General features: G+C 38.6%; 1 protein-coding gene across 2 annotated transcripts; it reads left to right on the top strand.

The window, feature by feature from the left end:
* The first annotated feature begins 32,155 nt into the window (after positions 1-32,155).
* Positions 32,156-93,781, top strand: LOC124156216. 2 transcript variants are annotated; one of them, XM_046530613.1, is made up of 7 exons: positions 32,156-32,368; positions 64,593-64,708; positions 76,561-76,933; positions 77,287-77,484; positions 79,026-79,164; positions 83,877-84,200; positions 92,183-93,781. In XM_046530613.1, the coding sequence occupies exons 2-7, from the start codon at positions 64,597-64,599 to the stop codon at positions 93,182-93,184; spliced, it is 2,148 nt and encodes a 715-aa protein (XP_046386569.1). In that variant the 5' UTR covers positions 32,156-32,368; positions 64,593-64,596; the 3' UTR covers positions 93,185-93,781. The 2 variants fall into 2 exon arrangements, with proteins under 2 accessions (XP_046386569.1, XP_046386568.1); XM_046530612.1 differs by lacking the exon at positions 32,156-32,368 and adding an exon at positions 56,971-57,108.
* Positions 93,782-138,457: the final 44,676 nt, after the last annotated feature.

Below are 138,457 nucleotides of genomic sequence, written 5' to 3'. Positions count from 1 at the left end.
CTTTTTACATTTCATTATGCTAAGATAAAATTTTAAATTTTTAGACACACGTAAATTTTGGAAAGGTTCTAATCTTTATGAAATTTTAATTTTAAAGGAGTAATTAAAAAAAGACTGGTTAAGCATAAGTGATACGCCATCATAAGTATAAATTGCGGCACGGAAACAAATGTAAGTTAATAATAAATCTCTTGGTGCATCTTTGTTACTACTGCATCCTAACCCACGGCAATTTTAATAAGTTGGATTCTCGAATAAATACGTATGTCTCACGTGCCTGATGATTACCCAGCGGTTGAAACGCGAGGTGCCAAAGTAAAACTTGTGGAAAATGTCCTATCTTGTTTTCTTCGACCAAAATGTATTCATTCCACAGCATCTCGCCTGCTTCAGTCAATTTAACTCAAATACATATTTTAAGTTGCTGAAATTTAAATATCTAAGTGTCCATCTAAGTGTCATGTCGATGCTAGTTCAATATAAGAATAAATACAATTTTAAAGCTTAACTATAAATGTCTTTTGAAAAAATTGGTAAATAATTTGCTTCATCATATAATCGTCCCTAAAGAAATTCAATTGGGAGCGTGGGGAGGCATTGGTGATAACTAAGAAATATGGGTAACCTCAAGTTATAATCGGTAAAAGTTATCAAGTCAAAGTTTTGCATAGAATTCTCACATTTTTCTGACAGCTCGACTCAGACAATTCTATCGCAATATACTTTGTTTAACTAAGCGATATCACCTTTAACGAAAAAATTGTTGCAAATATGGGATTTGCTGGCATTATTCCAATTAACACATAATTACAGCACAAACGTACCCCAAAATGAACGTTGCTAGGGAAAAGTTGGGTCAATGGAAAGTAAGGCGTTTTTTTCTTTCATCTCGTTAGTGGTAGGACTATGTATATTCCAAGCGTGTACCAGAAAAGTTCTCTCAAGGTAATGGCCATAAGAGGCCGGCAACTGTCTCCCCTGCTGATCCACGAGCTCATTCATTCTATAGCTATACTACTTGAACTTAAAAAAGAAAATTAGAGGAATAAAACTCCGTCCGCTCCTGCTGAACGAGTCGGATAGCAATGTGTTAAAAAAATGAAACCACGAGTAAAGTATCGTTTTTAGGAAGTGGTTTCATTTTGATTTCTGGAAGTGTTTTCGTTTAGAAAACACACTGTTGCCAGTGATAGAGACCACTACACTGGACACTTAATGCCTAATTTTTATTTTAAATCTCTCTTGATCGTGTTATTCACATTTTTTCTTTTAGTTGGATCCCTACCCGGGGGATCCTATTACCATTAGGTTTTATATAAGCACTAAATTTAAAGTTGGAGTGAAGTATTAGTATCCCTGCAAATGATCAGTAACCGTATAGAATGCACCTGTATTCGTTTTAAACATTTCACTAGTGTTGTCGTATAGCGCGGAATGTGTTAAAAGAAACAATTAAGTAGCATAAAAATTTCTCCTCCTCACTCTGAGGTTTAGAAAAAAATCTGCTTCAGATACTTAGCAGCATAGAATATATCACCGTGACGACGTAACCATCGGTTATTGCGAATGCTTGACAAAGCTTGAAGTTGAAACAGCACTTAAGAGGATAGATTAGATATTGCCGATTCGTTTCTATAGAGGGTGTACATAACATTTTTTTATCGGCTTCCAATTTCCTCACTCTATTTTACGCGGGTCGGAAACGCAGAAAACTCTTATCCACGAATGATAGAAATAGCCAATGGGACTCCATTCATGGAAATAGCATTGAAATAAATGTTAAAAACATTGTTTTATCTTGGAAAAATGAAACTAAAAATTGTTGTGGCAAATATCTGCATTTTTAATTTCAAGGAAGGAATTCCGCAATAATTTCAAAAGATTATTCTTCAGGAATCATACACGTAGAATTGGATTTCTAATGGGTGCTTGGAGAAATGAAACTAATGGAAAGTATCCCTATTCTCAATCCGCAATTGTGATTACGAACTTACAGAAATCAATCACTATCGCAATGTTATTTGACATCCATGAGAGCTCTCATTAATCCTTAAGTAATGAAGACCAAGCTCGATTTTAAAGATATGAGACAACTGCAGGAAGAAAGTGCATCTGATCCCAAGTTCAAGGGATTTTATCGAGCAAATATGAATTCAGAAATTACTGCTCCTGCATTAATAAAATATATTTTACATTTGACGGAAGGAGTTCCAAAAGATCAGCTCAAGTTCGCAACTCTTCCCCAAGCCACACTCTCTTCCACTGGCAATGCAATGGGATTGGAAAATAACCAGGAATACTATTTATTTCTATTTATTTGCACCTAAGCTATAAATATAGACTAAGAATCACGATTTATGTAATGAAACTCGCAAGAAAATATTGATTATATTGTTGATTGAGCGTGTGCCACCAAAGTCTCTATTATGATAAACCGCATATTTAAACCTATCAAATGGAGAGAATGTAATTCAATCAATCTCTTCATTCTCAATCCGCAATTATCATTACTAGCTCACCGAAATCAAGCACTATGGAAAAAAACCAATGATGTTATTTGACATCGATGTGATCTCTCATAAAAGCTCTCCCGGCAGCGCCGAAAGTTTTTGTTTTAATCACACATCTTTCACTTTTATAAAATATGATACATATGAGCTGAACACAATGAACAAAATTCAAACTGACTGAATAATAGAGGAAACCTTCTACTACGTATGTGCAACGAAATGTACGCAAAAAGTCACATATTAAATGCATTGCGGAAGTATAACGTTTAAATTGAAAAAGCCATTAATGAAATCAAAGAAAATGAATTGGTAGTGAATATCCATGGAGAAAAAATTAGCATGCTAAGATTTGCCGATGACATAGCCGTTATAGCAGAAACAGAGAAGGATTTGAAAAATATTCTGGTTAATATGGGTAGGGTAATGAGTAGATATCAACTGAAAATAAGCACGAAGAAAACCAAGATCTTAGTATGCAGCAGAAGAGAAGAAGTCAAGACCAACATTAAAATAGGGAGGCAAAAACTGATAGAGGTGGATGAATTCTGTTATTTGGGAAACAAGATAACTAGTGACGGAAGAAGCAAGAAAGAAATTATCAGCAGAATAGCCCAGGCGAAGAGAGCATTCCACCAAAAGAGAGACCTGCTTACAGCGGGAAACTTAAATATGGAAGTAAAGAAACAATTTATAAGAACCTACATCTGGAGTATGCTCCTATACGGAAGTGAGGCATGGACAATGACCGCAGCGGAGAAAGCAAGGATGAGGCCTTTGAAATGTGGTGCTACAGAAGAATGGTGAAAATCAAATGGATCGACCGGGTTAGTAACGAGGAAGTCCTAAGAAGGGTAGGAGAGAAGAGAAGCCTCATGAAAACCTTAATAAGAAGACGGAACAACCTTATAGGTCACATCTTGAGACATGATGGCCTGATGAAGACAATCGTCGAAGGACAAGTGGAAGGCAAGAATGGAAACGGAAGACCCCGAACAAAATATATGGAACAAGTAAAGAGAGATGTGAAAGAGAAGAAATACGTAGGTGTGAAAAGATTAGCTGATAGGAGAATTGAGTGGAGAGCTGCGTCAAACCAATCCTAGGATTGTTGACCAGTGATGATGATGATGCGGAAGTATTGGCTCGGCACTGCACTGGGTGCCATATGGCACCCGTGGACGTTGACGGGTCCTTAAGTAATGAAGATCATTCTAGATGTTTGGAGACGTTAGACAAATGCAGGAAGAACGCAAAAGGGAAGAACGAATGCAGGAAGAGAGTGCATCCGAACACAATAATCACAATTCTCCCGTATAAGGCAGAGTCAAGCTGTAGAAGGGCGACACGACCGTTGGTCATCGCTGAGGAGCAGAGAGTGAAACTGACGAGAGCCGGCCTGTTACTTCGCCGCCAGGGACAATATTATACCCTGGCGCCGCGATTGTGGCGATTCACGCCGCGAAACCATCGACAGCTCCAAGAATTCCTGCTTCCCGAAAACGGATGTCGTATGCGCTAAAGGCAAGATTGATGTTACCAAGTTCAATAATAGAAGAATGAAAATTTCTGGAGATATGGTCGTAATCAATAAGAAGGTAAAAAAAGGTGTGAGAGTGAATTAAGAGATGAAGTAATCTCTCAACAGCTGATAACGTATAGTAGGTGCTCCAAAGGCTATGTTTTCTATATATGAGAAATTCTTCGCGATAAGTAACTGTTGATACTGTTGATGGATATCACGGAGTGATCTCCGAAGCTAATTTGTTCGTGTAGCATTAAAGGCAGTTTTCCCCTCAGAACATGACAAAAAAACGCTTATTATTGACTGATGAAATGAAACAAAGTCGACATGTGCATAATAGCATAGTTTATTCGGGTTTCATCTCGTGGAAAGCATATGTTTTCATACCTGTATTAATAATCTATCCCCAAGATGCTATTTTAAAGAAAAATGTACAGTATGAATATTTTAGCTATGATAGAATAATAAATCACAGCAGGCCTTACCGCTTAGATCACTAACATTGGTTCCTTGTATTTTTACCAGATGTAGAAATGCCATGAACACCACATTGAACATGTTTTCTGCCTCACAGAGAAGAGAACATTCGTATCGTACATCGTACTTATCTAACGCTCGTGATATATACAACAAGGATGAAATTCGCCAAGAAAAATTATTTGGCTTCGCCGAGATCTTCCGATTACCGGTCAGGCGTATTTGCCTAATACATCACCAAGCCAAGTTCTGAGAGCGAACTTCAAGATCTCATTATATTAATTAATTTAATAGTAGTAATTCGGATTTGTTAATTGTAGGATTTGTAATTTCGGATGAAGTTAATTGTAGTAATTCTATGAATCTTCGACTGCACAGGATGGAGAAAAATTGTCACGAAATTTTAACTCTGGATAGCTGATGCCAGTATGAACCAAAATTACTACTGACGTTTGGGTCGAAAACGCACCCTTTTTAAACCACTGATACCTTAACCCTTTCTAACCCGGAGAAATCAAATTTCAAGATTTCTCATTCTGAAAAATTGGAAATTTTGCGCTCAATTTTAATTATCTTGACAGATATTTCGTCATTAAAATATACACCAAAAAATAAAATGTACTTTAGATATTTCCTAAATAGAGCTGAAAATGTATACATTTTTGATGTTGCTTAGAAGCAGCATTGGGCTATAAAGGGTCTATATATTAGCAGCCAAGCGGTCCGATTGGCTGCTAATTTGCCCTGTTGCCGAATGTTCTGGGCAACTCACGACTTCGAATGCTTCGCCTGCCGGAGATCGCGATGCATCCAAGACATCCGGCAACAGGGTAAACTCGCGGTCCATACGAGCACTTGGCTCTAAATTTCTGCGGTTAAAAACTGGTGCGTTGTTGACCATTTTTCAAGCATAACTGGTGATTTTGGTTCCAGTATTCCTACGACACATACACTGTCTCAACAAGTCACTCTTCTGTGAGTCTTTTCTATGCCTTAATCTCCTTCTAATCGTGTGTTTTTTCATCAAATTTCAATTCAAATAATTTAATTAAAAATATGTATTTGTAGTTTCAAGAAAAAAATGTAAATGAAAAGATAAGCTAATGCTAACTCTTGTATATTAGAAAAAAATTTAAAATCAATAAATTGTAAAAAAAATGATAAAATATAAAGAAAAAAAATAACAAATAAACGACATAAAAAGTTATTCCAACTTCTGGAAAAATATGTAAATCTTATGCTATTAAGAAATCAATCTTTATTTTTGTATTATAAAATTCTAGATATAAGTTTTCGTTTTTCACAAACAACATTATACGCCTACAACAGAACACGTGCACTAGTGTAAATAATTATTGTATACTGGCTGGTTGGGGTGAGCCAAGGCTCACCGGTACAGCATTTATTCGCGAATTCGGTGCGGTCATGACGTGACTATTGAAAGTTCTATGGCATGGTGACGTTAAAATATAACAGTGACTGGATGACAGAATTATGATATACTTATTTTTTTAGGAAAAAAACTAAAAAGCACTTCTGAAAATAGTAACAACTCAGTATTTTCGGTATTGGCTTGACGCGATATTCATTCAGATCAGAGAAGACTCTTACCGGATTAGTTCCAAGGATTGCAGATATTCTCGCTCTGAACGAAGAGTCTGCTACTTTACAATTAATCCAGTCCAAAATGCACGAAGAGAGTTGCGATAACACAAGTAAAACTGCTGTAAACCTCAACGCACACACTTTATTTTAAGTCACACAAACTTCGCCTTTTAGTACGCGGTGGAAAGAAACGATATTTCAACCAGCCAAAATCCTCACGCCGGCAGACAGCATTCGTATTTTTTTTAAAAACCTTCCACTCAAATCGATTGGAAAGGGCGGAATGAGATCTCTTTGGCTTCAAAATTGAGTTAATTCCGTTTCCTTAAAATGAGATAAGAGAGCAGCAGACACTTCCATCGTAACTGATAACCAGACGTTTGACCAGGAAGCCTTGGAAAATTGATTTTCACGTATCGATTAGTATTAGAGACTTTACCCACTTCCAGTAATACTCAGCTTAGCGAGATAATTTCTCTCTATTTCCCCGGGATATTTGCAGATTGTTACCTCCAGGTGGAAATGAGCATAACAGAGAGAGTGGTTAGGGTTTTTATATCTATTAAATCATGAAGGTGAAAACGAACGTAACAGAAAAGGTGGTCAGGATTTTGATACCTACAAAATCATGAAGGAATGATGATACGTAAAAAGTTTAGAACAGTACACACGATGATTAAAGAGAGACATACGGGTGTATGCCGCGTGATGTATCGGAATTGCCCCGACGTTTCGTGACATACTGCTGACCACTTCTTCAAGGGAATGGTGCCGGAGTTTGGTTCTGCTGCCTTTTTATTTCAGGTGGGCGGAGGGGGTGAGGAGTGAGGTCTGGCGGGGGAAGATGAAGAAATTTTGACTGGGTTCCATGTATTACTTATTCTCAATCCGGAATCTCTGCTATAATTATTTTTGTTTTTCTTTATCTCATGTCTTCGCGGTCGGGCTTTGAAATGTTTCACCGTCGCGATGATTCTAGATTTTTTTAAAACGATCACGTGTCCCGTGATTCTTTTGTTATACTCTAGAAGCAGAACGATAGTTGACGAAGGTGTTTCCCCCATCGGATGAACGCAATGGAATTTCGAATATTCATTCTGCAAGCGTTTCGCCGCGATGGAAGGAAACTGCTGACAATCGAGGTGCCGTATTGCGTCACTGTCACGCCGACGGACACCCTGGACTATTACTGAACGCATTGAGATAGACGCAACTGGCTGACCGTACGTCACATCGGTCACGAGGAAACCTTTCGGTCGTGCATCCGCGAAGTAACCTTTGAGTCACCACCAGAGCGAGCGATAGTTCATTAATAGCTTAAATCGAGCACTTCATTGGCGATTTCATGCATTGCGTGAGAGACCCAAAAGGGCCTGCGTCCCTGATGATAAGGTCGAATGGCGATACGCGCAAGCGCAGGTTCCTAAGATATATTTACATACTGGCTCGCAAGCCGCCTTAATAGGCGTGTGGTGGGGAGTGTCAGGACACCAGACGTTTACATTAGGGATGGACGGATCCAGGATTTTTTTTTCGGATCCGGATTCGGATCGGATCCTTGATTTTCAGAGCCGGATCTTTCGTATAGGATATTTTCGGATCCAAATGCATTTTCATATTTCTGCTATTACACGAAGTAGTTATTCACGTACTTTCCACATAAAAGGAAACAAAATATTGAAAACTCATGAATTTACAATAGATATCTTTGAAAAATGAAGATTTTTTCGATTATGAAGGGCGTTAAAATTAGTTTGAAACCCTCTACTTTGTACGCTGTTGTTTAAAAATTTCCCCCCTGGTTTTGGACCCCCCTAACGAAGACAATGATTTATGGCTGGTGTGATTCGGAAATTGAAATTCTGCTACGTAAATTCGGATTCAGATCCGATGTCTTCCGCGACTTTGGATCCGATCAGTATGGGCTCTTATGGAGAATCGTTTCCCATGTTAATCTCCATAAGGCCAGGAGCGCGGTGTTGTCAACAACAGCACGAAAATTAAAGTTGCGTTATGCACTGATTAAAAATTTTATTCTAATGTAGAAAAAGGTGCTGCATTCATTGGCGCCAATAGTTTTTCGATAAAAATTATAACAAAAGCTATAAAAAACATTTCCGTAAATTTCCGTCAGAAACGTGTATTTTTTTACTTTATCTTCTTCTCGCAATTTCTGCCTGACCGTTGACTGTATTGAATTGAATTTTTTTGCAAAAAATTCTTCACACTATTTTCTGCTTGAAGATCTTCACCAATTGTACAAATATTGAGTTTTAATGTTGTTATGCCGACGTAACACACTTTAGGACAAGAAAATTTTGATTTTTGCAAGGTAAAAAGTAGTCGCTTACTAACTTACGTTTCTTACGTCTTAGGTCCCTATATGCTGCGTACCAAATGTGGAGAAAACTACAAGGTTATTTTTGGTGAAAAAATCATTGACTTACATCAATTCTGAAGCGAGTTACAAGGTTTTGATCTTAAGAAAAAATATTACGGTGCCGCTGGGCGGGCTTCTTGCTTTTTCTTGCGCGCAGAGGGAAAATTCTCGGGCGGAAAAGGAGTTTTTTGTCAATGCATACTATGAAATGTATTTATGTATTCGTTTGATATCCTAAACAGAGAATACCTACTTATACGTCGTAACAGCAGTGTTTTTATCTGAATACATTGATACACGAAAGTAAGCAAGCGGCTTGGAAGTAAGACTCTTTCGCCTTGGGTGTTTAGGTCCCATCGGGGAAACCAAGAAAAAGAATATCTCATAATCTGTACCAAACACTACCCCATCCAGTGCACGCATTTACAAAAGGGGGCTTGGGTTTTTTCTGAGTTCCTTTCATAGGGTACCATAAAACCTGCCCCAAAAGCGACCCAGGCCGAAGGGGCCGAGGGAAGAATTTACGAAGGCGTTCAGTTTGTCATTGCATTTTTTTTGGAATGAAAAAGTGTTGTGTGGTGTATTGAACTTGAGAATTGTGAAGTGTGTTTTACACTTATCTCTGCTGTAACACGCCCAATCAATATGTCCGATACAAAGAAGAGGAGAAAAGGTGAGAAGCTCATAAGCCACGAAAGACAGTTGGTGCTCAAAGTCTTCTCGTACATAAGGAAATCTCTCAGCATTAGTGAGGCCTGCCGAGAAGCTTCGAAGGCTACTGGGTGCTAGGAGTTCACTATTTACAGAGTGAGAAAGGAAAGCTCCCGTGGTCCATTGGTAACTCCTTCAAAAACTAAAGAAATTAGACAGCCTTACAAAAATTCGAGGGCAGTGATTTTCGACGGTTTGGTGAGATCGGGAATTAGAAGGAAGGTACATGAATCCTTCGTGAAAAATATTCCTCCGACTTTAAAATCCATCTGAAACCCGGTGAATATGGATAGTATTCTCCCAGATTACAAAAGGACAACACTATATCGTCTTCTTTTGGACATAGGCTTCGTGTACGAACGCAGGGGGAAAAGAATCATCCTTATCGAAAGGGATGATATTATTCGTTGGTGGCACAATTAATTATTATTTAAGGCAGCTAAAAAAATATCGTCGCGAACACAGGACGAGAGTATTAACAGGCGAAAGTTGGATTAATGTTGGACAAATAGTGAACATTAGTTTGCGAAACAAACAATTAGAAAATCCGCGTCAAGCTTTCCTTGCTGGACTAAATACTGGGCTTGGCCCCCACTTCCCGAGGAGGACGATTTGCAATTATACACGCAGGAACGGAAAATGGGTTCATAAAAGGAGCATCGCATGTGTTTCTGTACAAAAAGAACTCAATGGATGAGCATGAAGAAGTGGGTGGCGAGTGTTACGAGAGATGGTTTGAGCACTCACTTCTTGCAAACTTACCCGAAGGATCAATTATAGTGGTAGATAATGCCTCTTATTACTCAAGGAAATTGGAATCCTTGCCTACTACAAGGTGAAAGAAAGAGAACATTAAGGAAATTAGCTTTGAAGATGTCAGCTTGAAAAGAGATCTTTAATTAACAATAAACCAAGTACGGGAAAATTTAGAAAAATTAAAGATTGATGATGTCTTATACAAAATCGCCTTTCATGTAATACTAGCTAGAGCCAACAAATATTGCATAATATGGAAGGAATAGAAATTTTGTCTCATTCAGGAGCGGCTATAATTTTTATTATCCTTCAATTTATTGTTATTTTTTACATTACAGATTATTCATTATTCAGTTTGTGCATTGAATAAGTACGTATATGAAATAACAAAAGACTTTTCCTTTTATACTGCCGCAAAGGTATTGTAATATACGCTAAAAAATTCCTTAATTTACGCAGTCTTTCGTGCGATCCTTAACTCCTTTTTGAACTAAACCGTTTTGGCGCCATATTGTGTGTGGTTGCATACGCTGTTAGGATGCCTGCCGGCGGAGCGGAAGCTTGGCAACACTGTTATCCATAAGGCCCGTACTGTCAACTAAATGTGGAACGCTATAGTTGACTCGGAAAAATGAGAACTCTAGTCGTTTAGTGCATGCAGCGCCGTTTTAGGCAAGCTGACGAAATACATCAAATTCGCGGGTTCGAGCGGTGAAAGGAGTTCGACGTGGGGAACCGAAATTGGTCGGATGAAAAAAATCCGAAAATCCCAGGTGTCCCCCATCAGGAGTACCTCAGTTCCGTGGGATAGCAACATTGGCGCATTTCCCACGATCCGCTATCCCCCTCCATTCAGCGTTCGCCCCACCCCCTCCGACGATTTCCTCTTCCCCGAAATCAAACAAAAAGTCCCGGCTCGTGCCGAGATCGTATTACGAAGACCTCAGCTTTGAAAAAAATATCAAGTTACCGGAAAATAATAGAATCGCGTTTCACCCTTCCCTCTTTCTCCCCACTGACCATTTTCCCGCATCCATCTTTTGATAAAATGAGAGGAGGTGTTTGCCATGTGTCCTTTGTGGCTAATAACGACAGGCACTTATTTTGAATCTTCCCCAGGAGATGAAACTACCATAGGGAAGAACTCAGTGCCGTGGGATAGTGACATTGGTGCATTTCCCACGATCTGCTATCCCCCTCCATTCAGCATTCGCCTCACCCACTCTTGACGATTTCCTCTTCTCCGAGCTCGCGCAGGGATTGTATTACAAAGACCTTAGCTTCGAAAAAATATCAAGTTACGCGAGAAAAATAAAACCGTGTCTCGCGCCCACCCCCTTTTCTCACCCACTGATCTTTTTCTACCTACCTGCTTCGAATTTCCCCCTTTCTGGAGGTCAACTGCTGCATGAGTCATCTAGTAGCCCGAAAGGTGTCTAACAATAACTTTCGGCAATTATTATTACACATTTATGGGATTGAAATATTAGAAATGTGCGCGTAATTTAAAAAAGAATAAGAGCAAACACGACATATTTCTGACTTTATTTAAGCATTTTACGCAGGAAAATAAATACCGGGAAGAAGAAGAAATACGACGGAGGCTTAGCATTTTGGCGTAATGCTCAAATAGGGTGGTTTCCTATTATTTTTTTATTGCCTAAATCGAAATATTAATACTCCTGAAGTACGTATTTAACGCTTTTAGAGTTTTATAAGACGATATCTATTTTTCGCGATTAAATTAAAAGTGAAAATTTTCAACCGCTCGAAAACGCGACGGGTAAGTATGAATGCCGGGAAAAACGCCGCGTGACGTCGTTCAGGTTCCCGCTGCCGCAAGTGAGGTGACCTTGGGGCGAGGCTCTGAGCACTATTACGACGCAGGATGCTAGCAGGTAGCCGAGTACCATGCTAGCTGGTAGCGCTTGGCTTAAATAAGGATTATTAATACCTTATCAAACAGACTGAGTGATTATTAAGACATGTTTCCCTGAGCTCTGTGCCTCATGCATGCATTGGTAACCTCAGACGATGTAAAACTCCGATCCTCTCGTGTAGAAACTAGGTCCCTGTGACGTCACGTGGAGTGGCATCGCATAGGCGCCAATCTGGCCTTTTTCGAATGACGTAAAATTGACCATTGTCTAAACCGGTATTTCTAGAACCAAATAATTTGTATTTTATGAATACAGTAATGGTGGGTAACGAATCACAATCAATGCCTTTCGTTTTCTTTAATGAAGGAAACTACCCTATTGTTTACATAAAATTAAAATATTCCATTAATCAGCTAAATTCCTGTTTGAATCCTTTAAAGGCAATCACAATCAGAGTCCTCTGGATGGCAGTTCTCTACCCTACTCCCTCATAGGGTGTTGTGCTTATTGTGCCGTATTTCTACTACAAATAACGGAAAATCTTGCCGAGCAACTGCCGGCCACATTCTCTTTCATAACGTAAACAACGAGTGCAGAGAACAAAGATGGTAGGATGCGACGACTCAACTTTGTAGTGTATTATCAACAATCCAGAGGACTCTGATCACAATTACTCGCCAAAATCTCGGGTTTCCTGCTGCATAGGCGACCTAGTCAAACATTTTCACATTCATCGTTTAGTATTCGAGGTATTCGAATATTCGAGCAATGATTTGATATTCGAATTCGAGAAATCTACTATTCGACCCATCCCTAGTAAAAACCAATTCCCATACCTATCCGTTCGGCAAAATATCTCTCTTCATCTATGGTCTCTGTAGTACGCGTAAATTTAGCGAGGTTCGAATATGATGTTATTCGTGTCGCTCTTACAGATATCCATTCTCAATTGTTCAAGCAATCCAAGCCTAGCGCGAACCTTCAGAGTCCCTCCCAGCCTAATTCGCTTAACATCAGGAAAACGCTTTCCGTACGCCCATATCAGTTTTTGACGAATCGCGCAGCTTTCCGTTCTATTTTTATAAATTTCACGGATTGTCTTTCTGCACCGGATTCCATAGGCTCACTGAATATTGAAGTTGTTACCGGACCAGAGCGAAATGGCACCTCTACTTTACTTTCTCGTCCGAGAATCTTGCCACAATACGCTGGACGGATCCTAGCTTCTCCAGGGCTAATACCAGCTACAGTTGGCTATCTTAACATGGAGCTATTCAATATATGCCCTCTCAGTCACCATCTATCCCGCCACTGCTGGAGCAAAGCGAAAGGTGCTACAAACATATGAAACGAATAAAAATTATTAAAAGAATAAAAATGACTTCCGTTGCCAGATGGGCTATCGCTAACTGTGCACTGCCGGGGCGCAATGCAACATATGGATAAAATAAGACGTTTACAATTTTCCCTACGTCATAAACTTACACCAAAAGAAAACCCTTAGCAACGCTAACATCGCAAATGCGAAAATTAAGAATAAAAGCTCTAGTTGCAGCTAAGAGGCTAATGTTACATATCCATTTATTTCATTTTTGCCCCTCTGATCATTCAATCGTAAAATAACATTTTTGTCTTCCTCTTTCAAGCAATTTTGATTGCTAAGTTCTCATGATCAGTATAATTTCTTCTTTCGGCTTTCATATGATAAAAGCTTCATGATGTTATTTACATAAAACACTATTGTATCATTTACTGCATTAATATGTTTATTGGCATACATTTTGTTACTTGATGGTTGCTCAATTCTGGTCCTATGACCTTGGAGACCACCTAAAGCTCCTTCTTTTTTTTTCATTGTATTAAGATGTAAAAAACAAAATGTAGGAGTAATAAATTATTATTATTATTATTAAGATGTATGACTCTAGCAATAAAAAAATTAGCGCATATAAGGAATTCAAGAAAGCACAATCAAACATCTCTTTAAAATTCGTGTGTTCTTTTTCTTCGTATTGGCTTCGAAAAAAATAAATGCACCATAATATTATACTCGGGGTCCTTTCGCTGTTCTTTGGAATTATCTTTCCTTTTTGGCCGCGATAACCCTACAACCCATGATATGGCTACTACGATACTATTCCTACGACAGCACGGTGCGGAACCTAAATAATGGAAAGCTAACAGAAAAATATGCACACTTTCACACGACTTACTAATTTGAATTGCCGATCCAAACGAGTTTAAAACATCAAAAGAAGAAAAAGTTTTTGAAAAGCCAAAGAATTCCTTTTTATCACGGTATGAACATGTTGTGGACCATGGAAAACTTTTCAGAGACAGTTTCTCTGTTACTAAATGATCAATACTTGTATTTCATCAATAATATCCTCAGAATGCAGGAAGAATCCTTTCACTGATGAGCACTTATACATGTATGAATTGGCATTCATTCATGGCTTTCATACAATAATTGCGAGTGAGATAACTATCTTCAAGGCTCAAATAACTGCGCAAAAACTTTTTATGTTTCCTCTTCACTCTCTCAGAAGACCGCAGCCGTCAGATAAAGAGCTTGTGAATTTATCTGTTAGATGGAGCACGCATCCATATATGATGGAGCTTTTAAAGGTCCCAATTTGGAGACTTTTTTTCGCCTTTGGCTGGAAGAAGCGGAGTCGATCGGAAATAATAACGTGATAGGGGAACAGATTAATATAAAATTTTATGCATTGCTGAATTATCATCGGCATCAATGGGAGGTGAAGTAAAACGGTAGAGCGTGCTGTTTTTTATACTTCTATCATAGCTGAAATATTCAGTGTTCTGTTTTTTTATTTAAAAATCTTGGGGGTAGATTATTAATATAAGTATGAAAAATTGAACTTCCCACGAGATAAAAGAGTTATAAATCAACTGTACTTCTTAGAATATATCGATTTTTGCTTCATTTCCTCATTAATCATCGTTTTGGTTCCATTTTCTCCGGATTTTACGGCCCATAATGCTAAAGGAAGAAATTAGTTTCAGAGATCACTCAGTGATATCCAATAAAAGTATCCATTGTCACTTATCGCGATGAATTTCTCACGTATAGAAACACATAGCTTCTGGAGCATCTGCTTTAAGTTATCAGCTGTTGAGAGATTATTCTCGTTGCGTTTCTTAATTCACTTTTCACACCGATGTGTATATTTACGCATCTCACAGAAGACGACCGGTTCTCCAACAGTGTTCAATCTTTTATAATCGAACTTGGTAACCTAAATCCTGTCTTTAGAGTAAACGGCATATATTTTTCGGATTTTTTTATAGGACCGACGAAATACACTCCGATCGACGTTTTTCTTTCAATGGCGAGCAATATATTGGATAAAATCACCTGCAACGCTTCATAAGCTATGAGTAATTTTAATTCATTTCCCTATAAGGACGCACACTAAAATAGGCCAAATAATTTCAAACAGAAATTTGGATGTTCTGGCTCAGAAGATAAGTACGTCCGCGTACGATTCGAGCTGATTTTCCGCGCGGACTTTGCGCACCTTTTTCAAAATTTCAAATTTTGCCATCTTTGTTTCCACTCGCTGGATACCTGTTCAGTTATGAACTTCAATACCTTATTTGGAAACGAAACACATTTATTATAAAGTGAGTAAAGCGAGTGTCTGATGAGGTCTCCTTTCACAGGGACATAAGTGGAGGGCTTCATATTCTTCGGGATCAAGTTGTAGATAATATCCTATACTTACGCTCGAGAGGGTAGTATCCTGAACAATAGGTAAACCACCGCCCTTAGTCCTCCATTTTCTTTTTTTCTATGGACAGTGACCTCACTGATTTCCCTGCTGCCGGCCTAAACTCTACAATGATTCGGATCAACCTCTCTGGCAGGAGGCCAAATATTTGCCTCGCGGGGTACTTAATATGTATGCGGTTTACCTTTACTGATATAATGTTGCCAAAAAGCACGCCTAGAGAAACCCCTAAATTTAATATATTCAGCCAGTGGCGTAACTAGGAATATGCTTTTGTGGGGGTGGATGAAGGTGCCTGGAGTGAGGACCCCTCCCCCAGGCAACGGCGGTTCCGGGAAATTTTTTGAAAAAAAAAAACATACTTGGAAATATAGGGTGTTTCAAAAAGGACTTTACAACTGTATTATGGCAACAATTTTTAATACCAAAGATTGATGAGGATGACCGAGAACGAAATGTTTTCTTTATGCAAGATGGCGCACCACCACACTATCTGACTGACGTCCGGGATTTTCTAAATGACCGCTTCCCAGGTCAATGGATTGGCCGCGATGCGCCAATTGCATGGCCCCCGTTCCCCAGACCTGACACCTCTCGATTTTTTCTTCTGGGGTTTCATAAAAGATATGGTGCTCGTACCTCCTTTGCCGGCCACTCTAGCTGAACTTAGAGCAAGAATTTACGCTGCTGCTGAGCAAGTTACACCTGAAATGCTAGTGAGAGTCTGGGAAGAAATCGACTACCGATGGGATGTCTGCAGAATAACCAACGGAAGCCACATAGAACATCTTTAGTTTAAGGTAAAAAAAACTTGAAGTTTTTTCCTTTAAAATAACACCAAAACCAGCTCTGTACCTTGTTTAATAAAATGTATATGAATTTTCAAAGTTGTAAAGTCCTTTTTGAAACACCCTGTACATTTTACATTATTTTGGCACCTAAAATTAACTCTACGCAGATGCAGTTATTAAACGTCAAAACTAGACAATAGTTTCAAATATTTTTTTATGTCTCTGAGGCTTTTGGGGGATCCTTCCCCTCATCCCCCTAATAGTTACGCCACTGTATTCAGCTACTCATTTTGTATTTAAAATACTGAAAGTCATATCCACTGTATTGAAATAAATGATTGAAAATTTCCGCAATTTAATCCGTGGGTTTAAATATATATTACTGGTAATAAATAGCATAAAAACTAAATATAATTTAAAAAATAAATGCTTGTAATTTTTCACGAATATAGCCAAGTATTTATTTCAATATGTAAAATGTCCACTCCATTACGCTTGAACCTTTGGATTTCATTATATTCATAGTTTTTATTGTTAAAAATCATTAAAATTAAGCATATTGAAAAGTGGAGACTCAGAGGAGAGATACGTATGGGCTATTGGTCTCTTCAGCAAAAGGTATCGCGGGTAGTAGCCCCATGCGATGAATTTCTCATTTACAGAAAAATATAGCTTGTGGAGCATCTGTAACCCCTTCTCGCTTCGTGCCTGCGTCCTCCGAAACCCGTCGCTCACGAACCAGCTGGATATTCCGATGACGTCTTGCCATACCAACCGATGCGTAGGCTGGCGGTAGAGGTCAATGAGAATTGGATTGCATCCACCTCGAAGTGACGATCCGGTGCCACTAATTCGAGGCCGCGGGAGACCGGATATCGGAAGACTTAGAGGCGCTATTTCTTTCCCGTGGGTTGCTCCGATAATTGCTGTCGGTCACCCGCTGAGCCCTCCATTCGGAAGTGACGCGGATAAAATGGTCGCGCGCGGCGAGGATAAGGCTAGGGAACTGCAGTGCGCCGGGGTAAACCAGTCCACTGATAGGCAGGTCGTCCCCCACGACCTTGCTCCGATTAAGAGAAGCCAATTAATTACGAATACGCCCTTCCGGAAACATTGAGTGGGTCACCAGGGTACCAAGTCTCTCAGTAGGACATTTTTCTCCCCGTTTACCTCAAACCCTTCCAGAGTACGCAAGTACAATCTATCAGAAGAACTGAATGTTGAATGAAGATATACAATCTTAGTAAATTTTCACAGCTTTTGAATGTTCTGTGAAACTTAAGGTTTCTTTAAAAAAACTTAATGTTTTTTATCATTGCACCGACCGTAAATAATCCTTATTGCTATATCACATGCAATAATACCCTTATTGTTTTGCATTGAAACCGGAAGTAGCACTAAAGTAAATCAATATTCAAGGTCTTTGATCGAAGTAATTTAATATTATTTTTCAATGATTACACGAAATAAACCCTTGTTTCTATTTCCAGGGGGAATGATGCCGTTGTTGTTTTGGCACTGCACCCGGAAATAGCCCAAAAGTACTTCTCGTAATTTTAAGTAACGAAACTGATAGCGGACAGTGGATAAGAGTAGGCAGATGAGACTGGTTGAAAATTAGCAACAAGTTCGAGTTCAAAATGTCCGCTAGAGATGATGCTACTGAAGCAACAAAATACATGCTACAGAGCATTAATAAAAAGACAAACAGATTCCTCTAGGATATAATGCTCTCCTTAAAAACACTATTCGCAGCTAAGCCTTCGTCCTCTTCGCCAAAAACTGAACCTACGTCGCGTCGTCATTATATTTTTACTTCAAGGAGGAGTTTAAGGGCTTTCAACAATACGATACTTGTTTAAATTTATATGTGAATTAAGGTAATGATTGGTCTGATTTGTTTATAACCTATATATTGCTACTTTGAATCGCATTTTCCAACTTTAACCTCTGGAATAACTCCAATAAGGTGATTATACATATATTAAGTATATTCTCGTTTATATTTTATAACTGAATGAATGCGGATGTAATACCAACATATTCTATGCTATGTTTGACTTCTTGTATTTTATTGCATCACTGTGGCAGCATGAAATGACGATACGTAAAAGAGGAATATTTGCACTCGCTTAGCATGGCATTCAATATTAGCTTTTACTAGCCAATAGACCCACTCGACATTTTAATTTACATTGAAGCATCCATTTTCGTTACATATCTCTATACTTATAAAAGTAAAAGGTTTTGTAAAGTATCGCGAGCGCGGAATGTGAGACTCAAGATAAAAGTAGGTGGGGAAAAACTTGAGCAGGAAGAGCAATTTAACTATTTGGGCAGCACATTAGAGGAAAACGGACACAGTAGCAAGGACATCAGTAAGCGAATTGCACTAGCAAAGGAGGCGTTCATGAACAGGAAGGAGCTTCTGAGAGGATCGTCGTGTAAGAGTTTAAAGAAAAGGTTAGTGAAGAGTTTGATTTGGAGCGTAGCTCTCTACGGTGCGGAAACGTGGACACTGAGGAAAGAAGGCGATAGAAGATTGGAGGCATTCGAGATGTGGGTATGGAGAGGGTGAAATGGACGGAGAGGAAAAGGAACGACGAAGTGCTGGACATGGTGGGCGAGGAGAGGCAGCTTTTAGATGAGATACGGAGGAGACAGAAGGTATGGATAAAGTTAGTGCTTAGCGGGGAGGGGATTCTGAAAATGGTGTTAGAGGATAGAATGTTAGGGAAACGAGGGAGGGGAAGGAAAAGAATACGATTTTTTTAGATAGAATGAAAGGGAGGAGGCCTTACAGTGAATTAAAGAAGGCAGTGCTGGAAGGAAAGAGAGGCAGATCACTTCTTGAACACTCCATGGAAACCTACCTTAATCGGTAGAATACTATAATAATAATCTCTATACATAAATATCACTGGTCTCATTCTGTTTGCCTGGGTACAAATCCAGTCTCACAGAAATATCAATTTCTGTCAATCCGCATACTTCGACTGGGAGATTTACTCGTGATCAAACCCCTTGGCGCCTTTCATTAAAAACAAGTCATTAACATTAGTATCAAAGCATAATTTCTCTTCACCCTACCTGTCTTAAGCCTGAATCACACGATCATTTTTTTTTCGTTGCGAAAAGTGATCGCTCAAGTGATCACTTTTCTGAATCACACGGTCCCTCCCGCCGTCGCTTTTCGCATCATTTCCGATATCACAGCTCGCTGTCATAGGACCCGCAGCACGAAAATATATAGCGTGTTTATGTTTACCCATGTCGTTCGCACGATTGTCAAACGTTGCGCTGCAATCGCTCCATACTGGAATGCGTTCTGATTGGCTGATATGGGGTTTGAGTGACGGTTTCAGCGACGGAAAAAGCGCGACCAGACGAGTGATGAAAAAAGTGGTGGGAATCCTCTTCATTGGAGTGATCGCGGAATACAATTGCCAGAGACGATCATTTGCGAGTGATCACTCTAGAGATCGCTGGAGTGATCACTCGAAAATGACGAAAAAAATTATCGTGTGTAAGGTCTGAAGCCTAAATTTTGCGACCTTACAAATTAACCCATTTATACTCATTTGCAACGTCGCAAAATACTTTAAATAAGGTCAATCTCTGCCAAACATCAGACCAAACCCCTCTTTAATGAAATAATCAGAATGTTAATCACCTTATTTGTATGCAGCACTTAACCGTCATTTTTTATCCCGCGCTCATTGTTCATTTTGCCGTAGTTGATGAATGCCAACATGGCGTTTTGATATTTTCTTCTTTAATGTTGATTGCTCACCGATGAATCCGGTAATGGATATAATTAGCCACTGCACCCGCAATTAATTACGCCATTTTGTGTTAATGATTAAATTGCGCCGCGGTTTTACTGCCCCAGGCGTATGACGTCAATTATGCCTCATTCCGGTCATTAAAATGTTTTAATTTTTTGCGAGAAAGCCTAGTATGTGTTAATCAAAATAAACACTGTCCATATTTTTTTTAACATGTAAAACTTTGAAATTGAAAAAAATTGGCACAAAAAAAAATGAAATGTTTTTTTTTTTTTTCAAATACTGCAATCATACAGGTTCCTCGTTTCTAGGATAATTTGAAAATTTCGAAAACTAATTCAAAGTGATAAGAAATGGCCATTAATTTAAAAATAAATTCAATGTCCGGCACAAATAGCACTCAAAAATAAGTTAAAAATATAAATCTTTAATAAGTACCTCTGAAATTTTCTCGACGCCTTCATCGCAATGAGTCAGCGATCTGAAGATTGTATATGTTCAGGCTTCACTTTGTGCTACCACATTTCTGCATTTCTCGATTTTTTAAACATTTAAACCCCATAAATGAAATACAAAATTTTGGTTTGGACTCACATTGTGAGGTCAAAATGACAAAATTGTAAAATTTTGCTGCTCTCAATAAAACTTAGGACCTTTCCCCAAAAGTAAGCCAATTTTCATGTATATTGCTCGAGGCGAAATATCGTAACTAAAATTAGAGGTTAAAAATGACACACGACTAGTGGGACAGTCCGTATAGTGCGAAAATTCACTAATAATAAAGTTTTGTAGAACATTACGAAATATTACTTCGTAATGTTCCACAAAACTATATTATTCCGGCCCTGGATTTCAACTACTATAAAACGATGACTAATACCCCACATAGCAACGAACCTCACAGAGACGTCTCACCTTGGTCTCGAATGTCTCGGAGATGTCTCAGAGATGTGAGACGTTCAGGAATTTTTTTTAACGTATTTAAACGCCATCAATGCCATCCATGTATATTTTTCGGTGCAATTCTGAAGTTGTGATTATTAAAATCACGACGTTTAATATGGGTTTCTTATTTTCAATAGGCCATACATCAAAAATTTGCCGCTAAAAATGGTCGAGAAAAGTAGGCCATAACAGTATAATTTGCATTTAATTATTTTTTGCCTAAATTTAAAGCATATCGTAGTACAAAGTCTAATGAGACATCTCAGAGATGTCTCTGAAGATCTCAGAATGTCTCTGAGACGTAACATGTGATATTCGAGACGTGTCGGAGACGTCTCAGAGACGTATTTCTGCTATGTGGGACAGTGGAACTTGGATAATTCGAACATCAAGGGACCAGTTAAAAGCTTCGAATTATCCGAAAATTCGAATTAAAGAAGTCCTTAATAAATATTTCCAAAACAATAAAATCAACATTTCCAATCAAAACTCTTCATTATATTGACACTCTTGAAATATAAATAATTTGATTATCACCTGTAGGCAAAATTAAAGTAACCTTAAAACAGGAATATTTATTTCAACAAACAACTAAGTGAAGTATAGTAACATTTCTATTCTAACCTTAAAGTATCCTCAGCAGCATCTGAACTTCTGCACACTACCAACTTAACTCGTAATCGTATACGTTTAGACATGATGTCATAGCACAATACACTACAATAGAATCATAATAACCAAAGATATTAAAAACATTGAATACGTAATTTATTGACTGACAGAATATTGAAAAATAAACATAAAGCTCCTGAGATGGCAACAATAAACATAAACCTACTGGCTTTCAAAAAGAGATGATATTTTTGCCTGTTTCCTCGAATTAAATCTAACTTTTGTCTCATTTTTATAAGCAAACACAAACATTTTGACAATAGCGCTAAAAAGCATATTGTCCGATGGATTCACAATTATTTTGAGTCACCGATTAAAATTCATACCTTTATTTGACACTAAAAAATTCGAATTATCCTTAAAAAAATTCGAATTATCCACGATTTTTTTTAGCATTGTTTGAATGCAAAATGTTTGGGACCAAGAGAAATATTCGAATTAAGGAATATTTCGAATTAAATAAGTTAGAATTATCCAGGATCCACTGTAAATGATAATGACTATATTGTAGTTGAAATCGTGTCGGAATAATAGAGTTTTGTGGAACATTAAAATGTGAATTATTTCCAACTATATCTGAAGATTGGTTTGGAGAAGTTCTCCACTAAAGCCTCCGATCAGCTCACATTCTAACACCAACATAAGTCTTTGGTTTTACATTATTAATCACCTGCTCTATGAATATCATCCTAGGCCTTCTTCTTCCATTCTTCTCTTCCAACTCTCTTTCATTATTAGATTATCTCTTAGAATATTTTCATCAGACCACCGTGTCCCATGAGGAGGCCGATTAAGTTATCCTTTCTCCATTGCAAGACTTTGGATACTTCTATTCTCTCCAACTCTTCTCAGAACTTCTAAATTACTCGCACAACTTTTTTTTACTTCATTTTCGTCATTACTCTACAGCACCTCATTTTTAAAGTATTCAACGCAGTTTTGTCTGCTCCTGCTATAATCCATGCCTTACTTCCATAGAGAAGCGTGCTTCAAATGCAAGTCGTAATGAATTGCTTCCTTACTTCAAATTTTACCTTCACGGCCACTAAGAGAGAACTCATTTCCCCCCTGAGAAATTCCCCGTTCCATTGGGATATATAACTGACGAAACGAAGAGGGAATTGTTCAAAAAGTATCTCACAACAGCCGGTAATATGAGCGTTTTTATTAAGGAAGCAAGTGATTCACATTACAATATCATCATATCAATATTATACGACCATATACGTGAACGAAGGAATATATATGATAATATATAGGCACATCATCATATCAATATAGTTCTCATTGCAATAAAAACAAAAGGTAGTTATGAACGAAATAAAAATTCTAATTAATGCCTAATTGACATTATTAGCTTGGGGGGCCGAGAGATTCCTTCAGAAATTAATCATTTCAAAATAAGAAGCTGTGAATTTAAATGAGGTAGTAATCACTAGATTTAAATGAAGCATAAGTTTTCCCTGCGTTTTAAAACTAATTTGGCCACCAGGGAGCGGATGGCGATGTGTTTAATACACGAAATCCTCAATTTGCTTTGCAAACGGGCTAATTAAGGAACCGCTGTCACATATTTCAATCCAGAATGTCACAGTGAATTGGATAATTTTTGGAAACGAGCACTTTTTTCCAAAACCATTGTTAACGGACTCGAGTTTCTAGTCATTAATCATGCTGAATAGACTCTACAAAAACATCATTGGGCTTTATGCCAAGAAATATATTCTATGTATGTACGTGGGAAAGTCCGGGGACATGAGAAATTCGCCTCCAGTCCACCGATGCAATCGGGTCCGTCCGTTGGAATTTCAATCACTCGTGGAATTGAATCGTTTTTCTTTGTGTTATTCCACTCCCGCATCATTCCGCCATAATTTTCTAAATCAAAACACACCGCGATACCGTTTTTGGCGATTCCATTCAGTCGTCATCAATTTAACTCCGCTTGTGGAACCTGATGAGAGGATGTAAATAAAAGCCTCGTTCGAATTTTGCTGGCAAGTGAAAGCTTATTACTCTTTTTTGGATCTGCTAAGGCGAGTTGGTGGAGGGAAAATCGAACGGAAAATTGGAGCTCGTAGGTAGGTCATTAAGTGAGATTTTTCATCTAAGTAGTGCCTCAATCAAGTAGTGCATCAATAGTCGCTAGTAATTATGCGTAAGAAGGAGAGGAAACGCACAAAACACGGTTTAGTTACTCAATGCATCTCCTTGAAAAAAATATTGCCACCACATTTGCTGTGTTTCAGACTTTCCACGTGCACGGCAGTGTATAACTTTATTGAAATGCAAAATGTCAGTTCCTTTGTCGCAGCTCTTTGTATTTTAGAAAACGCAGGTATCAAAATTATCCTAGATTAACTGAAGGTACGTTTTTGCATTGCCGAATTTTAAAAAATCGCATGGAGAATTTGAGCTTGTAGGTCGAAGTAGTGCCTCACTCTGCTCTAATAGGCGCTAATAATAAGTGAGCGTAAGAAGAAATACTTGCATTTGGTACAGTTTTGTTACTCAGTGCACCTAATTTACACATTTACGTATTCCTATTACGTTTACGTGGGATTCCAACTAATGGGTATAATAATTACAAACTATGCGTCAAGTGATTAAAAACTAATCCATTTTTGCATCACTATTTTGCTATTAGGAAAATAGAGTGAAGTTGTAATAAAACCGAGAGAACGAGCTCATTGGGGAAGTAATTTGTTCCCCTATTTGAAGAAAGTTTTATGCATTCCGAAGTATTGTTCAACGTGGTTAGTTAACTGCATAGTTTGATCGCGTCAAATGTCTGTCCACTGCATCACGAGAAGATGCCTCTGCAGCCTTAAACGTTGATAGGAGGCAAGATTATTCCATTACTTGCATCAATCACACATCAAAAAGTTTAAACATGGCAAAAATTATATAAATATACATATATTTCCATTTTAAAAATAATCCTCTGCTCTCTCTTGAATACTCACACAACCGAGTTATCCGTAGACAAGTAGGGAGGGAAAAGTTTTGATTCTATTGGAAAAAAATGTAATCATAATTAGGATAGCAGTACTGTTACTCCAGTAACAAAAGTCCTCGTTAATAATTACTGCTTCAAATAGAATGATTTGCTCTCAAAGTAGGCAGTAACCTTCTGCAGGTAATATTCATTGTCATTTTTTTCAAAGAAACGAAATAAAAATTCATGCCTCATTAGCTACTCCTTATCGCACCTTTTTTGAACTAATTTACGACTCGAACACGCAGGAAAAATATGTATGGTGCAATAAACGCCTCAATTAGATAGCACACATATAGATGATATTAGGATGCCGGAATTGGATTGTTAATTAGCGTATGTCTCGGCGGAATAGGATATCTAACTTTTAGTGACAGCGTCCAATTATAGCCCGCAATTACATTAAATTATTTTACGTCACTTCTTTTCATATCTGTTGCACCATTTGCGTCAAATCATAAATATGACATGGGAATTAGATCAAAATATTTTCGCATCAGCTTAGAATTTAACTGACTTAATTCTCTATTTTGAGGTAATATCCACAAATCCAAACTCTCGACACCCAAAGCGCTTTTCATTAGTAATCCCTTATTATTGGTCTATCCCAGACAGTATTAGTAAAACTGATGGTGTATTATTGCAATATAAAAAAACAGATTTGTGTAATCCGCATTATTTCTTCATCTGATGGATAACACAGAACTGATGCAAATTTTTTAAACAACTTATTCGATTAGGCAAAGCATACTGAATGTTGAGGGCGGACCAGTGCAATTGTATTTATGGTAAAGCCTGATTCTCTCATATAAATTAAAAAGTATAAATGTATGGAAAAAGTTTAATGTACAAAACTTACAAACTTGGATATCATGAAGATAATTAATACTGTCAATCCTTAGGTGCATTTCTGTAAATGTTTCAGATAACATGTAATCAGAGTGGTTTTTTTAGTCTGGCTTGCGCGTAGTATCCATACAATATTATCTTCATATGTAAACTAAAGAATTAGAGAAAGACTGAAAGTAACTATTTTTCATTCCGATCCCACCTTAAGTACTATAGTCAATCTCCTTAAGTACGAGTAAAATAGTCAAGCAGCAAGAATTGTCGGAGGAATTTACTGTTAACTAGTTCCTCACTATTTTTTTCTCTTTTATAAATAAATGAGCGTTAATTCGAAGGACAGTTTTCAATTTTTACGGCTTTTTCTCACACAAATTCACTCCATGGGTCCAAAGAACTTGGATAGTTGCCGAGGAATCATTCATATATCACATTTATAATACTCAAATCCCACCATTTTCCCCGCACCCTTTCAGCGCCATACCATCTCGGCATTATCCACGCGTCTAAAAACGATGGATTTCATTTTTTCTAAATTTCTAAAGGAAGTTTTGATTAAACTACAGGCTAGCGACTTGAAATAGCGTGGAAAACTCAATTTAGATATGATGAGTCCATCCACTGCGGGTTTAATAATTTTTTACAGCCCATCAACGAGAGATAAGGATGCGCGTGCCAGAGTCTAAACTGACTTATCTACTAAGATAAAATAGGGGCACTGACGAAGCTTGCTACGAGATGTCACCTTCAAACAAGTGGCACTACATCATCTGCGATCACCCGTCTTCATCCCACCCAGTGCCCACGTCTAGGGAAGGCAAAGTAATTAGAAGCGAGGAGAAGAAGAGAACGACATTTTTCAGGGTTATCGTAAAATAATGGTGCAGTTTTGAACATGGTTTAAATTAAAACAGAATTGAAAAAAGTTCGGATGCTTTCCCGGCGTATGCTGGTAGTGAAGGCTATTCGAGTTCTCCACCGGGTAATCTTCTTAATGGCTGCCGACGTTTCGGGGTACGAGGCGTACTCCATCTTCAGGGCTGAGTGAAAATTTTCAAGCGCGCGAAAACGCGACGGCTAGGTATGAATGCTGGGAAAACGCGTGTGACGTCATTCTGGTTCTGGCTGCCGCCGTGTGAGGTGACCTTGGGGCGAGGCTTTGAGCGCTGATACAATGCAGGCTGCTAGCAGGTAGCGGAGTACCCTGCTAGCAGGTAGCGCTTGGCTTAAATAAGGATTATTAATATCCTATCCAACGAAGAAAGCTTTCCGACCATAGGCAATTTTATTAGGTGATTATTAAGAAATGTTTCCCTGAGCTCTGTGCCTCATGCATGCATCGGCAATCTCAGACGATGTAAAACTCCTATCTACTCGTATAGGAACTAGGTCCCTGTGACGTCACGTGGAGTGGCATCGCATGGGCGCCAATGTGGCAATTTTCAAATGCGGTTTAAATTGACCTTGGCCATTCGTCTGAACTGGGATTTCTAAAACCAAATAATTTGTATATTATGAATACACTAATGGTGGGTAACGAATCGCAATCAATGCCTTTCGTTTTCCTTGATGAAGGAAACTACCCTATTATCTTCCTATGGGTTACTGAAACTGCATTATTTCCAATTTGAAGAAGGCTAATGTCAACGTCGGGTTCCTCTCCTGTCGAGCGACTAAGGGTCCACATATTTAAAATTATTAATTATATAAAAATACAATTTTTAACGAAATTTTTGATAACTAAAGACATAAACTGTAGATAATTCTGTTTTCATTTGAACCATTTTCAAAACCGAGCCTTTTATGATAGCGCATTTATGATAACCTTTGATAATGAGCTCTTTTATGATAACCCTGTATTTAAGGTTCGTCAATTAAGTTGATAATTTTTATGTTTGGAACCGTATAGGATTGAAATTTTCTATTTACTAATGCCAACAAAAATACGTATCACTAAATACACTTTCTCATGGCTCACACAGTGATTAAACCATGAGGATGGTTTCGATTGGTTGGGGTAGAGCTCACCTCAACTAAGTCACAGGCGTGTTTCACACATCCATAGTAAGGGGGAGATATTTAGATACTTACATGCCTCAGTATAGTTGTTTCATGACACAAACGCATTGAAGCAGCCTGTAAACCAAATATACGCAAAAATGTAATCCTAAAATAAGCGCAAATTTCACTTAAACGTATCTTTGAGTTTCTTGATCAGGCGCACTTTCAGTGGGCCACGTCGCACGTTGGGGGATTTTATAAAATTTTTTATGGGATTCATCGGGGATTCCTAACAGTAACCTTTCGATCAATAGCTGATGATTGTGAGACACAACACTCCCCAAAGTTCCTGATGCACGGAAAAAATTATTTCTAAGCGTTATTACACACATGCACAATATATAGTAGAGTACGATGCATTTCCAACTGAAGCAGAAGACTATTTTATACAACCTGTTGTCTTATACGGGTCAGAATTATGAAAAATGTCGAAAGGGACTGAGAAAACGTTGATAGTGTTCGGGAATAAAATTTTAAGATGCGTTTTTGGTCGCATGAACGATCATGGAAAGGGGAGGAACCGAAGTAACAAAGAATTGGGTGGTTTCCCCTTTTTTTAATTGCCTAAATCGAAAGATTATTACTTCTGGAGTGCGTAATTCACGCTCTTAGATTTTTAAATGAAGATATCTATTTTTCGCGATTAAATGAAAAGTGAAAATTTTCAAGCGCGCGAAAACGCGACGGATAAGTATGAATGCTGGGAAAAGCCCGTGTGACGTCATTCTGGTTCCGGCTGCCGCGGTGTGAGGCCACCTTGATGCGAGGCTATGGGCACCGCTACGATGCAGGCTACTAGCAGGTAGCGCTTGGCCTAAATAAGGATTATCAATACTCTATAAAACGAAGAAAACTTTCCGACCATAGGTGATTATTAAGACATGTTTCCCTGAGCTTTGTGCCTCATGCATGCATTCGTAATCTCAGACGATGTAAAACTCCTGACTACACGTATAGCATCTGGGCCCCTGTGACGTCACGTGGTGTGGCATCGTATGGGCGTAAATCTGGCCTTTTTCAAATGAGGTTAAAATTTACCATTAACATTCGTTTAAACTGGGATTTACAAAACCAAATAATTTGTATATTATGAATACACTAATGGTGGGTAACGAATCGCAATCAATGCCTTCCGTTTTCTTTGATGAAGGAAACTAGCCCATTATGAGAGCTACAGTATCAAAGACCCACACTTAGTAGCACAGATCAAAAGTAGAAGACTCAGGTGGTCAAGATACCACAATTATGAAAGCTGTGTCAGAGGATTACTGACAAGGAGGCGACCCCTGGGATGGCCATGATATAGCTGGGAAGACCAAATCACAAAAGACATGAGAAGAGTTGGAATGTAAATCGATTTGATCGAAAGAGGTGTTATCGAAGCCAAAAACCTGAGATTTGAGTGACCTAATAGTTACCTAAGTAGCAGACCGTTAACTTTTTCAGATGTTTTATTTGCCTCCAACGACAATTTAGAGCCTATAAATTACTGTGCTGTAGTAACTATTTTATTGGTTTCTCCTATGTGTCTATATCCACTCTTGTTCATGCTAGAGATCTTTCGGCAGTTCTACGTTTGCCAAGCAAGAAATCCGGCTGCGAGAGTTTTCCGCACTCTTTCAAAAAGTGTTAAAACATGTTGACCCCTGAATTTAAATGCTCCCAACCGGCGCGTATCTCATGAATGACCCCGAACTGCCCCAAGGGCAGAATGTGAACGGAGGAACATTGGATTAATCGGGATATTCTCCTTCAAAACAATGGCTATACTTAAAATTTAGTTATTTGACTTACTTGCGGTGATGGAAAATTTTTGTATCATCTGCATTGTTTCAACCTTTTGCTTTACTTTTAATATTTATTCATGAATTTTGTTGTATTGTTGACGTATAATTATAAAGATAAACCTGAAATGACATCTTTGGAAAGTAATTCATGTGACTTTGCTCCATGACAGTTTTTTTTTTCAAGGCTTTCATTAAGTGGCAGAAAATAAAATGATCAACTTAATTCTTGATGGCGATATTTGGTGGAAATTGGTGACAGGAAATACAGTAGATTCCGGTTAATCGGGACATATCGGGACTTGTGCACTTTGCCCCAATTAAGCGGCTGCCCCAATTAGGCGAACTATCCTGTTTATGGGTATAGACAAACGTTGGAATGATAGAAAGAAGACTAAAGAATGTTTATAATGCAACATAAGTTTATTAAACTATTAATTTGATTAATAAATCAGCGAATTTTGTTAATTTACAATCAATTTTAAGAATTATAACCATTTAGTTAAAAATATTTTTCACAGCCTCGGGCGACGCTGAATGAATGTCTTTTACTAGGTCCTATAAAAGAAAAGTTCTATCCTCTTGCAGATAGTAAAACAACAGGAGCTTTCAAAATAGGGCAGGAATAGAAACGTTTTTTGAGGAAAATAAGAGGAAATCAAAAAAGGAAAATACAAAAAGTAGTATTCTAAAAACAAAAAAATTTAATTTCGTCGCGAGCATATAGTCTATGTCTCCGACTCATGGCCCAATAAAGCGGCATGCTGTCCCAATTAAGCGGAGAATACTCTGGGATATTCATCTATTAGGTTCTGTTCTTCAAGATATGCCCCAATTAAGCGGCTGCCCCAAGTAACCGGTGGACCCATTTAAACGGAATCTACTGTATAATAAAAGATTCACTGTTGCATGTTCCACAGAAGTTTACTAGACTGACCCAGGTTTCGACATTACAGTCAAAACCTTTGAAAATGACAGTGTAACCTCTAAACCTGGGTCGGTCAAGTAAAATTCTGTGGAACATACGAGTGTATCTTTAATTACTTATGTTTCAAATAAAATGATCGTGAAATTCGGCAGGAAATGGTAATCCCGGAAATCGACGAACTTAAGATGAGATACTGACATGATTTCACCGCAGGAAGTTTCATCACAAAAAGCGGCTTACACATTATCCCTCACCGGAGTTGCCACTCTAACAAAGTAAATTTCTCGATGGAACTTGGGTGAGATACTGCCGTCAAAACGAAATGTAAGAGCAGGGAATTGTCAGAGATGGACCATTCTGTGTGAAAGGGCGCGCTGTTGCACATAAATATTATCCGGGAAAAACGACATCCCACGAATCTTGGGCTGTTTTAGTGCGCCCACCACACTCTATGTCTGATTCTGGCCAGGTAGCTTGAAACTTGTCACCCAACCCCAGCTCGGTATCATTGTCAAACATCCCGATAGCCGTATCTGATCTGATTGGAAAACACAGTGTAAACTAGCTTCGCAACCTGGAAAAACGTGGCACATACTCGGTACAAGATTGAAAGCTCTTCTTGGACGGAAAAAGCACAGAATTGGAGCATATATTTCAAAGATGAAAGGGAAGGTGGAAGGTTTTAGAAATGCCTCCGAGCTTTTCATATGCACGGTTGAGCGACCGGTATCCAGGTACCACTGATTTGGTTCTAGAGAGATAATCACAAATAAAGGGGAAGTTTCGAATCCCGGAGGAAGTAAAAAAAGATAAAACGAGCAAAAAAGGAAATAAAACACAGATAAGCAAAAGTGTACCATAATCAGAAATGCATAGTAACGGAATTGAGATCCAAGTACTTGCTATCGAAATTTGCGAGTATCAAAGGAAATGACGCGTTCCAGTTCCGTAAAGGAAATAGCAAGGAAACAAAGACAAAGAATTCCCTCTCGTTGAACACGCGATATCCAACGTATGTGTCCATTTTCCCTGCTAGAGAAACTTCACTGATGTGTAAACGCTGATTGCAATTCTAGTGAAGCTATCGTTGATAAAAACGAACATAAATACATTCATAAACTAGAGTGGGTTACTGATGGCCTTCAAGTGAAGAAATGGAAGTGGTTGGAACTGCTAAAATTCATACAAGCAATTGCTAGAGCGGAAGCATCATGGCTAAGAGGGTTCATCAGTCCTGCACGGTGTATTGGGTTTTGCCTTTATTCCTGACGGTTTGGTGGCAGAAGGAAAGTTACAATGTTCGGGATGTTTGACAATGATACCGAGATGGGGTTGGGTGACAAGTGGATCTTGGAAGGTAAGCATACATAATCCGCCTCGTGGATGATTGCTCGAGTCAACCAAAAACCCGTTTCTAGGATTTTATTTTCACATCTAATTGATATTGCTATACGTATTTGTAGATTGCAATGGACTGGCACGATAGATATCCTTTCACATATTCTTCATCAACTTCACCACGCCGAAGAAGCCTCTACAAGGATTTCAGCAGCCTATTTTCTCCTGCCCAACCTTTATCAAACCGCGCAGATTTTGTGATGACGGCGTAGTACATCTGCCGAAGCGAGTTCAACCGCGAGTTCCCCCCTCCCTCCCATCGCCCGAGTCTTTCCTTATCACGAGAAGATTCCCCTCTAAATCCCCGTCACACGCCTTCTCTCTCCCCCTTCAACCGGCCTCCGGTCTCCTCTCTTCCGATAATGTCTCCCTGAGCGACACTGCTCTGGCGATCCCTCGATGCCAGACCACAGCTCTCGGCCATAGTAGTGGCCACAGCTCTCTCGGCCGGCGAAGGGGGCGGCGCCGGCGGGGACAGCGGATCTGACGCCAGAGGACGCTGGAGTGGACGGACCATCGGGAGACGCCGGAGACGGACTAAGTGACCACACCGGGAAAGGGGTAAGAAGGGAGAATTTTGGGAGAGGGGGTGGGGAGGGAGTTCTTCCCCACGGCAACCATTCACTGATATCGTTGGAAGCATCTATTGTTATCGTTATCTATCAAAGCAATGCTTTGGAAACTACAAGCTTTTCCAGTGCTTTTAGAAATCTGTATACCATGAAATCTGACTAATTAGTAGAAATTGCTGCTGAACTCGTGGCAGATACCTGATATCCAAATAATAGTGTAGGCTGCTCGCCATTCAATTTTTGCATTTGTCTGATTTTTGTATTTTCAAAAAAGAAGCTAAAAATATTTAGCTATGCTTACGAATTTCATATTTTTTCTTGGCAAGACATACGTACTTATGTTATTCAATGGTTTTTAATTCTTGAAAATTGCTTATTCCGATGGATTTACTTATCTTTTCTCTTAATGAACGGATTGTAGAAGTTTCCCTTCGCGATATATTACAGCCAACTTAACTCAATCGACTCGATGTTTACAGGTGTTATTTAGCAGTTCAACATCTCCAAATACGCATAAGGCATAATATTAGCGCGATATATACAACATTAGACTGAGTGCATTAGCGAGGAGAGAAGCCGCATAAAAAAATCGTCTATTTTTGAAACAAGTAAATTTTATCGCCCATTCAAAATATAAAACAAGAAAGCAATAAAAAAACGAATTAATCATCGATAAATACAGGGAAATAAGGAATGAAATGATACAAATTGCAGAAGGAAGAAGACGGCGGCGAAGGTTTTTAATCCTTCCTTTAGGAATTGGAAATCACTTGCAATTAAACTAATACTCGATTTATTTTCGCGAGAAGAACGGATTTTTCGATATTTCCCTCAGCGTCCGTCGGAAATCTTGTCTTTTCTGTCGCTATATATCGAGAGGTTACCGTGGAATGACTTGAAGTGAAAGCATTCGTTCCATGGATAATATTTGTATTACACAACGCACGAATGAATGCGTATTGAATGAAAATGCGATCACCTCACGTTATCATAAGAAAATAATATTGACATGGGCCCTGTGGCATTATTATGGGATCGCAACAATTTACTTGAGCACAAATGCAACGGAAATAAATATGAATACTGAAAAAATAAAATGCAACGTAAATAATGAAAAGGAGAAAAAGGAAACATGAAAAAGGGTTACTAATTGTCCTTTCACTTAATTAAGTATTTTTCAGTAGCCCAGACTGGAGTAGATAGATACACAAGTCTGGCCCGCCCGAAAAATTAATGAACTAATAACGAGTCGATTCTTTCATTCACATTTTATGTTTTAGTGATATTCATTAATAGAATTGTCCCAATATAATCCTCAATATCTTCCTACATTATTCAAATGTCAGAATTTCATTTCTTAACCTTCATTTTCAAAGATGCTTATTCATTTTTTCTATGCTCTTCATTTGCTGGACTGTCAACTCATCATTACTCGGCTTTGTTTTATTTCTAATTCTATTCAAAACCTAAAAAACTATTACATATCTTTTTGGAAAATACCGACCGGTTACTATAAGCTTTACAATCGCAATCCTACTTAGGAATCTGATTGCCGTAAATCGTAATTAATATTAAATAACAAACCAATCTGGCTTTGAAATGAATTCTTCGGCAAACGTGTACGTGACTACGTGGAATTATGTCATACATTTGAGGTACAACCCGCTGGTAGCCTACACGTGGATAATATAATATATCACAAAGACAACCATGACAGCAACATGTTAACAATTGGAAACTGCGCATCAGGAAACAAAGTATTTCTTTGGGACAAATGATAGAGGGAATTCTCATTTGAAGGAGAATGACAGCCGCCGCACGCTTTTAATGGGCTTTAAAGTCCAACCAATGACACTCATGGATAACAGCAAGGTCAACCCAGCAAGCAAAGCTAGCGTACTAGGGCACTGATTAAGTGATACTCATTTAATTCACTTGCGATACAGAATCAGTTTATACTAATGAAAATATAATGTACTTTCCTTTTTATTCAATCCACGGATATACATACATGTGAATAAGATAGCTTATAATATTTGCTAAGATATATTTTAATTTTATAAAGAGCAAATAAAATAACTCAGACACAGGTTGATAACCTTTATTCTTATTCTTATCTATAACTTATTCAGAATGCTGAAGTATGAGTAGTAGGTTTCTTTTACTTCTAATTTTAGACGAGTACCTACCATTTTTGGCCAATATACAGGGCCTGTTCAATAAGTATCGGGACTGGTTCCAAATATCAAAATTTATTGCAGTTATAAAAATAATTACTTTATAATCTTCAAAATACATTCCTCCTGCACCGATACACTTAGTTCGGCGCGTCTGACACTCGTCAAAAGCCCGCTGGAAGTCGATTTCCGGAATACTGTTCAGAGCCTTTGTCGTCGCCGCTTAAACCACCTGATTGAGTCGAACCGATATCCTTTCAGCTCCCTTGTTATTGGTGGAAACAAGAAAAATTCAGGTGGAGCCAGGTCGGGGCTGTAGGGGGGGTGAGGCAACTTTACCACGCCGAATTTTTGCTAGCAGTTGCCGCACGACAATCGCACTGTGGCACGGCGCAGTGTCATGGTGAAGTTTCCAATTCTTGGCAATGGCTGATCGCACGCGCTTTACGCAATGTCGCACCAGCTTCGCGCACTTTCCTCGCCATTAGATCCTCTGTTACAATGGTGTGGACGGTTCCGACTGAAAGGCCGGTCTCCTCACTCTTAAGGGCGATGGTTAAACGCCTGTCATAGTCCAAAACGTATTTCACTTTGCCCACCTGAGCATCGGTTCGAGCGGCCGCCGGGCGTCCGACGGGGTGCTCGTCTTCGATGAGCTCCCGGCCTTCCTGAAACATTTTATGCCTCTCAAAAACTCTTGTGCGGCATTAGGCATCATCCCCATAAGCCTTTTTTATGATTTTAAGGGCCTCAGACGCGGATTTCCCGAAATTAACGCGAAACTAGTGTTGCTTGACAGTACGCTCCATGCTATCGCGACGACACCACAAACAATCACACATCACAACAATCTACCTGCTGTCTCAACTCATGCCCGTAGGCGACTGAACTAAAGTGCGCCTGAGTGGTGAGGGACCACTCTATCAAGCCGGCAAGTCGGACACCCAATCCACTGCACTGTTGAGGCTACAGTGAATCAGTCCTGATACTTATTCAACGGACCCTGTTTATTGTGCGCACAGTGTTCTTGTACAAAGGGTTAGAACGAATACCATTATCGGTAAATATATGTCATGTTTTAATTTTTAAGTATATTTTTCTTGCTTAAGGGTTTATAGAGCCGCATAAATTTTCAGGCCAGATCGTACCGGTACATTAGTAAATAATTTTTTACCAACATAATATTTCAAGCATTGGCCAAGTATACTCAAGATTAAAATTAAAAAGGTCATATTAATTCTTTTTCAATTTTACTCGCATTTTCCGTTCCTCTAATACGTATTCACCCACGCGTTGTGCAGAAATGTTTTGATGAATGAATGCCAAGGGGCGATCCCTTCCACGTCATCGGCTATCATCAGCTGATTAGGCAATATTTTCAAAATGATTCACTATTATGAAGTAGGTTAACAAGAGCAAAGTATTCAAATCACGACCAAATTTTTCTCCAATGGTCCAAATTACTTGAAAAATGGCTCAGTGAAGAAAAGAAATTTCAGGTAACATTTTTGACGATTTCGGTAATTAGCGGAAGGAAGACTTCAATAGTAAGCCTCGCACTTTGCTCAGCGTACAAACACAGAGCTGTTTTGAAGTCGCCATCATGGTAGATTTCCCTTCACCTATCGCGACAAATATCCCGGGTGTTTGCCTATTTGAGCAATATCCGGCTCGCGTATCTTCATATTGAAACCTTATCAGAGTCTAGGTCACTATGTCCCGCCGCCAGGCCTTTAATACTTACATTTACGACCGTGAATTTGAGAGTCTTCATTGTTTCTCTCTAAAATTTTATGGACCCCCAACTGTCTCAAAACATTGCTCAAACGAAAACGCCCGAAAATTAAATGGTATTCTCCTTTTTCACTGGAGCTCAACACTAGTCATGATTTTCAGATGCCCTCCAATTTAGTATTAGACGGTGCAGTCTCTCATGAGGTTAGAGTCACTTCTGGCGTTCCTCAGGGTAGTGTCATAGGCCCACTCCTATTCCTTCTTTATATAAACGACATTGGCGAAGTAGTACACAGTAAGTTACGATTATTTGCGGACGACGCTGTAGTTTACAGAGAAATCCGTTCCAGCAAAGATATAGATGAACTAACGAATGACCTTGTTGCTATCCAAGCTTGGTGCGATGCTTGACAGAACTAAATTTGAAAAAATGCGTCGTAATGAATTTCTGGAAGAAGAACAACTCCCTACAACGTTGCTATTTAATTCGGGGTACCCAATTAGAGACTGTTGAATCCGTGAAATATCTAGGAGTTAGACTCAATAATGATCTATCGTGGAATAAACATATTCGAGAAATAACCGGTCAAGCTAATCGTAGAATGGGTTTTGTTAAAAGAATATTAGGAAAGTGCGACGACAAAGTGAGAGAAATTAGCTACTTTTCCCTCGCTAGACCACATTTGGAATACGCTGCCAGTGTTTGGGACCCTCATGAAAAAGGCTTAATAACAGAGTTAGAACGCGTGCAAAGGAGAGCTGCCAGGCATGTGAAAGGTTGTTACGATAGTCTTGTTAGTGTAACTGACCTCTTAGATAAACTCGGATGGGAATCTCTGTCGGACCGTAGACTGAAAAATAGACTAAACCTTTTAGATAAATTCAAGAGCAGTGTCTTTTCTGATGAAGTTAACCATATCTTACGGACGCCAATATACTACGGAAGATCAGATCATATAAATAAAATAAGAGAGATTGTAGAACAGACAGATTCCGAATGTCATTTTTTCCACGATCAATAAGAGATTGTAACGGCAGCAATAGAACTCGTAGATAGATTGCATGACTTGTAGTGTAGCCTACTAACCTATGTAAAAATTAATGCATGTTTATTAATTCAATTATTATTTCTAACAGCATATAGTAGTATAGTTTGTTAGTATACGGGACGTTTTTTTAGACGGTGTGGTGTGCATGTGGGAGTCCAAATGCATGCTGGTGATTGATCACCCCCTGCCAAACACCCTAGAGGTGGCTCGCAGGGTATTATATAGATGTAGATTATCTAGCATGTTACACACGTTGTTAACAAGATAGTACAATGAGTCATAATGAGTCATACAAATTTTGAAAATGTTCAATTTTCAATACATTCCGTCTTTTTTGAACACATGAAGCAACATTCTTCAAACAGACTTGCTGGCACATTAAATGCAACCAGAAAATTACATCTGCATGAAAACTGAAACAGGGGTAGCCCGGGTATTTCGATGTCCATTGCTCTCTCTAAATGTACACCCTAATTTAAATAATTATATTCTTTGCGAAAACTTAGGAGTCATTAAAATACGGTACTATAAAGTAATTCCTGCATGAATTTTCGAATAAATAAATGTAAGACAATAAAAATTTCGATGGCCAAATCCCTTCGTGAAGTTCTGGAGATATTAATTGATTTTTTTAAAGTCAAATCAAGGTAGCGATACAAATATTTTGCCGTTTTGGACTTCATAAAAATTGTGACTGCTAAATTTGCCAAAAACAGGCAGCAAACAAAACACTCAAAGGTCATTCGGAAGTCATTCAACTGTTTCCTTGATTCCCTCGAAAAATTAAGCACTTCTATTCACTGAATTGTTAAACTTATCCAATCAACCAGCCTACTCACTTCATTCAAATTAATAGCGTTTGACTTACTTAGAACTCACTTAATTCCAAAAAGTTAAATACAGCAAAACAAACTAGTCCGCACTCGTAACTGGATTCTACTTCCTACCTTGAACAGACAAGTTCTAGAGAAAAATGAGAGGAACCTAAGATGAGGTTACTAGTTAAAACATTAAGTTTTAAGTCGATGAGGAAAAGGAGCACGTGCAGATATTTAATTCAGCGCAATCGGGGAAAACCCATTAATCTTGGGTCATCTTAATTCGCCCTTCGACACAGAAAATAGAGAAGTAATGCAACACTGAACTAAACGTGGGAGGTAAAGGCTATCAGGATGATAGGGATAAACAATATATTCAGCAGGAATGATAAATTTTCATGTAATCACACGATGTGAAAAATCGACCGATCGAAAGCTGCTTGCTTGGGCGAAAAAATATCTCCAGAGTTGGAGTGTGCGCGCGAGTATTTTATACAGCTAAGTTTCACGAGATTGCGGCAGCAGTATGTCCCACTCGGGGGGCGGAATTTGACCCGCTGGCCTTGGGGGTGTATTGCGCGAACTCTGCGTATGACAGAAAAAAATAAGAACCGCGTAACATCTGCACGGACGACCGAAGATGACAACTATGGAAGCAAGTCCTGAAAATTGAGTTAAGACATATATCGTCAATGAAAGCTCTTGCAATTAATGTTTCTATAGACCTATAAGCAATTAATCTCAAAATATAAAATTTTAAACGATTAGAAAACAATGGGCAATATCGCCCAAATTTCTTTTTACTACGGTCGTTTGTGATTGAATTTGAAGAAGGAAGAGACCCGCATATCTGGAGCTTAATGAAAGGATATGCATTCTGGTCAACCGAGGATGAGAAAAGTGATTCATTAGTTTCACATTTGTATGACAATGAAATTTCGATGACCTAGAATATTCATGGTCATCGAAATTTACGCAGAATAATTATAACACACAGCACTGCAAAATAATAAAATCCCTTCGCATAGTTAAGGATATTTACATTGATAAACTATATCTTTTATGGTTAAATCTACGTGGGTAGCGATAAAAATATTTTGCAGTTTTGAACTTCCAGAAAAGTTTTACCTGCTAAAGGCACCTAAAACAGGTTGGCACCCAAGTAATCAATGGTAAAAATTAGGAAAACTTCGAATAAACTGAATTGATTCTGGCATGGCTTCGTGGAACTGCATTCTTAGTGAATGGAAAAGAAAGAGACTTACTATGTTCCACGCATTATCTTGTAACTTATATTTTTTATATATTCACTAGCCATTTCCGACCCATTACTAACGTTTCGAGATACTTGCGACGAGCAATCGACGGTCTTATCATTTTGTAGATAAGTTGATGACGTCAATAGTGGATGGAGAACGGGGCGCCCCTTCTCCGTTACTCCTCGGCCTTGAGCATGGTTTGCTATTGTTTACACGCTCGCGAAGGATTCCTTCCTTCAAAGATAGGTTCTCGCTGTACGAGTAAATGAACAAGAACCAGAAAATGACGTCGCAAAGCCATGAAAAGTGGGCGTTACCTTTATTACTTTGGGAATCGGATTGGTGTGGTGGTTACAGTTTTGGCTTCCCTCGCCGTGGGTTTGGGTTCAAATTTCGGCGGTTGCACAGAAATTACATTGACTGAAGAAAGATATCGTGCTTTCCCGGCGAATGGACTAAGTGAATAGTTCTCGGGATCGTCACCGGGTCAGCAACTCCATGTCTGCCGACGTTTCGATGTCCGACTCGGTCATCGTCCCCAGGGCTGTGAGTGTCGAGTGACGGCGTCTCATTATGTCTTCGCGCCGAAGGCGCGTATATTATGCTGTCCCGGTGAGCCAAATTCACCCTAACCAGCCAGTTCACAATATAATTGATTTTTTGCGCCATTGTATATGTTGTATGTGTAGTGTGTTGTTTGTGAGAGCAGAAACTTAAAGGCTAAAATAGATTTTTAATAAGACTAATTCATTTTTTTTAATGATGTGGAACATATATTTTTATTTTTTTAAAGTGTTTTTTATTCATTTTCTTAATAGTTTTTTCCCCAATTTTTACTTTATATATCCTTTTTTATAATATTTTATTTTATTATTATTTTTTTAAAAGGAATTTTGTGATCTCTTTTTCTTTTATTTTTTTATTTAATGCAAGTAGTAATTATTTTTTATTAAAGAAAATAAACAAACAATTTTTAAGTCCTAAATGCATTGGAAAAAATTCCCTAATCCTACAATAGTGTCGAGTGAGAATTTTGACTTCCTTGTATGCAGTCACTCTGGTGGTCAGGTGACTGCTGATTGGCTGTCGTCAGCGGCATGCTCTGATTGGCTGGCGTGATGGTTTTGCCTAGCCTTTTGGATAGTCTTGAGCACAAGTTTCCAAGTGCTGCTCAATACATATCCGGAATCTCTGTTGACAGTATTCTTGGCCAGTCTAATTTCAATAGACTCTTTGATGAGTCGATCCCAAAAGCCATTGGATCGGCAGAGCATCTTGGTGTCGTCAAACTTAACAGTATTTCTGCATTCCATCCAATGCTCTGCGATGGCTGACTTTCGGGCTGTCCTAGGCGCCTATCCAAAAGGCTAGGCAAAACCATCACGCCAGCCAATCAGAGCATGCCGCTGACGGCAGCCAAACAGCAGTCACCTGACCACCAGAGTGACTGCATATAAGCAAGTCAAAATTCTCACTCGGCACTCACAGCCCTGAGGACGATAACCGAGTCGGACATCGAAACGTCGGCAGTTATAAAGTTCCTGACCCGGTGGCGATCCCGAGAACTATTCACTAAATTACATTGACTGCTAGAATGAAGTGTGGAGGACATTTCAACAGCAAGACTCCGTCCGACGGATGGAACGTTAAGCAGTGACCCCCTTGTCGCCTTAATTTAAAAGTCGACGCCGGGTTTCACTCCAGCCTTCCTTACCTACCCTTCCTTCATGGCGCAAGTGACCTCAGCTTTCGATCCTCCAAGTATCATTTTATACTTTAGCATATTCTTGATTTTTAAACAAATACGAAAAGAAATGATTCAAGGGATCGATGTTAAGGGAACATTTAATCGGATTTTATCTCAAAGAAGAGAGAATGAAAATATTTTTCATTCGCCACCGTCATTTTTTTTGTCTCCCCACTCCTGGCATCACTTAGCCTATCAGTAATATAGGCAAGGTATGGCATTATAAAACCTGAAATTTTCCTTATACCAGCTTAAGTTCTAAAAAGTAATACGTCAAGAAAAATGCATTGCCGAGCAGTAGTGATGGATCTTCTGGAAACACGTCACTTTCCACACGCAGTATGTAATGGTGAAAATACAAATGAAATTTAAATAACATTTATTCATTTCACTTAATAATAACTTGCGTGAAAATTCCCCGAAGAATCCCACGTTATTTAAGATACAATATTTATGTTCTTACTGAAAAAAAACGTTTCCACGGCAGACCGTGGAAACCTATGGATTGTTCCCCGGTGTAATGGTATATTCCGTCTCATGCTAAGCGACTACAGTGCAAGGGCGTCAGTTCATTCCCTTTGCCCATGCGATCTGTTTTTGACTTTAGTGAATACAACGAAGGTAGCTGAAAAGGCTTGAGGGATGTGGACAAAGAGTTTCTTGGGCCCGGGGAACGTTGTGTACTCTCCAAAAGTTTCCTTAAACCGCAGAAAACTTTTGTCAATTCTTTGATGTTCTCCCTCATGCATGCGGAACATTCTCATTTTCTGAAAAACAGTGTAGCACGCACGTAAAGCAAGAGGGATGAGGGACCTTGAAACTCATCGCTAACCCTATAACGGCCTTTTCCCCTGACGTAAGGGATAGCGGGGTAATACCGTACACTTAAGAATTTTTATTTTATATCATTCGATCGAAACCCTCAACTAAAGAGGTAACCATATTATTTAGAAGGAAATTCGATTTCCCACAAATTATTTGCTTGATATTTGAAGCATCGGTGCAAAAAGATTGAACGCTGAATCAAAATGCTATAATAAATTGTCGCGGGGCGATTAAAATTTTATAATTTTCGTTACTTTATTAGCTTCTGTATCCTTATAAAGGAGTAAATGGAGTGTGTATACAGATGTATGCCTACAAGTCCCAAACTTAAGAGAAGTTTGAGTTGTATTTATCGTAAAGCATGCACTCCCTTCTGTAAAAACGCCCCTTTCCATACTCCCCAGACCCAGGTCATGATCCCCCCACCCTCAAAATTTGATGCTGAATCCGTCCTTGGTCAAGACCGCATTATTCTATTGTGAAGGACTACAGCACCAAAACGTTAATGAAAGAAAGAGGTAAACCTATTGAAGTGAAGGAAAGAAGGGATCGGGTTGGTGTGGTGGCTAGAGTGTTGGCTTCCCACCCGATGGGCTCGGGTTCAAATCCCGGCGGATGCAGAGAATTTTCTGAGACTGCCCGATCCCTGCTTGAATGTTGTGTGGAGGACATTTCAAGCGCAACACTCCGTCCGTCGGATAGGACGTTAAGCCGTGGTCCCCTCGGCGCCTTTGACGCCGGGTTTCTCTCCAACCTTCCTCACCTACTCTTCCCTCATGGCGCGAATGACCTCAGCTTTCAATCGCCTCCTCCAAACCATACCATGTATACGTGAAGGAAAGAGATATAGTGCGTGCTCGATTGGGCTGCAAAATGCGTTTATCAAACGGACGATATGTCGCGAACCAAAGCGAACACGTGTATTTCAGTTTACATTGCCACTTCCACTGTCGCGGCTTGCTTTTCCCCCCACTTCATCCGCATGCCCTTTACAGCCCTTTTTTATTTCACTTTCATTGAGAAAAGAGGATTATATTTGGCGGAACAGGCGATTCTCGCCATAAATCTTAATTCCAGTGACGCGTAGGGATCGAAAATCAATATCCGAAGGAACTTTTAAAAATCGGGCTTCCTAAAGGACGCCGAATCTATGGACAATTTCGTCTCTTTTATGCACCTATCATCCCTTACCTCTATTCCTACGATCGCATGACGACCCATTATTGCTGAGAGAACCACTTTTTTTTTCAACAAGCAGTTGAATAGCTGCGTGATGATATTAAGATTCCTTCGAATAAACGAGTTTTTACCTCAATTTCAGCAGAAATATGCTAGAAACTGAAATGGTGAAGCAGAGACGGACCAATCTTTAATTAAAAAAAAATAAATGTTATGAAATTGATGGTTGGAGGCGTGAATTGGTGAAATTGCTTCATTTTAAATTAAAAAACAAAACTTTTGTACATTTCACATGTGATTTTACTAACGACCAGTTTCGTTGTTTAGCGACATCGTCAGGTTCTAATACAGGGAGGGTATGTGTATACAGAGTACCCTTAATTATGTATGTAATATCAATACTATTACAAATCTCATTATGAAATTTACAAAGTTTTTTTTTTATTTTCAATGAAATTTATGCTATAAAAACCTCGTATCAGTTCTTTTTTCTCAAAGAATTTTTTCCTGTACATACTTGAGTTTTATATTCCTGTAAAAAGAAAAAAAATATTTTTATTTCCTCTTCTTTAAGATAACATCCGATTGAACTTTTCTTTAAAATTGATTCCCGATTGGCAATGAATTGAAAAAGAGCGATCTGAAACTATTTTACTCGTATGAAATCGTTTCCGGCTTAATTTTGTGGAATAATGATATATCCATGATTAAAGCTCAAATGGTAATATCCACACTAATTTATTTATCACTTAACCGACCATGGTTTCGACACTTGGTGTCATTTTCAAGGTATAATTTGTTTCCTTGAAAATGACACCAAGTGTCGAAAACATGGTCGGTTAAGTGATAAATAAAATAGTGTGGATATTACCATTTGTGCTTTAAACATGAATATTTTACTTCGCTTCGTGGAAAAATCAGTGTTCGAAGCTTGAGTCCATAGCCAACGATTCCTATTGTATTGAAAGTCAAACTCTGCCACAACTTCGACACTATCGAATCAAGACCTCAGTCGATTCGTTCCCTCTTCGCCGGTCCTGTCCCCATGCACGATGATTCGAGGCACGTTGAACATTCTTCAAGAATAAAACCGTCATTTGGAGCTAGCCTGGATACCAGAATGTTTCGTTTTGTCTGAAAGCTCCAATCTTGGGTTCAAATCCCAAGTGTCTAGTGAATGCCAGTTTATCGTCGCGTGAGTAAATACTTTTGGCATTCCATTTATTATCTACATTGATAAATATATTATTTTAAGATTCCTGATTTGAAATCACATCATTTGAGTGGCATGATTGGTATCTTATGCATCAAAATCATTTTTAAAACACAAGCAGCCAACTAAAGATAAAAAAACTAGAATGCAAGTCATCTAATCCTCAGACAATGGGTAGATTATTTTACGCATTTAAGCGCGTATCGATATGATCAGTGTCTGATTAATTCAAGGAAAATGAAATGTCGTGAAGCAGAAAACGGAAGGCAGCATTAAAGGCGAGTTAAGAGCTTAACATCATTCGAATAAGCTCTAATTTGTTGCATAGTAATCGTTTAGGATCAACGAGCGTTGGAATGTATCCTATTGAAATGAAACGCAAGTACATTTAGTGAACTAATTAAATAGTGACAAAATGTGTTTCAGCCAATGATTAGGAAAGACCGCGAGGAAATAAAACAATGGTTTATCTTTTGAAACATAAAAATTTGCCAATATTTAATGGAAAACCAACGCGTACAAGATAGGCATGAGTACTATTGTCATAGTACTGCATCATATACACCATCATTATTCATGCACACCAGTAATAACTGTTTTTACCGATAGCGACAGTGATACGGACGATGTGGTCCTTTATTAAGCTTATTATGAAATGACGTAATCATATTTATTGTAGGTATATTACGTGGATAAGATATGCCAAGCGCTCGACGAGAATTGCTTTTCCCTTTAATGGAGCAACAAGTATTTCCTCTAATAAAAAGAGGAAAAGAACAGGTGAACGTGTTATGCCTGAAACATTTTATGACAGCTACGTAACAATGATCGAGGCGATTGTTGAGACTAATTCATAAGTGAAATATTAATGTTATTGTGTAAATTATTTGTGCGTTTTTCAAGTATCTAACATCTCGGGTACAGCCGATGTTTCCACGGGAGGAATGTATCGATTTCAAAACTGGCATAAATATTTTTTTTTTCCGATTCCGTATCTAAAGCCTAGGACTTAGCGAATATTTTACGGTAGTTTTGCGGAAAGGGAAAACGGAGGCTTTCCTTGAAAGATCTGAGCTTAAAATTCTATTGAGGTATTTGTTGGAGCCACTTACGAATTCATTACGATATCACTTTCTCATCTTTAGATTTTACAAAAATGATAAATACTTAGGATATAAATGTATCTTAAGTATATAAGTAACGCATTACCGAGAAATATTGATTATTCAACGTTACCCCTCATCATTGATTAGCTGATAGGAAATTTTTTTGGAGAAACGCATCAAATGCGTTTGTGCGTAACACGCAATCCTAAAGCAGCAACTAAGAACACATTGAGGAAGGATGAAATGCATAGCTTAAGTTTAAAATGAAAGTGAATAGAATCCGAACAAATTTTGAACCAAACCTGAGCAAATATTAGGAAAGTGTTGACATTGCAATTTAATACTTCAGCTGTCTCTATAAGAACATGTACATTGTTGTTTTTTTGCTTCTGATTTAATTGACTAAATAAAATGAAAAGTTCAATACTTGAAACTGTGAGAATTTTTTTGATCCTGCAGTCCATTAAATCTACAAAAAGTTTAAGTGAATGACATTCAAATTTAAAAGATTCGTTCCGAAGACAAATGTGAATATTGATAAAATAGAAATACTGAAATAAAGTTATAAATGCCAAATAGCAACAAAAGGACAAGACAATTCTTTTGTGGAGCTTAAATGAACTGCGGTTTAAAAATGAACCTAAAAATCACATACCTAGATTTGAAAAGTCTTCTTAACTTGAAGTCGACGCCACAGCTGATTCAACTTCTAGTTCAAAATTTAAGATAGGGGTTCAGCGTCATTGATGAAAATATGGCTAATATTAAAAAGATATATGACAAATAAAAAGTTATATCATAAATAAAAAGTTAAAACAAAACATACCGTATGACGGCTAAAAAAAAACTTTCGACCATTTCGTTATTTATGATCGCAGCACTTCGTGTTTTATATCACTCTTCTTAACTTTTTCAGTACTTTACAAATATTCTATTTAGATTGAGATGTTATGAGAAAGTAAAAAAAGTTAATAATTCTATTAGAGGTGCTAGTTGCCTTCGTCGGGGGGGAGGAAAGGGATGGGCGGACGGATCCGCCAACTACCAGTGTCGGTCCCATACAGTTTTTTTTGTCGGTCCTTTCCTCCCCTCCTTTGCTCGCGGTTCAGGTAGTTCGCGCGCCCGTGCGCCAACTTACGGTATACACACTATACTAATACTTATTGCATTCTAATCAATAAAAAAAGCATGCGTTACTACGCTTGCGTGTTAATTATAACCTTTTTCCACAAGCATGACAGACCAAGAAGCATATTGGCCACATATATCAACCTGACTTAGTGAAGAGTTCTCAGGATCGCCACCGGGTCAGGTACTCCTTTTTTCCTAAATCCACCTGCTTAGCGATTGACGAACACGGCATATTCACATGTTTCGAATCTGAAGGAGAGCAAAAGTCTCGGTATCAAAGCGACGAATTGATTAGATTAAGAAAGATCCGCGTATCTCTAAGCTAATTAGAGCAAGGAAATTGTGTTATTTCTATTTATTCCTCTCTCTCCTGATGCGTGTGGGCAGTTTTTCTTTCACTGCTTGCTACTTGGAGGAACAAAGTCTCTGTGTTTAAGCACACCTTTCGTCCGGTGCAGATGCCAATCCGTGCTACGACTTCGGATTAAATATTATGTTCGATAATTCTACGGTTAATAAATCATTTACCATGACAGTATGTTTTTTTCTGAATTGATTATTTTCGCATTTAGTATATGCACTTTCGGGTGACTTCGTAAACGTTTAGCATACCCTATTCCATTGTATTTCCTTTTAAATCAATGAAATTCAATTTATATCAACGAGACAACAATTACCTCAACGATTCAGCGCTTTCCTCAAATTTTTACCACGGCATCTTAGCTATTGATGGTTCAGAATTTTGGCCATAGGTATGCAGAATTTTAGTTGTACATCAATTACGTCTGTATAAGTCATCTTATGATTAACACACTAGACTGAGCTGTGTGCTAAAAGTAAAGTAATCCCAGCAACCATGTAGCTTTTACGGAAATACCGACTTAAATGTTTCCCGAAGGACTTCTGTATTTATAATGGAGAGCAGAGATAGTAATCACTCAAGTTTATTCACGATAAGTATACCCTCGAGAGATAAGGATAAATCAAGGTTAGTGATTACATTGGTCTCTTAGGAGGCATAAGTTCACATTTTTCGCTTTGCAGCACCCTTTTTAAAGCGTTGTATGTGACTGTTTGAGCCATACCAAGGGAAAGATCCATAATTCACCACTTCAACGATCAAATTTCTCAATCAAGTGAAATGACGTATTCATTAAAAACGATCCCAATTGCCCGACGGATGGAATCACAAATGGTTTTCAGTATTACTTAATTCTTCACTTGTTCAAATTCTGTGAGTTCTGACTTCTGATACACCACGGGCCTTATTAAATCGCTTTATAACTTAAAGATATTCCCTTTGCAATAATGTTTGGCTATTCCCTCCGATACGAATTTTTATTCTAAGAATGGTCAAGACTTTGTGAGCGAATCAAAAAGTGGAAAAGTGGTAAAATGCTAACATCTATCTTTTCAAGCTACGAGAATTATATGGGAATATAAAGATATTAAATTTAACCCTTTTTAATGTGAGATTCCGTTGAGAAAGAAAAATCCTTACCAACTATTTCATCAAAGCAAGCTATAGTCACAAATTAAAAAACACTTGGAAGTAAGTGGAAAAAGAAAGTAAGTCACAGTCAAGACAGTGCTTGAATAATATAGAGCATCGAATGAGACTATATGATTCACCTATATTTTTTTAGATATCGAAGAAGACTATACTGACAGTGATGAGTTTCTTGTGATGTTTAAGCGATAACTGATAAAAATAAAGGGGGAAAACGTCGTAAATTATCGGGCACGAGTTTATCGAGAAGAAGTTAAGATTTTTTTTTTACAATAACAGAGAGAAGATTAGATAATACGGCCTCGATCTATAAAGTTAACTAGAGATAATACAATTTCATCACACCTCTTTAACCAATCGGGCTCTCCGTTCTTACAGATTTAAGTCGACTCAAGTAAGGTTCGGACAGATGATTATAAATGATTAGAAAATATGCATTCAGCCAAGGGTCGTCAATATTGAAGTGTATACGTGCTGGTGAAGTTTTAGATGAACGAAAGTGTATTCAAATGTGTACGGAGAAAATCTGGTGCCGATACGCCAATAGGGTGGTTTCCTATTATTTTTTATTGCCTAAATCGAAAGGTTATTACTCCTGGAGTACTAAATTCACACTTTTAGATTTTTAAATGACAATATCTATTTTTCGCGATTTAATGAAAAGTGAGTATTTTTAAGAGCGCGAAAACGCGACGGGTAAGTATGACTGCCGGGAAATCTCCGTGTGACGTATTTCTGGTTCCCGCTGCCGCCCTGTGAGGTGACCTTGAGGCGAGTTGAGCGCTGATACGACGCAGGCTGCTAGCGGGTAGCTGAGTACCCTGCTGGCTGGTAGCGCTTGGCTTAAATAAGGATTATTAATACCTTATCAAATGAAGAAAACTTTCCGACCTTAGCCAGTTTTAATAGGTGATTATTAAGACATGTTTCCCTGAGCTCTGCGCCTCATGCATGCATTGGTAACCTCAGACGATGTATAACTCCTATCTTCTCGTATAGAAACTAGGTCCCTGTGACGTCACGTGGAGTGGCATCGCATGGGCGCCAATTTGGCCTTTTTCAAATGAGGATAAAATTGACCCTTGCCATTCGTCTAAACCGGTATTTCTAAAACGAAATAATTTGTATATTATGAATACACTAATGGTGGGTAACGAATCGCAATCAATTCCTTCCGTTTTCTTTGATGAAGGAAACTACCCTATTCTTGCTGTGCGAGTTTTTACTCCTTACACCCCCTAAACATTGTCCAATCAGTGGCGGAGCCACGGCGAGGTTTTCCGGGTTACAACCCTCCTCCCCCTTGAGCCTTTAAAGCTTTTAATCCATTCAAATTATATACTTTATTTTCATAAATAGCTACTTGTACAAAATTACTGTCTTTGAGTCCTAAAACTGTTTCGTTTCGTAAAAAAAAAACGTTTTCAGCATCAAAAATCACTATGTTTGCGGGAGAGGACACTCTTAGCCCTGGGGTATTTTTCATGCATCCCGGAAGGGTCCCCAAATCTCCGGCAAACCATTTCAAAATCCTGGCCACGCCACTGTGCCCAATGGCTTTGATAAGACCTCTGCCACTTAAATGAGCCCCCAACCTAAACCACCCATTTCTAGCATTTAACGTTACCCCACCTACCCCTCCCAGCAACATGTGTATCAGGCTAGCAGTTCGTTATTCAGTCAGCTCTTGAAAATGACGTATATATAAACGTTGAAATTGGTCGAGATAAATATTAAAGGTGTTACATTAGAGCGGCTGTTTCTATCTTGTTACCATGAATTTCCACAAAGTAAACTTGTCAACAATCGATTGGATTCGTAGTTCTGCTATGAGTCTTTCATCAATCAGGAAATACTTTTGACTTCATATCAAGTTATGCAACTATCTCTAGTACATCATTGGCCGTTTTTACTACGCATCTCTCCTCAAAATATATCATTATAGGTCCATGAATTCATATTGTGCTTTCTTAAAAATGCCGAAAACAGGGTCATTTACTCCACAAGTTAATTCCGTTTTTAATAGATTGAGTTTTGTTACTATCTCTTTACCACAATTTTTAACTTAGATTTGTGTCTGTGAATGTAGGTCTTTTAGATTTAAATTTAATTTTTTGCCAACGTTTCGGCATATTTTTATGCCTTCATCAGGGCTTTTTTGCAATGAATATAATTTTTTTGTTAAAAATATATATATTTATAGCATTTAAATAAGCAGTTTTTAATATGCAAATAATGCAAATTTGTAACACTATCTACGAGACAATCTCTAAAAATAAATATCCCATTGAATTGCCTTAGTGGAGTATCGTTAGTGCATCTCATGTATGATGTATATTCGTTACGTTATATGTATAAAAAATACTTTTTACGTTTCGTTCCCCCACACAAAAAATATACGTTAGTATTATTCGTGTTACGTAAGGGACACTAAAAAAGCCGCTTTCTTTTTTATGAATTCTTCACACTATCACTTTCCTTTTAACAACTGGATAGCGCCGATTCAAATCATCATTAAAGGCCCGGTTACACGGTACATTAACACTTACGAGTTAATGTTTGTTTGCGTGAATGACTTTTGTGGACCGGAACGGAATATGCACGAATGCATGAACCAAATTAGAACACGGACTATTATCCGTTCATGCATTCGCATAATTTGGTTGGTTACACGGTGCATTTTCGTGTTCATTCACGCGTTCATACATAGACATTAACTTGTACGTATTGATATATCGTGTAACCAGGCCTTAAGACTTGTCAATCAAATTAGAAGCATCGAGAAATACGTTCATGGCTTTATAGTGGGAAAGTTTGTATCAGATTACTCAGTTATTCAGGCGGCTTAAAGAAAAATTTTGTAATAGTTTGAATGAGAAATCAACAGAGTGATCTAAAATTGAATTATATCGAAATATTGATTTGCGATCCGTGTTTTAAACTTTAATGACATGGAAATTAATCGTTAAGCTGATATATTGGTTACTTTAATTTTAACGGTAGGTATATTATCGCACGATGAATATGTAGATACAATGCGATCATGTTGTGGAATAAAATTTCAAATATAATATGAGAACAGTGAAAAGTGTATTTGCATGTATCATATTAAAACATAGCATCTGAATGCGTAATTTTTCCATGAATTTCTACCTGAAACTCATCGACCAAAATATTTTTTAACCCTGCTCTCGAATGTACTCAAGTACTGCCATAAAATCACGATTACCATCGCTGGTGGTTTTCATTACTCGCCATCTCGAGTGGTTTCAGCCGTTGCTATAATGTCTAATATGATTGCACTCACAGCTACACGTCTCCAACACAGTTGGCCGCTCCTAAAAGCCTCATAAACTTTCATCCTTTTGATAAGGAATTAAGAGCAGCGTAAAAGGTTCGAGGCGTGAAACTGTCGATATAATATTCAAGGGAGCATAGAGAAAAAGTTTATGTGAAAGGGATAAAAGGATGGAGGCCAAGCAGAGAACTTTTATGACTTTGGATGCTTTTGGCACCTGTTTAATACAGGAATATCTTGAATGGATTCTTCAAAAATTAGTCGATAATTCATAATTGATTACAAAGAACTTTTACCAGAATAGGGTAATTTCCTTCATCAAAGAAAACGAAAGGCATTGATTGCGATTCGTTACTCACCATTAGTGTATTCATAATATACAAATTATTTGGTTTTAGAAATCCCAGTTTAGACGAATGTTAATGGTCAATATTAACCTCATTTGAAAAAGGCCAGATTGGCGCCCATGTGATGCCACTCCACGTGACGTCACAGGGACCTAGTTTCTATACGAGTAGATAGGAGTTTTACATCGTCTGAGATTACCAATGCATGAATGAGGCACAGAGCTCTTAATAATCGCCTATTAAAACTGCCTATGGTCGGAAAGCTTCCTTCGTTGGATAGGGTATGAATAATCCTTATTTAAGCCAAGCCCTACCTGCTAGAATCCTGCATCGTAGCAGCGCTCACATCCTCGCACCGAATTGGCCTCACACAGCGTGCATGTGAAACTTGTCATTTACGTCACACGGGCTCTTCCCAGCATTCATACTCAGCCGTCGCGTTTTCGAGCGCTTGAAAATTTTCACTTTTCATTTAATCGCGAAAAATAGATATCGTAATTTAAAATCTAAAACGGTGAAATACGCACTCCAGGAGTAATTATCTATCAATTTAGGCAATGAAGAAATAATATGAAACCACCCTATTATAGTTATAATTTATTTTGCGCATTAAAGCACGCTGGTATTTCAGAAAATACCGCAGTTTACTTGAAGAAACACAATACTCAAGGCTAGTTTGACCTTTAACCCTTGGGCTGTGCGAGTTCACGATTTCAGCTGCCAGTCAGTGCATAAGAGACCCCCTGTGCAGTAGGCACCCCCTGCCACGAGGGCTGGTCTGGTAGAGTTAAGCCCCTTGGCGATCCTTATGGTGAGGGAAAGTATCCAAGTGCAAGATATCGAGGTGGAAATCAAATGTTTGGGAAAATACCGCAGTCAGCGTGCAAGACGTATAAGACGTGCAAGACGTTCCCGCACTCCGAGGTTTAATAATAGCCTTTGATGCTCGGTAATTCACTTATTCAGACCATTTGATGGAGGATCCGTAGGACCAACACATGTAAAGCTGGAAAGCAACGTAAGTATTTTAACGGCTTTAAAAAAGTTGCATCTTTTGTTTCAAAACAATAAAGTCACTAAAGCCTACTTAAATTTTTATTACGTATCCCTGCCACCACTAGAGGGTTTCAAGTATTGATTTTCTGGAAAAAAATCTGTTAAAATGAAAAAGAAGAAACTTGGTGCTTTCACATGAATATTTATTTATTCACACATTTACACGACCATGGTTTCAACGTTAGACGTCATAATCAGGTGAACTCTACAGATTAGATTAGATTAGATTAGATTCGATGATGCGGTGGGGGATCAGCTCCCAGGGCACTTAGACCTGTAGGTCCATTGTGCTAACCTCCGATAATGGATCACCCATGGAGGCCTATGTCCTTAGCGAAGGACAAAAGGTCCCCAATGGGAAGATCTCTTACCTCCTTGGGCTCTACAAAAGGTGAGCCCAGGTTTCTATATCGAGTCATCATGATTGCGGGGCTCTCGCATACTAGATGGGTGGTTGTTTCTTCTCCCGCCTCACACCATCTACACCTCTCTGAGTTACCCCCAGCAGGTGCATATGTCTCATTACATGATAGTGTCCCGTGAGCAGGCCTACTACCGTTCGCAATTGACTTCTGTTCATAAGGAGAAGTCTTCTCTCGAGTCTAGGAGAGAGCTCTCCTGTAAGGGTTTTTGCCTGACGTAACCCCGGTGTTTCTCGCCAGATCCTTGAGTGTTGGGTTGATCCCCACCCTCTGATTGCAGCCATCCCCATTGAGGGGGCAACTGGCACCATTTGTTCTGGGCCAATTGGGTTCTGTTCAGCGCCGGCCTTAGCCAGTTCATCTGCCTTCTCGTTTCCGGTAATACCTGAGAACTCTACAGAAGTCCATCACATCATTTTATACCAGAGTTCACCTGATGATGACGTCCAACGTTGAAACCATGCCGTGTAAATTTGTGAATAAATATTCATGTGAAAGCACAAAGTTCCTTCTTTTCCATTTTTCATAATGAATCGCTTTCACAAAGTTAAGCCTCAAACCATCAATTTTATCTGTTATTATGTAAAGATTAGCTGATAGTACTCGTAAGATTGATTGTAGAGCTGCCTCCGGCAAATCCTTTGTTCAAGATGAATTACTTCAGTGCCCTATTGCCGAAAAAGAACTCCCTTTTCAAATTAAACATTTATTCGGAAGAAAGGTTTTCGGATTGACCTCTGCGTCGATTCACTCGAAGATGAATCGACGCGGAGGTCAACCCGAAAACCTTGCTACGCATGCTGCACCACTCCGTGAAAGTCTCCCATCAACATTTATCGAGAACGAGAAAAACAACGAAAATATCGAGATTGTCGAAGTACCATGTCGGTTCTCAATTTTCCTCAGTAGCTAAGCATAGAAAGTGAAGAGGTTGGGAAGCTCATTTCTGGAAGCTAAGCGGAAATTACGACGTTCAATGAGACGAACTATAGAGAGCACAGCCGTAACAAAAACATCTCATCAAGTCGACGATAAAAAAGCGATTGAAGGCCACTCTGGTTCTAAATATAGCTCTCTGTGTCTCCCAGCTTTCCCGATATTCCGTGGCTATGAAAGTTTTGAAAAACGTAATCTGCCAAAATGCTTTGTTATTATGAAAGAGAATGTAATATGTAATACATGCATCAAAAATGGTTAATTACTCCCTAAAATTGGTCTCTGCATCATAGGTCCTTAAAATTTCAAAAATCATTTATCGCTGCCTCCTCAAAAACATTGGAAAAACCTTTCTAAACCAATCAAAGACTTCTTACAAAACTCCCTGCAAAAATTCAGAAAGAAATATACCATCACTAACTAGCCAATATAAATGAATTTTTCAACGATGTATATTCATGTGTGTATATTTTGTATATTGTTGTATATTTTCCTTTGTTGAATATTTTCATTTTTCTATGATTTCAATTTATTACTATAACAAGAAATGAAACTGATTGCTGATCTGTAAATAGTTTATCAGCAATTTTCAAATTGCATGCAATAATCTGCGAAAAATTAATTACATTATTATTGTTGTGGGCTATTTTGATGACTCTCCAGCATAAATCAATATGAAAATCGTCCTCATGGTCAGAAAGAAAAATCTAAATTCATTACTGGATTCAAGGAACGATTCATAACTGGATCAACCCAACATTCCCTATTCCGAATGTTTAGTCATTTCGTCCTCTACTCGTCTATTATCGAAGAATTCGCCATAAAATTCTTGCTCATAATGGAAATTTTGACTAAAAACGTCTCAATCTACCATATCGTTGGTTATTTTCTGTTACTGCTTTTAAAATGCCAGAAAATGTGTAGCGATTACCTCAATATATTCATTGTTGTTTCTTATAACTCAGTTAACAACCGATTTCAACGGATACCTTTAGGCTCGTGTAAATTAATGGTGCAAAACGATTTCTTCTGTTTAGGTATGCATGGGATTTTACTCTATATAGTATAAAAATAGCACAGCTTAAATCTGAACTGAAAGCAATTCGAAACAAGTGAGGCAATGGCTCACCGATCCAATACATAGGTACCTCACTTTTGACCATGGAGCGAAGATTTTAACAGCAAAAGAATGCTATTCTATCAACCGTTAATCAATGAAATGTGTTCACCAATTTTATAAATGAATCGATTTTATTGATATCAGCTATAAATTGAGGATAACTATTCGGAATCATAAGCAAATTAGTCACATCTTCTTGACGGGAGCAGGTAATTTCCATTGTGTTTAACCATTACCTACGAAAAAACCCATTGTCAGTCCAGCATTATCGTTTAAAAATATTTCCTTATCTTAATTATAATGCCGATCTTCGAAGAATGTCACTGCTCAGCTAACGATCGGTAAGCACAATATAATGATCCTATTCACCGCTAGAAAGCAGTTGTTTCAGTCTGCTCGACGCAAGAGCAGTCAAGTCGTCCTAACCGATAAAATTTACTGAGTTCCTAGAAATTATGTATTCTAGGCACTTACTCCAGACAAAAATTACATGCAATGACAACATAGTGGGAATGAGACTGGCGGTCCTTTTAAGATGACCATATCTGCGCGCTAGAACTTTACAGGGATTAGGAGGAGAAGGAGAATTTTGAGTGAATATACCAATCAACAAATTTAGCATCGGAATTTTCAAACACAACACCTGTCGAACTGATAAAAATTTTGAACGACACTTTGTTAGGCTAATAGTATTGGCTGACAATTCTAATGCAGGTCTTTAAAATCAATTCAGAGTGGTAGAAAATTTTCGAAGCATCCAGAAGTAAGCATTTAAAAAAATGCAAAACTGGTTTAATTACCTCGTGCAACTAATTAAGACGGCGCACTTATGCTATACTAAAATTTAGCATGGAAGTGACGATTTGGAAAGTGATCTTTGCATAATATATATGTTATAAGGAAGTAAAAGATTTCTATGGATGAATAGCGAAATATTTCAAAATATATGAATAATTTACACATCGGGCCTGCAAAATTCACGATAAAATAATGGCATGATTATTTTTAAGCATGAAACAACAAGATAGCTACAAGATTATACACATATGGATTGTTATCATTGGGTAAATTCAGCCTTTTCATCCTAAATTTACAACTCCGAATTTTTTTTTTAAAGTCCACCATTAATTACCTGCCATGTGGTTTGGATTTTAAAGCCGCTAGATAGCGGGGCTAGACTCACTATTCCTTAGGATACTCTAAAATTCGGAACGATTGAAATTATCACGCTAAACTTGAAATATTTCTTTATCTGCATTCCCCTATACTTCTAAACTTCGAGGTCATTTCCCTTCCTAAAATCCTCCGTAAAAACTACCTGCACAGGAAGCAAAACGTGGAAAAACATGTCAATTAATTTTGATATATCAGTCGATGGTGTGCCTCTATGACGAAAAATAACTTCTCAAGATAAAATAATTTATAGCTTCCTACCAAATCCAAACTAGTCATAAATAGGGGTAATCGTGAGGAGAGAATAGAAGTGAACAAAATGTCTGACAATGACGGGGCTTCTCAAACACGCCGCAGACAATGTATTGGAACAACGCCTGAGAACTCACTCACGTCTGGTATTCACGCAGACTATCGTCGTCCCGGAACTATTCGCCGTAGGAAAGGAGTGTGTCAACAGCTGCAGACGCATATCACACCTTCTAGTCGTGTGCAAGATAGCGTGCCCTTAAACGCATTGCAGTGCTGAATTGAGAGCACATGAGATCAACTAACGAATGAAGTTACCAACCGGAATTCAGTGAAGGATGAAAATTAGCTGTTCAAGTCTTCACCGCCGGGATTAAAATGTAAGTCACCAGCAACAGAAGCGAGGGGTATCACGAAGCTCATTACTAAGTGTAACGACCTTAAAGGTGCATTTACACTGTGTAATATGTTATATAAACATGTTATATGTAACAAGTTACTCGTAACATTTGTTTTATAATAAGAGTCCAGCGGAGCCAAAAATGTACAAATAACATGTTACAGATTCAGTCGCAGCCCACCCGTCAACTGGCTATCCACGCCATGCGCCTCACTTCTTTTCTGTAGGCCTGGTAACACGATACATCAACGCGTACGTACAAGTTAATGTACATTTGCGTGAATGATTTTGGTGGACCGGAACGGAACATGTACGAATGCATGGACCGAATTAGAACAGGTTCTATTTTCTGTGCATGCATTCGCACAGGTTGGGTGGTTACACAGTGCATTTTGGCGTTCATTCTCGCGTTCATACATTTAGACATTAACTCGTACGTGTTAATGTATTGTGTAACCAGGCCTTGTAACATGTTACACATTTTCCCACTTCGTGCGGGAAGCCAAAAACTTGTTATATAACACGAATTTTTGTTTTGTAAAGGCCTGTTTACACGGTACATTAACACGTACGGGTTAATGTCTAAATGTATGAACGCGAGAATGAACGCCAAAATGCACAGTGTAACCACCCAACTTGTGCGAATGCATGCACAGAAAATAGAACCTGTTCTAATTTGGTTCATGCCTTCGTACATGTTCCGTACCGGTCCACCAAAATCATTCGCGCAAACGTACATTAACTCGTACGTGTTAATGTATCGTGTAAACAGGCCTTAACACAATGTCACACGTAACTTGTTACACGGAGTTGTAACTTTTTCGTAAAACATGTTATATGTAACTTGTTTATGCAACATGTCACATAGTGTAAACGCACCTTAAGATTGGTTTACTGTATCCCCGCCTATCTACAAATGCAATGTCGGTTGATTCACCTTAACTTGCTGAGTTGTCAATATATATTTCTACACTTTCCGTATGTATGCATGTATCTTGATCTTCCTCCGGTTAATTTACTTTTAATGTATGCCTTCCTCAAATATCAGCTGTAGTTACCGCGATTTATAACTTGGCTAGCCCACCGTATTTTTTGGCGTATACAGGTCCAAAAAGCAATCTCAATGTATTTTGATCAGTTCTTTAATGATTTTTCATTCGTTGCCTTTTCTCATTATTCATGTATGTCATCGCTCTGCTAATTCCACTACTTAGTATTTCTAGACTATTCATCCACTTTCAGAGGTACCTCCTGCATCAAACAAGTAACTTGTACGCAGTCAAGCACACGGGTGAAAGTGAAATTCGTATTGCTTGCTGGTTGCAATACTTGGAAAATAATTCCGTCGGGGACCGAGCAGGCTTTTCTCTCAGACTTCGACATAGCGGGAACAACCTCAGTCCCTTCTGCACATGTGAACTTGAGATGCAAACAGCATTCACTATAAACCTAATCTAAATTTTCTTTGAAAAAAAAAGATAACTAGTCGATGAAGAAAGATTTCGTGCTTTCTCGGCGGATAGACTAAGTGAAGAGTTCTCGGGATCGCCACCGGGTCAGGAACTGCATAACTGCCGACGTTTCGATGTCCGACTCTGTCATCATCCTCAGGGCTGTGAGTGAGTACACTGAGTGAGTGTTCACTGAGTACACTCACAGTCCTGAGGACGATGACCGAGTCGGACATCGAAACGTCGGCAATTATGCAGTTTCTGACCGGTGGCGATCGCGAGAACTCTTCGCTAAAACTAGCTGATGTTACTTGTAGACCATATGTCAAGAATTAGAGAGATTCAGGTTCGAATCCCGGCTAAACCAAACCATTTTTACATGGTGAATGACAACATTGGTGAGAATAATTCGCCCCTTTTTGTAACGGTATCCCAGTTCTTTTATACCATATTCCAAGAGGCCTCGGGAGATATCTTCAAGGTAAATTTTATCTCTTTTTAAGTAAACATTTTAAGCAGTTTCTCATATGTTTATATCTTTTTTAGTTAAATATTGTAAGCAGTTTCTCATTTTTGGTATTGATTTCCCTATCCTAGATGTCACTTGAATACTTTCCATACCATAGACCAGCATTTCAAAACCATTACCTATAACGTACTCTCAATTTGAAGGTACACTGTTTAAGTTTCAGCTCAGTGCAATAGGAATTTTACCGCAATCCTTTTCGCAAATTTAAAAATACTTTCAGCTTTCCTACGAACTTATCTAAACAACTTCCTGACGCTTTAGGTGATATCAAGGAAAGGAAACGGTTTAATCAAATACGAGTGCTGGACTAGGATAGGGAATTTCCTTCGAAATCTGCACTCAATAATGAGAACACTTGAGGAACAATTCTAATAAGTCAGTCAATTTTGCATCACAAAAAAACATTTTTCTCCACTTACGGGTGATATTTTTTCTTCTATAAAGGGAATCACTTTGTTAACCCGAAGAACTACTTGCTTCACTGATAGTAGCTTTAAGATAAACTAATTTATATAATGGCATAAATGGGCATTTAGGAATTTGTGTTAACGGCTGCAAGTACTAACAGGGCTGATTTATTAATATTACTAGGTATTCTACCGGTTTAGGTAGGTTTGCATGGAGAATTAGAAAATTACTTCAACCGTCTCCCATCCCAGCATAAACCTCGCTCTTTGATTCAGAACAAGGCCTATTCCCTTTCATTCTATCAACAAATCCTATCTCCTCCTCCTGTCCACCAAACATTCTTCCATGATATTTAAAGAAAAGAGGATCCTCAAGTGTCCTCTAAATGTGTTGTCAGCCACCGCGTATTTAGCACTTTGCGTGCCATGGACGTAATATTACGACCTGCTAATCCTTCTGAGGATTGCCATGGACGTAATATTACGTCTTTCCATTTAATTGGCTTTGTATGCGTGAAGCCGTAATATTTCGCCCGTGGTACTTTTCCAGTTTACTGCTTAGGGGTTCTGTTTTTTCAAAAATCAACTGCTCGATGGAATAAGAGTTCAATTTATGTCTTCAGGACGAAAAGTCCTCTGTAGCTACCGGCATCCTCATCTTGGGCCACTTGGTGTGAAAATTCTTTGGGCCAATGGACCGTTCGTTGAGGGTTCATCATATGTTGCAACTTTTTTATTTTTCAAAAACAGTAGGTTTTCATTGTTAAATTATATATTTAAAAATTAGCAATAAATGTTATTCAACTCATTCATAAAGATGAGCAAAGTCCATTTTTATTGAAATGCACATCGATATAAATATATTTTTGATGCTAATGTTTTAAAAAATGTATGAATATTGTAAAATTGGCTGGATTTTTCAGTAGGGCTTTAAATTTAGCAGCCAGCACTCAAAGAGTTAAATGGGTTTACAAAAGTCGTCGCTCGCGTCGCTGACGGACAAGTTGATCTGAGTTTCACGGGGATATAAGGTATAAATATGGGTGTCAACAAGGAGGTTGTAAATATACTGGAGGGGGCATAACTAGTTCCCAGAGTTGACCGCAGTGTGGCAGGAATGGGGGTGCTTGGGTAGGAAAGCCACGCCTACTTTGACCAAAACATTGATAAATCCCGTAAGAGTCAATGCTATCTATTTGGTGAAATATCCGGTCATGATCGTTGTTACGTTAAAATAAACTATCGCAAACGAACACAGTAAAACTTTTTCCTATCATTATGTGAATGCTTCGTGAAAATATGCCTCGCATATCTTTTCCCAAGGAGAAATTATTTTCAATCACCACCGTTCGGCTGTGCAACTACCTTAGCCGAAAATAACATTTTAAAAGTGTAAAATATCCATTCCCCTGCACTTCTACTGGTAATTCATAAGATTACTGCCAATGGAAATCTGACAATAGCTGACCGGACGCAATAATAGTATGAAAGTATGTTCACGACGATATATTATCACCACGATTTGACAATGTGGACAGTTTCATATACACAATAGCATGGCGAACGATCGGAAAACTCCGACGACAATCAAGATGTAATTGTTGCATTTTCATTTTATAAATCAGAAGCGATAAAAGGAATAGAATACTTGATTACATACGTACACTGTTTGAGACTAACATAAGTCCGAAAATGGTCAAACCAAGATGGCGGAATGCTGATCACGCTTAAAACTCGAATACAGCGCCCCCAGTGTATTTACAACCTCATCGGGTGTCAACCGTAGGCAGCGGGGCACGTAACCCCCAGTCGCTTAAAAAATAGACGAGGATTTCACTACAAATGTAATTAAATTTTATATTTTAACATAAAAGTTATAAATATTCACATAATAATAACTTTAAAAATAAATTTAAGAGCATATTTCGTAGAGCAATTGTTTCGTGTCGATTTTTAATCCCAAATATGAGAAGACAGTTAGCCAGCCAGACCCTGGTGCCCCCCCAAAAATCCTTGAGCCGCCCTTGGTTTTAACCGAAATTTTACGTACATGATGATGTGATATATCACATTCATAACATTTCTATGCCATTCCTCGTAATTACTAACATCACACTGCAAAATATTGGAAAATATTGTATCGCATTGGAGCCATCACCGCGCCGCGTTTACACTTACGTTTACACTGTGTAACATGTTATAAAAAACAAGTTACATATAACATGTTTTACGAAAAAGTTACAAATCCGTGTAACAAGTTACATGTACAATTGTGTTACAAAACAAAAGTTCGTGTTATATAACAAGTTTTTGGTTTCCCGCACGACGTGGGAAAATGTGTAACATGTTACAGAAAAGAGTTAAGGCGCATGGTGGGGATAGCCAGTGGGCTAGGACTGAATCTGTTACATGTTATTTGTGCATTTTTGGCTCCGCTGGACTCTTCTTATAAAACAAATGTTACGAGTAACTTATTACATGTAACATGTTTATATAACATGTTACACACTGTAAACGCACCTTAACGCTGCATCTAGCTACCACAAAACATGAACGCTTTATCAATGCGTTGCAAGCTGCAGTGATAAGACGGGAGCAGGTGCTCATAGAACCCGCTTCGCTTGACCAATCTTTAGTCGTGACGTATAACTTGCCGAAAACCTAAGTGGTTTCATCTAGAAAGGTTTCATGCTACTAATCTTAATTAATGATTAGTCGATTAGTAGCAAAGAGCTTCGCAATTAAAATTTACCTATGGATGGAACTACAAAGAAATAGTTTAAAACAAGATTCACGCACAAATAGAGAATTAAAACTTTGCTCTGTACCTCATTTGGCTCCACTTTTATGCAGAATCACCGATTCAATTTGCGTGAATAGGTATTGCAGTGGCACCGCTTTCATAGCTAGATAATCAACTGTTTGTTATAGCTATAATTCAGTCCATAACCTTCTCATGCATCATTTTTGAGAGCCGTAACACTCCCCTTACTTAAATTGTTTCATCATAACCATTTTCGAGTGTCCACTACTTACTACAAATTTGTTAAAACTTTAATAAAGGCTTTTATGGCTTCAATGCATTCATTGCTTCAAAAATAAGTACTAAATTTGGGGACAGATTACGAACCAGCGTATTTTTTACGTAGACTGCATTACTTGGCGCAACTGGTTGTCAACGGAGTGATAATTGGTTTCTGTGCATGTGGCCAGAATTAAAAAACCATGTGAACAATGTGATAAACCCTGTGATTAAATAGGTGTAAATAGAGCTCTCTGCTGCAACGAGGCAAAAGATGTGGAAAAAATAAAACCTCAAATCGCAGAAATAGAAGGATCAACAACTTTGCTATTTCCACAAGGTAATTTATGGAGACCGACCATGGTTTCGTTACAGAGGAACATTATCAAGGTTTTCTCGTTATCCACCTTGCTAATGTTACTCTGTAACGAAACCATGGCCGGTCTCAATAAATTACTATGTGGAAATAGCAAAGCTGTTGATCCTTCTATTCCTGCGATTATGGATTTCCATTAAGTTACTCCTGCAACTATTAATTATAAAACCTCAAATATTAATATGGAAACTCAAAGAAAATTTGTTTAGGAGCGGTTTTCGACTTGTGCGGAATGGACCAACATTGGCAAAATCCGACGGGTCACGTGACGGATCTTGAGAGTCTAATCAGATCACTGCGATGATTGCTTTTGTTTTCATGCTGTTTATTTTTAATATAATTGTTATTTACATCAAATTGAATGCTCTTGAAGAAGGAAAAATATCAGGATTCTAATAATATCTATTTAAATGAACTAACTTGGCCAACGGTTTCCATATTCAACATATGTAGATTCCGTTTAATTGGGAAATATCGGGAATTGTATACTTTGCCCCAATTAAGCGGCTGCCCCTATTCGGCGAACTATCCTATATATGGGCATAAAAAAACGTTGAAATGATAGAAAGAAGACTAAAGAATGTTTATAATGCGTCATAAATTTATTAAATTATTAATTTGATTAATAAATCAGCGAGTTTAGTTAATTCATCATCATTATTAAGAATTATAACAATTTATTTAAAAAAATTTTTCACGGCCTTGGGCGACGATGAATGAATGTCTTTTACTAAGTCCTATCCTCTTGCGGATAGTATAACAACAAGAGCTTTCAAAATAGGGCAAGAATAGGAACATTTGTGAAAAATAAGTGTAAATCAAAGGAGGAAAATATAAAAAAATAGTAATCTGAAAACAAAAAAAAATTAATTTCGTCGCGAGTATGGAGTCTATGTCACCTACTCATGGCCCAATAAAACGGCAAGCTGTCCCAATTAAGCGGAGAATACTCTGGGATATTCCTCTATTGGGTACTGTTCTTCAAGATCTGCCCCAATTAAGCGGCTGCTCCAAGTAACCGGTGGACCCATTAAACGGAATCTACTGTAATACCGAAGTTGAGATTACAATATTGGCCTCGGTTTTTGGTTGTCGTGCAGCCATAATGCGGGCTCTTGTAGGCAATTCTAGTACGTTTTATGTTGGACTTAAGTTTCGGTTACTAAGCAGACACGTGGGCTTGTTTACGTTCATTATGAGGCGACAAATAGGATGATTTGATACGAAAGACTACGCCAAAAGCGCCCACCAGTCAAGGTTAGCAGCATAAAAGGTCAAGAACCCATGTGTAAATACGTCTACCAATAAAAACGGTACTAAAATGGATGCTAGCTCTAATTTAAGTGTCAAAAGTCGCTCAAAAATACCCGCTGAGTGATTACAATTTATTTATTTTTACAATTTGACAATTATATTCATTGAGTAGAATTTGGAATTTTGAAAAGAGGATAGGTGTATTTCTTATAAAATAGATAATTTTCCCTTCACAGAACTCATTTTATAGTTATTACAAGTTCTTAGTTACTCTATGATCATGTTCTAATTAATATTTACTTAATATAACTACCTGGACTAATTTCACCATCAAGTTCAAATCGCGGAATTATCTGAAGCAATACATATTTCATCAAAGGCTTGATATAGGATTAAAACTATAAAAATGTCTTATTCCTTCACAGGACGATGATATTCAGAAGACTGTCGAAGAAAGCGTGGTTCGTGGTGATAGCTCTGATTATAACATGGGGCCTCTACTTCCTCAACGCAAAGCTTCATCAGATACGTCAAGAGGAAGGTGAGTAATGGTACTACAATGTTATTGGGCTTCTTTTGCTTTGAGTAACTAAGGTAATTTGAGGAATAAATATAAATTCAAGGACTTTTTGAATAAATATATTGATTATGACTATAGTTAACAAATTATCCGCGTTTCAAGTATATGCACTCAGCCGGATGTAATTTCTAAAATTATTTTGTGATTTCTCATAAAGACGCCAAAAACTATTAGACTAAAACTATTACACGCCAAAAATTATTAAAAATGTTAAAAAATATATGTTATTCACAGATTTCAATTGTTGGGTTGCCAAATGTCGGAGAAGTCAGGGAAAATGCAACATCTCAGAGATTGTCATGTCTTGCCGGGAAAAATCCTCAAAAAGTATCTTTCCCCATTTGCAATAATAAAATAAATTTAATTATAATTAATATAATTATAAAATAATTAATTAAATAATCAAAATTATAGCAGATTAGATGAGATATGTATTAAACGGTGCTCGGCGAGGTGTTGTGGAGCATATTGCATTGATAAGTGAAAAATGAAAACCTTTTTGCATGCCCACAGAATTTATTATCGTACGACGCGTTTCGGCGAATCGCCTTCGCTATCATCAGGTACAAATGCAAGGTTTCAGTCAAGAAGTCTAATATATATACATGCGGAAGGGAAAATTTTTAAGGAATATATGGGCGGAAGTGAACGAAATGATGCGGTGAATGAAATGAACTAGATGGGATATAAAAACATTTGAGGTTCATTATCTTTGATTTTAATATAATAGGGTAGTTTCCTTCATCAAAGAAAACGAAAGGCATTGATTGCGATTCGTTACCCACATTACTGTATTCATAATATACAAACTATTTCGTTTTAGAAATACCGGTTTAGACGAATGGCAATGTAAGCCGAAATAAGACCAATCCTATCAGCGCTCAACTCGCCACAAGGTCACCTCACAGGGCGGCAGCGGGAACCAGAAATGCGTCACACGGAGAGATTTCCCGGCATTCATACTTACGCGTCGCGTTTTCGCGCGCTTGAAAATTTTCACTTTTCATTTGATCGCGAAAAATAGATATCGTCATTTAAAAATCTAAAAGCGTGAAATACGTACTCCAGGAGTAATAATCTTTCGATTTAGGCAATAAAAAAATAATAGGAAACCACCCTATTTGTAATTTACCATTTACGGCAAGTATACGTGGAGAATTTTTATTCCACAAGCTGTTCCCCATTCCTTCTTATAATTTGTTTCGTCAATTTAGCCAATTACTCTTATTGTAACCATGAAATGACGAATTGACGTGCATAATCTATTTCTGAACTTTTCCTCATTTAAAAGGAGTTAATACTCTTTTTACACGCTTTTCCTTTACTTCCTCGTCTGTTTCATCGATGGAATCTTGCAATGATATTTATTCTATTTCCCGATATCGTATCAGCTTGAAATTTGGCACACCTGCCTGTTTCTGATGTTGATACGATATAAATTAATAAGGCATTTGAAATTTGGTTCCATTGTGCACTAATCAACGAACTGAATTTCAATATGGAAAAATAGTTATAAATTTTCTCATTAGATGGCGTTAGTTATTTTCTGCAGTTTTTTTTAGCATAAATCACTTTAACAACTCTTGTTTAATCGATAACACGATTCACGACCAAAAGTAGAAAATAAAAATAAAAAGATAAAAACATGCTTTTTCCAAAAACAATATGAAATGCATTAAAAAGTAAGAAAATTAAGCATTTCGTCACTCGGTGAATAAGTCCTGGGTGCTCATTAGATTTAAATATTACTATTGCATTCAAACCTTACATGGCTATCAGGCTCTTCCATGGTCAATTAAATATCCAATTAGTACCCACGTTTTCTCATACGGGTTAATCTCCGAATGCTGATTTATGGTCATTTTATTTTGTACCGTCGTATACGCAATCCCCAAATTAAACCATTTATTTATGACTAATTGTTTGTCGACCCGAGCTGGGGACACGCATTTATACTAAGGGTTAGAGAATATTTTATAAGCGAGATTGTTGATTTTGCCAGGAACTCAGGCCATAAATCAGGATAAAAACCCACGGCCAATGTGGTTTGGATTAGGGCCAATAAACTATCCAATTCCCAGCTTAACAGATTCACTACTTCCGAGTTTTTCAGAATAATTTTTCATACTATTACGAAGAAAAAGACCGAGGAGAGGAGTCTCCGCTGTTTCATATACCGCACGAAATGAGCTTTTGTTCGCAGAGATTTTATGCTATCCAAGTAGTACCAAAGCGATTCTGGCACTAAGATTTCAGCTGACGTCTGTAGAAGATTTATTAAATTTGACTGCGATGCTCCTTGCATAGAAAACAACTGAAAAAAAGATTGACACAGTGAAATATGGTGTGGAATATTTAGTGTCAGAGAAAGCCATAAAGTCAGATAAATTTCTACGCTTGGAAGTGAATTTATCGGGTAAAATCATCTATTCATAGTGTTCACCACGCAATATTTTATTGAATTTAAACTTAAGTTTGTCTCCTTGCACTGGAAGCAACTGAAAACAAGTTGACTTAGTGAAATACGGTGTGGAATATTTCGTGTAAGTCATAATGTCAGATAAATTTCTACGCTTTGAAGTGAATTCATCAGGTAAAATCATCTATTCATAGTTTTCACCACGCAATTATTTCATTGAACTAAAACTGAACGGTATGCTTTGAATGCATGGTTATCATGAAAGAATGGTACGGATTTGAACATGGTTTAAGTAAAAACAGAATTACTTAAGTTTGTCACTCGGCAAGAGAGAAACCCAGCATCGACATTAGCCAACTGCTAACGAAAGGCGCCAAGGGGACTACGGCTTAACGTCACATCCGACGGACGAAGTGCTACACTTTAAGTGCCCTTCCTAAGGCACTCAAGTAGGGATCAGGGAGTCTCAGAATAATCTCTGCCACCCCTATCCCCACTACTTTACTCTGAATTACTGAAACAGGACCATTATTTGATTATAACCCTGTATTTAATGAAGACAGTTGGAAATGCTACCGGTATTTGAATAACCTAGGACAGAAGCGATTGAATATGTAATTTAAAAAATACTTTTCCATCCAAAAATATGAAGATATCCCTCACGGGTTTTTTTTTAATCAAATGGACGCCGAGATCCATCTCATCAAATGAATTGCGATTGACGGTGCATCAAAATCACTGTTCACTGGGCGTCAATATTACGCTCTCCTTACGGCCCAATTACTCCTTGAATTAAACCTGCCTACGAAATGGTGACGGCTGTTTTTTTCATACACACACAGACATATATATACGCGATGCTTTTCTGCTCCGCGATCAATACCATACTGGACAAATGCCATTTGGCCGACCCTCACTTGGGACTGTGTCATCACATAAAAAAAGAAGGAAGTGATTCTAGCTTTGCATGCAGATCTCTTGCCGAGCGTAAATCACTTCTACGCTGTCGTTCCGGATTGAGAAAAACTAATAAAACGGCAGACGGAGCGAAAGAGACTCTGTAGATATAGTTGGTGATATTCAGGGACGCCAACTTACAAAAAATATTGGGGGGCCCAAACCGGGATCTTGCCCCGGGAAATTTTGTAAGTAGTGAGTTTTAAGTTTTTTAAGCATTTTAGAAGTCATATGATCAACATTAGAACCCTGATGACTCGAATATCGATATCTGGACACTCCGGGGAAAATCAACAAGCCTGACACATTTTTCCCACACACCTATAACGAATTTTTGAGGGGGCTAAGGCCCCCTCAGGCCCCATGGAGTCGGCGCCACCACCACGGCGCATATTAAAGGATAAAATCTATAAGAAGAGGCTGAGGAGTCAGGAATATGTCTACGCGGGGAAACGTTTCAGTAAATTCTCACTTATCATTTCCACATCGGTGACACGCTGGTATTCGCGATAAGGGGAAAAACTTATAAGAGTTAGCTATTTACTAGTTTTAAGAGTTAGTTACTTACACGGAAAATTGTAATTGTTGAACTGAGCTAATTTTTTGTGATCAACGTTTCGACAGAACAGCATCCTCGGAGCAGTAATGATATTAGTGCTATAATGGAAATGGAAGAGTATTTTGTTAAATCGATAGCCACAAAAACATTGTTTCGGCAAACATTACGGGGAAAAACTTGTCCACAACAACTTTATACGTCTTATCTTGAGGTAAATTGAAAACTCGAAAAAAGCGTCCATTGGTTACAAAAACTCAAAATGGCATAGGACCATAGGCATAGGGAAACTGCGAACTAGTTGCAAGAATTATTCTCGGGTTTTTGACCAGGTCAGGTTTTCCATACTCATTAGCAGGGAAAACCTCAAATTCATCTTGGCTTCGTTGGCGGCAGGAGGTCGCGGGTTCGAGTCCTGTCTGGTTAGGTCGCCGCAATCCCGGGCATGGTTATTCGTGAAATTGTTAAATTTGTTCAATAGCCTTATGTAAAATGACACAATAAGTGCCGTATTCCGTGGTATTGAATAAATTTATATAAATAAATAAGCAATAGCAAGGAATATATTCCTACGAAGTTAACTGTGGCAGTGTTCATAATAAGTGCAATTTTCCAACGCGGCTGGAGTACCCGGAAAACTGCACTCATCAGAAAGGACGACAGTTTTGTCTGTCACAAGAGATATAAAAACTGTCGTAATTGCTCTGAATTCGATTTCACGACTAATGCTAGGTTTGTGTTATGATTGATGGGATGTGTCAGAGATAGATCTGGTTCATTTTAAGTAAATTTCACAAAAAGTTGCTTGGAACATAGAGTCTTGCACCACAAAGAATTCATTGCAAGGATGAAAACCCTACCATACCTTCGTATTTTATTAATGGATAAAGGAATATTTCCGCATTGTAAAGTTCACATGTTATATATTTAATGAGAAAGTCTATAATAATACATGGATAATTTGAGCCACGAGTCTATAGGCATTGGTGGTAATAACTTGATAGAACCATACTATGTGATAAACTTGCGATGAAATTCTATTCCAATTGCACTACAAAGACTGTATTTCGAGGAGGAAAACCTTGACATAGGTACCTCAGAATCAACTTTGTAGATAAAGGACAAGTTAGCTTACGAATTCAATATAAAACGAGGAAGTCTATAATGACACATGGATAATTGAGCCATGTTCTAGGTATTGGTAGTAATAGGGTAGTTTCCTTCATCAAAGAAAACGGAAGGCATTCATTGCGATTCGTTACCCACCATTAGTGTATTCATAATATACAATTTATTTGGTTTCAGAAATACCGGTTTAGACGAATGGCAAGGGTCAATTTTATCCTCATTTGAAAAAGGCCAGATTGGCGCCCATGCAATGCCACTCCACGTGACGTCACAGGGACCTAGTTTCTATACGAGTAGATAGGAGTTTTACATCGTCTCAGATTACCAATGCATGCATGAGGCACAGACCTCAGGGAAACATGACTCAATAATCACCTATAACCAACTGGCTAAGGTCGGAAAGTTTTCTTCGTCTGATAGGGTATAAATAATCCTTATTTAAGCCAAGCGGTACCAGCTAGCAGGGTACTCGGCTACCTGCTAGCATCCTGCGTCGTATCAGCGCTCAAAGCCTCGCCCCAAGGTCACCTCACACGGCGGCAGCGGGAACCAGAACGACGTCACACGGAGATTTCCCGGCATTCATACTTAGCCGTCGCTTTTTCGCGTGCTTGAAAATTTTCACTTTTCATTTTATCGCTAAAAATAGATATCGTCATTAAAAAATCCAAAAGCATGAAATACGTACTCCAGGAGTAATAAAATTTCGATTGAGGCAATAAAAAAATAATAGGAAACCACCCTGTTACACATGGATAATTGAGCCATATTCTAGGTATTAGTAGTAATTATGTGAGTGCACCATACGATGTGATAATCTTGCGATGATGATCTATTCCGATTCCGCCGCACAGGATTCAATGCGATGAGGAAAGTGCGCGCTGCTCATTCGACCGACGAGGGCAGTTTATCGCCAGTCCTCTCGGCGTCCACTCCGCCAATCAAAGCGTCCTCGTCGGACGAAATACAAAACACGAATCCGAACAGAGAGCTCTACAGCTTCCCTCGTCATAACGAGTGACTGACTCCTTTTCCCTCATCCGCTCCCATTTTCTTTTTACTTTATTTCTCTCTCTCTCCCTGCACGATCCGTAATACAGCCTCACATCGAATGAAAAAGCCTCGGCGGATCACTCGAGCGGGTACTCCCGGGAGGAACGAAAATAAAAAGTAACCTGATACCGCAGCGGCTAATCGGATGCCGCGGCACAAAGCGGTCGCGGCTCAGACGTGCATGTAATTCGCATTTGCAAACCTGGAAATCGCGAGTTGAAAACGCGATTGGGATCCCAGATCGATCTGAGGAAGAGAAAATCGTTTCGTTTTGACGTCTATTCCTCGTTTAAGCGAATCCACGGCGGCTGTCAATTTTGAGTTTTAGTTCGGAGCAGTCGTGGTAATGATCGCTCCGACTAAGAGAATGGATTGCTCGACTCCCGTTTGACGTGGGGAGCATAAATGAATCCTTCGGCCGCACGAATAAAACCATTCGTGGCCGCAATTTTGAATTTAACTACCAGTTCATGCCTCTAAAAGTTTGTATGGACTCACTCACGTAAATTTAAGGAGGGGGATGTATCAAATATCATGCATCAATCTCTATTTAAACACGACAGTCATTAAAATCAGCTTTTCTGAATTGTGGAGCGTGGTAGCCTAGAATAGGGTGGTTTCCTATTATTTTTTTATTGCCTAAATCGAAAGAAAGAAGCGTGAAATACGTACCTACTCCTGGAGTACGGATTTCACGCTTTTAGATTTTTAAATGACGATATCTATTTTTTGCGATTAAATGAAAAGTGAAAATTTTCAAGCGCGCGAAAATGCGACGGCTAAGTATGAATGCTGGGTACATCCCGTGTGACGTCAGTCTTGTTCCCGCTGTCGCAAAGTGAGGTGACCTTGGGGCGCTGAGATGCAGGCTGCTAGCAGGTAGCGCTTGGCTTAAATAAGGATTATTAATACCTTATCAAACGAAGGAAACTTACCGACCATAGGCAGTTTTAATAGGCGATTATTAAGACATGTTTCCCTGAGCTCTGTGCCTCATGCATGCATTGGTAATCTCAGACGATGTAAAAATCCTATCTACTCAAGAATTGCCATGAGAAAAATTCCCCTGGACCGGGAATCGAACCACGGACCTTTGGCTTTCCGGGCCACTGCACAGACCGCTACGCTATCCAGGTTCTTTAATTCTCATGGCAATTATACCGAGGCTCATGGTACTAGGTGTTAGGCCCTCGCGGTCCATCAAGGATGGCAACGCGAGGGAGAAAGGACTTCCAAGAAGCCACAACCGGTTGAGAGCCTCAAATCTGCGCTAAAGCCGCGCAAAGCGGTAATTTAACATCTTTTATATAGGTATCTTATCAGTTGGTGGGGGGAGGAGTAAATTCTCATCTCTTCATAATCCCTTGAAAAAGCGACCAGCATCGGTCGGGAAACGTTGGGGTCACCCAAAGAATTGACGCGGCGACATAGCCCTAAAGTTTTTAATCATAATGAGGAGCACCCGCGAAATTTTTAACGAAGAATTATCTTGTATGATGTTGGGCACGATATGGTGGAAGTTTTTAATATTATTAAAATAAGACATTGCAATATTTCCACTGAGTTTTATTATTACACAACGCTTTTCGTCGTTACAAACGACACTTGTCACACTCGATAATGTTGTTTGTAACGACGAAGTCTTTTTTTGTGTTTGAAGGCTAAACAGTAAGAGTAATTATTTCGGATTGTAATGGAGAAAAACTGAAAAAAATGAAGACTGAACTTAGCAAACAGGAGCCGACACGTCAGAAATAGGCTGTTCTCTTCATAATGTGAGTGTGAGTGAAGACCAAACAATATATTTTTGTTCCACTAAAGGTGGCCAGTTACGAATAAAAAATTGGAGCGATTCTAAATTTTACGTCGGAGAAACGTTTTGTTGATAGTATCAAGGATAAACACGGGTTCAATGGATTCATTTTGAAGTTCCAAGAGATAAAATTTATGACGATATGAATACGCACATTCCGTTCGATGAATTATTTTTCTAACGAAACGGCGCTCGAATATACCCAGAACTTCCAATCAACTGATTATACGATCGTATCTCTACTCTGATGAGATATATTGCGCTGCTATTGTTCTAGTTAGTTACGTCACGTTCCTCTGTACTAGACACACGGGCCAGGCATAAGCCCACCAGTAATCCGTCTATTCTCTCACCCAATCTATTCAGCATGGGCATCACGGAGACCCTGGGATTCGTCCCCGTAATTGGTTACGGGCGGGAGCTTTAAGGCCTTCTTGCCATGTGATCGCAGTGAGAATGCATCATCGAAGTCCGGTGACCGTTAATTCTCATGATTGCGCAGGATAAGTCATCGATGATGCCATGGCTATGCGTTGCCTCTATACCAGATTTATATTTTCCCGGAATACTCCCAAGCCTCCGAAAAATAGGCAAACAGGAATCAATCTGTTTGCACACTGAGCAAGGTCACAGACGCTACGCGAGAATTTCGTGTGCATTATCTCTCATCATTATAGAGCAGTTCAGCGGTTCCTAACCTTTTTTCCTCCCGTACCCCTCTACATGTATGTAACTAATATTGTACCTCCAAAAATGCAACGTGCACATTTCATTACATAATGTCACTACGGGTAGGTGACACTTTTAGTAATAAATAATTGTATAAAAAGAAAATTTGTTTTAAATACCGCATAAATATGTACCTGGACATATTTACTGGTTGAGAGATACATGATTCCAGGCGTCCGCATTACCGATTATTTTCGGCGTAACCCCGACTTGTTCATCGCGTACCCCTTGGAACGCGTACCACCGGTCGGGAACCACGGTTGTAAATCGTATACTCTGCTGATTATTAATGTTTTTCGGCTAAATTTATTTATTTTTTAAACATTAATCCTCTTTCTATTGAATGTTCAATTAAATAATGGATAGGGTGTTAGGGCGTATTTTTTTAATCTAAAAATGAGTTAGAAAATATCATTATTTGCATGGAATGTGCATATTCATACCGTTTAATGCTAATATTGATGCGCAAATGCATATGAACCTAATTACGAGTTCATCCATGGCATTGATTCCAAAGTGTCACTCCAAATAAAAATTGTGCATCGCCATAATTTTTTTCTCTCGTTATCTGCCGGTGCTGGTTGCATAGAAGTCACTTCTAAAAGACGCAAAAAATATACTTTATAAAAAATACTCATGAAACGTTCCCGGGGACAGCGTTTTGGTTTATACAATTAAATAAGCTTAGGTGGAACTAGGGTGATTCAAATACTGTATCCATGCAAAAAAATTGTGGCATTAAGTTTACTTAAACTAATTGATGCATTTGTTATTTTTTTAAGCTCAAATCATACGTAGGGCTACATATGAAGCAAATATAAGCTAGAAAAGTTATTTCTCCCACCCAATTTTCTCACGCCTATCCCCATATAATATCGTAATTTGTATTTTAAATTTTCAGTAAATCCATTTTTCAAATCAAAGCGTCTCTTTTAAGGAAAATCAAAATGTGGAAGGAGCGGAATGATCAATTGATGTTTGAATTTCATCTCAGTCCATTGTTTTCACTTCCGTCAGTATTTTGAATGTAAGCATAACCTGTGTGAAGAGGAGTTTCATCGATTAATAATTTTTGGGATATTTGTCTGCCTCAACTCCGTTCCCGTCAGTGAAAAAGCCTTTGAATCCCTGGAGGATATTCTAATTAGCTCAATATGAATAATTATTGCTCCGCAGATTTCAAATCACTCTGAAAATCTTTCTACTGACGCTTATTGTTTCAATCTACTCAATTTTTGTGAATATCTTGGCAATTTTGGAAAATAAAATGATGGCTTAGTACGAATCTTTTATATTCAGCGTTAAATAAATTAATGCAGAATTTTGGGAGGAGAAATCTGAACTAATTCGCGATTCATAGCGATAAAGCCATTTCCCAATCTCATTATGGGCGTTTATATTTGAAGTGTAATGGAATAATAATACAGTCTTATTTGATCTTAAATTTATGGTGCTAAATTCAAATATTGGCAGCAGGAAACACAAAATATTCAGCCCTCGACCATAAAATCCCTAGTTATTAACCGATTCTCAACGGATAACTTTTAAAATGTGTGTTTTTACGTAAAGAACGATGCTGCAAAACCCTATTGACTTAGATGAAATACTTTGGAAATTATTATCAACCATATTCACAAAAAAAAACTAAATTCAAATATTGGCAGCAGGAAATACAGAATTATGCTGACCGAAACACGTAGAAGCTTGCGTACTTATTGGCATTTAGTATCACTTTAAGTGAATGGATTGTAGAGTTTAGAACAGAGGGCTTGTGGTTTGGTTCATGCAGTAAAGCCGCAGGTGTAGTTATAGCTAATCAATACCCAAAGCCGTTTCTAGACTTTTTCAAAATTTTTGGTCTCAAATTACGAGGTGAGAATAACAGGCGCCTGCAATTATGAACCGCTGGTTGTGATTAGATGCACTGACTCTGAGCTATTTTTACAAACATTTAAAATGGCATTTTAATACTTTGCTGTGAACTGGTTTCAATCTATTCCTCTCGTATTATCGTGCCCAAACTGAATCCTTATTAAAAGAAGGAATAAGGGGTAGCATTCCAACTGATTTTTTAGCATTGTAGTCCAATTTTATCGGATATACAGGCTATATTTTTCGCCATATTTTCCACGTTATTATACTCGGAGATTATACTTTGGAGAAAATTTGTAATTTAACATTTGATTTTTTAATGAAAAGCTTCACCCAAGTAAAAGCTGGATATACATCGTTTTAAGGTTAGACCTATAGTAACGGGCACGAACCACTGGCGTATTCTTCATCCACGTTGCATTCATACTAGAACCCTAAACGTCCCGGAGCAAAGAATAAATTTTGCCCACCGTCGAGACAGAAAGTTTTCACCGAATATTTGTTAATGTCTTGACCATTCACAGAGAGTGTACCATGTTTTAAGTTGTGGCCAAGAAATTCAAAGCTATCGTTTCTAAGATATTAGCTCTGTCGTCTGAACTATGACATTGTAAAGCATCATAGAGGTCTCTGTCTGTCTCTAATTATTAGAAGGGAAATATTCCACAAAATCACAGGAAAGAAATTTAAACTCTTATAGTTTTAAAACACGTAATAGTTTCCATTAAAATGAGTTTTACCTCTTTTTGTTTATTTCTGACTAAATTCAGTCAAATTTGCCGATGTCACATTCGTAGAACCTTTATTGGTGAAAGTTTCCTTTCAACAACTTTTTTTTTCGATAATACCTTCTAAATTCCAGGACGTTGGTCGGAGTGTTTTAAATATTAATAATTAAATACCCTTTCTCTCGGTCAAAGTTTCGGTAAAAATAAACCGTTGTCAGGACTTCTGAATTTTTTTTATTTTTCTCCTTATTTCAATAATGGGATTAACTAAACTTGCATTAGTACAAACAATTTTCCGAAAGGAACAAGTTAGACCAGTGGTGGCCAGCTAAATGATCTTTCGGGCCACATGGAAAATGAATCATACTTCCGCGGACCACATGGTTAACCTTTGAAAACATGAAGGTACGAAAAATATATTTTAATACATTGATTTCTTCTACTTTAGAACTGTGTTGAATCTCGCAGGCAGGAAAATGTTCAAGGTGGGCCATGGGTTGGCCGTCCTTATGTAAGACCATGGTACTACCTTTTTCACTCTTTCCTTGTTTACCATAGAGGTTACCACAGAGGACGACAATGACTCGGTTTTTCGATCTTTCGACGCCGAAGTGGACATGGCTGACGAGCCGAACAGCGCCGCCGAACGCGACGTGAACGGCGCCTTCGTGATCCAGAATCCGGGATGCAGCATCCCGCGCTATCCCACCTTCTCGGACGCCGTGCTGCCGTACCTGGAAACGGGCAAGCCGCCCGTGGACTGCGTCGACAAGTATCGCAGCAAGGATGGGCCCAAGCTGGAGGGGCCTCCCATCGTGTCCAACGCGACGCACGTGTTCGTGCCCAAGCCGTACCATGGACATTCGTGCTGCTACAGCACCATCGTCAGGCACGTGGTCAGCGACAAACATTGGGCGGACAACACTTACAAGTACGTACTAAAATCATAATCTTCCATCACACTAGCTGATTTTATATGAAATAAACTCATCTCTATACAAGACACAGTCTCAGGCGTTACTTTGTGGAATTGCTTCATTATAGATTAAATAAAATAACTTTGTTTTATTCCACACTTTATTTTAAATAGCACGACCCGGGTTTCAGTATCTAATGATAGCATGATAGCATTAGATGCTGAAACCCGGGTCGTGCTATTTAAAATAAAGTGTGGAATAAAACAAAGCTATTTTATTTAATCTATAAACTCATCTCTCTCTCACCTAACAATAAATCATTTTGTGATAGAAACTGTCAAAAAAACTCATCGCATTTATTCCGCAGTTTGGACGGCGACTGCGAGAAATTCCCGTCCGATGGGTCCGTTTTACACGTCACCGAAGAACGGCAAGAGTTCACCAAGGTACGGTGCAAGGTCTCTCGAGATGGCAAGAGCGCGGAATTCGAGGACATCCACGCGGTGCCGCTTCACAAGAAGGACGTCGAACAGCGGGTTGCCAGTAAAAGTGCCGCACTCACCCCGTAAGTGAAATGTCTCAATTTAACACAGCCTTCTAGATTGCATTCTCAGCACTACTCCCTCACCGGGTCGTAGTTATTATATGGAAATCCAGAGGACTCTGCAATTTTAAGTATCCACTCCGCCATCTCACGGATTAATTCAGAATTATTAAGACCGTCTCAAGGAAGTAAGTTCACTGTCTCGGCGAAAAGCGTCGCTGCAGCCATCACACATTTCTTATCGTAGTACAAAGACGACGGTGGGGTTCTTGCACTTATCGGTGTACTTACCTACTCTTGGTGAAGAATAAATATCTTCAGTCGTTACGATACTTTTCCATTCAATAAACTGACGATAAAATAACTTCCAAGTAACGCGTTATTTTCTTTTCAGCGCGCTTTATTCGCATGTTTTATACACAAAAAGAAAGATATCACGTAATCGCAGCGAAGGTTAATGCTCTGTCTACTTGATAAAGCAATAAAATGCAGAATTTTGACCATAAAGCAGTATTATGGAATAAAGTTAAGCATGATGGGAGATTTTTTTAATGGACTTCGTGGGTAATCCGGCAAAAAAAGACGATATATTTTCATACTCTCCACCGTAGCTTAAACATTATTCATAAAAGTGCAATATTGGATACTATTTTACAATCATCAAAACCAATCAAAAGATTTACTCTTCCACTAAGAGATGCTCCTTGAGGGTTTTTATAATGAAAAATTAGATGTCTAATTTGAATTCTTAGAATATGGAAAGTGGAGGTAATATTTTAACAACTTAGTAAACTTTCAAATTCCGTAGTTATGTGAGTGCATCATGAAGCCGCAGCCGTTGATAGAGCAGTTCACAGAATTCAAGTCATGACATTGATACTTGTATTCAGAAGGGTTTTAACCTTACAAGAGGTCGCGCTGCGATAACAGCCATTCACTGCGTATCGTCTATTATTGGAACAGCTAGTGAACTGCTATCAAAATATTTTGCGTTCTACGTCAGGACATTCGCTCATGTTTGTTTTTCAACTCGTAGGCAAAGAATTTCTCGAAAGGTGCTTCATTGAATTGGAAATTACTATGACCATTCCGCCACTAATTGAATTCCAATATCATAGATTATGTATGATAATGAATTTAATGACTATTGTAAGAACAACTTTCTGGTCAGATGATATCACTGTCAGTGTTGTTAGTGGGCGTTACGTTGAAGACAGTATGAAGGTAATTGTCTGTTTGACCCTTTCAAAGTCAGAGCTTCTTCTGGAAGAAGTTAAATTTCAAGACTTTTCATTAGAAAAATATGAAAATTTTCTGCTCATTCATACTTATTGTGGCAGCTACATATTTCGACATTTAAATTTACAGCACAAAAGAACACGTAGCGTAGTTTAAATATTTCCTTAATAGAAGTGAAAATGTATACGTTTTTTATGTTTTCGTAGAACCAGGATTGGGATATAATGAGTTCAGTGAGCAAAGAAATTGCTATCTAAAAGCCATTCCTCACCGAAAGAAAGGCCTACCTTGTTTACATAACGTTTCTCTATTATTTTCCACAGAGAAGAGCGGGATAACCGGATGAATCTTTTGATTCTTGGGCTAGATGCGTCATCGAGACAGAACTTCCACCGACAAATGCCTCAAACGAGGGAATTTTTGGAGGAACTGGGAGCCGTGGAACTCGTCGGATATAACAAGGTTTTTATTTTTTAGCCTAAATAACATGATTCTTGTTTCTTCTGATGTTCTTCTAAGCCCATTAAGGGGTTTTCTACATCATCATATGCCTTAGAAGGGAAATGCTTTTTTATTAATCAAATATATACGAAAATACGGGGTAAAATATCAGAAAAAGTAAGTCTACAGATTTTAATAGCTATGAATTCAATGAAACAGCTATTTTATATCTATTTACGGCTTATAATTAAAAATAGAGCGAGATAATCAATTCTAATTGACACTAAGGGATTCTTTGTTATTAGAATTTCAAGGGGTAGGTAGCAGTGGCGGATCCAGGTTAGGGACAAGGGGGTGGGCAAGTGGGGATCGTAAAAACATAACCATTCTATCTAGTGTAAATTGGATACCCAAGGGTGGGGCCAAAGCCCCCTTAGTCCCCCCTCCATAGATCCGCCACTGTAAGGTACTTATTTCACAGGATAAATATTCTAACAGAAGGTTTTGAAACAATTTTTTATTCTAGCTAAAATCAAATTCAAACCTTTATGCAGGCAGCGACGCTCTTCTAGTAACTTCGGTTGCCTATATAAGCTATAAACAAGGAAAAGAGAGATTGTGCCAAGATTTTCAACTATGGGAAAAGGGAGGAAATTAAATTCAAAAATAGAAAGTCAACAGCTGGTATTACTTTTCAATGGTTATGCTCACCTCCTAGGTAGTCTGACCCCAAAATATAAAGCCGCGTTTCGGGGTAAAAACTAAGCAATGTTTATTCCAAAAAAAATGTAAATTGACGAGGTAATATCATGAAATGACTTGGTTCTAAGGGGACTTAAAATTTATACCACTCACGCTGCCGAGAGCAATTTGAGAAAATCACAAAAGTCAACGGGCAAAATTAATTTCCTCCAAAAGAGCCCCGAAATGATTTACGACGTGAGGACTAATGAGCGCGATTATGAATAAAATCCCCATCGCCTCGGCCAATTAGACACGAAATTGTTTCTCTTTTTTTCCCTCTCCGTTTACGCCCCAACCACACCCAATACACTCTCTCCTCACTCACCGTAAGGGGTGGCCCTCACCCTGATCACGCGGCGCCTCGGACATTCCTCGATAAACAGCCGATCCATATACCCTAATAGCGATCCTCGCCCGCACGCCATTTCCGCCGCCTCGCTTATCTGGACGGCTGGATGGAATTTCCACTCTGCAGGCCATGACGTGCCTGGTTAATCGCCTCGGCGACGGAAGCCGCTATCGCCCACACAGCCCACGCGACCCCGCTTCAACCTTAATTTTTTGGCCCTAAAAACGAGACGGATTCGGAGCTCGCTCGCCAATACTTTTTATAGCTGCTTATTGCGATAGAATTTGAATAATATAGATATCATTATCTCGTTCCTTCGCCTACTTCTCGGACAATGTACTGATTGATATATGCTATACAAATACATATCATACCTAAACGGGGGTCTTCCGTCATATATCGGTATGATTCGTCTACCAATACTTTTAAGCTGCTAACTGTGATGAAATTTGATTAATAAAGATACCCGTACCTCGATCTTTCCCCTACTTCTCGAACAATGCGTTCCAATATACCAATATATGACGTAAGATCCAAGTATCTAGATTGCAAGGCCTTACATTTTTCCAGCGTATCAGGTGTACCTACTTCTCGAACAATGCGTTCCAATGTAATGATGTATGAGGTAAGATCTACTGCTCTATAATTTAAGGTCTTACATATTTCCGACGTATCTACATCCACATAATACCCCGCAAGTCGCCTAAAACCGCGTGGTTGGGGGTGTTAGGACACCGGCCTTTCACATGTAAAAAAGGAAAGGAAATGACGACAAGCATTTATTAAAATCATTTATTGTTCGAGGAAAAACAAATTCCCATACCTATCCGCATAGCAGCAGCATAACATCTCTCTAACATTTATCGCTTCTGTCTGACCTAGAAATATAGAGGGGCTCTAAGATGATGTTCCCCGTGTCGCTCCTAAGGATATCTATTCTCCATTGTTGAAGCAATCTAATTGTAAGCCTAGTTCGCAGCCTCCGAGTCTCCAGCGGCTAACAGCCCAATAAGGTGGTTTCCTATTATTTTTTTATTGCCTAAATCGAAAGATTATTACTCCTGGAGTACGTATTTCACGCTTTTAGATTTTTAATCGACGATATCTATTTTTGCGATTAAATGAAAAGTGAAAATTATCAAGCGCGCGAAAACGCGACGGCTAAGTATGAATGCCGGGAAAAAACTCCGTTTGACGTCGTTCTGCTTCCCGCTGCTGCAAGTGAGGTGACCTTGGGGCGAGGCTCTGCGCTGATACGACGCAGGATGCTAGCAGGTAGCTGAGTACCATGCTAGCTGGTAGCGCTTGGCTTAAATAAGGATTATTAATGCCTTATCAAACGAAGATAACTTTCCGACCTTAGCCAGTTTTAATAGGTGATTACTAAGACATGTTTTCCTGAGCTCTGTGCCTCATGCATGCATTGGTAACCTCAGACGATGTAAAACTCCTATCCTCTCGTGTAGAAACTAGGTCCCTGTGACGTCACGTGGAGTGGAATCGCATTGGCGCCTATCTGGCCTTTTTCAAATGAGGTTAAAATTGACCCTTGCCATTCGTCTAAACTGGTATTTCTAAAACCAAATAATTTGTATATTATGAATACACTAATGGTGGGTAACGAATCGCAATGAATGCCTTTCGTTTTCTTTGATGAAGGAAACTACCCTATTCGCTTATCAGGTGTACTTCTCGATCAATGTGTTCCAATGTACTGATATATGAGGTAAGATATACTAATCTATGATGTAAGGTCTTCCATTTTTCCGGCGTCTCAGGTGCAGAAAGGATTCTCAGGTTCTCCACAGGGCAATTGGCTGCATGCCCAAGAAATGCCCAATTTATTATTTGATATTTACTTTTGAGCTAGCATAATGCATATTTCATACCACATATATAATTCGCAGAAAGGATTTCTGGGTTCTCCGCCGGATAATTGGCTGCATATCTCCCGATGTATCGAAGAACGACTTGTTCTTCATCCTCAGGTGCTTCGGAATATCCCCTAGAAGTCGTATTTCGAAACGTTGGGAGGCATGCAGCCAATTACCTGGTGGAGAACACCGAGAATCATTTCCGCAGGTGATATAGGCTGTGCGAATACTGGTATAACTTATGCATTACGCTAGTTGAAACTTTTCAAACGTTCACGAAATAAATTGGGCATTGCTTGATTTTTTAAAGAGAAGATATGACGCACGAGGAATTTATCGGGGAAACTGTACTAAAATGTACCCAAAGTGAATTTTTATAACACCACCCGCTTTTGAATATTCCCATTTTCTCAAGAGTGAAATTTAAAGCCATTTATATGAGAAAGCACGTGCCATATATCATGCACATTAAAGCGAAATCTTCGACGCAAACCGCGCTTAGTATAAATTTCCCAGCATAAATTTCTTCTCGTGTCCGCTCTGGAGATTTGGCCATACGAAGCCACCCGCAGAGATCCTCAGGGATCGCCTCCGCCGCCTCTCAAGGATTCGCGGTCGACACCCTTTCCTCATTTCCCCGGCTAACGAGGGAACACGCATTAACGCCTTTCCCTCCCTCTCCCTCCCGTCTTCATTCCCTCTAATTATGTCTGCACATCGCCCGAAGGGAACCGCGGGCAGGGCGGGTGCGGTGATGGTACGGGAGGGAAGCATTAGGACACCAGCCACCCTACAGCAGGGAGAGAGGATGAGGAGTGAAAAGCCCTAAAAAGCGGAGACGGATCATAACGAGCCCTCTTATGCCTCCCTCGGGCGCCACCCACCGCCTCTGCCGCTGCTGCTATACAGCGTCGAAAGGTGCGAGGAAGAAGTTCCCTCTCCAACAAGTCGCCTCGCAGGTCGTGCTTCATTTTTTTTCTCTTTTTAGGAGCAGACGACCGAATAAGTGCTGGTGTAATGTGCGCCATTTTGCAAAGTGGAAGGCAGATTTTAAAGTGAAGGAATCTTGTGACTGATAGAATTCTGGGCACGGTGATCAGTGTGTTTTGTATATTATTCTATACTATTTGCCTAGATAATTACATCTCTTTTCAACACATAGTGGAAATCAAATGCACTACTGAATATCTAGTCGATCTCGTTTGTTTTCTTTACCTAATTTCTGTAGCTAACTAAGTATGGTCATACATATCATAGCTTATCTACTTTTCACTAAGAGTAGACGACTTAATAATTGCTGGTGTAATGTATGCCATTTTGCAAAGCGGAAGGTAGAGTTTAAGTGATGATATCTAACGGCTGAATCGATTCTGGACACACTGGTTTTGAATATTTTCCTCTCTTCGCTTAGATAAATACATCTATTCTACTATCATAGGGCTATGACATCTATCTTAGCATCTTATCTTAGCCTGTGAAGTTAGTGCTTGAATCTTATCACAATAATCCGAGCATCCGACGAATCCTAGCTTCTTCAGGGCTAATACCAGCTAAAGTTGGCAATGGTAACATGGAGCTTTTATTATTATATGCCCGCTCAGTTATCCCGCCATTGGAGCAAAGCGAAAGGTGCTACAAACATATAAAACTAACACAAATTATTAAAGGAATAAAAAATGTTGATGCATATATAATGACCATAACCCCAAAAGCCAAGTTCTACATAGTTACGCAACTGAAATTTAGTCTTTGTTCTCGCCGGACAGGTGGCGGACAACACCTTCCCGAACATCGTGCCTCTGATGACGGGACTGTCGGAAAAAGAACTGAAGCTCAAGTGTTGGAAGCGGGCTTACGATCCTCTGGACGACTGTCCGTGGCTGTGGCATCGTTTCGAGGAGCGCGGCTACCGCACGGCGCTCGTCGAGGACGCCCCGAACATCGGAATCTTCAACTTCGAGAGACTGGGCTTCCGGAAGCAGCCCTCCGACTACTACCTGAGGCCCTTTATCATGGCCATCGAGCGGAGAATGGGACACTTCAACTATCCCAGCGTCCTGCTCTGCTTAGGTCCCAGGCTGGGACTGCAGGTAAACGGTGACACATGACCGAAATTAATACTTCTTCCTATGTATACTACTTGTCAAAAGTTTTCGATCACCTCACATCATAAAACACATCGTGAAAACTAAATAGACCAATAAAATATATATTAATATCGTAAAAAATAAATAGGTGTATTTAGTTTTTACGATGTGTTCGTACATTGAAATAAAGATCTAGTTTTGTGCATAGGTGATCAATAACTTTTGACCGGTAGTGTATAGTGTAGGTACTAGCTATTTTGATCGAGCAGTTCCGTTGGTATGATTTCATGGTCATTAAAATACATAATTTATAGTTAATTTTTCCTTTGATATATTTTCTTTGCACCCTTTTATGATCTTAGGAACTCTACACTCTTCTTCGATCTTTCTCTTTCAACCTTTGGATATAACTGTTGAATATTCTATCTATCATTCATTTTGTGCAATATATTCGTGTATCTGGTCCATATATTGCATTATATTAGAACCATCACCAATACTTCACCAAATGTAAAATTGGACATTGCAATATTTCCCCTGAGTTGTTTTGAAACTACGCGTTTCGCTGTTACAAAAAACGTTATCAGGCGTGTTTGTAACAACGAAATACGTAGTGTCAAAATAATATCCAGTGGAAATATTGCAATTTCCTATTTTACTAATAATAAGAACTTCCAATACATCGTGCCTCACATCATACATGATAATACTTCACCAAATTTGAGGCTCGAATATTTATTTAACAATTATGTTGAAAGCATCTAGTTAGCCATAGTGATATTTTCAGCAAAAAAGTGGGCATACATGAAAAGGGTTTTGTTTTAGGTGATAGAAGGATGTGCAATGTTATACATGTAAAAAAATTAAGGGAGGGCGGAAATGAGATACATCTATACCACTGAAAAGCTTAAGTCGATAGATTGAAATAAAAGGTAGTTGCACTTTTCGATTATTATTCTATGCGTACGACGCGTTTTGGCTCACAGAGCCACATTCCGGTGTCTTGTACTAAATAAATGAATAGGTACAAACATCATCGTACGTATTAAATAATTGTGGAAAAGTGCAACTATCTCTTATTTCAGTTTATCGACTAAAGTTTTTCCGCTATCATACCTGAATCGATTGAACTAATTAAGTCGATAAAACTCGAGCATCGGGAAAATTTCGAGAAACAACTGACAGTTGCCATAAAACATTAAGATATTCAGAAAAATGCGAAAATATGTCAACAGAAATATTGCTTTTAAAAAAGTCTAAAATTGTTTTTTTTAAATTCGTATTCTCATTGTGCAGAGGTTTCGGCACAAGTAGACATTGGACCACAGTTTGTAGGAAGGGTTCGATATTTTGGAGGAGCGAAGAATTGGAAGTTTGAGAAGGATGATGACGAAGAAGGGACGGTATGAAGGACGAGGAGAGGGAGCTTTAAGATCAGATAAGAGCAGGCGTGAAGAAGGTGATCGAAACAGATTATTGAGGGAAAGGCGATGCTGCTGAAAGGCGTGATGGAAGGGTGGATTCTGGGAAAATGGGGAGAGAGGGAGAATGGAATGGGCATTATGAATTTCATCTGAGGCAGCCAGGCGTAGGGTATCCCTCTCTGAGGAATAACTGAAAAGGGCCGACTGAATAATAATGGCACAAATTATCGCTGGTTCAGCTTGAATTCAAACGTATTTATTTTAGTACGTATAGAAGAGTCATTTCGACTTTACATAACACACAGAAAGTAGGAAATTAAGAAGAGATGATAATATTTCGGCATACATTCAGCACATAAAAAATTATTTCATGATCTTCAAGTATCGCAATCGTCAGGAGATTATTCACTTTTAATCGAGAAGATAACGAGTTTTCCTCTTCGATTCATAATGTGCATCATTTTCACTGAGTTGAAAGGAAAACTTCATTGCAGAATGGAGTGCTTCGATAATATGGGGATTTTTGATTATGTTGACTGAAACTGTTTGATTCCACAGATTGACCTACTTAAACGGATATTGTTTACGGATATTTTTACAAAAAATATTCAGCATTCAAACTTACAATTGTCGGAATGATTGACGTAGTAATGCGTCACCATCCATAATTCAATCTATGATTACGTGTGTAACTTTGGGGGTATGTGAGCATATCATAAATAAGTACATACATGGAATCGGAAAAAGATGAGATGGCATTTAATGTACAGGGTAATCATAAAAGAATGGTGCGGTTTCAGTGACTCATAGGGAAATAACAGGGATAGGGTGGCATTTATTTTTCTAGAGGCTGCCCGATCCTAGCTTGAGTGTCTTGAGGAGGACACTTCAAGTGCAGCACTAATGTCAAGTATCTAAGTATCCCCCCTTACTTTAAATGAGTGAAACACGCCTGTGGCTTAGTTAGGGGTGAGCTCTACCCTAACCAATCGAAACCACCCTCATGGTTTAATCACAGGGTGAGCCATGAGGAAGTTTATTTAGTGATATTTATTTTTTGTTGGCATTAGTAAATAGAATATTGCAAGCCTATGTGGTTCCACACGGAAAAAATATCACCTAAAATGACGAATTTTAAATACAAGATTATCATAAAAGAGCTCATCATCAAAGGTTATCATAAAAGGTTCGGGTTTGAAAATGGTTTACATGAAAACAGAATTACTTACGGTTTATGTTTTTTTTTTCGAATTTCTCATTTCATACATTTTTATTTACACAATTGGTAAATTTCAATATGTGCGCCCTTAGTCACTGTACAAGAGAGAAACTCAGCGTCGAAATTAGCCTACTCCTAACGAGAAAAAATGATGCAGTTTCAGTAACTCATAGGAAGATAATTGGTAAAGGGTGGCATAGATTTTTCTAGAGGGTTCCCGATCCCTGCTTAAGTGTCTTGAGGAGGACACTTCAAGTGCAGCACTAATGTCAAGTATCTAAGTATCCCCCCCTTACTTTAAATGTGTGAAACACGCCTGTGGCTTAGTTAGGGGTGAGCTCTACCCTAACCAATCGAAACGACCCTCATGGTTTAATCACTGGGTGAGTCATGAGGAAGTTTATTTAGTGATGTTTATTTTTTGTTGGCATTAGTAAATAGAATGTTGCAATCCTATGTGGTTCCATACGGAAAAAATATCACCTAAGATGACGAATTTTAAATACAAGATTATCACAAAAGAGCTCATCATCAAAGGTTATCACAATAAGTTCGGGTTTGAAAATGGTTTACATGAAAACAGAATTACTTACGGTTTATGTTTTTTATTTTCGAATTTCTCATTTCATACATAATTATTTACATGATTGGTACATTTCAATATGTGCGCCCTTAGTCACTGTACAAGAGAGAAACTCAGCGTCGACATTAGCCTACTCCTAACGAGAAAGAATGATGCAGTTTCAGTGACTCATAGGAAGAAAATTGGTAAAGGGTGGCATAGATTTTTCTAGAGGCTTCCCGGTCCCTGCTTGAGTGCCTTGAGGAGAGCACTTCAAGTGCAACACTCCGTCCGTCGGATAGGACGTTAAGCCGTGGTCTCCTTGGCGGCTTTCGTTAGGAGTAGGCCACTGTCAACGCCGGATTTATCTCTTGTCGAGCAAATAGGGGCGCTTGTATTGAAATTTATTGATTATGCAAAAAAATTTAAAAAAACATCTACAAGTATTTCTATTTGCATGTAAACCATGCTCAAAACAGCACTATTCTTTCAAACCCTCCCTGTATAAAACAGATTGTGTCCACGTTTAGCCTCAACAGGCAGAATAAAGAATAAAAAAAACAAAAAAGGTTAAAGACATAAAACCTCCTCTCTCCGCACCCGAACCATGTTAAAAAGCGTAGATTGCCGTAATTGGTTCCAATAAACAAGCGACGGCCACGTTCGCACCATGCGGAACACTTTCCGTGTCCATTCTTTCGGAGAACATTCCCGCGAGGATCGTGAATGGAGTGTACAACGACCGAGGACTATAGTTCCCGTTGTGTTCCAATTACCTCGAACGAAACGAATCTCCGCTCGCCTCCCACCCCGCTTTTAGGAGGAAATGAAACCCTCACCTGACAGGAATGCCTTCGAAAATCACCGGAACGTCAATATCCAACACCTTACGTCCCTAACTGGGGCGATTGAAACCATCAATGTCGGCTTTAAAGAAATTTCTAATCGATTGATTCTATTTTGGAAACGCTAAGTGAGAAGGGGACATCATGGAGAAAAAAACGTCCTTGGCCTCAAAAAAGAACTGGCCGGTATCGAGAGAAGACGAGCTCCGCAGCAAATGGCAGTACTAATCGATTTGCTCAGATGGGAAGCGATATTCTCTGCATTCTAAATAGGAAGATATGCAGCCGGTAGGTCCACGGTGCCAAAGGCCTCTATATTGAGAAAATGAAAGCGTAAACTAAGAATAAACTAGTACCCGCTTTGAGTCGAGTCGTTGTTATAGAGAAAATGAGGCTGGAAATACTTCATTAAAGTATTCCGTATTTGGCGAGGAATAAAACAGCTAAGAAGACAAATAGTTAACGATTAAGTTGCTTCTACCTCATACTAATGCATGTTTCGTTGAAAAACATTATTTTTGTTTGAAAAAATGCCGTAGATTGATACCAACGAGCCTCTATCAGTCTGTTGAGGTATTATCTTCAATTAAAAAATCTCGTATGGAATTATTTCTGCGTCTTGATTTTATTGCCAGCAAACGCTTCACCTCGCTCGTGCAACCTTCATGTGAATACAATTTTTATATCTTAGGTATTCTATTAAAATTAAATTTGATCTTAACGACATCACTACAGGAAATAATGCTACTTTAGATCTATACTATATACTATTTCCACTTTTACTATAATACTCCTAATATTGAGAAAAATCTAAAATGAAAAGCCTATTATCATATTTAAGTAATTAAGGGTGACCAGCGAAAGATTCAACCAAAGCCGAAAAGTAGGTATATTCTGATAAAAAAACGATAAGCGGTTTCCGGGTGTGCTTTTATTGGCTCACATCAATTGAAACTCAGTTGTTCTTTCAAGAAAGTAAGAGTACAGTGCATGAAATCACATGTCCTAAATTGAATCACTTATAAAATTTAAAGTAAATCAAATGAAAGTTTTAAATAATGATTATTATTCAACAGTTGTTACGGAGTAATTTTTATTACCGCTCCTATAAATTCCCACTTTATAGCTAAGTAGGTCGTACGTTTCCTATGCAAGAAACAAAAGTTCGAAATTGAGACATGCTTTTAATTTTTTAACTCGATATTTCACATAATTTCCTAGGTGTGGACTCATTGTATCAATATTGTTACTTGTAAGTAATTCAGGGAAATGCTAAAATTAACCTGGATGAATAATTAGAACGTTTTCTATCACAAATCATTTTTTAATGGTTTCTCAGTATTCATGACGCTGTTAATGAAAGAAAGGTTGGATGCCGTTTTTAATCTCCCTGAGAGTGCGCGGAGCTAAGCGTTCTGCCTGAGTGTACATATAGAAAAAGTAGATATATATGAATATCGAAAATCAATAAACTCATAAAGTAGAAGATTTTTCACTCACATGATGCTCCTGAGGAGCTTTGTTAAAATTTAAGCAGGAACTTGGAGATTCGAGAAAAAAATATATTTTTCGCACTTAATCTCTATAATGGGAAGTGAAAAGCAAATTCTACTCACCCTTGAGAGCTAACTTCCACTGCCCTGACTTTTCCAAGTGGTATGAGCCTGAAAAGATATGTTTGTTCATCAGTAAAATTTAAACAATCATCTTTAGTTTAAGTTAATGGACTCAACATAATCAAGTGTAAAAAAACTTTGTAATTCCATATAATTTACTACTGTACGACCTAGGTTTCCACATAGCATGTCATCATCTGCAGGAGATGTTGAGCCTTGTGTTGTGGTACTTAATAGAGTACCTATTCTATACAATATTACCTTCACTGCGTTACTGGCGCACCAGAAGATGGCGTTTCACGTCGAAGCCTAGATCGTGCAGTATTTAATTTTCGTGGAATTATAAAGTTTTTTTTTTAATTCCTTTATGGTAAATTCATCTTTAGAGTTGAATTTTCGTTCGCGGAAAGTACCAACGTCTTTCAATGCAATAACCACTGAAATCGGCAGAATTCAGCGACCTACATTAGAATAAAATGATATCTCTAATTGATTCCGATTTCCTTTCCTTCCTACTCCATGTACCCTCGTGCGTTGAATTTAGATGGTAATTGAATTAAATGGGGAGGGGCTGCAATAGCTTTCGCGGCGCCTGGCGGGTATGCAATAGCTAACACAGTGGTCCTGTGGATTTCGCGCGGACGTGAATCGCATTAGTAAAGTGTAGTAGAACGCAAAATGCGTTCGCATTGCATGGTGAATTGGAAAAATACTAATTCTCTCAAAGAAAAATCTAGTTTGTGATTGCATTTTTAATGTTTTTTAAGTTGGTGCTAATATTTATCAATTCAACTAATCCAGGCGTGATACAGCGGAAGTTCGACATATTGAAACAATAGGTAGTGGCACTTTTCAACGACTATTTTAATGCGTACAACGCAATCTGGTGAGCTCTTCGAGTCGAAGCGCGTCATACGCATTAAAATATTTGTGGAAAAGAACAACCATTTTTTATTTCAACTAATATTTATATTCAATGTATATCATACACTCAAAGACTAACTAGCGATCCAATCAATGATACTCCTTTAGAACTACAAATGATTAAGATTGAAATTTGATTTAAATCACTCCTGTCGATATCACTAAATAGATATCTTTAAAATCAAATTCCAAGGAGAAGGTTTTGGCTATTAGAATTGAACTATCCAGATAAACCTGTGCGCCGAATTTAAGCCTGGTAAATTAGAGGAAGCTGAATTGCCACTAAATAATTGAAGAAGAAGCTTTTCTTTGTAAAAAGGAAAGCTTGATGAGAGGAACACTTCCTTCTGGAAACAGGAGATACGAATCCAAAAAAAATCGATGTGGATTTCGCCATCTGCACAATTCACCCATCTAGACTGGGGCTTAATTGAGCTTTGCGGAGCTCACTGGGCAGGAGAAAGCGTAAAACCTCAAATCCCTTGAGATTCTATCTGCAATCTTTGAAATGCCGGTCTAGCGTTCCGTACATTCACCAGCACTCACCTTTACCACCATATATGATGCAATTGTTCTCTCCTGATAGAAAATTTTGAGCATAATTTGCTTTGGTAATTTTTTAAGAAATCATGGAACTATTCCGGTAGACAATTAATGAATCAAATATTAGCGTTACCTTAAGTATTAAGAGGCATATAAGAGTCTTTCTGAAAATTGGATCGTATATGAATGCTTAGCTTACACCAAGTTTACTGGATACTGAAACTTATTCCGTAAACTAACGCTGGTGTTTGATTTTTTATGCAAGCATAAAATTCCTAAATTAATCGGGACCTTTTTTAAATAATTCAAAAAGGAAAGACATGTAAATACGAGGAGAAAGAATGAATTTGAATACATTTTTTTCGATTCAGCCACGCCTTAAAGTTTTTTTTCATAACGTCCTCATCGTTGATTAGATTCTTTGAGTGTAGGTTTTCAACAATTTTATGCAAAATTTTTGGTCAACGTTTCTGCAGATTTGGATATGAAGGAATAAGCATACATTTTTTCGATACATAAAGGCATGAAAAGTTTTTTAAGTGTTATTTTTATACCAAAATTCCCACCTTCTTTTTAATTAATGCACAATTGAATTATTTTTATTTTTTATTTTATTATTGTAAAAATCATTGTAACAACTTTTCGTGTCTCTGTGTATCAAATTAATGTAATAATATTAATTCATTGCCGTGAAGAAGATATAAAAATCTATCGAAAAGTTGGCCAAATATTTAGAATTCAATTCTAGTAGACGTACACAACAACACTCTAATCAACGCTAAAAAATTGAGAGCAAGAGGAAGAAAAATAAAACTCAATTTAAAGTTTTGATTGTGATTCACTGCTTTACAGGTCGTATTTGACTTCATCTCCAAATACTGCGAGGCCTTCCACGATTCAGAGCATCCATACTTCGCTTTCTCCTGGAGCACCACCATGACGCACGACGGCCTGGCGCTGGTCCGGGAGGCCGACCCGATCATAGCCCGGGAGCTGAGGCGCAGCATTCCCCCCAAAGTCCGCGACCGAACCGCCCTGCTCTTCATCAGCGACCACGGCGTCCGCACCGGAGAGTTCCGCGAGACCCCGCAAGGCGCCCAGGAGGAGAGGCTACCGTTCGCATTCCTAGCCCTCCCACCAAAGTTCCGCCAAAAGTTCCCACGAGCCTTCGACAACTTGCAGAACAACGGAGCGAAAAGACTGACCACGCCGTTTGACCTCCACCTCACCCTGGTCGACCTCCTTGACCCGAAATCGTCACTCTCGCCGGCGATGCTGAAGAAGCGCACCAGAGAGATTGAGGTCTCGTCTCCGCTACCCAGGGGGATGAGTCTGTTCCTACCGGTTCCCGAGACGAGAAAGTGTCAGGACGCGGGGATAACCGACCACTGGTGTACGTGCCTGACCGGGAAGGCCGCCCAGGATTGGGAAGAGGGTGGAACTGGATCGGGCCTGACCGGCGAGGAAGCGGAGGGAGCCGGCAAGGCCCTGGTGGACCTCATCAACGGAATCCTGAAGCGGAAACCGGAGGATGCGAAACTCTGTGCTCATTTGAGTCTGGACGAGGTGCTGGAAGCCAAGTCTAACGGTGACGAGGGGAGCGGGGTTATCGTCAGGGTGAGGACTTCACCGGGAGGTGCCGTGTTCGAAGGAACCCTCAAGAGAAAGTCAAAGTGGAAGGACACCACCCTCGCGTGGGCGCTGGGTGATTCGGGAGAGGAGAACGTGGGGATAAGTCGGCTGAATCTTTACGGGAACCAGAGCGCCTGCATCGAAGATTATCACCTCAAGCTGTTCTGCTACTGCAAAAGCCAACTGACCACGGAGGGATATGGTTCGAGTAGAACGACATAGCGACCTGATTTCTGAAGTGCTTTGAAGGTTATAAGTTCCTAGGGTCATGACTGGATTGATTGCCACTGGTTTTACAGTGCTACTGGCGTCCTGATCCTTTTTCAAATCCTTAAATAATGTGCCTCATTGAAGAGTAAGGGCTTCCAGAATTCCAGGTCTTTAATGGTCTCTCTGCACGTGGAAGCAAAAGGTTGTTTTAAGTTCTGTGCCAAATGAGCCTAAATAGAGAATCGACCTTATGACCTGCAAGCAGCGATTGCTAAATCTTCACTCCCAAGGAATCAAGAATGACGCTTTTACAGACGTCATAGCGCAGAGATGATTATGCTTGTCCTTGAAAAAGTAACTGCGTGAATTAAAGGAGCAAGAATATAATCTTTTGATGTTATTGAGCCATTTTCAAACAACCTTAGATGGCTATGTGGATTCATATCATTCCCGCTGATATGCTAACTTTTATCTATGGAATTTCCGTCCTTTTGTCAAAGAATGCTTCTTGGAGACTGCTCCTTTGTCATCCAAAGGCAGAAGACAGAGATTGAGAGTTAAAAGTTGAACTCTAAAAAAAGTTACCAAAATTATATTTTGTAAAAAGAACTTTCTTATGCGTTAATTTTATTTCATGAAATCACCCGAATTAATATTGTCCAACACGATACAGCAATTCCATAGTACATTATAGTAGAATATAGCAACATATTTTTTGACACTTTCGAAAGTTATCTGGTGCATTACTCGTCGTAAATTATTTATAGCATATCCACCCATGAAAATTTTTGGTTTAACGAAAGCATAAAAAACACCCACAAGCTAACAATAGATGTTCCAAAGGAAATTGCATCAATAAATATTCCGATTCTTTTTCAATTACATATAGGTCTGGGTAGCCCGGGTAACGGATCTCGGTAACGTTTATGCCCGGTATTTAATGAAGCTGGCTTGTAATAAGAACAATAAGCATATCATTTTTAATAAATCGGGCATGTGCCCAAATAAGAAGTCAACAAGGCTTATCCTTCTCCACTCTTTTCCTTGTAAGATTTGGATTGCTGATTTTTTTTGGAGTTTTTTACCTCGTAATAATACCATAAAAATAGAATCATTCTCAGATAAATATGGGAATATACTGAGATAAGGAATCAAGCCAGTCACGGTTGTTACCATGGCGCTAAAGATAAATATTCTCACAGTTAGGCTATTAAGTAATTCATAGCTGATACGAATGGATCGATTATTATTCATCGTGTGCTCTGTAAAGATGCTAAGAAACCTGAAACGTATATCTTTTATTCCTTTAATGTAAGTCAAATAATTTCATGCATTTAAGCCTGGCTAATTCTTAAATTACTATAAATAATAGTTCATTTAACTTTCGTATCACCAATCAAGAAAACAAAAGGTTTATTAATTCATATCAGGTAGCATGCAAGTATAGGAAACTCAAGAGTTAAATTATTTTATGAGAAACGTAAAAGCCCATATTTCACCTGCAATAGAAGCCATGATGGAAACTAATGATCTAACTCCGAACCGCAGAGAGTCATCGAGTATTTAAAATACTAATCATTCAAAAAATTAGCGCTAGCAAAACCCTTTCGAATAAAATAGAGAAATTAATTTTAAATTTAGGGTCAAAATCGAGTTCCAACCTTAGAAAAAGGAAGGATAGGGGCCGATTTCCAGACATTATTTGTCGATTCAGCAATACAAAAAACTAACATGAGCACATAACTGACTATAATACAACACTTTCTGCTAAAAAAAATTCCTTAGCGTACAATAAAGTAGCCACCAAGAATGGATTTGCCAAGCACCAAACGGCTTAACATGATTGGAAATGGTATGGAAAGAAAACTGGAGACTAGCTCGATCAAACGGTCATTTTCTTTTTACCTCGCTACCACCGTACTCCCAACTGGCTAAGCTTTAATCGGCGCCTCATCGATCAAGAGAACTGCGACCGGAATACAGCCGTCCATCAAAAGGGTAACTCGAGGGAGAATATGTCAAAGGTATATCACGGGAGAGGGGCGAGGAAATGGCACTCAAAGGCGACCTCATAAGGAAGTAGCGTGTGAAAAGTGGAACGCAGGCTGAACATCTTGATATTAGAAATCCCCTCTCCAGATAAAGGTTTCTTGAAGGAAATAGAAGGCGTCTTCGATTTTTTCTTGCTGTGTCTCTTTGCTTTCTCGATCGCCACACGTGATCTAGCAATGAGACAATATTAAGTAGAACGGGAGGTTTGAGTTTTTTTTTCTCCTTGTCGAGTCAGCAATTTCCTCCTCAAATTATAGGACCAATTGTAGAGATGTGCGTGCATTGGGTACATTAGAATACCACAAGGCAGTCGGGGAAAATTTATTCCAGGTAACAGCTTGCTGTATACGTAGGGACCGTTATTTTAGCTGTCAGCCATGGCCGTTTGTGAATTTGTACCAGGATATTTGATTATAGTTTGCTCAGAAATTTTGTTTTTCCCCTCGTTAACGTCGATGTTTCCTTACTCCATGACGTGTGTTTTTCTCAACAATGTTCATGATACCTATATACAGAGGCGGATCTACGCGAAGGGCCTATAGCCCATTGGGTGGAAACAGTTACTAGGTAAAATCGAAGTATTTGATATATTAGATAATACTATTTGATTTATTTGATGGTATATATTCAGGATCCATCAAGGGGGCTATGGCCCATTGGGTGGAAACACACACTGGGTAAAATCGAAGAATTTGGAGTTATCACTTTGCACAAAAGTGTTAGGTTATGTTTTCCTGCATATTTACCTTCTTTAACGAATTGAAATACAAATTAGCTCTAAACTTAGGGTCTATTTTATATACTTTTGGCATATTACAATCCAGAGGGAGATGCAGGGAGGGGCTAGATCCCCCCTTGGATATTCAATTTACACTAGATAGAATCGTAATATTAGCTCCCCCTTGTCTTTATCCTGGATTCTCCACTCCCTATATATACCTCGCCACTCCCTATATATACCTATTTAAGCATAAAAACGGTACATTTTGAAACGGAAAGTACGAAAGAATATATGTAACATATATTTTCGTTTTCATTCACATAGCGCAGGAATTAAGAAAATCTCGAGGTTTTTCATCAAATCGAAAGACATATCACTGACGAGACTAACATAATTCTGAAAACAATACTTAAGTATTTTTCCGTGGTGTTCAAAAATTTTATAATCAATAAAAGGTAAACAATAATTTAAGCGTGTAACGAATCTGTACGAACGGAAACCATTAATATAATTTAACAGCATGCGATAACGAACTCGGATTAAACAACGAGAATTGTAGTAGCTTTAAGCGATTTAAAACAAATGAATCTCTCGAACTTTCTCTTTTAAAGCTCTCAAAAAGCAATTTCATTCTCAGAAATTCAATCCCTTCCCTTCCCCTTTTTTGCTGTCACAGCTCTTATACACATACGCTAAGAGCAGAGATGAATACCAACAAGGATAAAAGTAAAAAAAAAAGTTTTTATGAAATTAGATATTCTTTGAAACCAGTTGATTATAATTTGAAATAATGTATATATTTAACCCTTTCAGTAACAGACTTTTTTCTTTATGTTGTTAGAAATTGTTTTTTTTTTCGGAATTTAACCTTATAAAACCTTTTCAGAAAATTTGCCAAAGAATCTGGTAATCTTTCACGCAGTAAATTTTGCGGTCCATGTCCATAGCTAAGGACTGATGTACAGCTCAGGAAGTAAAGCCTGAATCACACGATCATTTTTTTTTTGTCGCGAAAGTGATCACTATCGAGATCACTTTTCCCGTCGCGAAAAACAATCGCTCTAGCGATCATTTTTCTGAATCACACGGTCACTCCCGCCGTCGCTTTTCGCATCATTTCCAATATCACAGCTCGTTGTCATAGGACCCACATCACGAAATTATATAGCGTGTTTGTTTATTTATGTCGTTCCCACAATTGTCAAACGTTGCGCTGCAACAGCTCCATTGGGGAATGCGTTCCGATTGGCTGATATGGGGTTTTAGTGACGGCTTTAGCGACGGAAAAAGCGACCGAGTGGTGAAAAATAGCGATGGGAATCCTCATCATGATCGCGATCGCGAAAAACAATTGCCGGCGGCGATCATTTTGCGCAGTGATCACTTTCGCAACGAAAACAAATGATCGTGTGATTCAGGCTTAAGATTCCTCTTAAGGTTACGTCAATTTTAATGGACGCCAAGGGTTAATGCTTTCTAATTATATGAGTATTTCAAAGCTAACCCTATTGACCCCATTATATCGGATATTTTAACTGATTATCATGCGGGTGATAATTAGGATTTACAATATCTTGAAGAATATGTCACTAATAATGTGAGTGTTTTTAAGCTAACCTTAGTGACCCCATAACAACGCATAACTTTAACTAATTGATATGCGGGTGATGAATAGGATTTACAACCTCTTGAAGCATATTCCCCGTTATAAATTTTTTATGCCCTTAGGTTACGATTAAGTCTCAGCGACAGATTTAGCCGCATCCTAGGGAAACTCCTTCCAACTTCAACGTGATTAAGACGAGATGGAGTCAACTTCTCAAGTTAATTACTCAGCAGAGTTGAAGGAAATTAAAGAGAAGAGCGCTCTGGTGAATGCTTGAAGTCGTACGAATGTCTTCCAGTGCGGTTTCCGCTGGTTACAAGGAATTTTCACACCATACGACGAAGTTGCTTTTTTAATGACTATTTTATATAGTTTAATGAAATTAATGGGGAAATAACACATTAACAAAGCATCACTAGCTTTTTCCTTTATATAATTACTATAAAGAGCGAAAAACATTATGAATTTAGCGAGTTCCACTCTCAGGATCCATTAAAGTTACAACTCGGTTTTTGAAAGGAAGAACCAACTCGTTTCCAGGAAATTACACCGAGAAATATTTTGCATAGCAACGGGAAAAATTTTAGCCTTAGTATAGCGAAAGCCATATAAAAGTCACCTTGGTGTAGTTAAAGAGAAGAGCATTTATAGTGAATGCTCTGAGTCGTAAGAATGTCTCCCAATGTAGTGAGTCTTCCACTTCCATTGGAGTCATCCTTAAGTGTACCACTTACGGACGTCGCTAAGTGGTTTGCTGATTGTAATGCCAACGATAATTTCGGAAGTAATTACTATTTCAGTGCTTCTACTTTTTGAGATAACAAAGCACCCAAAACGTATCTTAAAATGTAAAGATATAATTTAGCTAAGAGTGCTCGGTGATTACAAAAAGTTGCACAATGAGGTGAAACAACTGTCTTTCGTAGCATATTTTATGAATGGCCCAGCTAAAATCTATGCCTAACGTGCTTCCCATATCAACGTCCCTAAAGCCTATTCTGGATTAGCGCTAGCGCTACAAAAGGTAAGTTGTATTCGATGAAGTCAATACTGATGACAACAATCGAAGATATCACCATTTTATTGCTTTCCATTCATTAATAAATTAAGACATTTTTACATAAAATTATTAAGTTAATGAACTCATGAATTACCGGATTGAAATAAATTAGGAAACATATAATATTCAACAGAATGAAAGTGCACAAGCCTAAAAACAACACCAGTATTCCACTAAAGGTAAACTTTAAAACTGGATCTTACGGTTCGAGTAATGGATTATTCTTCTGAAACCAATAGGTTTGGGGTTTATACACAACTATAAATTGTACTTGATTTTTAGGAGTACAACTTATCCAAAGTAGTTACATTACGGTTGCGACATTCATTCGTTTTCATACCTATCACGCCGGCTGAACAACACGCGGGCAATGATAGGATAGGCGTAAATTTAGTTTGAAATACGGTTAAAGAGTTAGTTTTTTCTCAGTTACACATTAATCCGTCGCGAAAGATAAAAAACATTACGACAAATTTGGCGAATAATTCACATATTACAACCATCATATCACATAAATGAAACTTTTCAAAAAAATACAGCTCAACTGTTTTTCACCAAATTAATGCGTGTATGTTTTATTCATATTCTTTTTCTTCTATAAGAATGTTAACTATTTTATAATAGCCATTAGTTTTGTTATTTTCCAAACACTAAATTAACAAAAAATGTAGGCACAGAAATTTCATTAAAAAATATGCGAAGATTCAGGTAGCCGTAAAGAAGAATCTGAGGTGAAGCTCTCTCCCGAAAACGCGTAGCATATCAATTTTCATAAGAAAAATAGAATAATCTATGAATAAAAATGTTTTATACTATATGAATATCATATTTTTGTGCATATAAATACAATACAATATTTTAGCGAAATGAATTCGCCATTTTGCAGAAATTATGACTTATCTCAAATATGAAAGACTTTAATCAATAAGTGTCGCCTATCTTTCTATATTTTCATTATAAGCTGTAAACTAGGACAGAATAGCGGCGATGTAGCGCAACTAGGGAAGGAATCCTTTTCGTACCGTGGGTGACAATCTTCATAAAATAAAAGAACCTTTCGATATAAATCCCACTAATTGGATCATTGAGCGGCCGTTCATCCCAAGTCTTTATACTCAGAGAAAAAAGACCAGAGAGAGACCAAAGAAAGCTCAGGATTCCTTCAAGACTTGCGAAAGACGAGAGAATTAAGAAAATCCCTTCGAGAGTCCACTTAAGCGCACCGGATTAAGGGGACAGGGCCAGGATTGGGGTGAATTAATATTTCCTAGCTCCGATGAATAAAAAGGCAGGACACGAAAGAAAGCGATTTCCCCAATTCATAACTATTTCACCGAGATAGAGCATTTAGTTCTCACTTCTATCAGGACTGCCTGAATCTAAGCAATAATTAATGATATTATTGTTTATCGTTTATTAGGGTTTGTTATCCACCAAAAGTATTCTAAAATAAATACCCCATAGATCCCATGCGATTATTATAAATTGAAATAAAGGTTTTAACACCCATATGAATCGAGGAAACGATTTATGACCACATTTTATCCACACAGAAAAAATATAATTTACTCACAAAGTGATTCGACCCGAAATTAGGTTGGTATAGGTGAGGGTAGAGCTCAACCCAGAGCTATAAACAGGATCTCAAAATTTCACGCACTCAGGGTAGCGGAGTTTGATCCTATCCCTCACCTACCTTTGTTCAAAGACTTCGGCCGGAGTTTAAACCTACTACCTTCCTGTCAAAAGCCAAGTGTTCTATGCAATGGGCTAATCATCATCCCCAAAATTACAATTAAATTATTAATTGGAATAGACCAAATGAACATATATCCAATACACTCATTTAATTGCTTGAACGGGTTCCACAAAGCAGTAGCAAGCCAATTCACGTAATGCATCTTCGCTCAGTAACGACGCCCTCTACTCACTGTGCTACCACGCTCCTGCGAAATATCATAAAAAAGTGAAAATTCATTGCCATATTATGATGTAGAATGAGTTATGCTCGAGTTATTCTATAGGCGTGTTTACATGATGTGTATAACCGCGCTGATACATGCTTATACACATTCTCCATCAAAATTGCTCCGTGTTACCACCCAAAATCGCCGGCCGCGGTGGCGGTAGGGTAAAGTCTTTGCCTACCAGTGCAGAGGTCTCGGGTTCGAATTCCACCTGGGTGGATTTTCACCCATCCGTGGCATGGATGCATGTGAATTTCCATCTACTTAATTCCGAGAAAGGAATTTCGTCCGAAATCCTAAATTCGGTATAAAAATGTATACTGAATTATTATTATTAAAATTGCGCAAACTCACGAATGTGGGCCCAGAAAATAGACACCGCGGTATTAGAACGGTGATCCGTTCGGGTCCGAGAGTTCGTCCACCCACCAACTTGCGTCGCGAAATTCATAGTGTAAACACGGATTGGATAAGAAAAAAATGGACCACCTTCGTTTTATGAAACCTTCGCTTTATTATTTATGGTGAAACAGGTATGATGAAAGATCGGCACAAAGTGCTGTGAGAAAGCACTGTATAGTCAATAAATTTGGTTGACGAATAAAGGATTAACTATTATTATTTTCATTAAAATTGCGCTATCCGAGAATGTGCGACTAGAAAATTGTCCCGATTAATAATGAAAGACACTTTGTTTCTTCCACAAGTTACACCTTGATACTGTTGCACCATTTTCAATTGATAGTGGTGTAACAGCCGAAACCGGTAACAAAATAGAAATTTTTATAAACTTGTGGAAGAAACAAAGTGCCTTTCATAATTAATATGGAGCCCTTCCACCACGTACATGCACCACGTACATTTTCGATTTAAATTGTCCCGATTCCAATCCTGTGGATATATCCGAGAATTAGTCTATACCCCAACTTGCACCGCAGAATTCATAGCGCAAACACGGGTTAGATAAGTAAAAAAAATGGCTCGGGCCACCTTCGTATTGTGGTGAAGCAGCCGTAATGAGAGATCGTCACAAAGTGTCGCATCGCCTTCCCACCTGCATCCCCTTCATCTGCATATCTCTGCAAGAGTCCCAGCAGTCTCCCCCACCCACTCACTCTCCTTAAGCACGTACTCTTCTCAGCTCCTCAACCACCCCACCCCACCCGACCACTCTACTCCCTCTCCGTTTAAATCCACGCTCCTTCCCCTCTTACCCCTCCTCCGCTCAACCTCCCCCCCCCCCCTACCCACTGTTTTAATCAATCAGGCTAGCACTGGGCTTCCCTTACCACCCTTCCACACCCATTCTCCCCCCACCGTCTCCCTTCCTAAGGGCCTGTAAAGTTTCTTAAGGCTGCTTCACAGAAAAAATAGCTATAAATACAGGGATATTCTAAATGATGGACCCATTTTTAAGAAACTCCGCATTTATTCAAGTACCGACGCAAAATGAACAAGCTTCATAAGATGGAAAGAACAAGTTTCAAAGTTTCTCTATAATGTGTGATATCAATTTAATTTAATGAATTCAATAATTTGTAATCATTATTTTGTTTTTAATAATTATTTAATGACAGGAAATGTGACCTGGCTCTTCATTTGTGGCCACCGAGATCTCCTGATCTCACACCCAGCGACTTATCTTATTTATATCTTATGGGGTTATGTGAGGCCTCTTTCAACCACTCTGAACGATATATGCGGAACCGGATCGCAGTTGCCGTGCACTCAACAACAACTGATACGCATTCGCGTGAGAGGGACGAGTTAGGCTACGGCGTCGAAGTTTTCCCTGCAGCCAACGGTGGCCTCATGGAACATTTATCATTGAGAATAACCCTGTACATATTAGAATTAAAGAAAAAATATCGCCTCGCAGCTTTGGAGTGCTTATAGAAATAAACAGTGTGGCCTGGACGCCATATATAATTTTTCTTCAGTACTATGACGGCAAGCTGCCGCACGCAAGGAGTTGAAAATGAGACAAGTTGTTTGTTAGCCGTATCGATATCTTTTCCGATGTTTACTTCCCAATTATATATATACGTCATTTTTCATTCATGGCTGATTTCTTCCACGATTCACTGTTATTACCAAGGGGGCTGGATAGAGGAGGTCCAATTCCATCCCGTACAAGGCTGATTTATGTTGCAACTACGGTTGCATCTTAATCGGCTTTCAAAAATGTCCACGGCGCGGTGACGAGTGGAATTCGACCATATCTATCCCAATATTTTGCAGTCTAGTGTTTGTAGATGCGAGGAATAGCATTAAAAAGGAAGGAATTTGATAGATCACATCATTATGCATATGAATTTCTGTTAACGAGCCTAACTATATTCCCGGCCGAAGTCGCATTTTCGGGCGCTTGAAAATTTTCACTTTTCATTTGATCGAGAAAAATATATACCGTAGTTTAAAAATCTAGAAGCGTGAAATATGTACTCCAAAAGTAATAATCTTTCGATTTAGGCAATAAAAAATAATAGGAAACCACACTGTTGGTTGAGATTCATTAGTTGAATATGCTACAGTAGGACAGCAAGATTTATTTTCATGAAGGAGTACGAGCATCAATATCCATACTGAAAACTCAGTTCATTAGTCAAATAACATACATTTCAACATTAAATGGGATAATAAAATAAGAATAGTAGGAAAGGTAAATGAAGCGTACGACTAAGATAAAGTCCATGCATATCCTATGGATATGATTAAATTAATCATCATTTTCACGCTAACTTATGCTCTTTTCTCAGCCACAAAAATTTCCACAAGGCAAAACATTTTTAAATTGAAGACCAAAAAGGCTTTTAAAACATGAAAAATTTCGTTTTTAAACTTATTTTCACCCCAGATAAAAATCCTTCAACAAAATTACGAGTACATTCGAGTAGAATTTCGTTTAAAAGCTTTGATTAGATAATTCATTTGACGGCCGCAAAATTTAACAGAGGATTCTGGGAGTAGTGAGTCTTGAAAATAACTAAATACTCATGAACGAGAAACTGGCGAACTTCCAAGGTAACTTTGAGAGACCTCCGTTTAAATAGGTCATCACGCCCGATCAGTGGATCAATTAACTGATAGAAAAGTTAAATCCACCAAAATATTGGGATTTTTTTTCAGTAAATGAAACACAGGGATTAAATATGATGGTCGATTAGTTTTCTATTAAATATCGGAACAAAATATCACTCAACCCGAGCGCGTAATTCCAGCCGAGAACTAAAAACTCCTCGCGAATGGGAATCAGGGCTGTTAATTGAGGTTCAACATTCCATATGATATAAGTTAATGCCCACAAAATTGATTCGATTTATAATTTAAAAGAATGAAAATAGTCAGGTAACTGATCGTTAATATGAATGTTGATGAATTGAAAAGAAATATTATAGCGATTATCAATTAAATACAAAAGAATAAAAAGAGTCAGGTTTTCGATTGTTCACGTAAATATTGATGAATGAAAAAGAAAAAAATGAAAAATATCAAATGCGAGGCAGAAATAGGAGCAATTAGGAGGAATTAAAACAAAACCTATAAAAAACGCTTTTAGAAAGACCTTTAAGCAATTATTCGTGCAAAAAACAATTAAATTTCTCTCGATTAAACATAAAATGGATACTGCATTTCTCTTTCGCTTTAAAATAATTATATATAAGTTAATTTTTTCAAAGAGGTTACGATACTCATATATAACATCACGTGAGTTACTTATTATTAGTAAAATTTTCCCGTTATGCGTAGCGATATAATAAACCACCACGGACAAAAAAATAGTTTCATGAATGTGAATATTCATGTTGCTGATACAGAACTGGAATCAGCTTTTAAAATCAAACAAAAACGGTCTCAACTCTATCAAAACTAATCCTTCCCAAAAAAGTTCAGGAATTATCACAATCATTTTTACTCAAAGTTTATACCGATGACGAACGATAAAAATATTTTGGCTCATGGTTCGAATATTAATGTAAAAACTTATTAAATAAAGATTAGTATCATCGGTTATATTAATCAGCAGTGTACAATTTTTGTGAACCTTTCACTTAGCAAAAATTGTTTTTTATCATAAAAAGATGTGTACTGTGCACTCTGTTTGCCTTGGATTGCACATGAGTTCTATGCTTTTGCACTTATTCTGTGTCTGAAATGCAGTCTCTGAATGCAACTCACTACATTTTTTTCATGGGCAGCTTTCGCAGTATCGATGAGGGCCAAGAAAAATTCTTAAACATTGTCGGGGGGTAAATAATTGCATTGTTGCGGTGTAAACTTTTTCTCTTCACTCACGCAGTGATTTAACTAGAATGCTGTTTTAGACAGGTGAGGGTAGAGCTCGCCCCGCCACATCCTCGAGGAACCCAAAGGCAATTGACACAAGTTTCACGCAAGTAAGGACTAAGGGTAAGAGTACATTTTCCTTCAAATGCGTAAAGGACAACCCTAAATACTCTCTTCCGAAACTTATCTGAAGCCCAGGTAAATCTCATTGTCTCGCTCCTACCTTTTCCTCATAAACTATCTTGCCTCCATCTCATTGATCTATGTCTTTTTATTCGCTTCGACCCCTCCAGCTTCTGAAAGGGGATCCTTTATCCTTCCCTTTTGTTCTCTCCGGCTATATATCCCGTGAAGCCAGAGCCTTTCTCACCTTCCACGTAATTCAAGATAACGGAGCCCTTGTCCGACCGGGATGAGGCGATATACTTCACTTCTTTACCCTCCGAAACAAAGCAGGGGATTCTGGGTATTTCGGGACGCGTCCTATCTCTCCTCCCTCCCTCCCCTTGCCCACCCCCTGTCGGACGCAATCAAAATCACCACGGGGGGGTGGGGGGGGGGGTTGAGCGTGGGAGGGAGGGGTCATTTAACGCAGTGGGGAGTTTAGTCTGTCCCCTGACAATACCATTGAGAAAATCAAGAAGGTATTAACCCCGAGAAATTGCTTGGATAGAGAGAGGTTTCGGCGTAATGATCGGATTAGGGGAACGGTTAGCGAGATGACAGGAATTTCTGTCAAACGAGGGATGGCATTAGGGTGGATGTCATATGACGCTTAGGCCACCAGATGTTGTTAATATTCTCATATCGTTAACGAGAAATATCAGTTAATATATTTATGCTGTGTGCAATAATCATTCACCAACGATGTTAAGGCAAAATATAATAATGATGATGATGATGATGATAATAATAATAATAACTTGACATAAAACAGTGGAACTTGACTTGGTCCGTAGAGTGCGGAGAAACCTTGCAAGATAGCAAGAGGGAAAATAAAGAAGATAATTATAATAAAATACAAAAATCAGTCAACCTGTATAGTGTACACCTGTCATATTGTCCGACGATTCTTATCTGTAGAATAAATGGAAAAACCACAGATGAACTTTACTTCGTCCATTCACTGTGGAAATAACCTTGCAAGATAGCAAGAGGGAAAATGAAAAATATGATAATGACGATAACAATTATGATTTTATTCCGCATTAGATAAATACAATAAACAGTTATACAATGATTTTTGTGGGATATCGGTGCAGTATCTGGACAGTATCTCTTTTTCGCGGTCACCAACTCGATCACATACATAAATAAAAATATAGAATGATAGTATGTTGCTACTATTGAAGTTAATATTTTTGGCATTATTGTTTTACGTCATAGAAATTTTGAATTTGTGAAGTTGATTATCTTTTATTAGTGTTTTTTTTTAAGCTTCTCGCCGTTCATTTGTTTTGTTATAGAGGTTTCTCTCTCAGAGTACGAGTACGTTACGCGTGTAACTCGGTATGACTGATGCAGCATGTGGTAATTTGTATAATAATTAGCTGTTGATTATGAAGTGTGGCGATTTTTATTTCTGATAGCTACTGGAATTACATAAATGCTATCATTAGTGCTGAATAAGTTAGTAATGAACCGATGGTTTGAAGCAAAGCTGTAAGATACTTTAGTATAAGGACTTGTTTTTGAGTTACCAGAGAATTGGAAGCATTTTTTTATACAAACCGATTTGTTTGTAATATGCTGTACTTACTTTTTTCATATGCTCAAAGTTTGGCCAGATAAAATAAGTCTTTATCCTTTGAAATTATTTTTACAAATTTTATACAAATACACCGCAAAATACACCGAAAGAAAACCTAGTTCAAAACAAGCACACCATACCCCAGGATGGCTCAATGTCCCTTTGAGCCACAGGTCTAAATCCTCTCTCGATATTTGAATGATATTTGTTTCTATGTGTAAAAAATTGAGTAGCTATGTTTTTTAATTTAGAATTTAAAAGAATAAAACTTTGTGATGTCCACTAAAATATTTTTATAGGCTCGACCCGGGTCATCTAGTTAGTTCAAGTCGTCTTAGTAGTATCGTCAGGTGACTGATCATGCTTATGCCTAAATATATAGGTAGCAATATCAAGTGATGACAGATAGGATAGGGGTAGGTGGGAATTGTCATGTGGGATGAGAAGGGGTAGGTAAGAACGTTAGGCTGTGGTTTTTCCCCGAGTTGATGGGTCTCCAAGCAGTGTGAGGGAGAAGAAGCGGGTCATGTGTTTTTGAAAATTTATATCCACCGATTCCCTATTAAAATGAGCGGTGGTGCGATCAGGATAGGTTACGTGAGATTATTACATTCCAGTAGCTACAATTTGTACAATTATTATAAGCTATAAAATGTCTTAGCTCATGGAATAAATGGAACTCTGCCGTCTTTGGTTACCACATAAATGCAATAATTAATGCAATATTTGCATTACTGATGATGCGGAATATATAGGGAACTATATTTCGAAGATTGATGCTAAACCGACTTGATGCGGGAGAAAGGCACCACGAGATTGTAAATTATACATCCAGAAGATTGCAGAGAGCGAAGTAAAAAATTTTTGACGATACTTAGTGGAAAAGAATGAAGATCTGATGGAACATGTGTACAAAAAAACGAAGGTAGATATTGGTAAAACAATTTTGTATCCTCCTATTTAAAGATACCTGGGATAGAAAGGCTATCGCTCTATACAAAAATGTAATTGGAAACTATTCTGCGATAAATTTCAGCGATGAAGCCTGAAAGCAACAAACGCGATAAAAGAACTAAATAAAACATAAAACCAGTCAAATGCACACAGTTCTAATCCAGTTACAAGGCAAAATGGATATATTACAGTAACTACCTACACAAATACGCGTACCAATCAATTAAATGCTCAGGAGAAAAAAACATTACCTACGTCTCTATTCTTTCATTCGATGCATTTTTACAGTAGACGAGCATTATTATTTGTTCTAGTGAATTTTTTCATTAACAGTTTAAAAAAATAGCTGGGGAAGCTTTCGTTACACCCACCTAGTATCGAAATCCAATTTCAACCTTATTTTCAACAGCAAGGTTACGGGTTCAATCCGAATTTTTTTCCTCCCACGGAGACGATATTTCCTGTTAAAGAGGAGCCGTCGAAAAGGCTACTGCGATGTTTCCAACGGAAAACTTTAAAATAGTGTCTCTCGATTTTTTTGCGAACAAGTTAAAAAAAAAACCTGCGGTGACAATGAAATCTTAGCAAAAAACATACCACGTTGGCACAGATTCGGGCTATCGTTGTGCCACTGAGACCGTATTGCTCCGTTTGTTTTTTTTTTAATCCGGATCCGGGTCATGGGAAAAAACAACGAGTGGTCGATATCGGGAACAAATAAACTCTCTCATTAAAGAGAGTGGGGAAGAAGGGGGTTGAATGGATGGGGAAAGGATGAGATAAAGGCACAACGTGATTGTCCCCGAGTCCCAACGGGCTCGTATAAAGACATCAAGGTGTGCGAGAGCGTGCTGTCCGTGTGGGCATGACTACCTTCTCTCTTGCGCGACCCGTGTCTTTTTTTTTCTTTTTCGTTTCCACCGTCCTCAACACACCGGGGCGACCTGTTTTTCCGAAAAAAAAAATCATTCCGAACACAGCCTTTCTTTTTTTGCATGTGCAAACGGCAAATGCATAAGGGGAGGGTCGTCGTAGCCCCTTGAAATGAGGAAAATAAAGAAATGAAATTATGCCCTGCAGTCTGAATTAGTTTAATGAATAACAGGTGTGACTGCTGATATTCTGCCAAACAATTTTACGGTTTTTTCACGCCCTCATCACACCTTTTTTTTCCGAAAAAAAAAACATTCCAAACACAGCCTCTCTTTTTTTTGCAAGTGCATACGGAGCATTGGTGTACATGAGGGTAGGGGTATGAGCCCCTTGAAACGAGGAAAATAAATAAAATAAAATATTTACTGCAGTCTGAATAAGTTTAATGTATAATGCGGCCGCTGATATCCTGCCATGCACTTCCACGATTTTTTCTTCTTTCGTTTCCACCGTCCACAGTACGCCAGGGCGACCTGTTTTTCCGAAAAAAAATATTCCAAACACTGCCTCTCTTTTTTTTGCATGTGCACACGGAGCAAAGGGAAGAGACCCTTGAAATTAGAAAATTAAAGAAAAAAATTACAAATACCGTAGTCTGCATTAGCTAAATGAATAATGCACATGGTCACTGATATTCTGTCGTACATATTACTGTTCGTACATTTTTAATTATATTAATAAAATTAATAAAACATCGCGGGATAATCTTATTTAAAATAAGATAGTATCATCAGAAAGGACTCAGGGCGTCACTTTTTGGGAGGGTGCTACCTTCATTCTCGCGAGTATGTAATACTTTTAATCAATTCCACACTTATTTTTCGACACAGGTTTCGACATCTCAGCTTGTCATTCTCAGACTACACACGAGTATGAGCAACTGCCTCTGTAACTAGGCTCATATTTTTATGTAGGTACCTTAATAATGACAAGATAAGTTGCCGAAACTTGGGTTGGAACATAAACAAGTGTAGAATTGACTAAAAGCATTATTTTTTCGTAAGAATGAAATAAGCTGACCAAACCTAACCTAAGAATAGGACACTAACCCTTAACCAAACATAGGGAATGCGGGTAATTAGTTTTTCATGCCATTTATTGAAGTCCTTTATATTTCAGTTCTTTGAGTTAAATTTAGGCTTGAATATAATTATATCCTTGAGTAATATATCATATCATATCATATTTATTATAGCCCAGTGGCGTAACTAGAAATATGCTTTGGGGGGGATGGAATAGCCTGGGGTGGCGACTCCCTCCCCCCCTCAGGCAATGGGGTGTCCGGGAAAAATTTCGAAAAATGACATGCCTGGAAATACATTTTACATCATTTTGGCACCAAAATTTTAACTTCAACCAGATAGATCACCCCACCCAAAGCCTCTGAGAAATGAAAGAACTATTAAAAACTATTGTCTAGTATACACATGTAGGGGAACCCGAGGCGGAACGGGGTAAGCAATTTTTTTAAGTGCGAAAAAAGGTGCTCCGTAAGCGGCAATATATAGTCCAGATTGGTGTTGATTTACTTATAAGCAACACCAATCTGGACTGGTTACAGTTATTGCCGCTTTTTATCATGATTCAAACGGTTAGCTTTACATTTCGTTATGAATGTCTTATTCATCATAAAAGATGAATGTGACATCCTTTATTATACTGTTGGTAGTTAGTAGCAGTGGTAGCAGCCGAAGCTAACTTCACCGTATTTACAGTCGCAGTGATTTCGAGTATTCAGTGATTTAGTCACCGGCAGTGATCGGCTACTTCTCTTCAAACACGTCATCATCATCATCAGTCAACAATCCTAAGTTGGTTTGACGCAGCTCTCCACTCTCCACTTCTCTCTCCTATCCGCTAACCTTTTCAGAGCGACGTATTTCTTCTCTTTTACATCCGTCTCTTCAATCACAGGCAGCGATATTCGAGACTCAAATCACCGATGGCGGCGCTGAAGGCAGTGACGTAATTTTCCAACATGTCCGACGCATCGAGGATATTGTTCTGATGATAACATAGGTGTAACAGGATGAATCGTCGAGCCACTGCGAAAATTAAAGTATATAATATCAAGGAAGATTTTTCGAAGTTTTGAGGAGGTATTTCGATTCCAAGAGGCAACGAGAAATAGCAGTTGAGACTAAGGAATAATTATATTATAGCTGAAATATCCACTACTTTCTCACGGCGTTTCCTGAAAGGGTTCCTAATGACAATAAATGCGTGACTCCGATGAAAAACATTATTCTTAGTAGGCTAGAAAAGAAGAAGTGCAATGCGTCGGTTACCCCAAGTGCATAAAAAAAAACAAATCACCGTCCCAGTAAATGATGAATTGTAGCAATGAATGGCAACTATAAGGCATTTTACACGGATATGAATGCTTAAAATATATTGCTTACGAACTTATGGCAGCTAATTACCAAAAATATAATTAGAAAAATCAGTAAATTCCCAGGAATACCAATGATTTGTCAACGTGGTTTTCTAAGGAAATTGCTTGGTATCCTCTGAGCTCTACTTCCGAATTCGGCCAATTGTTGGCGTAATATTTGTCTGAATTCTCGAATATCGCTCATCACTTGGTAGCAGCCTGTGCTATATTCACAGAATACAGTGATCCAATCACAGTGATTTCGAGTATTAAGTCACCGATAGTGACTGCTACTTTTCAGTAACGGTGATTCAATCACAAATGTCACACAAATCCACTCTCATCCTACACTTCTATTCCTCTTTGCACGCACATTGCGGGTTGGTATGTAGACGAACTGACATGCGGCCACGTCGAGTTTGTACCCTTCGTCACACAAATCCACTCTCATCCTACACTTCTATTCCTCCTCTTGCTTTCCTCTCTTCCTCCATCCTTCTCTCTCTCTTTCCATCTGTACCTGTCCCTCTCAATTTCCCTCCTCATCTTTCCCCTTTTCCTCACTCACCCGTCCGCACACATCTCTTCGCTCTCCTTCCCTCGCCTACCCTCGCACTCCCATTTGCTCCGGATCGGAGACTGATGGACAGTCGGAGCGCACTGTTCGTGGGGGGACTTGAAAAATAAATGAGGGGAAAGAAACTGTTGCTGTCCGCTCCACTCTTCGGGTCAGTCCGCCTCGTTTCCCTTCCATCGACGGACCCGGCCCTGAAACCCACGTCCACGACCCCAATCTTTTTCCTTCATCATCACGAATCGGTTGCACGGACGCTGTTTTTTTTGTGGAAGCAGTAGGTTTGGGTTTAAGGGTGCGTCGATGGCCAAGGTCATAAGCACCGCGCACAATGTAATTGAAAACATTATAATAAACCAGCTGACCCGGCAAACGTTGTTTTGCCATATAATTATGACTGAAATTTTGCCATATAAATGAAATTATGATGTCATGCCTGGCCAATCCTATGAGTTAAAAAAACTCCGCTAGATAATTTACAGATCCGCTTACATCGCAAACTGTATTGATAGAAGAGATGTCAAACTACATCAACAATACTGATGGTCGTCAAGGGGACAGTAAGCTAATAACGCTAAAATTTCAGCTTACTTGGATGTTTTTTTTCCTAAACTTACCGTAAATCACGTGAAAAACGAAATTCAATGCAAGAATAAAAATGTGCATTTCATTTTCTTTCCAAAGGCATGTGTCTCAACTTATTGTGAGCATTATCACTAATTTAAATAGGCTAAAGAAAAAAACTCTGCAAGCATTAAAAACGAACTTTACATGTGTTTCTTATGGAAATGATTCAGGGCCCCTTCCAGGGCCTCATGGACCCTGGAGAAGAATGAAAAATAGTTTACAATATATTCTCAGTCCTACTGAACATACACACAAAATTTCATAGGAATCGGTCCAGCCGTGTCGGAGGAGTTCGACTACAAAAAACCGTGACAAGAGAATTTTATTATTATAAATTGTATTCCAAATTTAATCGGGCAGCAGTTGAAGATAAGGAAATAAAAAATATTGTACACATTATATTCATCTACATGTACATACTACCCCACAAGCCGCCTAAAAAGGCGAGAGGCCTTTTTAGGCGAGAAAAGAGGTGGTTTTAGGACACTAATCGTCAAAATCAAAGACCATTGAAAGCAAATGCTCAAACAAAATTACACTGAGTATTTATAAAAGCCCTTTATGGTTTGGGGGAAAAACGAATTCGCATACTATCTGTTCGGCTAAATCATCATCATTGGTCAACAACCCTAAGATTGGTTTGACGCAGCTCTCCATTCCTCTCTCCTATCCGTTAGCTTTTCATAGAGACGCACTTCTTCCCTTTTAAATCCTTTATAAGCTGTCCTACGTAACTCAGTCGTAGCTACTCCAACTTTAAAACTCCCCAAAATATCTCTCTTCATTTATCGCTTCCGTCAGACATGGAAATATAGTAAGGGTCTATGATGGTGACCTCGTCGCTCCTAAAGACATCTATTCTCCATTGTTAAAGCAATCAAAGCCTAGCGCGCAGCCTCCGAGTCTATTGTATTTATAAGGCCAGTTTTTCTAACGAAAATTGAGGCACGGCTTAGGCGATCAGGGTCATCGCCCAGAGTGTATTCTAGGCTTGCCCTGACGTCTAGCCTTTGGCGCGTAATCCGCTACTCTTCATACTCCGTCAGGAGGTGTCTCACAGTGAGAGTGCAGTCACAAAAGCCACCGAGTCTTCTATTCAATGAACAGGTATGAGTTGGTCAAGGTGCGCCCGACTCTCAGTCTTATAGTTATGACCACCTCCCTACGACTCCTCCCGATAGACTATGTATGTTTTCGTGCTGAAAATCTAGTAAACATAAATAATTTTTCCCATATTTTATTTCAGTTAGAGATTAGGAAATGTTCTCTATCGCGGGAATCGAATGTAATTAGGATTATAATTGTCGAGTACGACTTCAAGATTTTTTCTTCAAAAAAATTGACGGAAATATTTTTTCATGATGGCTCGAGTGCTATTTTCGCTTATATATTAAAATTGATGTTCTCAATAAGGTGCATTTATAGTACAATGCTATTTTTTCTTCCCCATTGAAAATATTATCTTAATATGTCTTTTACGGGACAGATATTTTACGACAACGTTTCGCGGGGATGACGCCGAGGACACAGTGACCTTTTTTTTCCTTCGTGTCCTATGAACGACTATAATATCCAGTAATTTTTTTTTAAACCGTACTGATGCATCATGTGCGATTATTTTCAAATTAATCAATATCTTCCGACTGCATTTGTTTCTCGCAAGCTTTTAATTTCCTTCTTTAACCAATAAAATTAGGTTGAATATATTTTTTTTGGGCAGATGCACATTATTATTGCTCAGAATTTCAATCACAATATCACAATGTCATGCCCATTTTTATCGATTAGATGATCCTCAACTGAGATATACATCTAGGTCATCTTTGTAGATAGAAGGTAGCTCCCAATGCATGTTGACCCGTACTTCTAGTAAAACAGTAAATTGCCCGTTAAATGCAATTCTTTCAATCGATGCTTCAGAAATGACTATGCAAATTGTAGAAACAGGTGAAAAAGATGAGAAAGTATAGTGATTTTGATTTTAGAGCTCATTTAGTGAAGTAATAATGTATAAAATTATAAACCCTAATTCGAATAAAAACACATTTACTGTCCCCAAATAAGAAAAACACATAATGATTTATGCAATAGACATGATATGCTATAAGGCTGAGGATTCGCGGGTATACCAATTAATCAATTTTCAATTTTGCAATAACTCTGAGGTAACATAGATTTTCTTTGATTAAAAAAAATTTATTCCATAAATTTATATTTTTCTTGCCGTTTATTATGTGTTCTACTTCTATGACTTGAAAAAATTAAATCTACGGCCTTTGAAACAAAAAATTACACGTAAAGACTAATTCCAAGATATTTTCGTCATTAACCTAAGGCATCAACGGTAGAAGAAGTATTATAAACGGAAATATGAAAAGTTTACTACTTTATACAAGTAAAATTGCATGTGTGTAATGCGGGTTGCGTGAATTGTCAATTACTGGTGACGGGTGGCATACATGTATGTCATTAATGTTTTTTACAAATTGCGTTAAATAGAAACAAAAAAAATTGCAAATTCTGTTGAATTACTTCATACACCACCGTTATGAAGGAAAATCACCCATCCGTCACTGGAGGTTACGGCGAAAATATCATCCGCATTGAATGTGTTAATCAAATTCAAACCAGCGTCCGCGGGGAACTTGCCGTTTAATTACTTTCCAAATCTGGTTAATAAATGAGAGTAACAATCAGATCGGAAAAAATGGAAAGGCAGGCACAGTAAAATTTCGACAGCCTAATCTTTGACATAAAGCCTAGGATTGGTTATCATGGAGCCATTTACCACAGAAATACAGAAAAACGCGCACATGTGTTGATTGTTGCCAAGTAAATCTTAGATTGCAGTGGATCAATTGATGTAACATAAATTGACGAAGGTATTGAGATTTAAATGTATATATTCACCATATTCCCACTAACCTAAAAACATGTTTTCACTGATTGAAAATATATATGTAATTTTTTCTTTCAGCCAAAAACTTGGAACTTTTTGGTGGAACTTTTGATGAAAAAAAATGCTTTCCTTGCGATAGATGTGAGCATCGGAACCGAGCATTCTACTGAAACAAGGGCTTGAGACGTTCAGAGCTTTAAAGCGATAGAAAAACTTGCAATGGGACGGTTATGAGATAAAGCCTCCCACGAGAGCAAGAAAGATAGAAACATGCTGCTCGCGGCAACTCCAGGGAACCTATGACAACTTATGTGAGAACTTAAAAAGAATACGCTGCAGTCGAGAGAGCTCCCAGAATGGTCGACATCGCCTTGCTCGTCGTCTCCATTCTACTTCCGTCGGGGAGGGCAAGCGAGCGAGCAGACTGTATCGACGCAAGGAACACGAGACGCCGCCTTTAATATATGCGCAACGGGGCGCAGATGGAGTGAGAGAGAGAGAAGTGGGTATCAATGTTCCCCGCAATGCATATCGACGTGAACACCGTGTCCCCCACCCCCTAATGCCCTGCCCATTCCATCGGCTGTGCTGTTCCGCACCCTACCAATGTACCCTTGAGTCAGTGTCGCATAGGATCGTTCTTCGTCATCTGCAATACTTCTCGTGTCCGTTATAAACAGCGAAAAATGCTTCCACCCAGAGGTGTAGCGAGGAGGGGGGTCCAGCGGGTCCGCACCCCCGCCGAAATATAAAAACACAATTACTTTCCGTCATGAAAGAACACAACGGCCGGCCTCGGTCTCGGTGGCGGCGGGGTAAAGTCCTCGCCTGCCAAACCGAAGGTCGCGGGTTCGAGTCCCGCCTGGGTAAGTTACCCTTATCCAGGGCATGGATGTTTATGATTGTTAAATGTTATCAACCCCGATGTAAAGGCCGAACAGTGCTGTTTTCGGTGGTGAATGAAATAAATAAATATATGGAAAAATCGTGCATTTACAAATGAGTGGGTAGGAAGCTAAGGGGTACAAGTGATTTCTCTTTTCTATGCAGAGTTAGGTACAGAAATTAAGTAGAGAAAACAAACGAGATCAGCTAGATACTTAGTAGTGCATTTTATTTTTCACTCGATGTCAACACAGAACAGAGACTCACTCGTTTCCCTTGGTAACCAGGTTTTTGTGTATTTGTTATAACATTTAACTTTATCTAACTCCCTCGAGAAAAAGTCTCTTGTTTCCCTTGGCCTCCAACCCACTCAAATTAAGTTTTTTCGATTATGAAAAGTGTTAAAATTAGTTTAAAACCCTCTAATTAGTACCCTGTTCTTCAAACTTTTTCCTACTGATTTCGCACCCCCCCGAAAGAAATTCCTAGCTATCCCGCTCCTTCCACATAGTTAACCACCTCAGTCCCGGGATCAATTAGATACTTATTGTTAGTTGTGCATTTGGTATGAATTTCATATTTTCTAAAATTGATGGTTTAAAGCGTGACTTGGTGAATTTGCTTCATTTTAAATAAAAATCACATTAAAATTCACATTTTCTGTTTCATTAGATATTAATAAAAAACATTGGCGATTCCTGTGACTCACGCATCCGTATGATGCTGTCATCTGTCAATGAGCACTGAACAAGTTGCAATAACAACGTTTCACTTAGCCAAGCGGTAAAAAAATTCAAACGTCGATGCATTTATACAATACGCTTGGAACGAGGAAGTTAATACGTTGATCATAAAAATTACTCATAACAACTCTTACTCCAAGCAACCTCAAGGCCTCGTTCACAACACTTGCACTTGATTTATAGCTACGAAGTTGAAAACTGAACAAGGCTGCTCTCTTGTTCATAACATCTTAAAGCGGTGAAACCATACTTGGCACATCTTTGGGTGAGGAAATTACAAATTGCTCTTAGAAGTAGCCAGTACCGAGTGAAGATAGTAGTAAGCATATTTTCATGGTATAAAAATGGAAATTTCTCGTAAATTGAATTCATGTTCGACGCGCCGTTTAAGAGATGAGTAGTGGAATGTCTCACTTGTAAGCCTAGGTGATATTAAGTAAATTTACACCGAATTAAGTTCTCGCCTACGGTTAAGGTTTATCCACGATCCCATCTCCGTAAAATCAGCTATTGGCATTCTCTTCTCCGCATCCTCTGAGAACCATATTAAGACATCCTAAGCCCATCTATCTTATTATAATTAACTTGAAATGAGGTCTCAGGAAGAAATTGATTTTTTCATCGGGAAAACACATCGGTCATTTTATAATAACATCGGATTCCTTTCTTTAGTCAATAATAGTAATTTCGCTTTTTTACAATTTTCTCAACGTCTTCAAGAGCCAAAACATCTTGGGTACATAGAATCCCACGAAAATCCTGTAAGTGTGGAATAAATCATTAATGATTTCCCTGCGAAAATATTTTCTGAGCCTTAATACGTCGTCTTTCACAAACACATCACATCCAATTCAAGCTCCGTATTCTCGATTTTCAACTCGCGTCTCTAATGCTCATATGAGCAGATTACAATTCCCACTATCATAAAATCGCTCATTATATTGTGAATTCATCCACAGTTAGAAGAGTAAAAGGGAATATTTCGTGCTTATAGCTATTTGTTTAGCTTATTACTCAATGACACGTACTCAACATGGAACACCTACGATATCTTCAATTACAATTACCGAAACGAACATGCAGTACTTTGGGAAAATCCATCGCTGAATAGCGACAAATTTTTTATTCTCCAATAGTGGCCTACCAAGCACAAGCCTCGTGCATAAAATATAGTCTCAAATTTGCCCAAGAGACAGATGGCTTGGTAATGTGTCTGATAGCATACCTCAACGAGAATTGGGAGATCAGATCTCGTATTCCGGCAGAGAAAATGCTCTTCATGCGCAATTAACCGCAGGAAGAAAAACCTTTCCATCTTGTAATATCTGTGGCATGATGTGGTGGCTCTTATTAATATTATTGTAGAAATATTTGTTCGCACTTGACAATATTATTGTAACAACGAAACGGGACGTACTCAAATGAATTCCGTGGAAGTATTGCAATGTTTCATTTAACATAGAAAAATAAATAACTTTGCACCTTTTAAATAACTTTGGTGTGACGGCATACTATATTACCTAATTGTTTTCTTAAGTACTTTTAATGATTAAAGCCATCCAACTCTCCGCATGTTGGGTACGTGTCATTGAGTAATTAGCTGAATAAATGGCTACAAGCACGAAATATTCCCTTTAACCCTGAATTTGGACGATGAATAATGATTTTTAGATTTAAAAAATGGTAGTGTTCAATCCTAAGTTTTTAAGTTTTTACTGGATATACACAATTACTTATACCACTTTTTTATATAAGAGCGCGATCCGGGTTTCAATGAATAATCATCATCATCAGGCGCTAATTATGATATAATATAATAATTATCGAGAATACATATCTTAAATTGGATATGATGTATTTGTGAAAGACGACGTAAGTATCATAATTAGCGCCTGATGATGATGAATATTCATTGAAACCCGGGTCGCGCTCTTATATAAAAAAGTGGTATAAGGAATTGTGTATATCCAGGAAAAACTTATAATGGAAAACCACAAGGTTAACCAAGAGTTAGTGAATAGTGTTCAATCCTTCTAAAATTTTTTAAAGAATTGCTCACCAATTTAAAGAGACGGACGAAATATTTTCAAGAATTAAAACGCGAGTGTTCCGCTCGAGCTTAGCTCGATTTTTCCGCTACAATTTTTTATCAACGAAATATGCCAAAATCGCTCATCGCTGAACGTAAGTAATTGAATACGAGACTCCTCGCCGAGCGTGTTGAATGACTTAACCCATTATTACTTGGTATTTACTCGTTTTATTTTTTTGAAATCGTGCAGTCGCAACGAAATCCCTGTGACACGCCACGCTCATCCACACGATGAACGGACGCTCTGTGATATTTCTCCCATTCCGACGCCGTATTCCATTCATATTGCTCCGACTTCCCCCTCCCTCCGCTCCATTTCCAAAGCAATCCATCCCCCCTTCCCCCTTAATCCATACTCCAACTCCCTACCCTCCACCTCCCCATCCTCTCCGTGTGGCGCAACGCGAAAAAGTGCACCGCTGGCGAATCCCAATAAATAGCGAACTCCCTCGTTCAAAATCGAAAAGTAAGCAGGACGCAAACGCGAAAGAAAACACTGGAAGCAAGCGCGGCGTGCATAAAACGAAGCTGATGGGAGCGCTGGTTTGGAAGGCGCCGATTAATGCATGGGAGACAACGCGACGAGGAAAAGCAAAGACTTCTAGTGCGAGGAGGAAGAGACAGGAGAATTTCACGGTTGCGTGAATAAAGGGATTACTTTTACTGCGATCTCCAAAACAAAATGAGAGAGGATTTGCTGAAAAGTGAAGAGACGTAACATGAATCAAATAAGGGAAAGGAATTTAAACTTGACGTGCGAAAACATGGAAATAAAAACGAAAGCAAAAGACGTTATAATGATTATAAATAAGAAATAATGATTAAAGATATTTATTGTCACATTTCGATTTCAAATGAGCTTTTAAAAGGGCGCGTCACTTCCGCTCAATCGATCGTACTTAACCATCTCTCATGACGCGTAAATCGATTCAAAGTAGTGCTATAATGTGCAAGTTCATAGGTTTCGTATATAGAGTAGACCCTTGTCAACACAGCTCCCATTTCATAATTTTACACCAGAGAAAATCATCACCACCATCATTATCACAGCTCCATAACAATCCTAATATTTATTTATTTATTTTATTTTAATAAAGAGATACACATACTGCAATACTGCCAATTTAAAGTGCACTTACAACAACAAATATTAAATAATTAAAGAATAATTATTTGTTACAAATTTAAATAGAATAAAAAAGAAAAACAAACATTTATCCGGCTATCTAGTCATTTATGCGATAAATATGTTAATGCCGGATGAGTAAAATCTTTAAGTGTCAGACCAAACGGATCAATATCACCGGGTAGAGTATTTATTTATAGGGAAAGCCTATGGAAAAGTGAGCGCTTAATTACAGATAGCCTGGGTGTAGGAATGTGGAGTAAAGAAGTAGATCGGGTGTGGCGGGAAGGTACTCTAATGTTGAGGAGGGAAACAATGTCAGGACTATCGAAGTGGGAGTTAAGGGTATTATAAATGAATTTGATGTCTGATTGAAGTCGGAGAAGGGAGAGACTAGGGACGGATAAAGAGGATAAAACTGCACTAGTAGGTGACTCGCGGAGATTTGGGTTTCTAAATATTTCTTTTTGAGATTAATTTTTTTAATTAACTAAATTTATTGCAACAATGAGACTTGGCAACCGTAAATTAAATAATTCAACATTCAGCCCTGATGATGAGCGCCGAGACGGAGTTTGAAACGTTGGCCGTTGTGAGAGAATTAACCCGGTGGGAATACCGAGAACAGTTTACCTACAATCCTAAGATTGGTTTGAAGCAGCTCTCCACTCAATTATCCCTTCAGACAAATACTTCAATGAGCTCAGAAAAGGAACACACATTGGCTGAAATTCTACGGCTACATAATACCCTGCGAGCCACCTCTAGGGTGTTTGGCAGGGGGTGATCAATCACCAGCATGCATTTTAAATGCTACTCCGGGGAAAATTGAGAACATTGTCGTGTCGAAAGCGCGTGATCTACGCGTGTCTGCTGCGGCAAGGGACGCATAAGTAACCATGATAACACAATGCGGTAAAAATGTAATCTTTCTAAAAAAAACATGGAAAAGATAGGCAAAAGCTACACATTCAAATTTTCTTTACTTTTTTCAATTCTATATTCGTTACACTATATGCATGATCACTTACATACGAAAGTAACCCATTGTGAGAAGCACTCATAAACGCTCCTGATAAACAGGCAAAAAATCGAATAACCCTAATGAAGAATCCATAGAGTTATGGGTGGACTTTCGGATTACCTTAAAATTCATTAAAATAATGGTTAAAGCCCCTCTAGTGGCAAAGCAAATCTCTTCCGCAATTGCCTTGAACTCTTCAACATTTTGTATTTGTAGCAGAAGCTGCATTCTTTACCCTTGAAGATGCCTGTAAATACGATTTCCAGCGCTTCATACAAACAGAACTGCGAATTTACATGCATTTACGTCATTCAAGATGGCGCCTGAGCGACTTAAGGTTTTGCTCTTATCAACTTGGAGCGATTTTGAGTGCTCGTAATTAAAAAAGAATTAGGTTTAAACGAAAACAGGCTTTGAGGCAATGTGTCTTTTGCTATCAACTTTCTGGAAATGTAATAATCCCGACAACCGCCCAGATCTCTATGGTATCGTCAAATAACAGTTTAAACTGGTAGCAAAAAAATAACACTAAAAATATCAATAAAAAAGTCTACCAATTTTCGCTTATTGTTCACTGAAATAATGAGGAGCGTATTTTTCCGTTTTTTGATCCGTCGCACAGTGGGCTGAAATCGAAAAAAGCTGGACAAAAGTCCAAAATGACGTTTTTTGAGATAGAGACTTCAAACTTGGCTTAAATACGTATAAATGATTACCAACTATAGATGTATGTGCCATTTTACATCAATACGATCCGTTACTGAGATACAGTGGCCCAAACATGACCAACTTTTTAAAAACACGCGCGGCCTCGTTTTTCTTCAGAAACCTTTGAATTTAAGCAGGTGGTGTTGCATTGCCATGATTTTTATGGAATAAAAAACGCAATATTCCTATGAATTGATGTTTTTCCTATACTTTCCGTGAATTTTGAAGATTTTGGTTCTCATGTGACTGGTTTTACAACGCAAAATGGCGGACCCGTTTTTCACGTGAAATTTGACATAAAGTAGACATTATCTTTCGTTTACGAAATATATAACTCAGGAAATTCACATCACGGTGTAAAGTAGAGATTTCTTAAGAATACTAAGCAGAAATCTTGGAAAAAAGTCTGCGACGAAGGTAATGAGAGCGATTTTTCGATCGCGAGTCAAGGCTGAGCTACACGCCGCGGGACCCTGAGGCTCGGTAACCGAGGTCGATGTTTCAAGTTTTTTGAAACTTTATTCTTGAAAATCGCCATTTTAAGCACAGAACCTAGTCATTAATGACCTAAAACACTATATTGATGACATTAGCAAGGATTTTGGATCGACCGAATTGACCATTTAACGCGTTACTCGAGTGGAAATGCTTGGGATTGGATATTTGTCGGAACCATTCCACGTATAAGAAACATGCTTCGGGTATTGAATTTGGGTTAAAAGATTGAGTTGGCTTGCTAAAGAGAGAGAAAAACAAAATGTTTTCCCGAACTGCAACTACCGTTACCCTTTTCCATTTCCAACCTCGCCGTGGTGGGACGCGCGTTTTATGACGACGCAGGTATTTAACAGATTCTTCCTCAAGGGTTTTTCCCTTTTCTCTACAAAAATACGTTTCAACTTGCAGCATCAGTGCGAAGAAGTGCCGTGTTAGTTCTCCTAATGTCGTGTCGTTCAGTAGTGTGATAGTCAAGTTCGTTTTGCCTATTGATTTGTTTCGGGATTTGCTGAATATCTATCTTTTCACGGAGTTTGACGGCGCAGTGATTTTCCAGCCTGAATTTTGTAAGGTGAGTTTTTTATTCCTTCCATTTCAAAGATGAGTTTGTTTTAGTACATTTTCAATGAATCTTTTAATTACTTATGAATTCTTACTATGTTTGCCTCTCAGTAACCATGACAATTATGATGCGTGTTCTCTAACATATATTTCTAATTTTCAATTCACCTCGCAGGGTATCGAGTGCTTTTTGACGTATTAATGGATTCAAACTATGTTACTCGTTTTGAGTTTCATAAAGAATTATTATAAACGAAGGGAATGACATCAGGATAAAAAATACACTTGTTGGATTTTTTGTAGCGGAGATTAAATGTTGAGAGCTACGAGTCTGCTCTTGAAGGTGTCCGTGAATTACTTAAGTTGAGATTCTGGTCTTATTACGAAAAAATGTGGAGACAATATTGCTGGAACAGTAAAAGATTTTATTGCTACATATTCGTATCAACAGTTATGGAGATGAATGATTTGAAGGCAATATAGAACCGACTTGTAGGTGTGACAAAATATTCTTTTGGATTATCAACCTCACATTGCTACATCCGATTTTTGTAATGTGTGCTACACATATAGTACAGGATAATTTAAAAAATTGTTGGTAAGAAAGAATACAACAAAGCTGGAATCCAGTTCAATGATGAAAATGCCTTCTAATTACGGCCAACATTCTTTACATGCCCGAGGATATCTGAAAACACTCCTTATAGAGAGAAAAGTTAGATTTCAGAATGCTTTTAGAGGAAGGATGAGGGTTAATAGTTGATATTCCACTGTCTGTATCAGAGAACACGAATGACGGCAACACCGCAAGGCGTTTCTTCGATTCCCCAGATTTGGCCGCTGATTTGAAGGGATATTGAGTAAATGTCGACTGCAATAGGATATGTACACCATGCACTGTAAAGCAAATGTAACATTCACGCATGTTTGCATATGAAATGGTTAAATACTTCATCTAAATTATATGTTTTCATAGGAAAGTGTAATGTACCATCAGAAGAAAATTAATTCTTCATAATTACAGGTATCAATGTTGACCTAATCAAACATTTTTCCATCATTCTGAGGGAAATATCAAGTGGCATAACTCTAAATTATACAGCTTTCTCGGACTACTGCCAGAGAACTGCGGAGTTATTCACTAAGATGTATCCCTAGTATTATATATACTTACGAGTAAGTACCTATATATACTTACTCTGTGGCATTACATAACAACCACGGTACATAAGGTGCTTCCGCATAGAAGTAATTTTACAAAAGAGTTGACTCTTCCTACGGGACAATTATCTGAAGAGGCATTAGAAGCCCAGAATAAGGACATGCGTAAATTCTGCCCGAGATTCAACAGAAAGCACTCCAGAGAGGCCACGAATGAAGACCTTTTCAAACGACTGTTATTAACGCCTGATTCACTTCTTTACACCATCCGTTGAAACGTATTTTTGTAGAAAAAAGGGAAAAACCCTTGAGGAAGAATCTGTTAAATACCTGCGTCGTCATAAAACGCGCGACCCACCACGGCGAGGTTGGAAATGGAAAAGGGTAACGGTAGTTGCATTTCGGGAAAACATTTTGTTTTTCTCTCTCTTTAGCTTGCCAACTCAATCTTTTAGCCCAAATTCAATACCCGAAGCATGTTTCTTATACGTGGAATGGTTCCGACAAATATCCATTCCCAAGCATTTCCACTCGAGTAACGCGTTAAATGGTCAATTCGGTCGATCCAAAATCCTTGCTAATGTCATCAATATAGTGTTTTAGGTCATTAATGACTAGGTTCTGTGCTTAAAATGGCGATTTTCAAGAATAAAGTTTCAAAAAACTTGAAACATCGACCTCGGTTACCGAGCCTCAGGGTCCCGCGGCGTGTAGCTCAGCCTTGACTCGCGATCGAAAAATCGCTCTCATTACCTTCGTCGCAGACTTTTTTCCAAGATTTCTGCTTAGTATTCTTAAGAAATCTCTACTTTACACCGTGATGTGAATTTCCTGAGTTATATATTTCGTAAACGAAAGATAATGTCTACTTTATGTCAAATTTCACGTGAAAAACGGGTCCGCCATTTTGCGTTGTAAAACCAGTCACATGAGAACCAAAATCTTCAAAATTCACGGAAAGTATAGGAAAAACATCAATTCATAGGAATATTGCGTTTTTTATTCCATAAAAATCATGGCAATGCAACACCACCTGCTTAAATTCAAAGGTTTCTGAAGAAAAACGAGGCCGCGCGTGTTTTTAAAAGGTTGGTCATGTTTGGGCCACTGTATCTCAGTAACGGATCGTATTGATGTGAAATGGCACATACATCTATAGTTGGTAATCATTTATACGTATTTAAGCCAAGTTTGAAGTCTCTATCTCAAAAAACGTCATTTTGGACTTTTGTCCATCTTTTTTCGATTTCAGCCCACTGTGCGTCGCCTGCTTCTCGAGCCAATTCGCCGCAAAAAATCTTCAGCCTAACTTCATTCTGAAATCCACTTGCAAGCAGCATTCGAAAATTCGAATCCAAGCATGCAACGTGCTTAAACCACATTAGGGATATCATCCTTTACTGGACGAGATATTATAGCACCAATTTTGTATATATTTGTCTTGATTCTTTGTTGCGCCAATTTCTTGCGAAAGAACTCATTTTGTTACGCTGATTATAAAGTAAGTGCTCCGTCCTGCATACAACGTGTCAACGAGCTGCGCGCTAGGGCGTCCATAGGGTTGGAGGTTACCTACGTATTTCTCCAATAATTCACGAAGGGGCGGGTTGGGGCGGTCAATTTTTTTGTTTTCATAGCCGAGAGTTTTGGCTACAATAATATATGCATACAAAAGCACTGCTGGGCACTGCTATATAACCTTAATGATGTTCTTATTTTTGTTTTTTAATAAAAAATGTGTAATTTACTGGTTAATATTTATGTAAATAATAATTTTAATGCTGTTTAAATGTTATAATAGGGAAGCATTTGAAATCTATTGGCATTGCAGCATCGATTCTACTTTTAAAATTTAAAATTAGGCCAATACGGTAGCTGCAGAGCAGTCTTAAAGATCGGAATATTTCGAAGCAAGAGGGAGCCCATGCATCTCAGCAGCGCACCTGTCACTTTGCCAGTGATTTCTACGAAGAGGTGCACACTTTCTTGCTTTCCAAATTAATTTCTCAGCGGCTCAAATTAACTTCTTCCCAACCATGATGTGAAAAATCAAAACCCCGAACTTTTTATTTTTCTAATTATGACCACCTTTTATAGATTTTGCCCCACTGTGCGGCGTATCATCATTTGGCAATTTCACATATTTGAACATAGATTTTATACCCTTGAAGAAGACTACACCGCCCCTATAACTTCTTCAAGGGTAAGAATTATATGTACAAATATGTGAAATTGCCAGATGATGATACGCCGTATCGAAACCGATCGCAAATATATATTTTATTTTGTGGAACAGCAAAGTCTTTTTTCTTACCTTTTGTGTATCATTAACTAACTTCGCTTTACTTCAGCATTAAAGTATCCTTAAGATATTATACGCCGTATCGAAACCAGTCGCTAATATACATTTTATTTAGTGGAATAGCAAAGTCCTTCTTCTTACCTATTGTGCATCATTAACTAACTTCGCTTTACTTCAGCATTAAAGTATCCTTAAGATATTGGACGCCGTATCTAAACCGGTCGCAAATATACATTTTATTTTGTGGAACAGCAGTCTATTTTTCTTACCCTTTGTGTATCATGAAAGAGTTCCACCATGTTACGCCACACACCATCGCAAGTTATTTAATAAAACGTTAAATTAAACAGGCGATCACAAATGGAGAACTCTTAGTATTCACGCACCGAAAAAAATTAACCAGATATTATAAAAGTTATTAAACATAATTTATTATAAATACTTTTATGTATACTTTATATACTACTAGCTGACCCGGCGAACTTCGTACCGCCTAAGAATCAATGAACTTACAGTTTAGTTACACCATTTAAGAAAGAAGAGTGGCTGTATTGTTTTTAATCATATTTTATTTATTATAAAAAAATAAGGATACAAATTCAATAAAACTACGTAAATGATTATCAGAATATTAACCGTAAAAAAATGTTTTTAGGTCAACTCTTCGAGAGAGAAATATAGCTCAGACGAATTGCCGACACAATATGACTATCATTGTGTCGAAGGCAGTGAGTGAGGCATTAGTAAACGGTGGACATAATTCATTCATATGTCGCTCGTTGTGAGAGAGAGGGCGCGATTAGCACCTCTCTAAACCCTACGAGAGATCAAACCTATTAATAATATATAATATCCAATTATATTTGTCAATGGATTAAATAAAAAAATGTTATTGTTAAATTCCTCATTGATTAGTTCTAAGTTTCTGCTCACACAAACAGAACACTACCCCCACAACATAAACAATTGCGCACAAAACCAATCTTATGCCAACTGGCTGGTTAGGGTGAACTGGTTCACCGGGACAGCGGGAACGCGCCTGCGGCGCATCAATTGTTGAATATTCACTTCTGTGTCACTGTCGCCTCAAACGCACAACGGCGGCGGACAGCGGGCGCGCGATATTAAGTGGGGACGCAGGTGTGAAAAGACACAAGGCGACGGACCGCCAACCAGTGTCACAGGAGAGAGTGGACAATAGAGACACGCCATGGCGATGGACTCGAAGAAACAGACAGTTCAGGAGCAGTGCGAGGTTGAGGAGAAGGTGGTGCAGTTGGAGAAGTTGGGCACGGATCCGGACTTCAAGCGGGAAATCGTGTGGAAAAACGTGATCGGCTTCATCCTCTTGCACGTCGCCGCATTCTACGGACTCCACCTGGCCCTCACCAGCGCCAAAATATGGACAAACCTCTGGAGTGAGTATCAACCACAGACCATCATTATTGTTACTAAGTATTCAACCGATTAAGGCAGGTTTCCATGGAGCCCATATGAAGTATGCTGGCAGTCTATTTACTTTATAATAAGGCCTACTCCCTTTCACTCTATCTAAAAATCATTATTACAAATGCTGTTGGATAAATTATGGGTTCGGTTAGCCGACTTAGGAGTTGATTAGTAACATTTTTAATAAAGCAATTAATAGTATTGAGGTAGGTCGAGACCACAATATCTGCGCGCAACGGTAGGTTCTCTGATTTTTCAATTTGTGGTCATACTTCACAGCCTGAAGTTACTATGTTTTCACTAATGTGCTTTCATTTTAATTGGATATTTTCTGTTCCCATAACAAGTTATTCAAAAGCGCAATGTGTTTTTGGTTTTGCTGCATCTTTTCTTGATTCAGCAATGTAAAATATACAAAGAAACGTCCATCGTTTTTGTTTTCAGCAACTTGTATCCCAAAATATTTATACTCTTCAAAGTATCCCATTCATTGCCCTCCTTCCAGGATAAGATTCAGCTGCTCCCGTACACGTATTTTTTTTGTCGATACTCCCGATCCACAGCCCACTTTAGGTAATCGGCTATTATTTTTCTAGTCATATATCCCATATCTTCATAACCTTGTGATACAATATATTGGTCGTCAGCTTTTCCGCTGTTTAAGAAATCTTCTATATTATTTCTACTGTATAGATACCTTTTTCTCAACTTATACGCAACCAAACTCTACAAATGAGGTACCAAAATACACAGAATTTATCAGAGAATATGCGACGGCATACCTTACTTCCTAAATATTGCTATTGTTTCCTAAAATTGGTTTTTAAATCATAAAAAAAACAAAAACCGGTAAATATGCCTGACGTTAACGGCGCACAAACTGATACATTTGTTCATTTGCAACAATATCTCGCATTCTTTAAATAACTTTTATCAAAATGCGGCTGATTCCACATTCAAGTCTCCTGTTGATAAGTAAGTATGAGTCTTCATGTGCGTTTAACAGAGGATAGTGTAATTACTTCCAATGTTGTGTTTAAAGAGGTCCTCTGACCTTAATTTGTACATGAACATTCCAATTAAATTTGTACATAAGATCCTGCCTTTTTTTCTACATTTTCAAATTAGAAACGCGCTTATCCCTCTGTGGACCTGCATTGAAAAGAGCGGGGGAAGCCCGCTGGGAGCGGGCGCATCACGCTCGTTTATCTTAAACTTTGGTTTTAATTCAACGTCATATGGTAGACCAACTAATTCTTCCTCTATTACATTAACTTCCTCAATATTTACAAACGGATTTACCACCCAGTCTGCAATTTCCAGCAAAAGAAGATCCTCAAACCGCTACGGCATATTTTTATGCAAGATGGCTAAATGTTCACAAAAGACTCATCAGTGGCGCAGCGTGGGGGGGGGGGGGGTGGTTTGTGGGATAACCCCCACCCCACCAGAGCTCAGAGAAATTTTTAAGTTAAATCCATTTTACTTTATTGCATTAATATTACTGATATAATAGTGTGAGGATTTATAAAATATCCCTCAGAAACCTGTAAAACTCGCTATTTATCCTAAAACTTTTCTGGTGGAGGGCCCTCGCAACTCCCAATTGCCCTGGCGGGTATGCCATACCCCCAGGCACCCCAGTATTTTGCGCCTAAAACCCCTCCTAGCCTTAATTTTTAGCTGCGCCCCTGACTCTCATCATTTATACCAGCTTGCTCTTCTAGCTCAAGCAAATTGATAAAGCTCGCGGCGAACTATTTTGCGCTCAAATAAAAGCAACTTAGATTTAAACGAAGTCTCCACAGATTTTGCCTTTCTAAGGTTTCTTTCATTTCCCTGCAATTGACTATTCATTTCATCAAACTTTGAAATAGTTCAGACAAAAATGCACTGTCACTCCCATTCTATTTAAGGTGTTTGCTGAGAAAAGCATCCTCATATCCCCTCGGCGAAAAACGTTTCATAAACAAAAAAATCATAATATCGCTTCATCTCCTGCCAGATATTCTTACTGACATCTCGTGATTATTATTATTATTATTACTATTCTCCTTTGATAATTCATAATTAATGTGGATCATTGATATATTTTATATCCTCGGTTAAAAGCGTTTTATAACAAAAAACAAAACTTGCATTACGTCCCTTCGTCTCCTGCCAGATATGCTGACTGATATTCCCGTGATTATTATCATTATTATCTTCCTTGGATAATTCATGATTAATGTGGATCATTGATATATTTTATACCCTCGGTTAAAAGCGTTTTATAACAAAAAACAAAACTTGCATTACGTCCCTTCGTCTCCTGCCAGATATGGTGACTGATATTCCCGTTTCATAAACAAAAAAATCATAATATCGCTTCATCTCCTGCCAGATATGCTGACTGATATTCCCGTGATTATTATCATTATTATCCTCCTAGGATAATTCATGAGTAATGTAGATCATTGATATATGTTATACCCTCGGTTAAAAGCATTTTCTAACAAAAAACAAAACTTGCATTACGTCCCTTCGTCTCCTGCCAGATATACTGACTGATAGGGTGGCAGTAAATGAAGAGCTCTTACGAATGCCCCGCCCTTTCCATATACCGATAGCGTATTCCATTCATCTCTCCGACTTTTCTCCCCCCACCCCTGCCCCGAAGCGATCTCCCCCATCTACCTCCCCTCTTTCCCCACCCCTACCTCCCCTCCCTACGTTCAAACTCACCCCTCCCACTCATACCCCTCTCTCGGATCCATACGGCCCCTCGAACCAGGAGTGCACCGCCGGCGCACCCTTAAAGGCATATACATCCACAAGTCCCCTCGCCCCTAAAACCCCCACTCTCCACTTATTCCCTTCTCCGCGTCTTCTGAGAGCCGTATTACGACCTCCTCCGTCCTCTTTACATCTATCCATCTGGGATCCGGGTCTTATATATATCTAGCGCACATTTCCATCTGGATGAGGTAGGATTACCGCAATGGCTCTAGTACTTTATACCGACCGCGCGAGTAATCGTGGGCTCCATTTCGACCGCTGCGGAGGAATTGAATGATGACGGTTCCAGCGCATATGTAAGGTATCTCATTTACAGACACTCGCAAATAATTCTTCTTCTTCTTCAATCTACCGCAGTAGACTTTTACCTGTTTCAATCAACTTACTTCCCTCCCCATTCGAGAGAGTATACGCGGATTACCCAGCAAATTACTTTACGGAGTCATACGCGAACGCAAATCAAGTGCGTGACTTCAATAAAGCAATAATCATTTGTCTATGCCGGGATACAAAAAAGAATCCTTGGAATACGCGCGAATTCATAGGTACAAAACAGGTAAGACGAACTAACAATAAGTTTGGAGGACAAGTACACTCCGACCATACACACATAGCTTTTCATTTTCAAGTGACGTAGATATTTTGGAGATATTGAAGAGATTGCATGGACAGTAGCCTAATGTCTCGATTATACAATAAAACAACCCAACCACAACCCTAGTAAAAATATGTCTCCTCAGATGGTGGTTCTAATTCTGGCGTTTTTGTATTTCTTTTCCATAACCAGTTATATCTGAAGCTATTGGAACGGTCCTAAACCATTTTATAACATGAAAAAGCTTTCCACAACTGGCACACACAGCAATTTATTAGCGTTGAACCTATTTTCAGGATGATATACCTATTCCATAAAATACTTAAAACTCAAATGGACAAATTTTTTCCTCGCTCTGAAAAATTTAATGATACACTTCATGCATAAATTTACCTGACAGCCGGAGAGATCATAGAGAAGAACCATGATGAGATGTTTAAGTTACGAAGACTGAGCTTCTGCCGTCTTCCTTAGGAAATTGAGAGTGCAAATACATTATCAATTGGATAATCGCTTTTTCATATAAAATCATCTCCCAAAGTTTTATTACTTCAGTCCTTGATTTTCCGAAATGGCAATTCCATTATATCTGTCTTAATTTTACCATTTTCATGGAGTTTCAATTCCTCCACTGTCTTTCCCGATGAACGATGATGATATATTCATTTATACTTTTGATATTTAACAATATTAATGATATTTTAAGTACAAAGGCCACGATGATCATTCCCAAACTGATATTTGCACAACCCAGGTAAAATGCTGGAGTTCGATCCCATCTACCTCCTTCATAGATTAGGAAAATTCCTTTGGGGATCATGCTTAAATATCTGTGAACCACTCACCAATTCTATTGAACGATAACTTTGCACTTACTTTGCACTTATTTTCTCCACTATAAATCGGTTTGAAGTCCATGGACGCTATACGCACACATATTTCATTTCTGTGCCCATTCTTTCAAATGCTTGGTAATTTATTTAACCCTTTCATATCAATTGAAGGCATATATTTGTGCATGCCAATTTGAGAGTGAATGCATGGCGGTAGTTATAATCTTTGTATTTTTAGGGAAACAAATACAAAAACATAAGGATAAAAAGTTAAATAGGTTCAGGGGTAATATATTATTAAATTTATCTATGTATATACATTCATCACCAAAACAACTAATCGACCATAAGCATTCTTTGGATATCCGACGGTAGGGGTCTCCCGCGACTAAACCATCACTCGGTACTGCAACCCGAAAGTTGGTTTATATGTCGTCTTTATTTCTCAAGCGAATTTAGGGCTAGATAGTTCCCTCTTTCAATTAACTTGTTTGACAATCACATACATCCATGCCCTGGATGGTGGTCAAACCACCCAGGCGGGATTCGATCCCGCGACCTCTAGGTAAGCAGTCGGGGACTTTACCCCGGCGCCACCGAGGCCGACAATGTGTGAGGGTAGAGATGACCCCAAACTAAGCTACATTTTAAGTGTATTCCATACATTCAGCGTAGGGAGTCAATTCCTTTCCAGGGCCCCCTCTCACCTGGAGGATTTTACTTGGGGGCGTCCGATGGCTTCACCCTCGATTTTAGCCTAGGACCCCTGCATAAGAAGCCAAGCGCTCTACCCACTAGGGTACCACTCTCTCCGAATTAGCCATGGGAGTGTCAATTTCGCACATTCCTGGAAGAGGGGGCCGATTATTCCCACCTACCACTTCAAGGATTATAATTTGATGTGCCCAATCGCTTTGTTCGGGAATTGAACTCGGGACTCCTGGGCAGCAAAGCGTTCTACCGATGGACGACTGCACTACCCCAATATGCATTTAAATATGAAAATGAATTTAGAAAAGTGTCAGTCACAAAAAAATGAGATTTCCTCGCTATTTGTTTGATACGTTTGGCTTATTTCGTAAACTTTGTGGCATGAAACTTTGGAGTTATATCAAGAAGAGAGTGGTAGCGTACGTGATCCATAATATCCGAGCCATATACATAAAGTAAGGCCCGCTTGTTCACAGAAAAAAATCTTCTCATGTAAAACACATTTTATTTGCACTTTTAGTTGGATACAAACCTACTTCAGTTCTTTACATAATCGCCGTTCACTTTCGAGCATTTTTCGTACCGATGCACCAGCTTCTTTAACCCCTCTGCAAAGAAGTTCGCCGCCTGAGAGTTGAACCAATTGACGACACCGTTGAGTTCCTCCTCGGTTTCGAAATGTTTTCCACCGAGCCACTGTTTCAAGTGCAAGAAGAGGAAGTAGTCGCTAAGTACAAGGTATGGACTGTACAGTGAGTGGTCATACAGTTCCCTACGAAAATCTTGAATTTTCTTATCGTTTTTAACAGCAGTGTGAGCCTGTGACTAAGTCCCATTGGTTCAACTCTTTTTCAATGCATGTATTAGTGATGCCTATACTAGATGAATATGAAGAGAGTGAATGCATGGCATTAATTAATCTTTGTATTTTTTAATAGGCCAATGGAAAAAATACAAAAACATAAGGATAAAGAGGTAAGGAGGTTCAGGGGTAATATATTTTGGAATTTTTCTATGTATATGCATTCATCACTCAAATAACTATTCAACCGAAGCATTCTTTGGAGTTTTAATTTCTCCTTTTGAGTGTAAGTCTTATGTGGAATACGTCTATCAACCTGAAAATAGGTTCAACACTAATAAATTATCATGTGTGCTAGTTGTGGAAAACGTTTACATGGTTTGAGACCGTTATAATAGCTTCAGAGATCACTGGTTATTGAAAAGAAGGCTGCGAAATTCTATGAAGGGTGGTTTAAGAAGCTGATGCACTGGTAAGAAAAAAGTGAAACTGCGATTATGTAGAGACGTGAAGTAGGTTCCTAGCTAACTAAAAGTACCAATAAAATGTGTTTCAAATGAGTATATTTTTTCCTGTGACCTTAAGGCCCTTCTTTTATCAAAATGCATCGTATGTACCCGTGCGTCCTTCTCCGACCCTCAATAACATTTCCGGAAGGCTTTACCATGATCATTTCGAATTTTACATCCTCTACTTCCTTCTCTCTCACGCCTTACCCCCCGTGAGAAGTGAACCCCTGTTGCCCTTCCCCTCCAATTCCCAAGGGGAGGTTCTTCCACTCACCCCTTAACGAAACATCCCCTCTCTCATAGGGGGTCACCCGCCACTCGTATTTTGGGCACTCCCCGACTCCCCAACTCCTAGGGTCACGTAAGGAGACGCTCCCGCCGACCGAAGCACGTTCGCAGCGACCGAATTCCAAGCCATGTCGAAAGAGGGAGTTACACGAAGGAATTCTACTTGTAAGGAAAAAGCCGAGGAGAGGAATTCTTCCATGGTTGGGCAGTAATTTCACAACGACCACCCCAGCTGTTAACGTTAAAGCCTTCCTATGAAAGCTGTAAGAGGAGGGTTGAGGTAGACGATAGTTTTTTTTTGTTATAAGACGTGGAAAAGCTGGTTGGAGGTGTTGATGAGTACGGAAGAGAATGCTGAAGTGAGAATGAAGAAAAAAAAGTACCTGCAGTGGGAAGTATTTTTAAAGGACAAAAAAGGACGGAAAAAATGCGACGAAATTATACAAAGGAACTCCTCTTACCATTGCTTATATAGGATAGTAAAGATTGAGTGGCGTTTAACATTCTGAAAAGCGGATCGAAAAGAAGCAGCGATATACGATGTGTATCACAAAAGGGAATAGAAATATATCAAAAGAAATCTTTAGTACAGTTAGTCACACACAAAAAATTCGTCGAGTATAATTTCTCTTCGATGAAATACAACATTTGTATTTTCAAGGAACTTCAGCTTCAAATAGAATTATTATAGCGATATGGATAGAGCGATAGCAGATATAAATTGAAGTCGAAAATTAAGTCAGGTTAATGGTCAATTGGCAAGTTTGAATTAACCAAGAGGTGATGCATTATTATTTAGAAATAGATAACAGAAATTTAAAGACTTAGAAAACCAGCAGGTAATAGAGACTTAAGAACACAAATTGGACAGAAAACTACCAACGGCATGCAAAATGCCTCAATCAGCCATACTCCGTTAAAACGCCTCTACATATATTATTAGAGATCAAATGCCTATGAATTAGTTGTGCAATACTTACTGTCCAATGCATTAGGCAAAGTCGGTTCTCATCTAAATATTTACTCCTTTCGATTTTCAGTAAAGCAGTTCCAAAGTTATTAATAAATAAGAAATAACCCTAATATGCAATTTAATACGTATTTCCGCACTTTGTAGGATCTTTCACCGAAAAATAATTTCTTCGGGAGAAAGAAGCGCAATGCAGTACCAATGAAACTTTTGTTTTGAATTTCTCAATCAATTACAACTTACTGTTCACTTTCTCAATGGATTCAAGGTCATCATAGTGGGAGCCTGTATACTCCATTCCGCGATTCTTTCATGTTAATGGGGGATCGGGTTGGTGTGGTGGCTAGAGTGTTGGCTTCCCACCCGGCGGGCTCGGGTTCAAATCCCGGCAGTGGCAGAGAATTTTCAGAGACTGCCCGATCCCTGCTTGAGTGTTGTGTGGAGGACATTTCAAGCCCAACACTCCGTCCGCCGGATGGGACGTTAAGCCGTGGTCCCCTTGGCGCCTTTCGTTATGAGCAGGCTAACGCAGACGCCGGGTTTCTCTCCACCATTCCTTCCATACCCTACCCTCATGGCGCAAATGACCTCAGCGGTCGCCTCCTCCAAATACCATACCATCATGTTAATTTACCTATAAATCAATGAAGTTATTGTGAAGTTCTATCGAAATGGAAATTTTAGGTATGTCGCAAAGCTATGGCTAATATCAACCGATGATTAAGAAAAGGTGATCAATTGATGATCGTGAAAGTTATATCTAATATTTTTCCTACTTCGTTGCACAATTAAAATGATGATTTCCGAACGGTTCTTCCAGAAATGGATTCTTGCTTGTATTTCACAGGTTAAACAATAAATAAAAAATTGAACCAACTAAACGTTTTTCTCTTGACATTAAAAACAAAAAAAAATGTATTCATTGATGATTGGTCTTAGCATCGACACATTTTTGTTAGACGATAATTTCGGGCGCGTTCCAGCTCCCGTCTTCGGATTCAAAATCTGCAAAAACTTGCCGCTGGATGAATTCTTCACGAGATGCACATACCTGGTTTTGGACCCGAAGACGGGAGCTGGAACGCGCCCGAAATTATCGTCAAAAAAAAAAAGAGTCGACGCGGAACTAACCCGGATAGCAATCATCTATTTAATCACGGCGGAATCCTCCGTAATAGTCAAATGTTCTTTTTGGGCCTTATTAACTATTCTTTAAAATGAAATATTCTTTAATGGGCCCTAACGCGTGAATTCAGCTACGAAGTCACCTCATTCCCTCATTCGTCATGCAGTCATAAGTTAATTTTATTCACATCTTTTGAAAGTATTTTTCAACTATTCATTGCCCTCAAATTTGACATTACTTAGAATGTAGATGTCATAGCGAAAGAATTTTTTAAAATTAGATATCCCCGAGGCTTTAAAAATTAGAGTTACATCCTCGCAGTCCACAGAAGAGGTCGCGGATTCGAGTCCCGCCTGGGTAGGCTGCCCCTATCCAGTGCATAGATATTGGATATTCGTGTTTGTTTAATTGCTGACTTGTTGAAAAAAACCGATGTAAAAGGCTAATACAGCGTTGTTTTCGATGATATGGAATAAATAAATAAATAGTCACAGCTTCGGTTTACATGGGTTGGAGGTTTTACATTACCAACTTGAAAGTAAAATACATTACAAAATCAAATCTAAATCCAAAGTGATGGAATGCTTTCTTCACCGCTAAGTTACCCACGATAGCGCCAGCACGATGAAAAGCTCGTAATAGTATTTTTTTGCGCGTCTTGTTTATAGCGGCAAGTCATTGTAGATTCAGCCGAGGGGAGCGGAATTTCACCGCACCTGCATGAAAAACATGATGATGGATTACGGGGTTTATAAAGGCCTCCCCCATCTTCCGGAATCCGTCTCGTTTTTGTCTCGAGGGCCGTTTAATTAGCGGTTTTCTGGGGATGAACCCCTCTCTCTCGAGAGGCGAAAGATGGACGGAAACAATCGATCCGACCAAGCCGAACTTTTCGACTCTCATTGTTGAGGATGGCTCCCGCGCGAGAATGGAGTGGCACTCAGCTCGGCGGCATTCGACGCGGTCCCACAGAAAACGACTAATTATGGCGCCAAGTTTACTCCGCTCCAACTCCAAAGCCAACTTTTCCTTGCGAGTGAATCCCGGTGGAATTTCAATCTCTCTCAAGAGAGGCCCCAAACGATGGATAGGATCCGAAATTTCAAGACCCCGAGGAAAAGAAAGCCGAGGCAGTCTCAAAGGAAAACCTCGAAGAGCCACGTGCCTTGACGTCGTTTTCGGTGCGGGAGGTTTAGAAAAGTTTCGGTAGACTACGGGAAAATTGATAAAATTCTATCGTATTTTATTATTTTTTTCTGCCGCAGTAGATTTTAAAAGGACTGGCAAGGAAAGGTATAATTCCTTGCAGTCACGAGATGCTCAGCGGCATTAAAACGAATGGAAATGGGCGAGTGATTCATGCTAATTTTGCCTTTTCTGACGGATGGGGAAGAGGGGAAAGAAAAATGCGGGAAGCAGGGGGAACGCAAAGTGTTGGGAGAACACAAAAAGTTGTGGGACTCCGCAGAACCACGAGCCACTTAAAAAACCGCAACCGCGAGGAGATTGACGGCCACTTTTATAACCAGAAAGGAATTATTGACGTACGTGCATTTTCAGCCCCTCAACTCGCACTCATTACGTAACGCTGAAATATCTGCATAATTATCATCACCTTTCATACAAATAGTGCCACCATAAATATGATTGATTATGGATAAAAAGGGCATAACTTCGGTCTCCAAGTAATAAAAAAATTACGCATACATGAAACAGAAAATTCACTTCATCTGGGGCAAGATTGGGAATGGGGTTTCCATTGAATGTCGATACAACTAACATGGGATAAAAGCTTGAACATGTGTTTTAAACAGTCTTCTTCCACCCAATTTAGACATGATTTAAGTTATACTTGTTATTAAGGCTTCTAAATTGTAAAACCATTTAGAATATTTATTAAAAAAGCAGCGAAGGATCATCGCCGTCAATTAAAATGAAAGGAAAAATATAAAACATAACATACCTTCTGAGGAGAGCGACAGCTGATATCGATACGCAAGCGTAAATTCAGTCAATAGACGCCCATGTAGCCGCATGTATATTTTTATCTCTTACAATTAGTGACCAAAAGAAAGCTTTTAATTCCACAGAACAAAGAGCGAGAAAAAACAAGACCATCAAAATGAAAGAAAATCCCAATGTTAGAGGCTATGGCATTTTTCAACTGTCTAAACTCCAATATTTTTAGTATTTAATGCCTGCCCTTCCAAGAAATATTTCATTTTTTCCTGAAAAATGCTGAATGAAGGTATATTTTTACAGCTCATTACATCATGGCGCTGCGCTGAATGATATGGCATCATGAATATTTATCACTAGC

The sequence above is a fragment of the Ischnura elegans genome, chromosome 3 (assembly GCF_921293095.1).
Source record: "Ischnura elegans chromosome 3, ioIscEleg1.1, whole genome shotgun sequence".
Taxonomy (NCBI): Eukaryota; Metazoa; Arthropoda; class Insecta; order Odonata; family Coenagrionidae; genus Ischnura; species Ischnura elegans.
The sequence above is the reverse complement of the archived record's forward strand: the minus strand, read 5'-3'. Positions and strand labels throughout refer to the sequence as shown.

Coding starts and splice junctions, on each gene's coding strand:
- LOC124156216 (XM_046530612.1), top strand. Junction 64,709..76,560: donor TCAGATACGTCAAGAGGAAG/GTGAGTAATGGT, acceptor TGTTTACCATAG/AGGTTACCACAGAGGACGAC. Junction 84,201..92,182: donor GTCCCAGGCTGGGACTGCAG/GTAAACGGTGAC, acceptor ACTGCTTTACAG/GTCGTATTTGACTTCATCTC.